We start from the raw sequence: 138,403 nt of genomic DNA, 5'->3' as shown, positions 1-138,403 counted from the left end.
TTCCCCTGCAGTCCAGACAAGAGCAATTCATAATTGTCCCACTAACTTAAACATTCAGATAACTCAAAGAATAAGACTTATGTAAAACAAAGCTTGGAAACTTCAGCCAGATGAGTTTTTCCATTATTATCTGGAAAACAGTGCCAGAAATCATCATGGATTCAATATTGTGATCCTCTGGGAGTTAAATTTTTTATTGAGTATCAAACATCACCAAACAAACTTCTCTTTAAAAATATCACTAGAAGTTTTATCTTTCAGACAAGATATAATCCCCAGATCCTGACCTTGTGTGGTTCCTGACAGACCCTTTGTATTTTCCATGGAGCTGGATGGCTCACTCATGTTTCCTGATCAAATTGCTCATTCTTTTTGACAATCTCTATTTTTCTCATGGTTTCAGGCTAAAATAGACAGTGTTTTTCCTTCAGTTCCTGTCTTGCTTGAGGGTGCTGTGTGTTCTCACACAGCTGCCGTGTCCCCTGCAGCATCAAAAGGCTGCAAATGGAGGCACTCAGAGATGTGCAGCCAGTGATGCTCCCAGGTGTCTCCAAACTCACCTTGTCATTGTGCCAGCTCTGCTTTAGAGAGGGGTTTGGTGATGCTGTGCTCCCTTCCAGCCCTGCTTTCTGTGACTCTGGGGAGGCTTTTGAGGATGCAGCTGGTGTTGAGCCTGGGGAGTGTGTGGTGCTGGAGGAGGTTTGGGTGACACAGGCTGTGCCTGTTCCCAAATGTCACAGCCCTTCACATCCCCAGGGCTGCTCTTGGCTCGCCAGGAGCAGCAGGAGCAGCTCAGGGTGCTGGTGAATCCAGGATGCTGGGACAGGGCAGTGCTGGGGAGGGAGCAGTGACCTGGGGCAAAGACAGCCCTCTTCAGCTGGCAGATCTCCAGTGGATGCTCTGCAAACCCCTGGCTGTGGCTGGGACCTTCCCAAAGGCAGTGAGGGCATTCCTCAGCACCCTTGATGGCTGGAAGGAGCCTGGCTCCTGCAGGAGCCTTCAGCATTGACCTTGGGCACACCGGGGAGCTGGGCTGGGGGGATGATGAGCTGCCAGTTCACCCTTCACACCCAGCACTTGAAAACCCCAAATGACTGGTCCCCACCCAGGCCAGCTGCCCAGGGGACCTGCTGCTCCTCCCCAGGACTCATGCCAAAGGCTTTGCAGGTGAGTCCCACTTCCAAATTCCACTCCAAGGAACAAAGCAATGGCTGGGCTTGCTCTCCATCTCCTGAGCAAGCTGAAGCAAGTGATGCCTCCATGTGCAGGAGTCCCAGGCCCTCAGCCCTTCCCTATGTCCCCTCCTGATGCCAGAGACATTTCCCAAGCATGAACTTTATATAAACCACCTCCTCTTGTCCCTTTCCCCAGCCAAATCAATAAAGACACGACTGAAACCTTTAGAGTGTGTGTGGGATCCAGCTGAGAAAAACAAACCTCTGGGTCTCTCTATGGCCATGGAAGCAGCGATGTCGCCTGGAAAGTATGTACCAGGGAGCAGAGAGCACAGGGGTGAGCAGAGGAGCTGGGCACCAGCTCAAATATGACTCAAAATCATGGGAAATTATTTCTGATTAATGTAATTGCTTCGGCTCCAGCCCTGATCAATATGAGGAGCTAAAATGCTCATAAACCAGCCGAGAATGTGAGCTATGCAGGATGATTTGTAAAAGGTGTTTGGCTGGGTGTTCTCTCCCCTGGCTGCTGGGCTGCCCAGGGCAGGGTGACCTGCTGCTGTGGGAGGTGGGAGAGCAGGGATTTGCTAACTGCAAACTGGTGACCCCAAATGAGAATCCCCCCAGAGGAACAGGGAGGGGACTGCCTCATGCAGTCCTGAATAAAAGCATGCAGCCTGCTTGGCTGGGCTTCTTCTGTGCTCTGACCATGAAAAAACAGCCCAGATTGGCCCTTTGTAGACTGATGGTGGCCCCCCATAAGTGTGGGGAGGTTCTGGGGGGCTGGCACCCAGCACAGCCCAGGCAGGGGCTCTGAGTGGGCACTGAGGAGGAAATGGAGACCTGCAGGACCATGGGGACACAGCTGGACAGGACAGTGTCCTCAGACCTCCTGCTGCCTGAGCCTGAGCTGTGCCAAGTGTGGCATCAATCTGCAGGGGAGAGGAGCTGACTGCTGAGGGGCAGGGCTCTGTCTGCAGGAACTGCACACACAGGAGCAGATGGCAGCAGGAGCCTGGGACATCCCTGGAGAACAAGATGGGGCTTTGAGAAACTTTGTCTGCTGACAGGTGGCCCTGGCTCTGGCAGGAATGTCTTGATGATGGGCTTTAAGATCCCTTTCATCTCAAACCATCCTGTGATTCAAAGATGCCCTGCAGCAGGTCCCTATGAACGGCCTGTAGCCGTGTGAAGGTGGCAGGAATTTCCCCCTGTGAAATCGAGCTGAGGCTGGGAAAAGGTGCCCTGGGGCATGAGAGTCTCCCAGGAACTGGTGGTTCCTCTGACATGAGGAGGAAAGGGAAGAACAGCTGTTACAGTCTCATTTTTGTCCTGCTGTTCCCCAGGAAGATGGGCTGGGCTGGACTGGGAATTGCAAGGCATCCCTCCTGTTCTTTCAAATCAAGACCCTTTGGGGTGGGTTTCCACCTGCTGCAGGGCTTTGAGGAGACAAATAGAGAAAGGGAGTGTTTGACATGTGGCTGTCTGCACCTGGTTATCCAAGGCTGGTGATGGCAGCTGGCTATGGCTTGGCTTGTCTCAGGAGCTGCCCCCAGCCAATTCGGAGTCAGCAGGAGGAGCCCCAGAGGAGCATCCTACAAGGCAGCTCCTCTCGTGAACCAAGCTCCAGGAAGGAAAATGCAGCCTGGTACCCCTGCCACCAGGGTAGCAATTGGAATGTGGAGAGCAGGGTGTGCATGGGACAGCCAGGCTGCTGCCTGGCCCAGGCTGCAGAGAATGTTCTGAGGTGATTTTGCTGCTGTGTGTGCTGTCCATGATACTCTCCCAACATTATCTCCACGTCCTTCCTGAGGCAGAGAGCTCCCTAGGCCACATGGAGAAATGCAGGTCTGTGATTTTGCTGGAAAGCACGTGTAGCACAGCGTGGTTGGGGTAAGGAGAGCTTTCCCCAGCGTTTGGCCGCCCTCCCCACTGCCAGAAGCTGACCACATTCAAATCCCGGTTTTCCTTGCATTCCGTGATCCTGCTGAGCTGTGGTCTGCCACCCGCACAGGCAGAGCCATCCTGCTGGGCTGCCACCCAGAAATCCTGCTCTGGATCATCCGTGGGAGGATTCAACACAAACACTTGGCAAGCTGCAGTCCTGGAGGGCGAGGCAATGAGCCCGGGGCTGTGGGAGCAGAGGGAACATCCCCCGAGCCCTGCAGGACAAGCCAAGCCAGGCTGGCACGTGTGAGAGGACAAGGGACAAGTGCAGGGCTCTGACTCCAAGGGACACCAGCCCCTCTCTGTGTGCAAGCCCAGCTTTGAGATCTTGCTTTGCTGCTGGCACAGCTCACCACAGACTCGTGGTGCAGCTTCTCCTGACCACAGCTTGGTGTGGGGATGCTCTGCTCAGCCCAGGTCCCTGCAGTCAGGCAGAGCATCCCTCCAGCCTCGGCTGCTGCAGCTCCCCCCAAAATCCCGACCTCACAGAGCTGCTGAGCCTTCCCCTGCATCACATCTGCATCACACCTACCTTGTGCCTCTGTCACAGCACCAAAGTGCTACAACCCACAGAGAGGAGCTCAAAGGTCCTGCATTGTCACACAGCTTCTGCTGGCACCTGGACACATCCTCCACGGCCTGATTGTCCTCCTTGTGCCCATGCAGGACCACAGGCACCTGCTTTGAGCCAAATTTCCTCTCCAGGACTCGTCTGCAGGGTGAGAGCCCAGCCTTGCTCCTCCTGCCTCTGAGCCCTGGCCCCTGGAAACATCTGCAAGGAAATAGCTGAAGGTACTGAAAGGGGAGGCAGGAAACGCTCTGAATATTTTTTTTCCTAAATATAATGACACTAATGTTGTTTGCAGTGTTAAAAATAGAAATGAAGAGAACCTGCCTTTTTCCTGTTTGCTTTCAGCTCTCACTTTCCTGCCTGTCTCTGCATTCTGAGGATCTGCATATGAAAATAAACCCAAGAAAGATCTCAGCAGTGCGCAAAGCAAAGCCAGATGAGTTTGGCATTGGCTCCAGCTTCCCCCGGTGGGGCCATGCTCCTCTGTGGAGCACGGGCAGTTTCAGGCTGTGCATTCCCCCCTCTGTCCCTGCAGGCTCCGCCCGGCTGCGGTGGGACCGGCGATGACCCCGCTGCGGAGCTGGCCACCCTCACTGGGCGTGTGGCCACCTGCTGCACCTGCCTCTGCCACTCTCCTGACCTTCCCAATGGCTCAGTGGGCTCCGAGCAGCGCTGCTGCTCCTTCTCCCACGGCTGACAGAGCAGAGCTCCTGTCCCAGGCTGGATCTGCCAGGGAGCTGCCACCACAGAAGCCCTGGGCAAAATCTCTCCTCTCCCACCTCTTCTGCTGGAGATACTTCCCCAGATGCCTGTGGCACATCCCTCCAGCATGTACCCATTCCCAGGTCTCCCTCCCAGCCTCCTTTGATTGGGAGGATTTTGCTGCCAATCTCTCACCAGCTCATTACAAAGCAATGGTCATCACCGAATTCAGAGGCTGATGGATTCAAATTCAGCTTTGAGCCAGACCAGGATTCCCAAAACCTGGAGGATCAGGTGTGGGAGCCAAATCCCAGTTCTGAGCACAGCAAACTGGCCACAGCTCCACAGTGTCTGAAGAGCAACGTGCCTTTCTCTAATCTGGGAGGCGATACCACACCCCGGGTCAGCACGGCTGCCTGGTTGCTGCAGGTGTTCAGATGGAAAGCTCAGCACTCATTTTTCAGCAGAGCAACCCAGGGAATGCGTGTCTTGGATGCAGGCTGCTGCCTGATTTATTACAGACTCAGCTCGAGGTGCCTCGGGAGAGTAAGCCCTGGCAGAGGATGAGAGGCAGGCGTGTGCACGGATGGATTGCAGCACACAAAATGCTCTCTTGTAGTAAGGCTGCCTGGAATGCACTGAAGCCGGGAGCGGGAGGATGAATGAGTCCTCTGGCCTGGTTTACATTCCTCTGCCATCCCCAGTTTCTTTCTTGAGCTGGTGAATGGGGAGAGTAGGCAGCCTTGGGCTTTTGGTCTGTCTTGGAAATCCATGAGGCAGCCAAGCTCTGGTCTGGAGTGCTGCTGGCACTGTGCTGGCCACATGAGCATGCTGGCAGTGCCAGAGGACTGGCTCCACTGTGTCCAGGTGCCACTCCTTGTGCAACATCCTTCAAAAGACTGGCTTTTGCAAAGAGTGTTTTTTTCACAACGTGGCAACTTACAGGGCTGACCTCAGATTGCTCTCAGTTAGCTGGAAATCAGGCGTTTAAAATGTCACTGGACTGTTGTGAGGTTAGCTGGAAACCAGGTGTTTAAAATGTCACTGGACTCTTGTGAGTCACTGTCTGGGCCACTTCTGTGTCAAAGAGCCTCTTCTCCTGTATGTCACTGTAAAATCTCTGCTTGAACCTGGCATGATGTGATTTTAAAAAACAACAAGAAGCTGCCCCATGTTTCCCTCCCCTCCACTAGCTGCTTTCCTAGCCCTGGCATATTTTTGGCCCCTGCTAGTCCTCACACTTCTGCAGTTTTTCAGCTGCCTCTTCCCGACCAGGCATGTCTGAAGCTGCCAGTGCCCAGTCTGTGCTGGCAGTGAGCGTCCAGGGTTTTCAGCAGTGGAGTGCCAGCAGTATCCAAGGGTGTGACAATGATGGGCTTCACTGGGGGCTTCCTGACTGTGTTTTTGGGGCCCTTTGGGCACCAAACCTGTGCTAGGACTGGGATTCTGACCCCACCTGGTGCAATCTGTCACGGTGTTAGCTGGGGCTGAGCCAGAACATGGGCACAGGGTGGGCAGTGGGGACTGACAGCCCGTCCCCTCGAGCTCCTGCCCTGCTTAATGCATGTCTGACAGTCCCTCTGTAATGCACAGTGGGATGATAGCCCTGGATCTGCAGATGGGAGCCCAACCACAGGGATTTCCCAGGTGTTCCTCTCTGCCTGGTCCTGCTGCTGGCCTGCAAGATATCCCACCCACAACCCACATCTTCGTGTGAGCTGGGAATGGGACAAAGCCTCGGCATCTGAGGAGGAGAAAACAGCCCTTGGGAAGGATTTAGCCACAGCCTGTGTGTTCATGTGCTCAGCCTCTTCACCTGGCCAGGCTGAGCAGACAGACTGAGGGGTCAGGGGAGTGGACTCGTGCTCCGTCTGTGGTGGGGAGGGCACTGGTGGCCTTGCAGCCCCACTCCTGCAGCTCCACTCCTGCAGCCCCAGTCCTGCAGCCCCAATCCCATAGCCCCAGCCCTGCAGCCCCAGTCCCACAGCCCCAGTCCCACAGCCCCAGTCCCACAGCTCCAATCCTGCAGCTCCAATCCCACAGCCCAAATCCCTTATCCCCAGTCCCCTGTGCCTGGTCCCACAGCTCCAATCCCGCAGCCCCAATCCCGCAGCCTCAATCCCACAACCCAAATCCCTTATCACTTATCCTGGTCCTGCAGCACCAGTCCCCCAGCCCTGGTCCAGCAGCCCCAGTCCTGCAGCCTGAGTCCCTTATCCTCGGTCCCACAGCCCCGGTCCTGTAGCCCAAATTGTGCAGCCCCAATCCCTTATCCCCAGTCCTGCAGCCCCAATCCCATAGCCCCAATCCTTTAACCCCAATCCCCCAGCCCCAGTCCCTTATCCCCAGTCCCTTATCCCTTACCCCCATCCCTCACCCCTGGTCCCTTATTCCCGGTCTCTCATCCCAAATCCCTTATCCCCAGTCCCTTATCCCTGATTCCCGGTATCTCACCCCAGATCCCTTATCCCCAGTCCCTTATCCCCAGTCCCTTATCCCGGTCCAGGCACAGCGCACGGGCTCTGCCTCCCTCTCGTGGCGGCTGTGCTGTGCTGTGCTGGGCTCTCCGGACGCTGCGGGTTTTCATGCCCTGTCCCGGTGCCCCGTGCCCCTCGCTGGGTCCATCCCAGCCCGAGCCGGCGGTGCTGGAGATGTGAGCAGGGCCAGCATCGCTCCTGGATATTCACCTCTTGCTCTTAAACAAATCCTTTCTGCTGCCATGGGGGAAAGAATCTCCCTAGGCAGTCTTGCATCACACCTGGTTGGAAAAGAAGCCAACCTGTCCAGAGTCAGCTGCCTAAAAGTTGAAGCTGTTTTATTCCCAACAATCTGTTTTCAATTTCTTCTGCTGCCCTTGAAGCCAATAACTGAACAAAACAAGATCTCCAGGAGATCCTATAGAATATTAATTGGGCCAGGATTAGATAAATTAAAACATCTCCAGATGCTCCAGAAAATTCCAGCCCAAAACACTGAAGACTGGTTGCTCTTCAAACATTTTTTGCTGAAGCAGAGGCTGTGACCAGTTGGCCCTGGGGCCTGAAGCCACCTTTGCCGTGACAGGTGCCAGGCTGAGCTCCAGTATAGCCCAGTAGCACCAGTCCTGCCAGGAGCCAGCACTGGGGAGATATGTGGGAACACCTGGTTATTCCCCTTTTCCCTCTGCTTCTCCCCTCCACCTGCCTTTCTCTGCCTGCAGTGATATTTGATATTTCTGGTGATGCTCAGCAAGCCCTGTTTGAGGAATCGACAACTCATGAGTGCTCAATTTGGGATCCTCAGTTTGGGATCAGCCAGACCCTCACTGGGATTTCAGGATGAGTGATCTGGATATCCTGGGATGGCATCTCTGACTTGGGATCAGGGAGGACAATTAAAGTTCCTGCTCTGCTCTAGAGATGCTAAATCTGGGTATGAGAACAGCTCCTGTACCAAAACCACCCACAGGCAGGGTGGAGCAGCAGAGATGGACCAAACCCTGCTGTCTGCCAGGTTTAAGGGCTCTACAGGGTCAGGGTGGCAGAAGAGTGGGGACAATTCCTCAAGCTTTGCTGTGCAGGATGTGACCTGCAAGCTCTGGAAACACCAATGGGCCTTTTGGCCCTGAGCAGCTCACCTGTCCCACGCCCATGGGCTCAGGAGCTGGACTTAAGCTCAGCCCAGAGCCTCAGACTCTGCCTGGCTGTGCTGGGGCAATGCTGGGCTCCAGTACAGTCACAGTGGTGCCTGGCTGACTGTTCTCTGGCTCAGTGTCACCCCTGCACCATTGCTCTGGACCTGCTGGTGCTCCTGGACCTGATCCTAGCCCTGATGGTCAGAGTGACTTCCTGCCTTGGCCTGGGACCTGCCCCATCACTGATGTTGCCTCATTTTCTGTGCTCTTGGTTGGACCTGGCTGCCACATCTGGGTCCCTGCTGCTCCCTTCTCTAGCCCAACATCTGGGTTTGGGCACAGACACAAAGATCTGGCCTGGCCTGGGCTGCAGATGAAGCTGTGGGGCAATGATGAACTCCTTAGCTCTGGTCTGTGAGTGCTGCTGGGAAGGTCAGGGACCCCCTTCAGCTCTGGCACTGCTGTGTTACAAACTGAGCATGGCTTGGTCAGAGCTGTATCCGTGGAATAACCCAGTGTTAAATCCCTGCTGTGGTGGGGTTTAGAGTGAATGAAATGCCCTCCTTTCCCCAGAACACAGAGAGACCTCCCCACCTGTGAGCTGTGTCTCCTGCATCCTGGCAGCCCTGCTCCCACCCCTCCTCCCCAGTCCCACCCAAATGAGTGTGTGATGAAGGGCTGAGAGCTCAGCTAAAATCCCTGAGGAAACACAAAGCTGATCCTGTGGATCCCTGAGGTGTGTAGGAATCCACAACCCAACGAACCAGGCTCCAGAAGGTGTTGCTGGACATCCTGTGGGGAGGTGAGAAGTGGCATTTGGTTCAACTGGAAGCTCTCAAATTCCCCTGGGCAGGGGATGTGCTGTGCTTTTAGCTGGGGAGATTTGGGTTTCCTGCTGAGCCTGGGCTCAGGCTGTGATATTAGAAAGAGTCTGAGGGGGGCAATATTATGCTGATCATTTCTGTTTCCTGGTGCTCCATCCCAGCTGAACTATCTCTAAGATCAGACGTGGCAAAAGCATTTTTTTCTTTCTTTTTCTTTGAGCCATTCCAGTGAGGATGGGATACATGGTGCTGACCTGTGGCACCACAGTCCTGAGAAATGCTGTCCTCAGCTCCCCTCTGTCCTTCAGTGGCCCTGGTGGCAGTGTCTGGCCGTGTGCTGATAATCTAATTACCTGCTTACCCTGAGGGCTGCAGAACAGCTCAGCCCTCCACAGTGTGACATGTGCTGTTAAACCCTGGGCATCAGCCTCTTCTGGGGCCAGAGAAACTTGTCCTGCTGGTCACAGCTGCTGGGTGTGCAGACAGCACCCTGGCCAGAGGTTTCCTTTGGGATCCCTGCCACTCTGCCCAGTGATTCTGAGACTCTGAGGCAGCACTTGGCCATGGAACGTGGTGTGACATCCCATGTAGCTCCTGCGCTGGATGTGGCTGTGAGTTGTGAGGATGGAGACCTGCTCCTCATACAGCTCTGGATGATGGGGGGAAGGGCTTGGGGGCACTGTGGGTTTGGGGCTGTGGAGCTTTGCATACGTGAAAAACTGCACAAGCCTTGGCTCCCCTGGGCCTGCCTCGCAGAGACAAAACAGAGGTGTCAGCCCATATATCTCTTGGTCCTCATTCAAAAAGTGGACTTGAATAGAGACATGTGCTAGCTGGCCACAGCTGGGCTTGTGCTCAGCCTGGGAGCTGCATCTGTATTGCCCTGTTCCATGACCCTTTGCTGGAGCAGGGCATCCTGCTCCTGTGGAATTCCCTCGAGAGAAGTGCTGCAGGAAGGGGTGTGGGGGGAATGTGCTCTGGATGGGGCCTGGAACGCTTCCCTTCACCCCTCCCCAACAGGTCCCAGAGCAACAGGCTGTGCTGTGGGCTCAGGGTGCTCAGGGCCAGCCCCAGCAGGGCTATTCAGCTCTGTGGAAGAGGGCAGGAAGGTCAGAGTGGGACACAGGGTCATGTTCCAGCCACAGCCCGGACACAGCAATGCTGTTCCTGTGCAGGTTTTGATCTGCAGGTGAGCTGAACCTTTTGAGATGGTGCTAAAAACCCTTAGGAGGAGCTCATTGTGCCACACTGGGGTAACTCTGGGTGCAAATCTTGGCTCTGTTGGTGTGTGGTGTTTACAAGGAGGGCAGTGACCTTGGCAGACAGGGTGGCATTGCTGAGTCACGGCTCTGCTACACTCAGCCTTGATTAGGGATGTGTTTATTGTTTTGAGGAACACAAAAGAGAAATGTGTCCCCACGTCCTGATTGCTGGAAATCAGGCTGAGCTGCACTGAGACCTGCTCAGCGTGGTGTGGGAACCCGCTGGGATGTGCTGGAACATGTCTGGCTCACGTGCTGCACTCGTCTCTGGCTTCTCTTTGTGAAAATTGGGGTCAGGACAGGGAGGAACTGGTGTTTACCTGGCTGGAGTCCCCTGGTGTGCCGGCACAGAAGAGTCCCCTGTCCTGCACAGAGGTGGGGGGGTCAGGCAGGAGGGGGAACCTCTTATCATCCCACCATAAGTAAGGCAGCTCCAATCTTGCAAGCAGCAGCAGGTTCAGTAATTCCCTAGAAACAAAGGCTTTTCCTGAGGCACCATCCACTGTGGTGAAGGTGGTGGGTGCACTTGGCAGGGAAGCCTTGTACCCACCACCTCCTTATCTCCTGGGCTCCTCAGGATGATCTTGGCGTAAAATGATGTTGGTCTGTCCTTGGCAGAGGTCACACCCCAGTGAGGTTTTTGTCTTATCTGGTTCAGGTTTCTCTCAGTTCCTCTTGACAGCGCTGACACAAGAGGAAAGGGCCACATCTTTCCATAGGGTGGAGTTGGCTCCTTGTCTTTACTCACAAGAGAAATGCAAGGGTAGCCAGAGCCCAAGAGGAGCTGAGCTATCCAGCAAGGTGAACCCTGCTTCCATTTGATGATAATGCCCTTGTTCTCCAGCTGCAGCACTGGATTTTAGCAGTGACAAAGGCTGACAAAGCAGGTAGAGCAGAGGGCAGGGGAGTGCCCCTGCTGAGGTGAGGCAGCTCTGCACTGCAGGGACTGTGAGCTCCTCTCTCCTGGGACCCAAATTGCTGTGTGAGAATGGGGCTGCCTTTATCCTTAGACATCCCACAGCTTCCAGGGTGGGCCTTGGAGACATTTCCAAATCTGAAACACTGCCAGACTCAGACCACTGCTCTTTCCCACAGCCCAAAGCACTGACTGCATACCTCTGCCTTCTCTCTGCTTTATCATTTTCAAAACTGTGCTTATACCAATCTTGGGGGGTAGCATACTTATCTGGTGGGGTCTGGAGCAGTCCAACTCCTCCCTAGCTCATTTCAGGTAGCCTTATTGTCCAGGAGATGCACAGAAAAGGTTGAAATACATGATGCTGTGTGCAAATCGGGCCTCTGTGTTACAGCCCTAATCTGGTTAGGGGATCAGTGCAGCAGGCTTGCAGAGCCCACGTGGCTCTGCCAGTGGCTGCCTCCTGGGATGTGCCCATGCTGGGCATGTTATCAGCTGGGTGTGAATTTCTGTGCTGCTCAAAAATGCCCCAAAATGGGAATATGCAACCTGTTTACAGGGTGGCCTCATCTGTTCCCTGGGGTGTGTCTCAGGGAGTTTCCACTGAGGAGCCTCCTTCTATTTTCAGGCTGGTGTTGTTTTAGGGGTGTGAGGGTTGTGGTTTCCTTGTGAGCAGTGCCAGACAGAAGCCCCCAGAGGGGTCTGCCCAGTGGTGCCTCTGAAGTGTCACCAGCCCTCTGAGGGGCTGCTTGGTGGCCCTTCTGTTTCCTCTGATGCTCTTGGCTTTGCAGTTCCATGAATATCCTCAGGAAAAGCCCAGCACCCACTCCCTGCTGATGGAGAGCTGGGAGAAACTGCCTGAGACCAGGGGTAATGCAGGATCTGCTTCTGCTTTGGGAGGCCAGTGTTGTGTCTGCTTCCAGCTCCTCTGAGAGCAGAGGGGAAGTGAAGTCTCTTTGAGGAGCAGGGTAGATCCTCAGTGGGGTTTTTGCCTTTCCCACTGACCACAGAGTCCCATGATCCCCAGCAGGAGCCAAATGGGACACAGCTGAGTTCCCACCAGTGACTCCAGTTTTGGCTCACCCAGGGGCAGAGGTTTTCCCTGCCCTGCAGGGAAGCTGCAGAAATTAAAAGGGAATTGCTGAGATAAGTGAAAGCTTTGTCTCAAAACCAAAAATTTTGCAGAAGCAATGGATGTTTGGGCTGAGAATGTCTCATCTGGCAAAGTCAACCAATACAGCATTATATCATAATTACACATGACAGTGGTATTTATACTGACAGAATTAATGAATCTGAACATATTTTCCTCCATTAGCCACTTAGAATGGACTGGAGTGACATATTGGTATCTGGTTAAAAAAACCCAAAAAAACAAAACAACAAACCAACAAAAACCCCAAACCAAAATAGAAAAGTGCCTTTTTTAAGATCTAAGTCCAGCATAAACACACTTATTATTTTTGGAAAGCTGTTTGCAGGTGTCAGGAACCCTGACACACAGCTGGTATTAACTTCTGGGGGCAAGAGAAAGGGAACAGGTTTAAATATAGCTCCTGGGAAATAAGCATTGGAATAGCTTCCAAGATCAGTTTTACCCCTACTTTGCTGCCTGGAATTTTCCCTAAAAATACAAAAGATAAACAGCCTCAGGGACCAGACAAATGTGCAGAGGAGCAGTTGCTTTCCTCCAGGATGGCCCCAGAGCATCCTTGTGCTTGTCCAGACAGGGCCCTGTTCATGCCCTGTGAATTCCCACTTGGGAAACCACCACAAAAGAGAGATTTTTTCTTCTTCAGCCTTCTGGCTGCAGAGAGATGCAGTGTTCTCACGGGGAAACACAGATTGAATACCAACAGCACAGCAGCTATTGCACCCAATTAAGCCAGTGGTAAAGATGGATAAAGTGGATCAGGGTCAGGTCAATTAAAATCAGCCCAAGCTGTGTTTCTAAGGCTCTGCAGCACACTTGTGTCCAATGAATGCACTGTGCTGACACTCCTGGAAAGAGCTGAGTCTGCAGCACACGTGTATTTGCTAAGCAGGAAAAAAAACCATCAAAAAGCCCTTACTGCACCATTTCCAGTGGATGGGGCCAGTTCAATTCCATTTGCCTCTTTCTGACCTTTGTTATCAACTCTCCTCCCAGCAGAAAATTACCCACCAGCTATTTTTTATAACTTGTAATTTCCTCTAATCTCAGATCAATGCTCTAATTGACCTCTGCCCTCCCAGTGTACGTGACACATCAAGCAGGGCTGTGCCCATAAAAGATCCTTGGAAAGCACTATCTCTTCACACTGGGGTCATTTATGTTTTAATTGCTTTGAACCTGAAGTCAGAAGTCAAATATGTGATACTATAAGTCATTACCTATGCAAAATAGATGTTTTTCAGGTGGCTGATAAAAAAGCCCATGATGTGCAGGTGAAATGGTCCATGTGAGCCAGAGCTCTCCTTGCCCAGCGGCAGTTCCACACCCAGTGGCTAATTTGTACCCTGCCTGGACCATTTTGTTTGTGCCCAGACCATCAATGCACACCCAGAGTGGGGGGGATGTGTTTCCCAAATTCAGCACTTGGGAGCTTGAAACGATTTTAAAATATATGCTATTTATTCCTGCTCCTTTTCCATAAGCCTGGTTAGTGCTGCTCCATCCCACAGTCTCCTGGAAGCCCTGAGTGGTGCTGGCCCCACACTTGGCAGCTAATGATTACTTTCCCCTGCCAGTCACTATTTTGTAAAGAATATTTTTGCCTGTTAGCTGTGGCTAATGTGCTTTGTCTGTACAGCATGGATGCAGTCAGGGCATCCCTGATAGGTTGTATTTAATAAAAAAGAACATTCTGATGAACTTTCCACACCAGCCAAGCCCTGGGCTATTCCCATAGGCTCCACTGCAGTGCACAGATCCAAATAACCTTGGGATCTGAGCTGAAAAACTACTGTTTTCTCAATGCCTACTTGGTTTTGGGGCAGAAATTCCATCACTGCTCTCATGGCAAAGCTGGGGAGGAGTGACAAGGGAGGCTGGTGACATTTCCTTATGGAGCAGTGATCCTGTAGCATGTCCCGCACTCACTAAGCAGTGCCAGCACCAGCTTGCAGCCCCTGCTTCAGGGCTGCCCACTCCCCTGGGCTGTTAGTTGTCACCTGGCTGTGACAGCCCAGGGCTGGAGGAGCACCCAGCCTTCCCCATCCCCACAAGCAGAGCTCTGCCTAGCTAATCCCCTGCTGCCAGCTTCCACAAACAGTGTCCATCTGGAGTAAACACAGCTGGGGAAGGAGATGAAGAAACTTGATTTTGCAGCCATTTGTGGTAGTGTTCACAACTACAGCCCCAAGAGCTGTCTCTGCTTATGCACAAGAGCAAGTAACAATAGTGTTTTTCATTGATATAGTGACTTTAGTCTCCAGGGCTCCCTGCAGACCCGGCCTGTGGTCTGGGGAGGCCTCACCTGGGCAGGTGAACTCCTGTCATGAAGAACTAAACCGTGGTCCTTGTCTCTGCAGTGATTTTGGAAAACCAGCTGCCTGGTCAGTGCCTTCTGGGAAGCTTGGATCTCATCTCACCCAGGGCTGCAGGGCCCCAGGGATGCTCCCCAAGGGTTGGTCTGGGGAAGGTTCCATTTGGCAAACTTGCCTTTAGCTAGATGGGAATGCTAGCTCTGGAGTGACTGGAACTCTGCTCTCCCCAGTACCACAGAATCCATGCAGGGAGGAACGGGCAGAACTTCTCTGAAAGTCTCTTTCTGGAGATACTCAAAAACCACCTGGACACGACCCTGTGCAACCTGCTCTAGGTGAAACTGTATTAGCATGGGGGGCTGGACTCCATGATCTCCAGAGGGACCCAACCATTCTGTGGTTCTCTGACTTTCTGCCTTAATGTCTTCAAACATGTGGGCTGCCATGTGCATCCTCACGGGAAAGGAAAGCAGGAGGCAGAGGAGCAGCATAAAACATGGCCAGGTCACTGGAAATAAGGAATGAAAACCTCAGTGTGAGTTTGCAAGAGCTGCAATAAGTGTATGGTGAACCTAAAGCCATCACACGAAATAAAATGAGTCACTGAGCAGCAGGTTTGAGAACAGGAAAGGTGAAAACAAACATTGTTAAATTCGCTTGAGACTGCAATCAAAGCTGGAGATCGCTTTCCTGTTCTTCAGGCCGAGCTATCATTTTTTCCTGTTCCATTTTCCGCCAGTGTTATCGTTGGAGGAGCAGGCCCACCCGGGCCCTCAGCTCCCGAAGGAAACGCGAGTGGGATTGCAGGAAGGGTGGGTTTACATTAAACACGAGCGAGAAGTTCTTCCCTGCGAGAACACTGAAGGTGGCACAGGTTGCCCAGAGAAGCCGCGGCTGCCCTGGATCGCTTAAGTGTCCAAGACCAGGTTGGACACTTGGGGCTGGCACAGCGGCAGGTGTCGCTGCCCTGGGCGGGGGGAGGAGTGCGAGGGACTGCGGGCTGCTCACAGGGCAGCGCTCGGAGCCGGAGCCTGCCCCGGGCCCGGCGGGGCGGGGCTGGCGGGGCCGGCGGGGCGGGCGCGGAGCGGCGGCGGCAGAGCGGCGGTAGCGGCGGCATGGAGCGGGCACGGCGAGTGTTTGCGGCACCAAAGGTGAGCGGGCAGCGCTGCCGGGGGCGCAGCGCCGGCACCGGGCCGTGCACCGCCACCGAGGTGCCGTGTTCGGTATCGAGGAGCCGTGTCCGGTGTTGAGGAACCGTGCCTGGTGTTAGGGAGGCGTCCCCGGGGCGGAGGTGCCGTGCCCCGCGTTGGGGAGCCGTGCCCGTATTGGGGAGCCGTGCCCCGTGTTGGGGAGCCGTGCCCCGTGTTGGGGAGCCGTGCCCCGTGTTGGGGAGCCGTACCCGGGGCAGAGGAGCCGTGCCCCGTGTTGGGGAGCCGTGCACGGGGCGGAGGAGCCGTGCCCCGTGCTGGGGAGCCGTGCCCCGTGCTGGGGAGCCGTGCCCCGTGCTGGGGAGCCGTGCCCCGTGTTGGGGAGCCGTGCCCGGTGTTGGGGAGCCGTGCCCGGGGCAGAGGAGCCGTGCCCGGTGTTGGGGAGCCGTGCACGGGGCGGAGGAGCCGCGCTCCGGTCGTGCCCCGAGCCGAGCGGCCGCACCTGCTCTCCGCAGTCGGGGCTGCCGGGTGGGAGCTGGGCACGGCTGTGCTCCCCGGGCCAGGGCTGCGCTCCCCGGGCACGGCTGTGCTCCCCGGGCCAGGGCTGCGCTCCCCGGGCCAGGGCTGCGCTCCCCGGGCCAGGGCTGCGCTCCCCGGGCCAGGGCTGCGCTCCCCGGGTCAGGGCTGCGCTCCCCGGGTCAGGGCTGTGCTCCCCGGGTCAGGGCTGTGCTCCCCGGGCCAGGGCTGTGCTCCCCGGGCACGGCTGTGCTCCCCGGGCCGGGGCTCGGCGGGCGCTGTCACCCCGAGCTCCCCGCAGGGACCGGGACCGGCACGGGCTGTCCCGGCTGTCCCGCACATCCCGCCGCCGGAGCGGTGTGAGCCAGGCTGATCCCAGCGCCCGGCCGGGGACACGGCTCTGCCGGGCTGGGGAAGCACAGCTGGCCTGGCTGGGGAAGGGGAAGCGTAGTCTGCTAAAACAGGTGTTTTCTCGTGTGTTTTTTATTTTGTTTTTGGGGTTGATTTTGCTGGTTTTGGGTGCTTTTGGTTGATTTTTCTTTTTTTGTTTTTGTTTTTTTGCGGTTTCATTGTTAGTTTTTTTTCTCTTACACATTTAGTTCAGTTATTCCTCAGGTACCCATGATACCACTTTGACAGCAGGCACCCGTCTTTCACTCTTTCCATTCCCTGTATACTGCATCTGTAGTAGGATCGTGTGGTAATGTGTTTATTATCTAGATTGTAAAATAGAGGAAGAAGAAGATGAAACAGCTGTGGTTAGCAAGAGTCCTGTATCTGATGGCAGAGCACTGCCTGTGCTGCAGGATGGCTCAGCTCTCAGGCTGTGCTCTGGGTAAGGTGCTGTATGGGGAGCAGCTCTGCCAGGTCGGGCTCTTGTGGGAAAGTAAGGAGGCAAGGCAGAGGAAGCCAAGAAAAGTGATGTGAGAGTTGTGCTGCTGCTCTGGGAGAAGTCATGGCAACTGTTTGTGGTTTTTCCAGAGAAAAATACTATCTCCAAAAACACAAAAGGATTGGCCGGTTTTGCTGCTGTTTGCATCCTCTCCCACTCCCAAACCATTTATCTCTCAGCTGAGTTTGCACCAGGAAAGTCTCACACACTTGGAAAGGGTGGTGTGCACAGCTCTCATTGATGTTTCATTCCATCACTGTGGTTCCCTTTGTAGGAAGCTGATCCATGCAATAGAAGGCAAACCTTGGTACCAAAATCCAGGGGGCACTGACAGCTGCTAATGGTTAAAGCCTTTTCAAGTCCACTTCATTTTTGGGAGATAGTGGTGCTTCATCAACTCCACTAAGAAAAAAGGCTGTTGATTCATCCTGGTGGTTTTAAAATTTTAGCCGACAATAGCAACTTAAGTTCTTCTTTCATTTGTGCTTCCACTTTTCCTGTGTGTGGGAGACTGGGATACCAAAGAGAAAGACCTAGGAAAAACTGCAGGGTTTGACTGCTAAGATCAGGCTTCTGTTGTCTGGCTATTGCCAATTATCAGGTTGGTTTTCCTGACTCAGGCGGTCCCTTTCAGTCCTGTGAACCTGCTAAGTCAGGCTTGGGGGAAAAAAAATGGGCCTGAAGTCAGTTAATGAACCCTATTCATTCCTCTGCATCCTCTGCCATTGGGAATGACCATTTTTGTGTTTTAGAGATGTTTCTGGTAACTGGAGCAGCTTCAGCCCCAGCTGAATGTGGGGCCATGGCTGCCTCTGTTTTTCAGGAACTCGCTGACTCCCAGTGACTGCACTGATGAGCAGGGAGCTGTGGGAGGACAACTTTGAACCCTGCTTGGTGTAGGCCATAAAAAACCAGAAAAGGCTGATGTTCCTTTGATATCAACCATCACTCTTTCTGTTCCACAACCAGAGCACTGTGTTATTACTCACTGCCCTCTTCTTTTAGGCCAGCCCCAGCCTGGGGGTTTCAGGACTGTCTTCTCCTGCAGCTCCCATGTGCCTTGAACTGTGGGGAGCAGAATGGGAGAAGGGGTTTCTGGGGTCAGGCCCACTCTCTCATTTGCACAGTAACCATCAGGTGGCATGGGGCTGTCTGTGTGAGGCACTCTGTGTGTGGCAGCTCTCGGAGAAGAGTGACTGCTGACCCAGCCTGTGCTGGCTGTACCCAGGGGGTTGAGTGGACACCCTGCCCCATTCCCTGCAGACTCTCCCTGCCTGTTGAGGGGGCTGCAAGTGCACAGTGGTGTGTGGAGGATGATGTTGGATTTGGCTTGTCCACTTCTTGTGCACAGCCTGACCCCTGACTTGGCATGGGTCAGAGCCTGGTGCTGCTGAGACTGCTCAGCTCAAGCCGTACCTTACACAGTGGTACCTTGTGTGCTCAGTTCTTTAATGATGGGGACAGGGATGCTCTTGGATAACCTTCCCAGATCCACTTGTCAAACATGGTAGCAGTAAGAGATCGTCTTGGTGCTGCACAGAGTGCCAGGGCTCTGTTCATTGCTCTGAAGCAGGGCCTTGCTCCAGCCAGGTGTGGGTGTGAGGTCTGGGGTGGGTTGGTGGGCACATGGCCCTGCCACCCATGGGAACCATCCCCTGTGATGACACACAGCCACCATCACCCATTAATGTCACCAGGAGTCTCATACTGAGGTCAGTGCAGGTTGGGTAGTTGGTGCCAGGAGGGTGGTACTGAAGGCTGCACTGGAGCATCCTCCTCTTCCTCAGCCACCAAACCCATGAATCATTGTCCAGATGCAGAAAGCACAAATATTTCCTGCAGGGGAGCACTGTGGGGCTTATATTCTCCCATGTTTCTTCTTTAAAGGCTCACCCCTTAAAGCATGTTGTGACAGATACATCTCCCAAATGCATTTGTGGCATCCTCAGGTTTGAGGATAATGCTGTGCTGCTTCCACTTCACAACTCTCATGAGCCACTCTCACCTCTTGCTTCTAAATGAGTGTTTGAGATGAATTTAGGATGAGGAACTCTGCAGCACACTTCCATAAAACCAGTCTTCAGGGAACACAGTTAATTGTTTTTTTGCAATGATTTGCCAGCTTATCTAATAACTGATAAATTACAGCTGTAATTACCCTGTTTTTCAGTCGCTGAGATTAATAGAATGAACCTAAATTATCCCCTTTTAAGATAAATAATAATGATAAATAGTCCTGGGCAAAGTCACTGTTAAGGGTTTCGAAATAATGCAATTTTATCAGCTGCCTGTTTGTCTATTAATGTCTGCTCAAAACCCCCAATAAAAGGGGTGGAATGACTTTGGTCATTGCATATATTTTTTAAAAAGACCTTAAAACCACCTAATACAGAAAATCCTTCAAGTGCCTTAGCTCAAATGGTTCTTTTTATGCCATGCAATGGGCAAGCTGACCAGGTAACTGCTCTGCCATGGTCCACTGATCAAACCATAACAGAGAAACTGAGTTGGGTTGACTGTGGATGAAAATACTTTGAATGTTTGGTTAACTTTTCCCCCTTAATTTCACTAAAATAAAAATAATCAGACTTGATCTTGGAATGGAACATACTTGTTTGAGTACCTTAATTCTGTGTTTGAATTTATTTTTGAAGCTTATTACGTCTCAAAGAAAACATTACAGTATTTCCAGAGAGGTCAAACCAGAGCCTTTAAAACTTCTCCTTTTTAAAATTCTGAACCAACTTGCTGATATCTGCACTAATGAGTCATGTGCCATGGTTGAGCTAAAACTTTTTTGTATAAAAGTGGAAATCGCTGGGTTTGCTGTGATGGACTTGGAGGCTGTCTGTGCTGAGGATGCACAATTTGTAGCCTTTTGAACACTCCTTGAACCCATCCCACTGCCTTTCAGCAATTCTAGAGGGAAACGACAAGTTTTCTTGTATTACACTTTGGGTTTTTGATGTGCTGGTGGGAGATCAGTGGAGGTGCAGGAGGGAGTGAAGGGTTCCTGCACAAAGCTGGTGCTGAGGGTCCTCGCTGTACCTGGGAGAACAAAGCTCCTTCCTCAGGAAAGCGTTGGAGAGTTCTGCTGCTTTGTTTTTCTTCATCAGAACAGGTGGTACCACTTCAGCTGGGCTCTAGAAGGGAAGTTACCAGTCTGATCTCGTGTGTGGCATCCCTGCCCACGGCAAGGGGAGGAACTAAATGACCTTTAAGTTCCTTTCCATCCCAGATCTCTCTGTGATTCTGTGATCAGTGGTTGAAGGCTCCTGTCCAGTGCTGGTGCAGCCTGTGGTGCTGTGCAGATCCTTCCCCAGCTGTTGAGATCCCAACAGAATATGTGTGCTCGTGCTTTCCCTACAAATAAATCACAGGGTTTGGGGTGGGAGACCACATGCCCATGGAGCTGTGTACTGAGGAGCAGAGAGCTCTGGAAGAAGCACTGGGCTCCTGCATTCTCCCAATTTCTGCTTGCTCAGGCAGTGTCCCCTGGAGCCACAGCTCAGAGAAAACTCTTTCATCCTTATCGGGGTACTTTCCTTGGCTTAAGGCAAGGTCGTGTCACCCTTTTGTATCTGGAAAGGACTTGTGCTTTGTTTACCCGAAACAAACAGGCAGGAAGAGAGCTGAAATGTAATCTGCAGTGAGCAGCCTCCCACAGACCTGGGAGCTCTCAGGGTTTGCCCACAAGGTGCTGGGGGCAGATGAGCTGCTGGGCTGTGCCTCTGATTGCATCCTTATCTGGAGCCCTGTAGGCACACCTCTGCCTCTTGGATGTCCTTTGACCATCTAAATAGCATAGATTAGTTCACAGCTGCAGAAAACTGCTCTGAAGCACTGCTCTTGGAGGAAATACCAGAACTTTTTGGGTTGAACAGCATTGCACAAGGGTTTCTCAGCACTTGGTTTAAGTGTCTTCAGACCCCAGAAAAGGCTGGCAGGGCACAAAGAACCTGTTGCTGATATTGGAGAACTTGCTGCTTTAGCATCTCACCTGCAGAAGTGGTAGGAGGAGGTGACTTGCATAGATAAAGGATGCCACAGAATCTGCTTTCTCATTGATGGAAATGTCATGTTGAGATGCTCTTGCAGGAAACAGTTGTAAAGTGTTTGAGAGAGAAGACCTCAATAGGTTCAGGTTGCTTTGGTTTTAAATCTAATGTGAGCAAATTTCAAGCCTGTAACTCCATCAGAAAATCGTAAGGGCTGTTGAATACCTCAAGGAGTGGATCTTGCATGGTTTTGAAATAGGAGTTGGAGCTCAAGAATGGAAAACGCGCCAAGGCGTCCACATCTGGCAATGCAGACCACGTTTGCATCCTGTTATTTATCTGCTGCTTTGCAGGACATTTAGTCCTCATAAGCAGGGTTGCATAACTCAAGGAGGGGGGAAAGATCAGGTTTTGCCCTTTTTAAATCTTCCTGATTCAGATGATATCTTAAGGCTAGGAGAAGTGCAGGGATATGTTTTTACAATCTGCTGTCAGTGGTGTCTGTGGGTTTATTCATGACCCCTGGGCCAGCTGATTGCCCCCATCAGTTTGATCTAGCCTCAGCCTGCCCCACCTGCATTTTGCACCCCACCAGCGTTTAGTGGCAGCTTCATGGCCATCATGAGGAGATGGCCTGAGCCCCAGCACTGTCCCTGCCCTGCCTTTTGCAGCAGGAGTGGCCAGTGGAAGCCCTGGCAGTGAGTCAGGAGCCTCTGCCTGTGTGTGGGGATGGGAGTGAGCTCAGGACATCAGAGATGGGCACTGCCAGCCCTGTGCCAGGAGCTGTCACCTGCTCTTGGACACTTGCAGGCACTGCTCACTCAATTTTCTCCCAGCTCCTCGTAGTTATTGTTTGATACATGCCCTGACGCCAGAGGGTTTGTGGGCTTTAATTAGTAACCCTGGGTAGTTTAGTTATCCATGCAAATACCCAGTCCTCTTCTGAATCCTGCTCCATTCTTAGCCTTGGCACCCTGCAGCTATCATCTCTGCAGGGAAATGCAGAGATGTTATAGCTGAAAAGAACCTTGTGTTTTAAGTTTCTAATCTACAGCTTCATTTAAAAATACAATAAAATCGAATGTGTATTTTGTAGGCTATTCTGTTACTTAAAAGAAAACGGTTCTGGAAAGATGGATAACTAGCTGAAACATTTTACAGCTAATATTTTCCTTCCCAGTTCGACTTCCAGATTACATTTGTCATGTTCCTCCAAAAGCCCCAGCTGGCTAATGGAAAAAGCCTGCTTTTGCTTTTCTGGGTCTCTTTCTCTAAAATCCAGTGTTTCAGCAGTAATGGGGAAATAGGGCTTCAAAGTGAAAAGACCTGAGTTACTGTCCCATTATTAATGAGTAAAAATTTAAGTGTTTTATTTTGCAACCTCGTTAACCTCTGTGGGGCAACTTATTATTATTTTTTACAGCACCTTTTGTGCCTTGGGACTGACCCCTTGTGCAGGATTAGAGAGGCTGTAAGCCCTGATAATACCATGTAATTAACAACCTGTCAGGAACTGGTTCTTGGAAGTGAAGTCAAAGTTTTCATGTAATGACTCTTAGCAAATTAATTAGTATTTGGCTGCCTGTGATTTCAAGGAGGAAGCAAGCTGGAAAGTGAAGGTGTTTGGGTTTGCTTTTTTAATTCCTCCTGAAATCTAAATAAGGATAGGGCAGTTCCTAAATATTACTGGAAACAGAATAAGTGTCTAAAGATTCATTAAGTGTGTGAGCTCCAGCAGCCATAACAAAATATTTAGACAATACTTAGATATTGAATAATAAACTTTATGATGATTATATTTTTAAAATGTTTATGTACCTCCTTGTATTGTCTACATTTATACCCATGTAAGCAGCAGTTACTTCTTTCTGAATAATTGTTGCAGCTCAAGAGTACCTGACCCTTTTCTCTTATTGCAGGTAGAGCTTCACGTCCACCTGGATGGAGCCATCAGACCAGAGACCATCTTGTACTTTGGCAAGTGAGTTGTGGGGGAAGGAAGCTCTGGGAGCTGCAGCTCAAAGGCATCCTCTCTTCTGCTGCTCCAGACCTGTGACAGAGGATCCTGCAGGCAGCAAGCCTGGCTGGTGCTGGTTCTGACTCTGCACAGTGTGAGGACACTGAGCACACCCCAAAAGACCCTGGGGCTTCCCAGGCAGCAGGAATGTGGCTGAGGTGGTCGTGAGTTTGTGAGCTGGGCAAGCTCAGAGGAGCCACCATGAGAGAAGTGCAGAAGATGTCTCATAAAGAGCTGCCTGCCTTTGAGGTGTACCCAGCACACAGCAGAGCTGCTGCATTTCTTTTTCCACATTGCTCATCACAAAACCAAGTGGAATGGCAGCAGGCTGGAGGGTTGTCTTGGTGGTGGTGCTGTTGCATGGTTTGGGAGGTGAAGCCAGCTTGGCTGCCCTGCTGCCATGTGCACTGGAATCCCAGGCTGGTGCCAGCACTGGGCAGTCACTGGTGTGGGGGTGACCCAGGGAAGCACTTGGCAGTGCCTTGGAGAGAGGTTGTTTCCTTGACAGAGCCCATCTTCCCTCAGTGTAGATTGTGTGGGAAGCATGGGGTGAATTATTAACCTGTGTGAGGGCCTGGCTCCACACTTGTGAGCAGAATAAACAAGACTTCTTCCAGCTGTCACTGATACCCTCAGATCAAGAAAGTGGCAAGAGGAAGGGTTTTGGGAAACGGCTCTTAGGCACAGCTCTGTATTTTGGGGAGAAAGTCAGTTCTGAAGAGGATGAGAAGTGGTTCTGGCATCCTGTGAGCCCAGGAGATTCCAAGGCAGTGTAGTCCTAGGGGAAAATATCTTTGTGGAGCAGCTTTTTCTTCAGGACCTGGCTATACTTTGTGCTGTGTAGTCAGAGAAAGGTCAGGGCTGTCCAGCCCATTTTTTACTGGATGCTGGCATGGTGAACTCAGGGCTCCTGCTGTGGGCTGCAGGGCTGGAATACAGGTCCAAATGAACAGAAGAGTTGGTGCTGACTCCCTGGAGTTCTGCTGGGTCCCTATGCCTGCAAATGGGAAATGCCAGTGTAGTCCCCTAGGAAAATTTCAGGAGAATTTCAGGAGAATCCTTCTGAAACCAGAAGGCACTGGCTGGCTGGGGATCCTGTGCCAGGATCCTTTCTTAGGGTGGAAACCTTCATTGCCTGAATGTCCAAGTTCCCTCTTATTTTTAAACAGCCCTGGCATCCCCCCTGAGCTGCCAGCCCTTGAGTGCAGCAAGGCTGAGCTATTCATGGGCTCTAAAACTTGCACTCTCACACCAAAATAAACAGTGGGGCAGTGCAGAAGCCTGTAGGGGACTGACTGCCTTAATAACCTCACCCTGGGCACAGAAAGCTGCTTGTGGTCTATTTTTAAAGGTAAAGAGCTGGAAATAATTTTGCTAGGTGGTGTTTGACCATGTAGACAGAGCCCCAAGCTGCTGGGATGCACAAGCCCCCTTGGGCAGTGCTCTGCTGAACTCAGCTGTTTTTAGAAACTTGGTCTCTAATTCTGTCAGGTCTGGGTCAGTCTTTGCATTGTTCCTGCTCAGCCAAAGGGCTCAGAGCTGTGGCAGACCCTTCATGGGGACTGGGTGTCCCCAGGAGAGGTTTCCTTTCTGTGGTGGGGTGGTGCTGCCCTGGCTGGGGGCAGTCTGGGAAGGACTCCAGGTGGCAGTGAGGACAAACATGTTCCCATGTTCCCCTCTGGCCACTTTGCTTCAAGAAGAGTCCTACCTACAAGGAGGATGGGATGGGGCAGCAGCAGCTCCAAAAGATATGATCCACCAGATCTCCTCATCCAGAGATGATTCCAGTGTGGATCATCCCACTGGTGCCTGCATGAAGGCACTGCTTCAGGAAGCACATCAAAGAGGCAGGGAAGGGGCTTTGCTGCAGGAAACTCCCTGGGCAGGTGGAGGAAGGTGCAGGTCGGCTCCTGGAGCAGAGACTGATGTGTCAGTGCCATGGAAAGGGCAAGGCAGGGAGGAAAACCGATGCCTTGGCAGAGATCAGCGTTCCCTGCTGAGTGCCAGCAACTTAATCTGTGCAGATTGCATGGGAGGGCTGAGCGTGGGGCTGCTTTCCTTCCTGGCTCAGTGGGGAGGGAGCAGAGTTTACCAAGCCCAGGAGTGGGGTCCTTTGGCCCATGTCCCTGCATGGCTCCTTGGGATGGCTGCTGGCATCAATCACCAAAGCTGTGGTGTTTTGTGTCTGTTAGCAGAGTTCTTCCATCCATCAGCTGTAATTCGTTGTGGCAGGAAAGGGGATTAAAAACAACTGTCTGGTTATTATTCCAAATTTGTTTTGGCTTGTGCAGGGTACCAGAGGGCAGGGGGGTGGCAAAGCTTGCCCAGGAAACTGCAGCACCCTTGGCTGGCAGCCCCCTTGGTCCTGGCTGGAACACCTTCACCCACTTGGTGTTCCAGCTGCTCCTGGGGACGATGGCCTCTTCCCTCCTGGAAACATTTACATGGGCCTTAGCCTGTCTGTCCCTGCACTGGGAGCAGTTGTTGCTGTTTGTTCCTGTGTGGGAGGTGTTGCTGTCCCAGAAGATGCCACCAGGATGCTGGGCTCAGGAAGCAGGAGCTGCTGGCACTAAACCCATGTGTGATCCCAGGCCTTGGAGCATCTCCTTGGTGTTTTAATCCTTTGAGCCTGCATAAGTGGAAATTAATTTTTCTAAAGGATTTTGGCAATTCTTTAGAATTCTTTAGACTGCTAGGTCTAGGAGGTGCCAAGAAATAATCCAGAGCCCCTTTAGATGAACTCCTTCTTAAGCTTAAAATGTGCCCTGGCTGTGTTCCTGCCGGGTCAGCCTGGCTTGTATTTCGGTTTGTTTGTGCTTTGCTGTGTTTTGGATCACCCTCCTCTCTGCTGAGATTCAGGGCTCCATCCCTGAGGAGATTTTGGAAGGACAGTGTGTGCTGTATCTTTCCTGTGAGGAAATGGTGGTTGATGCTGCCAGCTTTGGATGCAACTGGTGTATAAAATGGGCTGATTAAAAATGTGATAACCTGCCCTGTCAGTAACACGTGGCTTTGTTTCCAGGAAAAGAGGCATCCCTCTCCCTGGGGATACTGTTGAGGAGCTCCTGAAGTATGTCAGCTATGACACACCGCTGACACTTCCCAAGTTTCTAGAGAAATTTAATTACTACATGCCTGCCATTGCGTAAGTACCCTGCTTTCTGCTTTCCCCCTCAACCCTTGGCAGCATCCCTTGGCTCAGCCCTGGAGGTCCCCTGCGGGCCCTGAGGGTGACAAGTCCCACTGCCATCCCTGCAGGGGTGACCGTGAGGCAGTGAAGAGAATTGCCTACGAGTTTGTGGAAACAAAAGCAAAGGAAGGAGTCGCCTACGTGGAGGTCCGGTACAGCCCTCACCTGCTGGCCAACGCTGGTGTGACTCCCATCCCCTGGGGACAGGCTGAGTGAGTGATCTGCTGTGCTGGGGGGCTGCTGGGGGGCTGCTTGGGCATGGAAAGGGCATCCCCATGCCAGTCAGCTGCTGTGTGTTCAAAGGCTGCTGTAACAAAACTCTTCTCCTCCATGCAGCAAGAGCCAGCGTGCTTCCACCTCTCTCTCCCACTGATAGAGATTTTCATCTTAAATACCTCGGTGTGCTGCAGTGTTTTAATGTCCCTTGCTCTGGGCACCGAGTTCTGCATGTGCAGAGCAGCTGTGCTCAACCTCCTGGCTGTGAGAGGGAAAGAAATGTCCACATATGGACTGACTGCCTGACCACAAAATGGGAATTTGAGCTGGCAGAGGTGTGGGTGGTGTTGGAGGGGGCTGATGCTCAGATCCCTTCCTTTCATGTCATCCCTCTGATAAGTGCCTCTCATCAAATCAATGCTGGGCTCTGGGGCCCCTCCCAAGTGTGCTGTGGTGGGTGCTGAGCCCTGGGCTTGTCCCTGCCTGGCTGCAGAGAATGGTGTGCCCCAATGAGATGCCCTGGCAAAGAGGAGGTTCCTCTGCTCAGGCAGGATGGGCACTCAGTTCCCCAAGTCCTTTTAAATTCTAGTGTCATCTGTGCCTGCTTCAGTGCAGGTAAATGTGTCCATAGCAGGGCTGTGAGAGGTGCTCTGGGGCTCTGGGTGGTCTCTTTGGGCAGGTGGAACCTGGGGCAGCCTGTCCTCCCAGGGGCTGCTGGGCTGGACCTGTGGCTCCTGCCTGCCTCCCTGGCAGGTGTCTGGCCTCGTGCTGATGGCTTTTCTTCCCTGCAGGGGAGACCTCACTCCAGATGAAGTGGTTCAGCTCGTAAATCAGGGACTGAAGGATGGAGAAAGGGATTTCCACATCAAAGCCAGGTCTATTCTATGCTGCATGCGCCATATGCCAAGTAATGTATTGCAGCTCCCCTGCTGCTCTGTCCCTTCCCTGACGCGTGGGGGGGTGGTCCTGGGTCTGGGGCCCTGCAGGAGTGTGGGGAGAGCCCCAGGCTGGGGGTCTGATACAGGACCAGACAGTGCTGAGGAGATTCTGGGGGTCCCCTGCTCCTTTCACTGGAGAGAAACGTCTGCTGGGTGCAGGAGGGGGTCTGGGGGTACAACCAGCATCTGAGAGATGCTAGAGGGACAGAAGGGGCTCTTGTGTCCTCTCCTGGGGGAGCTGGGATCTCTGCTCCCTGCCCAAAGGCCAGAGCTCACCTTGGGCCAGTAAAAGCTGTTGGCACAGTGAGCACTTGCATCTGCCACGAGTGACTGGAGGGCTGAGAAATGGTCATGGAAGGAGGACCAGGGATGGCATCTCACACTGCCCTGCTCATGGTCCTGCAGCAGGGTGCTCCTTCCTTAGCCTGGTCCTGGGGCAGCCACAGAATCCTCTGCCAGCAGCCAGTCTCTGGCTTAAGCTGAAAACACAAGTCAGATACACTGAAGGCACATATATAAAATGTTTTTTATAAAATGAACAGCTCTGATGAAAAACTTTGTTGGTAACAGGTTCTGTGACCCAGAATAGGAAGAAAACCCAATTTCCAACGTTTCAATGAGGCTGAGTTTTGCATGCATCTTTCTGTAGGGAAGGATGCAGCAGAGAGAGGCTGTGTGGCAGTAGCTATTTTATGTGAAGGTTTTATTCTGAGTATCTCTATATCTCACACCAGTTTCATGTAGACTTAGTAAAATAGCAGTAGCTATTTTATGTGAAGGTTTTATTCTGAGTATCCCCATATCTCACACCAGTTTCATGTAGGCTTTGTAGGGTAGATGGTGGAAAGGTTTGCCCCAGTAAGTACATGATTAATTTGTGTCTAGAAATGTGAAAAATTATATTCTTGGAATCTGGTAGATTTGAGAGTGGATTTTTATTTTTCCTGCCTGCACAGTCACCACCAAGCAATACTTTGAAAACTTGATCCTTACTTTTCTGGTTTCTAGGGAAAAAGAATGTTTTTCTTTTGTAGAAACTGGAGAGCTGCAAGGCACAGTCACACTGCCCTGCAGTGAACAAGTGGTAAAGGCAGGAGGTGCAGGAGCACCCAAGGGTGTGTGCAGCCTGCACTTCACTGCAGGAGGGATTGCTTGTGCAACCAGCAGAGGTGGCATTCTCATACCTGTGTGCAGGGCACCAGCTGATACCCAGAGCCAGTGATGTGCTTGATAGAGAGCCTTCAGCAGTGCATTCAGGGTGTGCTGTGCAGTGAGAAGCCACCCTGTAATTAATGAACTGTTGAGAGAAAGGCAGAGATACCAGCCAGAACCAGCTCTCATTAAACTTGTTAATTAAATAATGACTCTAACCCAGCAAGTTGGAAAATGGTGGGGGAAAAAAAATAGATGATGAAGTTGCACACATCATCCTGGTGTGTTCATATGATTTGGGGATTGTCTGTACACAGCAGGTGCCTGTTAATTATTAACACTACTGTTTATCTCTGTTTCTTGGCCTTTCTGCTAAGGTTAAGTGCTATGTGAGCTGCTAGATGCAGTTTCTTTCTTAGAAGTTATCTATCCTGATCAGAGAGACTCTGAAGCTGTTGTTGGCCACTTTTAGTCTCTTTCTCACTGATGTCAAATAGATAAAACAGCTCCTTCCCACCAGGAGTGGAATCCTTGGGAGAGTCGAGGGTGCCCTACAACAGGGCAGGGAGGGCTGTGGTACAGGGCCCCCAGAGACCCCTCCCAGCCCAAACTCCTCCCTGACAGAGCTCATCTGGTGGGACAGTTCTTGCCTTTGCCCTCTCTTGCCCAGCCAGGGAAGGGATGAAAGCTCAGGAGTTGAGGGATTTCTGCAACACACCAGGTTGTAGCCCCAGGGCAGAGCAGTTCATCTGACCTTGAGCCAACTGCAGCAGTCATCACTGCTTGGAAACTTAACTAATTTTTTCCCCTGCTTGAAGTGAGCAGAAAAACATGATGAGAGCAGTTTTATAGCTGGTGAATGCATTTGATTTTCCTTTCATTGACAACAGACTGATCAGTTGACCATTTTTATTTGCCTGAAGATCACAGAGATGGCAGACTTTTCTAGGAGTTTGCCTGCTTTCTTTTGGAGCATCAAATTTTGGGAGAGATTAAAGAAAAAAGCTCTAGCCTTCTAGTTATAGGACTAGGACTTGTTTAGAAAAATGCTGAAGGTAACTCTTATGAATGCTTCCTCCTGAATCCTGGTGTTGCCTCTTCCAGGCTGGTCTCCAGAGGTGGTGGAGCTCTGCAAGAAGTATCAGAATGACTCTGTGGTGGCTGTTGACCTGGCTGGAGATGAGACTCTGAAGGTGGAGGATTACTCTGAGCATAAGAAGGCTTATGAGGTTTGTGGAATAAGTTTTTAAAAAGAAATTACAAGAAAAATATATATTGAGGGGATGTGTGCGAAGGGACACTTTTCAAACTGCAAACAGCTGGGACAGCTTAAAAATTCGTTGCAGCTAGAAAAACATTCAGTTGAATAGCAAAAGTATTTGTTTATATTTCCTAAATGATTAATGGCAGGCATCATTGCTAAAACATGGCCTTAGAGCTGGGGCTTGGCACGCTACCTTGCAGCACTGAGTGTGACAGGAGTGACACGGAGCCCAAACCAACCCCCACCCCACTGCTGATGGTCCTGGGGCTGGTGAAACCACAGCCAGGGGTGGGAGAGACTGGCCCTTCCAGTCTGGCAGAGATCACCGAGGAGCAGAGGGGAGGCTGCACATTTGCAGGGCTTTTATCTGATCATCTCAAATGCAAACACTGGAATGGCTTCAGGAGCCTGATCCAGGCTCTCACCAAAGCTCAGCCTCTGCAGTGGCTCCGAGGGAAGGGAAAGCCTCACTCCTCTTTGCTGGTGGAAATTTGGGGTTGTTAGTGCCCACCACCCGTGGGGGAGGAGGTTGTGCAGCATCACTGACACAAAGGGTGGTGGTTTGCAAGCAGGGCTCGGGTCTGGAGGTACCTGGGGCTTCCTTGGGGACTTCACCCCATCAGTGGGATCTGATACAAGGCCAGCCTTGTTCACTGCTGTGCTGAGTGAGCAGGGTGGTTGTAAACAATGGCATGGGAACAGGGCTTCATTAACTGATGGGAGGCAGTCTCATCCTGCCCTGGTGGGCCAGCAGCACCCAGCCTCCTCTGTCTGAAGGATGCATCTTGTCTCTGTGCCAGGGGCTCACTCAGGCTCTGAGATGCTGAAGCAAGCCCCCCTCCCATCCATATTAAGTAACTGAAAAACTCTCCAGAGTGCAAATTCCTGAAGGGCTGTCTGTGAAGAATGTCTGCTGCAAGATGGGGCTTGCAGCTTGTCTGCTGCTGCCAGCTGGGTGGCCCTTCAACAAAGCAGGAGCCAGGCTTCCCTCCAGGATTCCCAAAGCCCAGGTGGCCTGTGACCCCCTGGCAATGGAATTTTCAGGATGATCATGGAGCTGCACCCAAAGCTGCACTTGCAGGGTCCTTGTGGCTGGGCTGCCTCCACCCCCAGCCCCTTACAGGAGGGAGGTGCTCAGTGTCAGAGCATTTCTTCATCTCTGCCCTGGGGTGCTTCTACACCCTCCCACGTGGCTGCAGCTGGCCAGAAATGTAGAAGTTCCTTGGAACTGCTGCAAGTTTCATGCAGAAAGTCAAGTGTGTGGAGGAAGAGAGGCTCAGAGCTTGCTGCTCTCTGCAGAGGAGGCAGAGGTGAACTCACCCAGTATGAAAAGCCCGTGAAGAGCCTGGCTGGGCTCCAGTGGGAGATAACCAGGATTTTTAAGTGTCTGTGTATGTGACATTACTGAGCTCTCACAGCCCTTGGAGTGCAGGGCTCGTGATCTGTGGGCTCTTGGCACAGGAGCTTTGCTGTGCCCCCGAGAGCAGTGCCAGCCCCAGAGCTTGCTGACCTTGCTGCAGGTGGTGGGACAGAACTCTTCTCCCTTGTTTTGCAGGAAGCTGTGAGGTGTGGGATTCATCGCACTGTCCATGCTGGGGAGGCCGGCCCTGCTGCCATGGTCAAGGAGGTATGAGGGGTTCTGACCCAGGGCACAGAGGGACAGGGCTGTGCAGTGTCCTGCTCTGGGGAGAGAGGCTCCAAATCCTCCCCATATCCATGGCAAAGTGAGCACTGGGGACATGGGCACAGATGTGACCTGATGGCTGGAGGAGGACTCTCAGGAGCTGTCTGGGTTTGATGTGTGGTGTTTGGTGGTGTGGGTTGTACCTGCAGTGGGATGAGGGTCTCTGGGCTGTGCTTGCAGGCTCTGAGAGCTTTTCCTGTGCTCTCCAGGCAGTTTATGTCCTGAAGGCTGAGCGTGTTGGCCATGGATACCATGTGGTGGAGGACCCTGAGCTCTACAAGGAGCTGCTGAAGATAAAGATGCATTTTGAGGTGAGGATGTGTGGTGGGAGTGTGACAACCAGACAGCTGCTGTCTGAGTGGAAAACAGCCCTCACCTGGGCTGTGCTGCAGGCAGGGACAGGACCTGACACCCAAGTGCTGAGCACATGTGCAGTGATGTTTGTTTAACCCAGATGCCCAAAGTGCCACAGGAAAAATGCTGGGGACAAACCTGTCTGTTTGCTGGGATGTGCTGCTGGGAGCACTGGTGTGCACAGGGAGGGATGTAGCAGGAAGAATGGATCCTTGTGTGGCCAAGGATGAATTCTGGAGGGCTTATTCACTGATTTATACACCTCAAACCTAAAGGCTTGTCCTTCCAAAATCAGCTGCTGCACCAGAGCAAGCCTGGTTGGAGGGTAGAAATGCCTGGGTGTAGCAGTAGGGGTGTAAGGATTTATTTTGCTTTTCCCCAGAATGGGAGTATCCAACTAACAGAGGGAATATGTGCTTAATGCAAGTGGTTTTGTAACAGTGATTGGCACAGGGCTGGTGACTGATGGCCAGGGGCAACATCCCACTGTCCCTGTCACAGCTGTGTGGGCTGTGGGCTCCTTGCATCCATATCTGGGGCATGCACTGCTCTGTGCAGTAGTAGTGCTGAGGGGCAGCTGTAACAGAGCTCTAATCTGGTTTTACCAGTGTGCTGAGCTATCTGTGTGCACAGCTGGGGTTTAGGTTCGTGTGGTTGATTCTGGTTCTCATGCTTAACTCCCCCAAACAGGTCTGCCCTTGGTCCAGTTATCTCACTGGGGCATGTTCTCCAGACTTCACCAAACACCCCGTGATACAGTAAGACTTCTCAATTATGTGAAATCTCAAATAACCAGGATTTGGGCTGATTGCCGCTGCTTTGTTGCTGTACAAAGCTAAGGCACATCTCATGATGTATAACAGCGTGGCTCATCCCTGTCCTTTGGCACAGGAGAGCCTGGTGCAGCTGGAGGGTGTGGGGTCCCTTGGGGAGGCTGTGCTGTTCCTCCTGCCCTGCTCTGAGCTATGGGCACGAGATGCTGCACCCCAACCACTCCTGGCAGTCAGTGCAGAGCCATGGGGGGACAAGCTGAGCCTTGTGCTTTTGTCCAGCAGTGCCAGCTGCAGAGACAGCCCTGAGGGCTTTGCTTTTGCTGCATTTCACCCTGAAAACTGCACAGTATCACACCCAGTGTTCTGCCCACCAGCTCAACCTGATTTCCTTACAGATTTAAGAAGGACCGTGCCAACTATTCCCTGAACACGGATGACCCCCTCATCTTCAACTCCACCATTGACAAGGACTATGGCATCGTCAAGGAGCACATGGGATTCACTGAAGAGGAGTTCAAGAGAGTTGTAAGTCAGCCTTGGCTGGGTACTCTGCTGATGTCTCAGTGCAGCCCAGGACAACCTACTAGTTTTTTTTTTTTAATAAGCTGAAGAGTTTTTAATGTAAACCAGAAAATTCTGCTCTGGCCTTGTAAGCAGAAAAGCAGGACCAGGCTCAAAAGCATATCTCAAAAATTCCAGAGTATTTAAAGATCTTTGATTTGTGCTGATCTCCTGGGACTGCTGCTAGTGATGGGCCAGAGCAGTTGGCATAAAATAAGGCCTTGGCAGTGAATCTGAGAGTGGAAACTTTATACTCTCCCTCGCCTGCTGCTGCTCAGAGCCAGGTGCTGGGATGTGCACAACTGTGTGTTCATGTCTGATGTGTCTTAATGTCCCTGTGTTCCCCCTGTTCCTCCTCAGAACATCAATGCAGCCCAGTCCAGCTTCTTACCTGAGAAGGAAAAGCAGGAGCTGCTCAACCAGCTGTACCAGGCCTATGGGATGGTCCCCAACACATCGTGACCTGTCCTGGGAGCCAGCGTGGAGCAGGGCCCTTCATGAGTGCCTGACTGTCCTCTGTGCCAGTGGGAGCACTGGCAGGGGGTGCCCAGAGTCAGTCTCTAGTCCTGGCAGCCCTGTGTTGACCCTTACAGTGCTCATCAGAATCAGACTATCACATACACCTACTTGTACCCCACAACTCTCTCCTGAATGGATATCCAGCTTCCTATCCTGCTGTTGTGCAAGCAGACTGGCTCTGCCTGCTGCTCTGACTCCCTTCTCCATCTGCTGGTGTTTCTGTACTGCAAATGCAAACAGAAGAACCTCCTCTCTTTCCCTGTTTTACCTGTCCTGTCCCACTGACCTGCCTGGCCCTTGCCTGCAGTGCTGAAATAACCACTTTCAACTCTGGCTGTGGCCTGGGTAAATCTTCACCTTTCCAGGGAAGAGGTGTGCTGGTCCTGGCAGGGAGCAAGTATTTTTTTCAGACACAGAGGCTTTATTTCTTGTCCCTGTGAGTGAGAGGGTTTGGTCACAGCTATATTTACCTAGGGTTAGTCTTGTACTAACAAGCCTGGAATAAGAACAAGCTGCAAGCTGGTGCCCTTGCCCATGCACAGGTCTGAAGGGTATGTAAACCAAAACACTTTTTTTTGGCATCTTTTCTTGGACAAGAACTCCCATGTAGGAGGCCTCTCAGTGTCACTGCTGCAGAATGAACACCCTGGGCTCAGGCCCTGGGCTCACAACTGGCCATGACCATGCTCACACATGCATAGGAAGTTGGAACATAATTTTAACACTTTGCACCAAAATCTGCCTTGATTTTCCCCTCTTTTTTTACTCATCTTGAGAACTCCTGTGAACTGCAGTTTGATCTTCCACTTACTTTGTTTAGGACTTGGAAAAAACGTGATTGATTGCCTGGTTTAACAATTCTGCCCCTTTTCTGATCTGACACAATCATTAGGCACTCTTAAGCCTGAATAAGTAAATGAACTTGGACCCAGTGTCACTCATTGACTCAGGTCCCATCTGATTGCTTCTCTCACTCAATTACTGGCTAGAAGTCAGATCTTCAGTTTGGTGGAGAATTTATACAGAGAAACTCACCAAAAATTCCATTGTGATTTTATGGCATTATAGTGTTTTTACTCAATAGGCAATAGAGCTGGGCATCCAGAGAAGAGACCATTGTTTTCTTACCTGAGTGTGTGGTGTGCTTTAGCATCCCAGGGCTCTGCCAAGATGCTCACTCCAAAGATACTGTACCAAAAAGTTGCCTTTTGACAGGGGCCATGGTCACCTTTGCCATGGGCAGACCATGGACTGGTCCAGTCTCAGCCAGCAGTGATGGTGTGCTGGGAGTATTTCCATTCTTTCTGGGCTTCCATATTGGTCTTCAGAGTAAAATGCTCATCTCTGAAGAATGTGGTGCATATATACACATAGATAGATTAAAAAAGATGAGAGAGTGATTTTCTTACTTTTATAAAGCAAAAGATAAATACCACTTTTATGGACATGATTGCAGAAATAAACAGGCCTTTTTGGGTCATTTTTCTCCAACAGTTGTTTCTGATAAAGGGTTGCTTGTTTGGATTCTTGGACAGTTGATTGTTAATCCTGTTTAATAAAATAACAAATTTATATTAAAAGAGAAATTCTTGTGCCTTTCTATTTAGGGGTGACTCAGGGACTGTGGTCCTGAACCCCTGCTGGATTACAGGGGTTCATTGATAGGTGTGATGGGGCTTTGGTAGCTTGATTGCTGCCTCTCCTGGTGCCAGGCTGGAGCACTTTGGCAGCCAGAGGGAAGCCTGCTCCCCTGCCAAACAGCCAAGCTGGATTTATGGATTTATTTATTCCAACCTCCCTTGTCCTTTTCAGTAATCTGAGGGGAGTTATCACTGCTACAGCAGCATTGCCATCACTACTCTCACCTTTCCAGCTGTTTATCACTTTTTTCCCCCCTGTCTCCTGGGTTTTGCACAGTTGGTTGATGCTCAAAGCCAGCGAGGGGCAGTCTGGGCTGCTGGGCTGCACCAGCAGAGGAGTGTTTGCCCAAAGGTTTTTGGGTCAGCTGAAAAGAAGGGCTCAGAGCATCCCTGTGCTCAGCAGCCTTGCAGATGAGGATGTGGATTAAAGCAGGGTCCTTGGCCTTGCAGCACAGGCAGTGACAGTGGCTGGGCTGGCTGTCACTTGCAGGGGGAACCCGATGCCTCTCACCCATCTGAGAGAAGCTGGCCAACAGGACCCTACTCCTCTGCCTAAATATAATTCTGAAACAGATATTTTCTCACCAGGGAGAGCTAAGATTAGCCCACATTTGACTGTTGGAGGTCTCGTGTGGTGCTCAGTCCTTCTGCACTGCCTTTCAGCTCAGTGTGTGTCAGCATGAGCCAAAATCACTGCTCTGTGCTAAGGACAGCTGGAACTGGGGCTCAAAGACACAATTGTGCAGTCAGCCAGGTCCAGCAGCTACCTGCTGGTTTGCCCCCGGGCACGGGAAGTGGGAGCAGGCTCTTGGCTCAGCAATGCCACCCAGCCATTCCAGAGCCCTCTGCCAAAGAGCAAACACTGCCACTGCCTGCCTGCCAAATCCTCCTTTCCTGTGGGGGCTGCAGCTTTGGACACCTCTGTGCTCACCCTGTGGCCACTGCTTCTCACAGATGATTCTCCCTCTGTCTGGCAGCCACTTCTCTGCTGATTTACAGCCTTGTTTTGGCTGATAAATCTCAAACTTGTAACACTCAGTTCTTCCCTAGGCTGTCAGGGAAATGCTTGCCCTTGTGTCACCAGTGCAGTTTCCCAGGCCAGCTCTGCCCTGCCCTGTGCTGGTGGTCAGTCCCAGTCAGGCTGCTCCACTGGGATCAGGGGAACACCAGCAATGTTCCTGTAGTGCTGGGCTGCAGAGGGAAAACTCCTCTTGCACTGGCACCAATCCTGCTGGAGCCTGGGCAGTAAAGTGGGGGAAAGTGGGGACAGATTTATAAATCTGTGCCCAACCACATCTGCCTCCATCTTGTGCTGCAAACCCATGGGATTTCACAGACCCCATTCAGGGCACTCTTCTTGCACAGCTCTGTGTCTCCCTATGAAACCACCCCACAGCTAAAGGCAAAACAAAGGAAGAAGAAACATCCAGGCAGAAAAAACCACCTTCAGTACTTGAAGGCTGTGTCATTTATTCCAACAGCTTATGTAGTTTTATCAAACCATCTTTAACACAAAACATGTCTCCTTAAAGAGAGAAGAGTGTGAGATCCTACCAGAGATCATCTCAGCTAACAGCTTGCAAAGTTAAGCCTGAATGTCAACAGTCAAACCAGCAAAATGTTTCTCCCCTCCCCTTAACAACATCTTGAAGTGTTAAACCCGAAGAAAAAGATGCCTGTGGCTGGTGCTGCTGGGTGTCCAGGTGGGGCTCATCCCCACAGAGCTGTGCTTTGGTCCTTTCCTGATGCAGCAGCAGCAGCACAGGTGAGTGGTGCTGACGTGAGGGCAGCAGGACAGGGCAGGTCCTTTCCCCACTGCCCACCCTGAAGAAGGGCCATGTGGACAATCCAGAGGCCAGGTCTAGGATGCAGATGAGGGTGAGGCTTAGAAAAACCAACAACCTAAATTTCTAATCTATGGGAACAGAATAAATAATAGTCTAACTCTGCAAAGGAGGGAGGTACCTTGGACAGGAAAATCTGGTGTGTCTATTATTACTGAAACTGTTTTTCCCCTAAGAGAAAATCGCAGCTAAGGCATCTGGAGAATGGCTCATATCACTACAACCACGGCAGTGTTGCTCTAAACCATTAGGGATGGGGGCAGAAGTCTTTTGGAGGTGCCAGTCCTTGCAGGTGTCTTGTGTCTCTCTCCACAAGGTTCCAGCAGAGGCATTTGACAGACAACTTGCTGTTCCAGGTTGGCTTTTGTCCACAGGTTCAACAAATTCTTGTTTAATGCTCACAGCAAGGCCCTCCTCCTGCCCATCCCACCCCCTTTTTGCTCTCATGGGGAGGGGCTGCTTTCTTGTCCCTTTGGTCTTGCTCCAGGGTCGTTGTCAGAAGAGCTGGCATCTCTTTGGCTTTCTGCAGAAGGAGGATTGGGAAGAAAGCACAGTTACACTCTGCTGAGGACACAAGCCCCCAGTGACTGCTATAGCTGATTTCATCCAGAAAGACAAAAGATTTTCACCTGAAGATTTATCACTCCCATCCTGTGACCAGATACTTGGCCCCATCCATGGGAGTGTTCAAGGCCAGGCAGGATTGGACTGGGAGGAGCAGTGGAAGGAGTCTCTGCCCATGGCAGGTGGTCTTTAAGGTCCATTCTAAACCAAACCATTTTCTGTTATTCTATGATTAAGAGTATTGGGTCCTCCCTTCACATTCCTGGAGTACAAACATGTCTGGCAATGCTGGGAGGGAGCCTCAAGGTAGGGATGTGCACTCACCCACCTTTCAAGAGCTCCAGAACTGTCTTCCTGACAGCCTGGCAGCTGCCTGAGCTGCTCTCTGGTAGAGCAGCTCCAATTTGTGCTTACTATGGATGGGTGGATGGACACACGCTGGTATGGCTGTGCTGAAAGAAGTACAGTTGGGGTAATGAATGTATTTTCAAGTGTTTTTATAGTTACAGATTGAGGATTTAGAAAGCAAGGGGAAAAACTGAGTTTCCCTTCTGCAATGATAGTCTATGTTGTGTTGCATATTAGTGAAATGAGAGTGGCAGGTTTGGACAGAGGATTCAAGCTCCTTGCAGCAGCTGGCCAGCAGACACTGAGCAGGGTGATACTGCTGCCACATGTGGGCTGAAGGGCAGGATTTGGAGATGGCTGCTGGTGTGAAAGTTATTTCTGTTGTTATTTGAAATACTGCAGAACTATTCAAAGGTTGATTTTTTTTTTTACAACCAACCAAAAAAGAAAAAATAAACCACAGCCTGTTCAACACATGATTTTTATAAAGCCTAAGGTATAACTGAGGAATAACTTGCTCTGGAAAGGTCTTGGTCAGTGCATGCCTTGTTTAAGCACCAGTGAGCAAAGGGCCTGGAGTGTGCAGTGCTCCTGCGCAGGAACCAGGGATCATTCTGCTCACTGCAGGCACCCCCTGACCTGGAGAGTCTCCCCCTACCTGAGCCCCCATGAGCACGAAGGCACTGACTGAAGCATTGAGAATGGGATTCTCCTCCTGAGCATCAGTGTGACGCTGCTGGAGCCAGCCCTGGCCACTTGTGCTGCCCTTTTGTGCTGCCCTCCCAGCCTGTGCCAGGAGCTGCTGGGCTTTCTGCTGTGTGTGGGGGGCAGCTCACCTGCTCCTTCCACAGCCAGGTCCCCCATGTCCTCGGTCAGCTTGCGCATGCTGATGGTGGTGGCCTCTCGCTGGATGTCATGGACGGCGTTCCTCCGGCCAGCCCGGTCGCAGGAAATGAAGTCGGTGTAGGTGCTGGACTCTACCTCCATTGCATCTCTATTCACTTGCAAAATGCTGCAGAGAAAGCACAGCTGTGAGGGCCAGGATGCTCGGCATGGCTCCCTCCAGGTTAGGTTACTCTGTGGGGTAATATTACAGCATTGGAAATCAGTCCCTGTAACTCTGCTCCAGCTCCTCTGACAGAGGCACTGAAACATCAGCCATCACCTCCCTGTGTGGGGCAACCCACCATGCTGGTGACCCACTGTGCCAGGTGAGGGCAGGTGGGCAGGAAGGATCCACCACAGGTGTTCTGCACAGGCAGACACAGCGTTTGGCTCTCTTGGAGTTTCCAGCCTTCTCCTTTAGACACACAAGGAGGGAGCTCTGCTACAGAGAGAGCTCTGCTTCCTCCTCAAAATGCCACGGGAGCTTTGAACACAGGCCAAATTTGGCTCACTGCTTGGGGGATGGGGTGGTGATCCAACCTGAATTTGTAATGGGCAGTGATGGGTCCCCATGGGGGAGCAGGGAGTATTCTATAGGTACAGGGCTTGGAGCAGTGCTGGCCTCCACTGGCTGTTGGGTGTCACTGGAGAAGCTAGGCTGGGCTGCTGTGAGATAAACACTTTTACCATGTGAAAATCAGCCCTTCTGTGAGACATTTGGATCCCTTCACTCCAGACTTGTGCCACTGCCAAGTGCTCAGCACGAAGAAAGGCCTGGAGCAGCCACTTGTCACATGCGAGCTCTGCTGTGAGCCAGCTCCGACTTCAGCTGATGAATCCTTAAGTTGGGTTTTCATTTTGGCTGCTGGCTTCCCTTGCCAGCCCTTGCACAGCACACAGGGTGCAGGGACCCGGGGATAGTGCTGTGGGCATCCTGGCTGCTGGGCACAGAGCTGGCAAGCACACAGTGCCCCTGCTCAGGAAACCTGGAGCTCTCAGTTCCTGCTCCTGTATACTCTGCTTGGCACTTAGTTTGTTTTTTCTGTGTGGAATCAAGAGATTAATTGCCATCTTATCTGTGATTCTGATCACTATAAAATGTGCCTCTAGCCCTGCTGATTGCTGGCAGTGCTTGGAGCGGGTCCCGATTAGAAACGCTCGTGTGCAGTGAAAACAAATTCATGCACATTTAATGCACATTCACTCGCTTTTGTGCCTTGAAGTTAATGACCCACAGAGGAGTTTGCTCAGCTTCCTTTACAAATCCTGCTTGATATTGATTTTCCTGCTAGGGAAATCTGTTGGTAGATTCAGGCACCAGCCTGAACAAGAATCACACTCCTCACTCTAATCCCCGATGTTATGGCAGTAGAAAGGACATACAGGTGAAGATGCAGTAACTGGGATAAAAGAGATTTGATTCTCTCTGCTCCTGAGCTGAGCAGGGTGCAGTAACCAAAATCCCACAGAAACCCAGCATGTTTTGGTAGCCCCAGGGACTCTCCTAGTGCAGATGCCAGCTCAGGGAGTGGCACCAGCTCACTGGTGGGATGTGGGGCTTGGCCCACCCAGATCTTGCAGGAGATCCTGTTTCCCCAAAGCTAACAATTCTTGTGAACACCTGCCTCCTCTTCAGACTTGGCATCCATCTAGCTCCTGTTAAATGAGCCCTGGGAAAAGCTGTATCCTTTTCCCCAGGAAGAGATGCCCTCATCTTCCCTCCTTCCATCCCTGGTGTGCCCTTTTCAGGATAAGGCACCTACTCTGGATGGGCTCAGGGAGCCAAGTGCATTTTCCCCAGGACACGACAAGCATCCCCAGACATCCATCATTCCCAGACAAGTACTCCCAGGTCACTGAAGCCCAGACACTGCTGACACAGCTGCCAGAGAGATGTCATAGGACTCGGGAGGCTTCCCTAGAAGCCAGCCAGACAATCCAGGTCCATCTCCAATCAGTGAGGCCATTCCAAAGCTGATATGATACCTCTGATACCCCTTGTACCAGGGCAGGACCACCAGGTGTCCCCAAACTGGGGAGCAGGAGCCACCCCTGGGATGCAGCACTTTCCCGGTGTGCCTTGATGTAGCTGCCAGTGGTAGTGGCAGTGCTGTGCCAGGTAATTGTTTCCCTCACAGGGGAAAAGGATGGCATCCAGATTAAAAACAGAGAGCAGCAAGAGTGCAGGTCTGGGTCCCGACTCGGTGGCCGGGAGATGGCGCATGAGATTTATTTATTTCTGTGCTGGGAGCGCTCCTGCCCTCGGCTCTCCATGCAAAGAGCTAGAGACAGGCAGGTTTAATAGCTAAGCTCTCATATTTGAGCAATTCCTCCGGGATTTTCAAGGTGGGTGGCTCTCAAAAACCTTGCAGGCAGATCTCTCCCCGCTGGCAGAGAGATTCCAGCCTCCGCCCCGGGAGGTTGTGGGGCTGGGAGGGTGATGGGAGCATTTGCCTCGATTGGGATAGGAAAACCGGATTTTTCCAACAGCATTTCCATACTTCCAGGCACAGAACCCACAGTTCTGTGGGATTTCACTCAGTAACTGCTTTTAACATATTTGAGGGACTGCAGAGGAACTACATTCCCTTTTGCCTACAGAGTTCAGAGGAACCTGAGAGTGTCAGGACAGTCACTTAGGGTGGCAGGGGGTGCAAAGGGAGGTGCATCACCTGCTGGCTCCCCACCTCTGGTTTTTCATTCTCCCGTGGACTGACAGGATGATTCCTGCTATTCCCAGGCGCTGCAGGAATAATCCCACGGCACACACATACCATGTAAAGGTTTCCAGGGTGCTTCACAGAGGTGATTCAGCTTGTCCTCACAGGGCCCTTTCCTGCCCTCCCTTTCCCCTCTGCTGCTGCTGGTAACAGGAACAGTCCCTGTGCCCCCAGCACAGCGTGCCAGCCTGCAGGGATGGGGCAGGGAAGCTGGGATCTGCTGCCTGTTCCACATTCCTCTAAAGTTTGCTGCTTGGAGGGAGCTGTGTCCCCTCTGCCATGGGGATGTGGTGCTGCCTGTCCCAGGGCAGCTGGCCACAGGTGAAGAAGCCCCTGGCAAGCTGCCACTGACACAGGTATGTCCCCAGAGCTGTCCCTGGCTCTGCCAAGCCTGCTGTTTGGCTGTTTGGTTTGAACTTATTTTCCTGTAATGTCTTGTGAGTACTAAAAAATCTGACCTGTAATAGTCTTGGCTTTGCTGGTGGGGATTTGGCTTCCTGAGTGGTTTTGCTGTTGGATTGCAACTGGGCTTGCTGACATTTTCCAGGGAAATCACCCAGCAGCTGACAGAGCAGCTGGCTCCACTCTGGGGCTGCAGCTAAACCAGCCCTACTCATTCTGGGGGTGGGTTTTGCCCACTTAGAAGGTGGGTGCTAAGAAATTAAAGAGTTAAATGTTTCCTCTGCCTTTTGGTAGAATAAATCGAGGCTTTTTTTTGGCTCAGCTCCATGTCTCATTCGGTTTCACTGGCAAGCCTGCATTTAATTCCTGTGTCCCCCCTGCCTGCTTCACAGCACGGATGCCAAACAGCAAACAGTTACTGCAAACAACCTCAGAGTGGCAGAGAAGTGACCTGGGCACGGCTGGCACAGGGCTCTGCCCCAGCTCTGCCATCCCAGCCAGGGTGCAGGGCTGATCCCTGGGTGGGGTGGATGCTGCAGTCACACCCAGCCCTGACTCCAGTTTCAAGGAAACCCTGCACACGACACTGCATCTGTCCCTGGTCTAGGTTAAACTGTTAATGGCTAGGAAGGGCTATTTTTGGGTGCTGCTGCTGGCTATCAGCAGGCTGGGCTGAACTCAGCCATTCCCCCTGCCTGCTTTGTGCCTCCTGCTCTGCCCCTTAACCTCTCGCCTCTCTCAGTGTTCTCCTCCTCACCTTGCTCTCTGCACAGATCTGAGGCATGAGGCAGCTTGGGGCCCTGCTTGGACATCTCTGTCCCTTAAACAGCCAGCACAGCCCTGCCCTCTGTGCTGTCCCTGGCACACCAGAGGCAGGGAGCCCTGTACCTCAGCCTTCCCTGTAGCTCAGCCTTCCCTGTACCTCAGCCTTCCCTGTGCCTCAGCCTTCCCTGTGCCTCAGCCTTCCCTGTAGCTCAGCCTTCCCTGTGCCTGCTGCAGGCAATTCCCAGCTTCAGGAGCCCTGGCAGAGTCCTGTGCTGAGGGGCTGCAGCCCAGCTTTGGCCTCATCTGTTCATTGCCGGTGGCAGTGGGGACCAAGAGCTGCAGCTTTTGGTTGGAGATGTCTCCCTCATCCCACAGCCCAGCCCAGGACACGCTCTCTCTCCCTCCTGCTTGGTGGATTTAATCAATGGATTTAACACTCTCCAAACTTCTGGAGTTGTAAAGCCCCGAAGCTGAACAAAACCTTGCCATGTTTCTGGGGTGAAATTCCAAAGTTCTGCTTGGGAACAGGGATCTGACTCCTTTTCCTGCTCAAGCATCACATCCCACCACCAAAGCATGGAGCAGTGCAGTCGCCTTGGAGCTCTCTACATTGTGCAGTGCCCCTTGCCCTTTCATTACAGGGTACAGGGACTATTATTAGACCTCTCCTGCTGGGACCGGATCCATAACAACAGCAAAACATACTCAACAGCCCTGCTGGGCTTTTAAAATATTTACAGTGTAGGATGGTTTACTAAAGAGGGGGGCCTGGTAGAGCACAAAGACAGCAGCACCGGGATTTCTGTGCTCCCTGTGGGTTTGCTGTGAGGTTTCCTGCTGGGAGAGTCACATCCAGCGAGCAGAAAAAAATATCCCGTAGGGCTGAAGCCAGCATTTGAGGTCAGGGGGTTTCCACCAACTGTATGACAACGTCCAGCTGGAATTTCAGCAAATTTTCCACTGGGTCTTGTCTGGGAACATGCGTGAGGGGCTGTACATCAAAGAAGAAGGGCTCTGTAATGGTGTTATTTGGGTATTTGTGATTGTGCTGTAAAGGCCTCGTTCTGTCTCATGACCCCCATGCACTAGAGCTCAGATGCTTGGCCAGAAACTGAGCTGAAGATGCAGCTGAGAATGAAGATGCTCCTGCTGGGAGCCCAGTCTGGCTGCAGGAAGCTGTGTAAGGCTGGTGACAGGGTCTGCAGCAGACACAGAGCTCCCCTGCTTTCCTTTTGGCTCTGTGTTCTCCACAATGGGGTGGTGATGGGTCTTACTGGCCAGAACTGGTGTGCTGAGCTCTGAGTGTCCTGGTTTGGTGAGAAAACAGGCAGGAGCAGGGCCTGTGTCCATCTCCTGTGCTGAGCAGCTTCTGGCCAGGCAAGAATAGCACAGAAGAGCCTCACAAGACTTCAGTGGTGAAGAGACATCAGGCTGGGTCCGGCACATCCATATTTATGGAAGGCTTTTGCTGTGGGATTCCTTGTAATAACTCTGCACCCTCAGGCTCTTACACTAAATATGATAAATTCAGCCAGAACAGACATCACAGCTGCTCCAGGCACTGCAATGGTTTTGCAGGAACAGAGCTTCCAGCATTCTCTAGGACTTGCTGGAAAATTTTAATTCCTTCAGGAGGAGAGCAGATACAGCTGAGGTTCAGTGTCCACAAATAGATCCCTTCTTTTCATTTGGCCTGGTTTTACAGTATAAAGATCATTTAATGCCTGTAGAACTGATAACCAATTGCTAAGCCCCATGTTTAAGATTAGGCTCAGACTGACTCCTCTATGACTTCATGAACTTTGTATTTATCTCTGCCGAGCTCCCCAAACTTCCTCCCCTCCCTTCTGTCCTTCAGCACATCCCCACAGCCCCCCACTGCAGAGTCCCCACTGTCCCAAGGCACCTCCTGCTGTCCCACATCCTCACAGCCACTGCCTGCCTTCCAAATGATGTAAGAAATGGTCCGGACAGATTTCAAAATCCTGGCTGACCCTTGGCATTGCTGATCCCCAGGGGAGAGGGGGAGCTTGAGGGAGGCAGGAGAGCAGTGCTCAGCCCAGTGGTCTCCTGTTAGCATCAGGATGTGTGGGTGATGATGGGACAGAGCTGTCTGTCCACCCATCCATCCATCCATCCATCCATCCATCCATCCATCCATCCATCCATCCATCCATCCATCCATCCATCCACCTGGCAGGAAGGCAGCCCAGTGCCCAGCAGTGATGCCAACCTGCATCCCCATCCCTCTGTCAGTTCCCACAAGGCACAGGTGCTGAGAATCTGTTCCAAAATCCTCCACCACGGCAAGAATCACTGTTTGATGGAGCCTCTCTGCTCCACCCTCCCCTCACTACCGAGCCTTGATGCAGCTCAAGGTGCTTCTGCAGCTTCTAGCTAAGTTGATTAATGGAAATAATTGGTCTCTTTGTGCATCTGAGACAGTTGCCGTGACAGCAGTTATATTTTTGTTTTGTTCCCAGGTCGAGCTTGTTTTTCCCATCTCTCAGCTTCAAGGTGCCAGTGAATCTGGGCACTCTGGTTTGCCCCCCCTGTCCCTCTGAGGGATGGGTGACAGTGGGGATAAGGCAGGCTGAGCCCCAGCAGGCTTTAGGACAAGGCAGGCTGGCACCTTTCTCCCTGCCCATTTTCACCCCCTCAAGGCAGGCTGGCACTGGATGGACAGAGTGCTGTGGCTTTTGCACAGCAGAGAGAAGAGAGCCAAATGCCTCACGCTCACCCAGAGCAGCCATGAGCACCCACAGCACCCTCTGTCCCCTGCAGGGACCCTTCCAAAGCTCTCAGGAGTCTGGGGCTATGAGTCCCTTCTCCACCACTTTTATTTTCTCACAACTTCTTACTTATTTGCCTTTATGTGTCAATGTATTTTTACGCTAACCACTGTGTGGAAGATCTGCTAGTGCCTGAAGTTACAAAGCAGGCAAAGCACAGAGCAGTGACCCTCCAGCTACAGGAGTCCCAGAGCTGCTGTGGCAGGCATGTCCCGTGTGTCCTCCCTGTTGTGAATGCAGTCACCCCATTCCACTGAGCCATGGGGTGAATTCCTGTGCAGTGGGGATCCCCTTCAGGCCTGGGTTCCCTGCCCTCCTCCAGATGGCTCATGAAGGAAAGTCCCAGCTGGATTCCACCTCACAGGCTGGAGAATCCCCAGCAGTCCCACAGCTTTTCTGATACATGGAGGCACTGATCTCTGAGTGAGCATCACCCTCTAAACCCCACTTGAACTCCTGGCCTAGGGAGGCTTGACCCCAGCACAAGCTCCTCAATACCCTGCAGCTCCCCTGGGTAAGGAGAAGTCAGACAAGTGCTGAGGAGATGCAGCTGGGGCTGTTTTCTAGCACAGCTGCCCTTGTCACATGTAAGAGGAAGGCAAACCACAGCAGCCTTTGGTGGTGTAGCTCTGGTTCTGGGTTGAGGGAGACCCCTCTACAAGGACAGAGATAAGCAAGGATGAGTCCTTATTTTTAAGCCTAAAACAAACCAGAGCTATTTAGTCCAGCTCTTCTTTGTCATCTGAGGAGCTGAGCCTTGCTGCTGTGTGAAAGCAGTGCTTGCATGGCTGGGGAGAGCTGAGCTTGGGAGGAGATTGTGAGGGCTGTAACCGGGTAGGTTTGGCTGCTGCTGCTGCTGCTGCTGGGGGAAGCTCTGCTCAGCACACGGTGCCTGAAGCTGAGAGCCACCTGCCTTGGCTCTGCCTCAGCGAGGCTTGCACAATCCCACAGGAATCTGCATCCAGCATCCAAAGAGTCCTCCTGACTCAGAGCAGTGTTAGGGGCTGAGAGAAAGGCTGTGAAACCTCCTGGGGTGCAAGAGCCCTGGCAGCTCCCAGTGCTGCCTAAAAATAACCAGGGTACCTCTTAAGAGTGTCAGTACAGAATGAAGCTGATTAGCAAAACCAGGCTTAGCTCTGCTCCCTGGAGTGCGTCTGCTCCACTGCTGCAGCCCAGCCTGGGGCAGGGGCAGTGCCGTGAGCCCAGCCTGGGGCAGGGGCAGTGCTGACAGCCCGGCCTGGGGCAGGGGCAGTGCCGTGAGCCCAGCCTGGGGCAGGGGCAGTGCTGTGAGCCCAGCCTGGGGCAGGGGCAGTGCTGACAGCCCGGCCTGGGGCAGGGGCAGTGCCGTGAGCCCGGCCTGGGGCAGGGGCAGTGCCGTGAGCCCGGCCTGGGGCAGGGGCAGTGCTGTGAGCCCGGCCTGGGGCAGGGGCAGTGCCGTGAGCCCGGCCTGGGGCAGGGGCAGTGCCGTGAGCCCGGCCTGGGGCAGGGGCAGTGCTGTGAGCCCGGCCTGGGGCAGGGGCAGTGCTGACAGCCCGGCCTGGGGCAGGGACAGTGCCGGGAGCCCAGCCTGGGGCAGGGGCAGTGCTGTAAGCCCAGCCTGGGGCAGGGGCAGTGCTGTGAGCCCGGCCTGGGGCAGGGGCAGTGCTGACAGCCCGGCCTGGGGCAGGGGCAGTGCTGTGAGCCCAGCCTGGGGCAGGGGCAGTGCTGTGAGCCCGGCCTGGGGCAGGGGCAGTGCTGTGAGCCCGGCCTGGGGCAGGGGCAGTGCTGACAGCCCGGCCTGGGGCAGGGACAGTGCCGGGAGCCCAGCCTGGGGCAGGGGCAGTGCTGTAAGCCCAGCCTGGGGCAGGGGCAGTGCTGTGAGCCCAGCCTGGGGCAGGGGCAGTGCCGTGAGCCCGGCCTGGGGCAGGGGCAGTGCTGACAGCCCGGCCTGGGGCAGGGGCAGTGCTGGCTGTCAGAGGGCAGGGGCAGTGCTGTGAGCACAGCCTGGGTCAGGGGCAGTGCTGGCTGTCAGAGAGCAGGGATCTGTCTTTGGTGGCTGGGATGGTGCTATTGGTGTTTGTCATACAGCAATTGGTGTCTGTCATGACAGAACAGGTTGGCAGTGAGGGTGGCTGGGGCTCCATGGCTTCTGTCACCCAGTGGAATCAGGATCCCCTGTGGCTGTGCTGGGCCCCCTGTCTGGGCAGGGAAAGCTCTGCAGGCCTGCACACCTCCTTTGCTGAAGATTTCTGTGACAGATGCAACGTTTCCTTATAGCTGTGTCAGGCGACAGCAGCTCCTGATCCTTCCTGTAGGCAGGGTAAATCTTTCTGTCTAAATCCCCAGACATCTAAACCTGGGCTGGAGTGGTGCTCCAGACGTGCCTGTAGCACTACCCTGGGGATGCTCAGTGATCGTTGCCAGCTGTAGTCTCAGGAAAGGGAAAGCTCCTAATAAAATCAATTGCCAACTATTCCATGGTCTGCTGAAGTGTCCTGGGCATAGAAGGACACGGGGTGTCTCCAGAATACAGAGGGAAGATGCTGGATGCAGGAGAGGGATGTCTGTGTGCACCAGTCCTGAGATCCTGCACTGCAGAGCTCACACAGAACAACCCTGGAAGCTCTGAGCAGGGACACCCCAGCACAGGAACAAGGGAAAGCAGTGACATGATCTGAGGACAGGGGGGACGCTCTGAGTGCAGGAGCCACCGGTAAAACCACAGAGAGGAGTTACCATTTATACAGGAGCTGTGAGAGGTTGAGCTTTGGGAGCTCCTGGGTCTTGCTGGGCTGACTCTACACACAGAACTCACATCACTACATACAGACAAACAACATTCCTGTGCAAAGCATGTGGGCAGCCTCCAGCAGGATTTGCACAGCACATCCCCATCACTGGCAGGGAGAGCACAACTGGCACAGGGGCTGCTCGGTACAAGGGCATGGCTGTGAGGTGTGGGTAATACAGCAGCAAAGTCATTACAGTGGAATTGTTGGTATTTTTTTCCTCCTAGCAGCTTTCTAGCATCTAGTAATTCAGAGGGAGGTCAAGTGACTCAATGCTACAGGAAGGAAAAAACTAATTTCTGTTTGTAATATTTCCCTGTGAATAAAAGCTTTATCAGCCACAGTGGGAGTCCCTACCTGATTTAGATGACTTTCCTTCTGGACATGACTTCAAACACGCTTCATGCACAGCAGGACAACAGCGTCTGGGAAAGAAGGGGGGGGAAAAAAGTAAGAAAACATTATCTGTGCTTGTTTTGGGAAGCATAAAGCTCAGCTGCTGCTCCCACTGTCTGTGACCAGGATGGCAGAGGGGTGGCAGGGGCTGGCAGGGCTCTGCCCAGCAGACTCAGATGGAGCCTGGCTTGGTGGACACACCATCCTGGGGGCTGTGGGGTGCTGTGTTCATATGGCACCTCCTCAGGAGGGTTTGTGCTACCAGATTGGACTGCTGTTAAAGCACATGGAATGTCCAGCTGGGCAGCACAGAGAAGTCCTCTTTAGTTTTGCTTCTTTCTTTGCCCTCCCTCAGGTGCTGGGAGAACTGACACATCTCATGTCCTGACCTGCACTGCAGGGACCAGCAGCTGCCTCCAGACTATAAATGAATATTGGTTTGCAGCTCTGCTGCTCTTTAAAGAAGTGAAACTCCCATATCAGCTTCTCTGAGGTGAAAGGGGAAGTTTAATCTGGTTCTGGTTGCTGTGCTGGGTCTGTGTCCAGCTCCTTGGATCTCTGCTGTTTGTGCACAGCTGAGCCTCCTCCTGCTGTCCCCAAGCCCTGCTCAAAGACATTTCCTCTGTGGCCTCAACATCTGTGGGTGCTTTGCAATCCCCTGACCTGCAGGGCCCAGCCAACAGGACACTTGCTTATTTTAGCAGCTGTTTCAGCTTTCTGACTATTTTGGAACATCATGGACTGTGTTTTTCCCTTTGTCCCAGGGACAAATGTTAGCAGAACAGAAATCAAGAGATGAGCCACTTAACCATATAAGCAGTAGCTCATCTAACAATTCATCTGTCTGGTCCATCTGGGCTGAGTACCAGTGTAACTGGAACTATTTCCCATCATTTTCCAAACTGGGACAGATCTACAGCCTTTCTCTTTATTTTTTTGACCCACTTTCAAAACTTTGTAGTTGGAGCCGACTACTTGCTGGCTCTGGCCCTGCTTCAAGGACAGGGCACTCGCTGCTTTTATGTGTCAGTTTGTCCATCTGTTAAATGGAGCTATTAATACTCCCTCCCCCTGTTAGATGCTTCAAATGTTTTAAAGCACTTTCAGCTCTGCAGATGACAGGCTTGCAGAAGTGGAAAATGCTAATTATGATCATGACAGGAGCTAAACAAAGACACAGGGATTTAACAATAAACTTTTGTTAGTCTTAACCCCATTTATAGCAAAGTGCTTACTGGAAACAGTGGACCGGAAAAGAAACAGTATTCCCACAACTCTGGGAATATGCATTGCCCTTTTCAGGCACCAAACAACCAAACAAAAGCAGGAAGGAAGAAACACAGCTTTGGAAATCCACAAGTCTTTATTTTCCTCCTTTGCCTTCCTGCCCTGGCTTGTGGGTTACGCTGCCCAAACAGTTAAACCTCCAGCACTTCAGCAGTGTTGCAAAATATCTCAACACACGTGGGCCTCTGCCAAGAGAGGCTTAAAGTAAACTGGAGCAGTGATGCTCTGAAGCAGAAGTTACCACTGAGCAGCTCTGTTTGTGATGGGACATGATGGGAAACCCCCATTTTCTCTCTCCAAAAACAGCTGGTTTTGGACACAAAAACTCTTTAGCAGCTGGTATTGGCTCTCCAACCCTGCAGCCCTGGCTCTACCTAGATGTTTCTCCCCACAGCCCTTGCTTGGGTGTGTGGAGTCTGCAGATTTGAAGCTGACCCTCTTGCTCCACCCACAAAGGCTCATCCTGTTCTGGCTCACCTGGTCCTGCTGCTCCAGGGTGATGGGCACAGCTCCAGAGGCCCCTCAGCACAAAGGCCAGGCTGTCAGGACCTTTAATGGTGACACATGGATTGGTGCCACCTAAGGATGGGCTACAGTGGCTTGTTAAAGAACACTTTTTTTTTGTAGTTTAGTCCTGGAACACATCAAGGTACCATGGATTATTTTGGGACCCTAGTGGAAATGTTCATGGGCTAGATAAGCATCTATACCCCATCAGGAATAAATTAGAAGGGCATCAGCATAGAATTATAAAATCATTTAGATTGAAAAAGATCTTTATGGTCATCAAGTCCGCCACTAAGCCACATCTCCAAGTGCCACATCCACACATCTTTTTAACATCTCCAGGGATAGTGACTCCACTGCCTCTCTGCACAACCCTTCTGGTGAAGAAATTTTTCCTAATATTCAACCTAAACATTTCCTAGTGCAACTGAAGACCATTTTCTCTTGGCAATGAGCACGACTGTGCATGTTTGAGGTTCAGATTCCCTCCATGGTGATCAGCTGTTACCCAACAGGAGCAAACACATGAAACAACCTTAGTTCTCTCAGCATTGCTTCAAAATGAATGTATGTTCCAAAAAAACACACCCCAGAATGTTTTTTTGGCAGAATTCAAGACTATTCTACACAACAGCTGTTGTGGTGCTGCTTTGCTCCAGAGAGGAAATCCTCCCTGGTTTCAAGCAAGGTGATGGCAGCAGGGAGAAGGTTGTTCTTGTGCTGCTGGGTAAACAACAGGCTGCATGCATGGCTGAGCAGGGCAGCAGCCTGGTCCTCCCAGAGCAGCCAGACTGCCTCATTCAGTGCCCTGTCTCCAGCAGCAGCTGGCATCCTCAGCTTCAGAGGTACAAGAAAACCTCTAATTGTAATGGAATGCTTTTCATAAGTCACTAATGACTCTGAGCCAGGAGGTGTTACAATGCTTACAATGCAATATCCTCTTAATCATACCCAGGATTGTTTTGCTGCTGAGATAACTGCCCTGATCTCCATTCAAATGCCTTCGGAGCTCTTTGTTCCACGGGTATCTCACGGCAATGAGCACCACAGATTAATTACACTTTGTGGAAACAGTAACTCCAGTAAAGTTGGTGACGCTCTGGTGGGGATATGTTTGGCTTATTACATCACTGCAAATATCAACAGAAATGGCATTTCGGCGCCCGCCGGGGAGTTCCCCAGGCAGGGCTTGTGAGCAGCAGTGTGCCTGCATGGAGGAGCTGTGCAAAGAGCACCCAGCCTCTCTGGGCTCTCCTGGGAAGGGAAGTGCTGGGGAACTCGCTGTGGAAACCAGAAATGAGTGGTGTAAAGTACATATTCCCTTAGGCTCCAGGAGAGTGAGAGTTTTGAAGCGGGGCCCAGGGCGGTTCAGAGTCCAACTGCTGCCCTTCCTGCTTGTGCTGCAGGTTCCAGGCAAGGTCTGGAGTGATCTCAGCCTCTCTAACTGCCACATGAGGAGCCTGGGACAAGGCCCATGGGACACATGAGCCTTCCCTTCTCCCTGGCTGGTGCTGGCACGCCTGGGGAGCAGCTTCCCTTATGACTGTCTTTTTCTAGTTGTGAGCAAGAGACAACCAGAAGCAGTGGGCTTCTTCTCCTCTCATCCTCTCTGAAATGGGTGTTGTGATGGAAAACTTATTTTCCAGTTCAGTCCATACAAACAGCTTTGGTGACATTAAAGAAACCCCTAGGGGTGTGGAGAAACAATTGGAGTGTGAAAATGGGAGCAATCAGAACAGGGTGACACAGGCAAACAAAAAAGCCAGGTCGGAGCTTCTGCTGTTCCTTATGGCTTTGTGGATTCACCCCTCATTCTGCCACAGACATGTGTGAGCCCAGGGAAATCATCTGCTTTGTGTGAGGCCCATGTAAAACAGGAATGATGCTGGTGCTGGGTGCCCAGACAGGCTGGAGGCATTAATGCACAGTAGCATGCTGCAGGAACTGGCTCTGAAATGTGGGAGATCAGGAAATGTTAGCAGCTTGGAAAACGTCTCCCACAGTTATTTTGGGTGGCAAGGTTGTGTGCCTGTGGGTATTCCTCTGAGTGGGATCAAAAGTACATTGATTCTTCTTGGGAATGAGAGGAAAAAAGCAAAGCTTCCCATCCTAGCTCATCATGAGCCTGTACACCCCTCAGAATCAGCCACTGGGTGCACAAGTGCCAGGTGGCTGGGAGATGCACAGCTGTGAACATTCCTGGTTTAATCTCTTTGTGACCAAGCTGCCTATGCACTGTAGCTAATGTGTGCAGTTCTCTGAGGCATCTGAGTCTGCACTCTGTAGAGAGTGTCCCCCAAAACGATGGCATGGGGTGCTCACATCCCTGTGGAACTCTGAAGGACTCAATGCTGTGTTCTATGCCCAAGGTACATTAAGGTCTATTGGTACATCCATCTTGATAAATGACTATTTAACCTACATCTGCATTACAAACAAATTCAGCCATTGAGGATCTCTTCATGGATCCTTCTTTCTTAAACACCACACCTCACAAGAGCTGAAAGGTGACAATTTCTTAGCTGTGTGGCCACACATGAGCAGGGTGGCTCTTCCAAGCCAAGAGCCTCTGAAGCCAGGCAGCGTAGGGACCAAGCCAGGCACGCCGAGCGAAGAGCCCAGAGCTCGAGGGACTGTCACCATCGGAGTCTCAGCCACCCAAGGGAGCCGTACCCACCCCACAAACCCCCTTCACCCCGGCCCTGCAGCAGCCCCGTGCTCACTGACCCCGGCTTGTCCCGCTCCTGGTTCGAGTGACCAGCACAGCCACCCGGGCATTGCCTCTGGGCTCACAGCTACACTTGGCTCTTGATCTGCACAGCCATTTATTCCTTCCAAGCAAAGAGAAATTTCCCAAACACGCCTTTGGGGCCAAGGCATTACATGCATGTGAAAGCTCCCCACCACGGCTCGCTACAGCTGCTATGGGGAATCCAGAGAGAAGAAAGACACACAGCTTCGAGGTGGAGGAATTCGCAAAGCCTCCTGAGAATACCACCACACAGCAGTTCTTTTTTTATCCCAAGTCTTTGCCTTTTCAAACATTTGCTTGGAAAGCCGGATGCCAGCAAGTCTCCGAGGCTGCTCCTGCTGCCACAAAGCCGTGCTGGTTCCCGCAGTTCCGAGGGGAGCCCGGGAGCCGCACGGCTCCGGCATCCCGCGGGATGGATTCCCAGCACCGCCGGCCGCCTGTCCCACTGCCGGGCTGCAAGGGATTCCCTCCGGCACACGCTCGGAACAAACGGACACGCGTTGGAAAAGAGGCCAGAAATCCCCACGGGGGTCACTGGTCCCCGCTCCTCTGTGATTTCTGTCCTCCGAGTCCGCTCTCCCTGCCAGCCCTTGGCGCTGAAGCGCGTTATTTCCCGAGCGAGCAGCCGCCACCTCCCTGCCACCAGCCTGCGAGCTCCTCTCTCCCAGCACCACAAACCCGCGATGCAGCTCTGCTTTTTCAGCACACGGTTCGCCGGGTGGGCAAAAGTTCACCGTGTCTCCGAGCAAACCCCTGCCTGGCGGCAGCACGGGTGCTCCCGGCTGCGCTCCCGGCCAGGTGTCCCTGTCCCCGCCAGCCCCTCGCCCCACGGCAGCGAGCACAGCCCTACTTACAGCGGTACAGCCTCACAGCCCCGCCGCCGCTCCGCCGGGAAGAGCCCGGGCTGCTCACAGCAGCCAAGCAGCCACTTTCAGACTTGCAGTTTCCTTCTCCTGGGAGCTGCTAAATGAAGTTGCACTTGTGGGGCCAAGGGGCGTGTTCTCCTCTCCTCGAGTCAGTCCCTGCCTGCTGTAATCCAATGCTCTGCCCGATGATGTCAAGCAGCTCCCGCTCGGCTCCTACCTTACAGTCGGCAGGAGGGATCCGTTTCCTTTTCACAGGGATCTTTGTTTAGCTTCGGGTTGTAACCCCATCCCCCGGCAGCTGCGTGTGCCCGAGCATCCTCCCTTCGATGCTCAGCGCTGGGGTTTCTGCAGCCGGGCGCTCCCCGCTGCCTGCTCCCCCAGGTTTCTCCGGCACATCGCTCGGATGCACGTCCCACCCGCATCCCACCCTTTATCCTCTCCACCAGGGCCTGGCCAGACACATCATCACACCCCGTGCAGCCTGAGCTGTCCCACCAGGTGCAGGGCACTGTGAAGGTGCCTCCCAAGAAAAACCTGTGTGTTGTTTTGGAGTGCTTCTTGCTCCACTGACTCCCATGGAGTAAAACCCAGGAGTGCTTCAGCTCATCTGTGTGCCAGCTGTATTTGGGGCTGAAGGGCAGAGCTAGCTGGTGTCAGCACCTGGATTTAAGAGGGAAGGTGCTAAGGCAGTTCCCCATTTAAAACACACCTTTGTAGCCACCCTGCTGTGTGAAGCACACCCTGGGAGCTCTCAGTGAGCTCGAGGTCAGTACAGAAGAAATTCTGGATGTTCTTCGTACCACATGGACTGAGGAATGTCCCTCTTGCTGGCATCACCTCCTGGTGTCCCATCAGCCTTGCAGACCCCACCAGGTGGCTGAAACCAAACACTCAAGGTGGTTGCACTCATTCTCTGGGGCTGAGCTCCTGCCTGGTCCCAGCAGCGTGGAGGGAAGGTGTGTGAGCACACAGGAATGTACCCAGTGCTGCCTGCTCCTGCCTGATCTCTGCTAGAACAGGGCTCATTAGTGCTAATAGCTTTGCTGAAAGAGTGAAAGATTTGCTTCATCCCTGATGTAAGAATGCTCAGGTCCAACTCAACTGGGGAGCACAAAGGGTGTTTGCCAAGGAATGGATCCAGTCCCCACTCGAGCTAGGTGAGTTTTTGTTTCAGGTTGCATGCAATGTGAGTGGTGTGAGCCAGGAGCACTTTCCCAACCCACTGTCTCACTGAGCACCAGACAGGCACAGAAGTGGCACCTCTGCATTCCTGCAGCTCTCCCATGACAGATGGGACCCAGAGCCACGCAGTGCCAGGTGAAGAGCACCAGCCTCTCCTCCCACCCCAGCACCACCCTGCACACTTGGACCTTTTCCACCTCTGCTGCCATCACCACCTCCAGCCAGAATCTCTGCGTGCCCAAAAATGTGGTGGTTGCTGTGAAAGATACCCACAGGATCAGAGGAAGAGATAAAACCACCACCAACAGCAGCAAGCAGCACAGGAAACACCCTGATGACAATACTGAGGCACAGACGAAGGGCAGTGGACCTCGATAGAGCAGAACACACCCATGCTCAGTGCATCCCTAAACCTGCCTTGTGCTGCCTCCTGACTTAATTCAGTTTTAGCTCAAAAGCAGCCCCAGGTAACCCACTTGACTTCCTGAGATGCACTACCTGGCAGAACTCATCCCTCTCCAGTCGTTTTGAGACACACATTGCTGCTGCTCACCCAAAAGTAGCAGTAAGGGATTCACCACAATGCCCTGCCTGTCTTCATGAGATGCCAGGGAGGGAGGAGGGCTCAGCTGTGCCAAGGGCCAGCACAGCCCCAGGGGACTGCTGGGCTGGTCTGGCCAAGGCTGCAGTTTTCCCTTTACTCCAGCACACATTTGAAAAGGATCCAGAAGGTTACAGCTTCACACTAACACTTGGACTGCAGGGTTTGGAGGCCAAGTCTGGGAAGGATGCAAGTGCTACACCAGTTACCCAGGCATTTCCTTGGCAAAATGTGGCCAGTGCCATTATAGAACAGGCAACAAAGAACAATGGCAGCAGCCAAGTCCTTTGGAAAGCCAGGAGCTTAGTGCATGTACTTCTAAATTAAGACATGTCTTGTCTTGCTCAAAGCTCCCAGTCCTGTGTGTGCTCCTGGAAACAAGCCCCCCCAGCCATCTACCACAAAGTCTGTCCTTTCCTGCACACACTTGTGTGTCCCTACAGTGGCTTTCTCATCTGACACCATCCCCTACAGGGACTAATCAAACATTTTCCATCAAAACCCCTTTTGACTAAAAAAAATGTAGTTTCAGTTTTTCTACAGACTATATATATATATTTTTTTTTTTTTTCACAAGCAGGAGAAGGGATGGCAGTCCCAAGATGCCAAAAAGTTTGCCTGAAATCTTAATGTATCAGGATGAAAATGCATGGCTTTCAGTGTATTCAGTGTTCCTGTTCTTAAGCAAAGGCTGACATTTTGCAATAACTCCTGGCTGATGCTCATGCTCACCATCTTGTCCTGTTGCTCTGTCCACCATAAGACGCTGATCTGGGAGTGATGGGCAGAGGTCAGAGCTGCCTGGCGTGGCTCGCCCTGTGTGACGCATGGTGTCACAGCCTTGAGCTCACTGACTCAGCTGCAGCCACAATCAGCCTTTAGTGGCTCCTGCTTTACTCATACATTTGTCTTTGGTGAGGTTGTTGTGCCCATCTGCCTCATACCGCGCTGTACTGTGTAGTCCAGAATCCAGGGCGATGCCATTACTGCTCTGGACAAATGGAGGTTTGGCTCTGCTGCTTTTGACCTTGGTCTGCAGTGAACTGTGAATTTCTGAGTTCTGTGCCACAGAGTGGGATGCAGAGAGCAGTGCCCCAGGGAAAGGATGGCCTTGTGCTGGCTGGCAGCTCATGCTCTGGGTGCCACCTTCGCTACTCTGGTGCCACATGGGATGGGAGAGCACTGCTCAGGGAAGAGCAAGAAGCTGCCCTGCAGATTGACTGTCAACCTTTAGCTGGAAGAGGGACATAACCAAAGCAATCTCAGATGAGGTGAGAGTATCCCCAAGGGTGAGTGTAAAGAAGCCCAGCCCTGGAGCTGTGCTGGACTGCACGCTGCCTGCCCCAGCAAGGAAAACCACCAGCACAAAGGACACTCCGGGAGGCTCTGGAGCCCGAGGAGACAGGCTGTCACTTCAGAAGGGTCTGACCCGCCTCTGACCCCAGTGTTTTTGCAGCCTAAGCCTCGCTTCCCCGAGCAGCCCGTGCTGCCAGGGCTGGAGCAGCGCTGTGGCAGCCGCTGATGTCGCACGCAGCCTCCTCACGTAAGAGCAGCTTCCCGCTGCATTTCCCAGGCACTGAGGTCTCCGTGTCACTTGATGTCATCAAGATTGCAAGGAAACGTGGAGTGGCACAAGATATGCATGGAAAAAATGGGACAACCTGTTTTTTTTCCAGACTTCCTCCCATAAAATAAATACTTTAAATAAACTGTTTTTGATCCAAAAACTCCCTACAGAACATATTTCACTGATGTGCTGGGTTCCCCAAGGCAAGAGCAGATATCTTAAGCCATCAAATAACAGCTTCACTTGGAGATTCAGGAGAAGACAAACCAACAAGTAAAAGCAGCATTAGTGACAAGCCACTCTTTTTGCTGTCAAGGGAGGGACACAGTTTGCTGTTGATTAGGGAAGAGGGAGTGGGTGTTGGGATGTCTGAATGAATTACCCAGTGTTCAGACCCATTTTGTTTTTATAGAAGTTGCTCATCCAGAAAGGTTCAACAAGTGAAACACAAAAAATCTTGTAATGAGGCTAAACTCATTAGTGACCCCCCCTGTCCAGGGTCACCCCTATTGACAGGCAGGGTTGAGCTGAGCAGGGCTGGGCAGAGCCCCTCTGGGCACTGGGACCGTGGGGACACGGTTGTGGCTGCTGCTCTGTGCGGGGCTGGCATTCCAGCAGGGCAGAGCACACTCAGAAAACTGTTTACTTTGAGCTGAAGCTATTTTTAGTTGCACTAATCTGTGCAGAGATGATAAAGCTTTTCATTGCAAAGTGAGTGGCTGTGCTTTGCTTCTGGGCAATTTCACTCCATGAGCTCATCCCTTCCCCCCTTCCTGGCCACTTCTTTCCACTGACCTTATCTCCTCTGCCTCTGTGCCAAACACCTCCAAAAGGTTTGTCCCAACTAGATATGTGGGAGTCTCAGCCTAAACATTTCTTTTTTCATTTTTCCCTAGGGAATGCCTTCAGTTGAGAAAATAAATGAATTATGTGTTAATAGTCCCCAAAGCCTAATTGCAAGGCTTTGCTGGAAGCCCACCATGGACATGCACCCTCTCATCTTTCATTTCTGCCAAATCCCTTCTGTCCAAAGGCTCTTGCAAAAGAAGTCACTTGACAGCAAAAGAAAGAAGTCACTTGACAATTACCTCTTTGCAGCTGCATAAATACAAGCAGATCTCCAGCTCGGATCTCATGGCAAGCCAGAGTCCCCAGGCAGTGACAGAATGCCTACACCACGTTTTTCCCAAGGGGTCCCACAGCCCTTCCAAAGTCCCTCACACACTCTATAAGAAACACTTTACCTGCTGCTGATAGGAGCAACGCCGCAGCTGGTTCAGGGCACAAAGGCTACGAAACACGCATAAATCCTGCTTGGTCAGGGCTTTGTTTGTCTAAAGGACTCCAGAAGCTTCTCCAGTGTAAACCCACAAAGGTCACACATCCAGCACATGCTTCATCACAAAATCATCCCTTGTGGTAAAAGCTTTCTTGTCTGGGACACAGCGTGAATAACGTCTCTGTCAGCTCAGGATGTGTTCGGAGGGGGGAAGAACATGCAAGTATTCATTAAATAGGTTCATCCTACTTGCTAGAAGGGTCAGATCTACAGAAAAAACTAAGAATGATTGTCAGGATGAGAAGGTGCAGGAGAGGTATTGTTTAAGCTGATCATGACTGATTGCTCAGGTGTTACTGGCAGGGAAGCAGATGCCCTGAGGTCCACAAACAGTAACTTCTTCCTTTTGTCTCTCTGATAGTGACACAGAATGTAGCTGGAAGAAATCAAGAAGCAGGCTGGGCTGGCAGCTGTGCCAACCCCTTTTGAAGAGCAAAGCGGTTTGCTGATAAATGAGAAGCAAATATTCATCTCTGTCAGTGTTTAATACATGCCAGAGCCACCCAGCCAACAGCTGATTGTTCACCGGTGGTTGGCAACCAGACAAGGATTCCTGTTGCCCATGTGCAGCAGACAAGTAAATATTTTGATTCTAACTAGTGCTCTCAGCTAAATGGGCTTTGATTTGACTTTATTCTACAAAGTCTGCAAAGAAGATTCCTGTCCTGGAATAGTGGGGGATGCAACTTGTGTTATTTATCCTCTGTGTGACTCAAAGGACTGCAATCTTCAGGCTTCACCATATACACTCTACCTATGGTTGGGAAAAAATTCACCCTAACCTCTTGTTAAGTTTCCTTGCTTTCCATGCTGGTTGATTAAGGGAGTTTGTGTAAGCAGATGCCTTCTTGTGAAGCAGCTGACCACTGCAAGAGCCAGGATGAGCCCAGCAAAGCTGCTCCTGTGCTATCCCATGCCCTTAGACATGGTCCCATTTATCTACTCTAGCTCTTCCCAAGGCCACAGACCCTGAGGTCAGGAGGTGCAGCATCACTGTGTCTTTGAGAGCAGCAGGAATTCAGGGTGCTCCATGAGAAGAGCTCTGTGTTCTGATCAGAGAACAAAATATTCTGTTTACAGTGTACATGAAATAAAAACAGGGTTTGCCTGGTGACCTGGGAGCATTTCCCTCGGGCCCTGCACGCAGCCCTCTGCTCCAGCACCACACTGGCAACGTGCCCTGGGTTTCAGGTGCTGCCCAGGTGTGCAGAGCCTGGCACAGGGAGGTGTAAGATGTGGTGACAGGGCTGTCCTGTTGAGTGGCCCAGAGAAGGGCTCTGCCACCCCAGGGTGGACACAGGGGCTGAGGAAGGCTTGTTCTTCCCAACAGCTGTGGGCAGAGGAGAGTGCTGGCTCCTGGGAGGAATGCAGGAAGCTGTGGGACATGGGATTTGCCAGGAGGCAGAGCCATCAGTTCTCAGTGAGTTACACCAGTGTCAATCTGAGATCCCTGCTCCTTCCCCACTGAAGTCAGAAATCTTATTCCTTTACATGGCCAACAAAGACAAAGAGGTATATTTGTATGATCATCTCCTTTGGCAGGTGGCTGGTGGAAGGACAGGCAGCTAAATGAGTGTTGCAGAGACAGATTTTCACCCAGCCCAGAACATTAACCTTGTCTGCTCTGTTACTGGCAGCTCCTCCATGGCCATCACAGGTGGATGGCCCAATGCTCTCGTGGGTCTGTGCCAGCAGACAGACCTTCCTCACCTAATCATGGCCAGTCTCATTCCCTGCTGCTTTGAGAAGTATTTTATATACTGCTATTTATGTCATGACTATTCCCTTATGGTTATTCTAGGATTTCCAGGTTTCAAAGAGTTCTTACTCTCTTAGTTCACTGTATTTGTTTTGGAGTCTTACTTTCTCCCAAGTTGAGCTGGATTTTCTTGGACAGGTGTAAAGTTTTCACTTTTATGCAGGATTATGGCTTTTTGGAGACAGAGTTAAATGTTTTCAAAGAGACCCTTGTTGCCCTTCTCTTTTGTGGATTAAATAATTTCTTTTAATAACATCTCTCAGGCAATTGTTTTCAGCTTTGTAAAACTTGGCCTGATAAAGTATCAAGGGTCTTTATTCAGATTATCCATTGCAAGAATAATCTAGCAATAGCATTTAAATGGACATCAGCTTTCTTGAGCTATATGTTAACACCTTAGCTCCACACAGTCCTGAGTTAGATATCTCACAGGAAGCTCTTGCAGAAGACCCTTTAATAAAAGCCACCATCCAGGCTGTCTTGGGCCAGAAACTTTCAGGCATATTTTATCTAAAAGTCTGTGTTTGGGCTGGTTCCTTGCCCTTGAGTGAGCAGCAAATGCCAGTCACCACCCAAAGCAGCCTTTGCCCAAATTGCTGTGGTGCCCCTGGCTCCTCACTCACACAACGGTGGTGGCAGTGATGTGACCTGCCAGGTATGCAGCAAGCCATCAGTGTGACAGTTGTGCTGTTATTTCTGTATGGACAGATACATTTCTCTATTTGAGCCCCCTCTGATGTGCTGCCCATCCTGCACAGGCAGGATTCCAGGGAGAAGCCTCAACACCACGCTGGACACCTGCACATGTCCAGCTCCAGGGACCGAGCTGCTGACAAGGGGGATGTGGTACCCAGCAGGCATTGGCAGTGCAGAATTGTTTCACAAAAGGCCTCAGCTCTCCATCTCTATGGCAACCAGCAGGAGATGTTGCAGGTCAGGCAGGAGGTGTGTGCTCCACTGCAGCTTTCCTGCAGGAACAAGGGCTCAAACTGAGTGGCCAGGAGAGAAAATCCACTTTATTGTGGCTAAGAGGCCTTTTGGTTATTATTTATCCAAGTCTCCAGGCACTGTAATTTATCATTAATAGTATAATTAAATCTCAGCTGTCTTCAAGGATGAGTTGAACAAGAACATAGCCAGCTGGGAACCTGGAAACATTCTTTTATGCCTCTTCATTGCAAGGGAAGTTCATCCCCATCCCTCCAAGAGCTCTACCAAACATACCACTTCTGTCCTGAAGACAAGAAGTCACCAGCTTTTCAGTATCTAAACCAATTTGGGAAGTAAGTCTGCTAGGTGTTGTGTTACTGGTTAACAAGATATTGTATGATACTGAGAACTAGAATTAGTAGAATAACAGACCTGCTTTTCCCATCCCTATTTGCACAAGAGAAAAAAACAAACTCTTAAATCTATTAAGACAAAAAAATTAGAGAAACCTGACAGATTTGATATTGAAATGTTGGATGTTGGAGGGAGAAGTGTGTGATCCCATGTGCAAAATAATTACTGTTTTAGAGCAAACCACTACATGATAGGCTTCTTTACCCAAGAAACAACATGAAAGGGTTTGTGGGCTCTTAATTTCATCCCAATTTGCTGCATGCTGACTTCCTCGTGTAAGCAGGTCATTTTTGGCAAGGCTTGTGGAATATTTACCACTATTTGTTCCACGGTGCTTCAAACTGGGACACCACCAGAGTCCAAACAACTGAGCTGTGCTTGCTGGCCATGGATCCAGCCCAGGGAGAGTCAGGAGCTGGCACTGTCAGTGATGGTATCCAAACAAGCCACAATTGGGAAGCAGTTAGGAGTCATCTTTAATCATTCAGCACTTTCAGTTGGGTTCGTTTAGTTCCAAGCTGGGTAATTACAGCCTCATTATTTTTCTTTTTACAATGAAGACAAGCCTGCAAGCCAGGCAGAATAATTTCTTCTGCTACCGTTGCCAAGATATGATAGCACATCTACGCCATAAGGAATTTGTCATGGTATCAGTTTTATTAATGGTAAATAATGACTCTTCAGTTAAGCAACATCTTCACATCAGCTGGTGCCTAACCATAAAACACTAAGTAAATTTGAAACCCTACAGACAGGTAATTGTGTTGAGATTCCCAGTGCCCAGCATGTTTCTTGCTGACCAGCATGTGTCAGGTTTTCCACATTTATTTTTTTCACTGAAATTAATACCCAGCTACAATCAGACTTTAATTTTAAAACCACAAAAGCTCATCTAAAAATAAGACATCAAAGCACCCGTGGCAGTAAATAGAGGCCAGGACTAAGGGAAGGGTGGTAGATCAGGTATCAGAGAGTAATTCATCCTGTCTGTCCATCTTCACTGGCTGGAGGGAGAGCTCAGTCCTTGCAAGGACTATTTCTCAGCCAGAACCCACCGTTAGTGTGGCATACACTGAAACACACAGGGGCGTTTCCTCCATGGATCTTGCATCAAATTGTTTGAAGACTGTAACGATACAAAGTACATGTTTGAAATAAAACAGCTTTGAAAAGAAAATATCCATAGGAATTGCACTGTGGGCCTGTCCAAGCATTGGGTTCTGCACAAACCTGGGAACACATGGTAGAAAATACAGTTATAGCAGCACACCTTTTAATTACAAATTTTAAATTGTCCTGTAGAGTCTGAAAAAACCTCTGCCATTATCTCAAGAAGCCAACAAATTCAGAAGTGCACTATGATTTGCAACAGGGGGAAATGACTGTGCCACTGCAACACCTGTGTACGTCACGCCGAGCACAGTGACCTGCTTTTGTTTCCTATGGACACGCTCGGCTTCGCAGGAACACGACACACTTAACGTGCGCTTTAAACTGACTGCCTGCATCTGCAGCTCCGTTTTCTGAAGCCTGCTCTGCAGCAGGAAGCTGGTTGTAAGATCCCCTGATAAACCAACACTCAGCCCTCAGTTCTTCCCCTTCCTTCCCTTCCAGGATTCAGACTGTGGCTGTTTCTGCCCGCAGTGAGCACGGATGCTGTGAATGCTGAGCCTTGTCAGCTCCTGCCCTGCGCTGCCTTCTGCAAACTGCCTGATTTACACCCTCTTGGGCAACAACCCTATTGAACCCAGAGATGTGACTAGCATGGCATTGTATTATTAGACTTCCCCAGTGCCCTTCTTCTTCTAAATCATCTAGGATGGGAAAAACAGTGAGATAAAGAAGAATGTCATGACTCATTCCCCAATGCCACAGAGGTTCAGAACAACCAGAAAAGAGTTAACGGCGCAGCCATCCCCAGTAGTATTTCAGAGTTTCTAAATACAGAGTTCCTTTCTGAGCTGGATGCCCATTTTGGTAATCTTAAAAGTATTTCTGGAACTCTTGGCCAACTTTAAACAAACAAACAGGGACAAATATTTGTGAAGATAACACGGCTGAGAGTGTTCGGTTACTGAGTCTTTCTAAGTTGAAGCTTTTAGTTTTCAGACTACTTTAAAGCTTGTGAATAGAAGAAAAAAGTTGCTCTGGAGATGTTAAATCACACAACCATCCCAGCTATGGCTTTGGAATAACAATCATTCAACTTAGCAAATATCAAACGTGGGAAGGGATTTATCTGACGCATCTATACGATCATGTGAACTCCTTTCTCAAGGAGAAACAGTCTCTGCTGGAGACACAAGAGGAAGGAACTGTTTTGCCTTCTTTAAAAAAATATAACAACATAAGCAACTGTAACATGCTCAAAGCTTCCTGGCACAAATGCAAAAATGCAACATCTGAAATGTCAGCTGGTACGCTGGGAGGATTTATATGATTTGAAAGATTTATGAGAAAGAACTATTTCACTGGCTTCAGAGCATCTTGGAAAGCAGCACTGGGGGGGACAATGGAAAAGAAGGGGGAAAAAAATCTCCAGCTAAGAGAAATTATCATGGCCAGTATGATTCTGAATTGCTCTTTTTAGTGCAAGAAAAAAAAATGGTTCAGGGACTCATTGGATTTTAAGCTGCATTTAAAGATGAATGAACAGAGTCTGCCATGACTCTGGGATATGCTCATTTTCTCACATTACATTTTGACTCACATAGTGCTGTGGCTCACCTAAAGCCACACAACTCCTTGCTGCTCAAGGCAGGATTAACTCAAGAAATTCCTGACTTTTCCTCCCACTGTTGTTTCACTAGAAGCTGTTCTGCTGATACACAAAAGCTGGCCAGCTGGATTTCAGTGCAGGCTCTCAGGGGAGAGATGGGGTCACAGAGACAGGGGAAATAAATCCTGCCTTAATGAAAAGATAATACATTAAGCAAGGAAAAGGCATGAAACCATTTGAAACTATAAACTCTGCAACATTTATAAGCGTGCTCTGGCAATGCTCAAGTGGAAGATTGGCTTGCTTTGTGGGTGCCCATTCCTGAAGTGGCTACTTTAAAAGCATGGTCCTCAATGCCCTGCACAGCCTGAGGTGCTCCAGCAGCACAGGTGAGCCCAGCTCAGCTCTGCCAGGGGAGCAGGGGGTGATGCTGGCTCTGCTGAGCTGGGATGGGGCAAGGTGCCAGCTCCAGCAATGCCTCTGGCTCCAAGGCTCCTCCTGGGACAGGTACAAGCAGCTCACATCAGCACAGGGCTGGGGCTGAGCCAACAGTGCCAGCCCTGTCTGGGTCAGATCCTGAACCCTTGGGGGCCCTGTCTGAGCACCCTGTGCTGTTTGCAGGGTACCATGTTCACCTAGCATGAAACTGTTCACTCCCTCCTCCTTTTTACCAGCCATCTGTTGCTAGTGCCTTCCATGGTTCATTCACAGATGTCACTGCAGATCTTTTGTGCAAAATATTCCCTCTAATCTATCTCTGTCTGTTTTATTGTTATGGGTTTTTTTAATACAAGATTTTATTTAATTGTATTTAAATACTTTTCAATACATATCAGTTTCACTAATGTTTCCATAAATAATGAGATGAAAGAGCTCAGTAATATAATTCCAGGGTATTAGATTAAGGTGAACATTTTTCTCCATCTGTTTCACCAATAACCTAAACTAATGCAGTTTCCAGACCAGAGCACATGATCTTAAGTGAAGGGAGTGAAAAGGTCTCTGGTGACATATAAAGACTTAAAGGAGATTGAACAAAGGTGTCCTATAAAATATATTTCTGGCCAAACAGAACTGGAAAGACAGAGAGATTACAATTCCTCTATCATAACATCAGTGACTCATCCAGTTGCATAGTCACTTGGGGTGAAAAAGAAAACAGTTACTCAATCTCTCAGGGATTTAGACACAGAAGAATATATTATGCAAGTTTTAGCTGCGTTACTAATGGCCTTGAAGCACACAACTCTACTATGAGTCTCACTCAGCTCAGCAGATCACAAATAAGATGACTCACGTATCCATGACATGATAGGAAAATAGAGAGCCTTAGAAGTGCAGAGGCAGGTGCTAATACAGTCACAGAGCACGCAGTCAAGGGAAGAAGAGGTTTATAAAATCATGAGCAAAGGGCTGCAGAGAAATCAGCCTGTGTATTTGGAGACTCCAGGGCATGGACTAGGTTGTTTTTCCTTGGTGTCACATCAGGAGGTTGTGAGTGTGAAGCCAGGCTGTGTGCAGAGATGAGCCAGGCCACTGGCACCACTCACCTGTGTGTCCCCAGGGAGTGGCAATGGCAGCAGAGAGCTGGCCTTGGTCTCTGCATGACAGCGCTGAGTGAGCCCCTGCACACACAGCACAGCACAGCCCACGGTGAGATCACACACCAGCGACAGCCATCCACAAACTTAACAATATTTATACTTGGCAGGACTTCCTACCCTGCTGGTACATCGTGATTTTGTAGAAGCTGTTAACTCTGATTGTTTAAAGACTAATTAAGCGCACTGGTGGTGCCAGCCATAGCAGTCCTTTACCCATTATCTCATGGCTTACCTCCTCATGGGTGAGGGCTTTGACAGCTGTACTCAAAGCACTGGTTAAAATTTATGTGGTTGGGCAGAGCTCAACTCAAATTCTGGACTAAACAGCTGGAAAAGCAGTTATCCCAAGAAAAGTGCAATTCTTTATGCTCTGGTGCTCAAATCAAAGCACAGATGTAAATGTATCTTAAAACTAAACACTTTACAATAATTAGGAGGATTATATTAGAAAAGTGATACCAATACATCTAAATTTGGAGGTTTATGCAGGCCAAGCACAGTACTATATATGAGTCAAGCCAATGTTACTGTAGAAACACAGATAATATCTAATTTTTAAATTTTTACAGAGAGTTTGGCATAGCCATTCCAATTTGCACTTCCCATAGCCTGACCAAAAGATACTGGATGGTCAAAGGATTATTCAATTACTGTGTGATCTATTACCTGCAAAAACACAGCCCATGAAAACCCTCAAATACTCAGGGGAACATCAGGAAAAAAATCAGCGTTTTTGTTATCACAGAAAGGAGACCCTTGAGAGTAACAAGAATAGCACTAACGCACAAGCTTGAGTGACATTTTTTTATGAGCTCAGTTGCACAAAGGAACTGCAGAGAACTGCTTTCAAATGACTAAATCTGACACATTTCCTTTAAATATTACCTAATTCCAAGAGTTTATTCTAGGCATTTCAACTCATGTATGGGATGTAATGTATAGATACAGAAGAGATGCACCATTTCATTCTGCTGTCAGAGCTGATTAACAAACCAGAGCAGGGTATTTTTGTACAAACCAGGATAACCTCCTGCCATATCCTGTCTCATTCCCAGAGCTGTCAGTCCCTAGGCTGACTTCACCCTTATCTCCTGTTAAACATGTAGGGGTTTAGGTGATGTGATGCAGAATGAGAAGGGGTTTATGCTGGGAAGTAAAATGAGCACTTGGAAATCTCTTGTTATGTGGACAGTGGAAGGAAAAAGCTTTTTATCTGCATTCTTTGTCTCTGCCCAGCAAAACCTAGTGGAGGATCGCCAGTACTTACCAAAACTATTTGTCTCATAAATTTCCTGAGAAGAAAACACTTGCAAGTTCAGTTTCATCACTGCATTACTAATACACAATATTGTAATGTATTTGAATTATTTGCCCAGGATTACTGGAAACACAGAATTTGTGATTGTGCCTTTAATCTGCATATATTCATTGGAACAAACAGTGGAGGAGCAGGGATATGGCAAAAGCTTTCTTAGAGATCCAGCTGGTGCAACCAGAAGGGTAATAAAAATACATTAGCAATAAAGTAAAGGCTCATCTATTATCTGAAAGAAGCACAGTTTCAATGATTTATGGAGTGACCTTTTTCTGAAAGAAGCCTGTATGTCCTCATGAATAAAGCTGATTGCAAGAGATGATACTGTTAACATAGTGTTCATATATTCTGAGTGTTAAAACTGCTGTGGAAAATAAGTGGCAGGTTTACTGGATGCTCTTTGTCATTTTTTGGCAATTTTAGATGGCAGTAAAACTGTCATTCTGATTATTAGTGCCTTTCTGTGCTGGAAGCAGTTTTTTTGGACAGTGAAGGGTCTGACAGAGTGTAAAGTGATGTGCAATAGCTGGAACTGCTACAGCCAGAAAATATCCTGTAACCCCAGCTGGTCAGTTCTGTGATATTTTGCAACACTAATGCAAATTAAAACTAATGCAAATTGCTTTCCCAAACCTCTGTGCAAAATTTTTTATTCAAATCCTTGTGCTGTTACGTCATCATAGCCAACCTTCATTCACTTCATTTGGTCCCAGAGTTTTGTGAGGATGAGTGAAATCACTCAGCTGTCCTATCCAACTCCTCCAGGCTGCAATCTGGGCAGTGTGCTGGGAATCCAAACCCTGTGCTCTGGACAGCTGCAAAAACACATCTCCTTTCACCTGGCTCTTCTACCTTCTTCTTCTTCCATGTTAAAGGAGCCCATATGCAGCTTTTGCAGCTGTGCACCTCCCAAGTATGACCTGTGAACTGCTGCAGAAGTGTCTCCTTGAGAAACTCCACCTCGGAAAAGCTCCTGAGCTTTCCCACTTCCACCCAGAGCTCCATTTAACTGCACAGGCCAAAATTCATGGACACCCTTCAGCACTCAGCAAGCCATAAAGAGGGGCAGCAAAGTGCTGTGAGGAAAAGGTTCTTCACACAAAGGTGGAAGGACAGGCTGGAGCAGGCTGCCCAGGGTCACAGCTCCAGCCTGCCGGAGCTCCAGGGGTGTTCGGACAGCACAGTCAGGCCATGCTGGGCTTGTCCTGTGCAGGGATTTGAGCTGGACTCGACCATCCTGATGGATCTCTTCAACCTGGAACGTTCTGTGTGATGGGACACAAGCACTCGCGTGTGTTATCACCATCGCTCAAGAGTGGGAATGAGTTACAGATCCTGCCCCGGTCAAAGAGCTTCGAGAGGCCGAGCAGGCCCCCTGGCAGGGCAGGTGACAGCAGTGTCGCCAGCCCTGGGGCCACGGCCATTGCTCGCATCACGATCCACACAGGCTCTACATGAACCGGCAGAGCGCGGCCCGCTCGTTTCCTCAGCCATGCCGGCTGTGGCGGCGCCGCCGGTGAGGCGAGCGGTGACGCGGGTGCCACTCCCACGGCCGTGTCGCCTGTCACCGCGCCGGGCCACGCCCGTGGGCCCGAGGGCTCAGCGCTACCCGGCCACGAGCCGCGGCAGGGCGCCCTGCGGTGCCCAAGGGAAGGGAAACGCGGTGCGCTCTGTCTGCGGGGCGGAGCGGCCCGGTCCCGCCCGGTCCCACCCTGTCCCACCCGGTGCCGCCCGGTGTCCGCGCTGCTGCCATGGCAACGCCCGCGCGCCCAGGCACCGCCGAGCGCCCCCAGCGGCCGCGGGCAGGTATGGAACGGCTGCCGCGCTGCCCAGCGGCCTCGCTGATTGGCTGCCACGCTGTAGGAACCGCCCACTCACTGCTCTTCCGACCAATCAGCGTCCTCCCTCCTACCGGGGAAGGCGGAAGACTTGTTGATAAACAACGTCGCCCCGCCCCTGCCCTTGTCGTCCCTCCCGCTCCTCCCCCTGCCGCGCGGCTGTATCGCGCCTTCTCATTGGCGGGCGGCCGCCCCCGGGCTGGGAAACAGCCAATGGGCGGCGGCGGCTCGGGCCGGGGCTGGCTGGCCCCGCCCCCTGGTGCCGCGGGCTGCGGGCGGAAGCCGGAAGCGGGCGGAGGGCGGTGGCGGCGCCATGGGGGCCGTGCTGGGGGTCTGCTCGCTGGCCAGCTGGGTGAGTGCGGGGCTCCCTCCCACCCAAACCTGCCCCTTCACACCCCGAATCTCCCCTTCCATCCCGGGGAGCGGGTCCGGCCCGCAGCGGTGCCTCCGCTGGCGGCCCGGGTGGGGCCAGGGGCGGGGGACGCTCCGAGTCCCCGCGGGCGCGGTGCCGGCTCCAGCCCCCCGGAGCAGAGCCCGGCTGGAGCCAGCCCTGCCCTTCCCAGGGGCCCGCCCGGCCGGAGCGGGTGGCTGGCGGACCGGCCCGCCCTGGCCAGGCCCCAGGGGAGCCCAGGCCGATAAACCCGGCTATCTCCGGGCGTTCGCAAACACGCTGTCAGTCAGAAACCCCGATTAGCGTTTATCTGCGCGCTCCGGCCGTGCGGTGTTTCCAAATGGGCTTCGGGTTTTCCTCTCGGTGTTGCCTGATGCGCCGGTGTCAGCTGCGAGGGGAATGCCCTTACTATTCCTGTCTGTGCCCTTCAGATTCCCTGCCTGTGCAGCGGTGCCTCGTGTTTGCTGTGCCGATGTTGCCCCAACAGCAAGAATTCTACAGTGACACGGCTTATCTATGCCTTCCTCCTCCTCCTCAGCACTGTGCTTGCCTGCATTATGCTGGCACCAGGCATGGAAGAGCAGCTGAAAAAGGTATGGAGAGGAAAAGCCTCTGACTATTTTAAATTACTTGTGCCAGCGACTATTGATTTTCTTCACTTTAAATGGATTATGTTGAGACGTAAGCACCCAAGTGTCCTTGTTCCTGAGTTAAGAGGCTGTGTGCACTGAATGGCTTGTGGTGGAAACAGCAAATCCAGTGAATATTCCTTTTTAGTACATACCTGGTGTCTGAAATCTCACCAGACCTGGAGACAGTTATCAGCTGCTGCTGTAGTATCAGTCTTCCTGGGTGAAAAGTGTTGACATGGGGAGAGACAGATGATAATAAGGTCTGAGCACAAGGTCTTCTGTTCTCTGATCTCTCAGAAGTTTGTTGACTGAAAACCTTGGCTGTTACTTAGAAAATATAATTGCAAATGCAGACATAAATTCACAATGAAATGTGTCTTTACCCAGATACCCGGATTTTGTGACGAGGGGCTTCACACCCAGATCCCCCACTTGGATGGGTTTGTCAGCTGTGATGTGTTTGTGGGATACAGAGCTGTCTATCGTGTCAGCTTTGCCATGGCTGTGTTCTTCTTCCTCCTCTCCCTGCTCATGATAGAGGTGAAAACAAGCAACGACCCAAGAGCTTCCATACACAATGGGTATGTGTGAGCCAGCTGGCTGCCCTTCCAGCTGCTTTCCTCCTTCAGCTTCTCTGCTGAACACAGTGGAAATTCTTTATGCATACAAGGACAGCCTCAGGTTTCTTTTGGACCCAATACAGAGCAGTGCTTTGGTCTGCTTAAAAGCTTCCTATTTATGTAAGATGTTCAGTGTCCTGGTTGAGAGTGTTGCTCTGAGGTGGTGTAACCAAAAGGGCAGTGCTCTGTGTTTCTATAGAGATGTCAGACTGCAGCTAGTTTATATCTCCAACCTTGTGCTGCCTCTGGCACTCATTGGGTCATTCTCAAGGCCAGTCTGACTTAGCCAGCAGAAACTGGTTTCTGATTTCCAGTTCCCTGATTTAACTGAGTTACTTTTGGGCTAGATGACTGAATTGTCATAGACTCATTTAATTGGAAAGGGGCCTTTGGAGAGCACAGAATCAAAATTATAGAATGGATTGCCTTGGAAAAGATCTTAAGATTTATCCACTTCCAACCCCCTGCTGTGGGCAGGGACACCTGCCTCTAGGCCAGGCTTCTCAGAGCCCCATCCAGCCTGGCCTTGGACATTTCCAGGGATGGGAAGTCCTCAACCTCCCTTTCATGTGACCCAAAGCTCTGGCTGGAGCAGGACCAAGCTGCTTACAGATCATGTAGCACATGACTGCTGTGTGTGAACTGACTGTGTGTAGAGTAAGACCAATATTTGTGACTTCTATCTTCTTTTAAAGGTTCTGGTTCTTCAAAATAGCTGCCATTGTGGCTATCATGGTTGGAGCATTTTATATACCTGAAGGACCTTTCACAAGAGGTACTGTAAATGTTCATCATGGAATTCTGACTTGTAAAAGCTCAGACCTTTTCAGATTTACTGGGCAATAATGAAAGTTCTCTTGTAGAAGATGCAGTTTCTACCCATCTTTGTTGGAATACCTTGGTTCATCCAGTATTTTGGTGACCAGCTGAAGTTATGGCAATAAGAAATCCCTTTTCAACTGCATAGGTTTTGGTTATTAATAATTTTCTACTTCATGAGACAGCCACTACTGAGCTGAGTCTTCTGACACGACTGGGGGCAAATCAGGACACTAAGTTCTAAATACTTGCCTAGAGTCTCTGAAAAATCTGTGTGGGAAACTTCTACTGTTAGACCACATCAGAGGGACTTGAAAGGGTTGTTGACCCTCAAAGAAATGTGGCATGATGGCACTTATGTACACAAAGGTGCCACCTTCATTCTGAAAATGTGTTGGGCTAAACATTCCCATGCTCAGCTTGACCAGCATTGCCTGCATCCCTAAATAGCTGGGACTCCTTCCATGCTCCTGCCAGATTGAGGCCAAAGTGATTAACAGCATCTGCATTTCTGATTACAGTGTCAGTTTTTTTCATTATTGTCTGCAGTATAATTAGGAGCTTTTTTGTTTTTAAATGGAGGTAGTGTGCACATGATGAAAGCTAACCTTTTTTTTCTTGCACCCTTTTCTAGCTTGGTTTTGGATTGGTGTTTCTGGAGCCTTCTGCTTCATTCTTATCCAGTTGGTTCTACTTGTGGATTTTGCTCACTCTTGGAATGAGAGCTGGGTTGAGAAAATGGAAGAGGGGAATTCTAAGTGTTGGTATGCAGGTAGGAATCTTAACCTGTAAAGGATGTGTGTGTACTAGCCAATACCCTGAAGAATATCATTTACTGTTTTGCAGACATAGCTGGAATGAAACTCCACAGTGTCCCTGAGTCATTGCTGTGACCTAAAATTAATAGCAGCAGTGTTTCCTCTTTCTTGTTCAATAAAATGCAAAATATTTTAGGCTTGTGAGTAGCACATCTGACAGTCCTATTAAACCACACTTGCCTGGTTTGCAGGGCTTGTGCAGAGCTTGGAGCCTGGTTCTCTTCAAACCTGAGCTTTGCTCTGCACCTCTCCTGCTGTGGCCCAGGAGCTCAGCTGTGTCTGTGACAGTGGCTGCAGTACCACACTGAGTGTGCCTTGGTGCCCCAGCTGGCCACTAATTACAAAGTGCTAATTGTTGTGGTTCTTAGCTCACAGCTAAGAATGCTGCAACAGCATTTTGTAGCCTCTTAGAAAGAACAGAGTGGAAGCAAAAATGGGTGACCTCAAGCACAGAAATCCAGGGCAGATAAGTGTCCATGAGAAGTGTGCAAAAAGCACTCTCATTATGCCACTGTGGCCTGGTACCAGTTAAACTAATTAAACTGCTGCTGAAAGGCAAGTGCTGTTCCCCTGATGGCAGCACTGCCCTTCTTCTGAGCCGTGCTGCTTAGTGAGCCCAAGCAGAAATGCAGCCATACCTTACAAAAATGCAGTCTGCTAGTCTGGTTTTGTGACCCACACTGCCAGGTGAGGAACAGAGACTGTCTTATTGCAGTGTTAGCTGGACATTAAACCACTTTAGATGTACTATTAAAACTACATGTGTAATGCAATTTTTTTTTCCTCCAGCTCTGTTGTCCTGTACAAGCTTGTTCTATGCCTTGTCCCTGGTTTTTGTTGTTCTCTTCTACGTTTTCTACACGAAGCCTGATGACTGCACTGAGAACAAGTTCTTCATAAGCTTTAACATGATCCTGTGCATTGTTGTTTCCATTGTTTCTATCCTGCCAAAAGTTCAGGTATTACTTTTCTCTGCACTTTTCCTTTGACATACAAAGCAGGGAATTGAGAAGGATGTGGTATCAGTCAGACATAAGAACTTTAAAACTTGGCTGTCATAGCTATGCTAGTTAGGAACTTAAAAAAAAATCTTGCTCTGAAACCATTGCACTACATAGTGACACATTTTCTGAAGAAAGGCTTTTTTTAGCTAACATGGTTTTGGACTTTATTTCCATTGGAGAATTGCTGGCATGGTTTTAGTGGTGAAGGCCCTGGCAGAACAGAGAAATCTGTTAGGGAGTAGCAAAATAGCTGGAGATTTATTTGTTTAATACTGTGGGCTTGAAATTAGGGGTAAGCTTGTTTAATATAAGAGAAAAGTTGCATGTTACTCGATTCTGAACTGGTATTGCTCACATCACATGCTAGCTTGACATCTACAAAATAGTTTGAAAAGATTGAGATTAACTCAGTAAGAGCCCATAACTGAGCCTTGGGCACAAAAAAAATGCATTTGATTTGCTTATTCCTTCTGTGTTTGATAAATTTCATAAATTTTGTAACTCCAAGGAGTTTCTTCTTGTCTTTTGAACATAGAACAAAGCCCAGTGCATTTCTACAGCAATGGTTTTCATGCTAGTAATTGTTTCATCTGTGGCAGTGGGGTAAAACTATCCATCTCTGGGTAAAACTTGCCCTTTTGACCTTGGCTTGCTCTTCTGTTTTGGAACAGGAACATCAGCCTCGCTCTGGCCTCCTCCAGTCCTCTGTCATCACTCTCTACACCATGTACCTCACATGGGCAGCCATGTCCAATGAGCCTGGTAAGCAGCACACTGTCTTGAGTCACATATTTGGGTGTGAAAGCAGAAGCTGCTGATGGTTATTACAGATCACTGTGAGAATTGCTGATCTGTCCAGATCCAATCCAGTGAGGCTGAAAAGCTGACTTAACTGAAACCATCAAATTGCCTCTTTGCAGAACTAAACTGGGGTCTTTGTAAGGGGGGGAAGAAAGAAACAGTGTCAGGGCATTCTGATGTTATTTATTTATTATACCCTTGTCTAGCTCACAGGCAGGAGAAATATTGCAGGCAATTTCTGCCTCTGGAGAATCGAAGAGATCAGCAGTTAAAGGAATGAAAAATTGTGAGCTTACCTGTCATCTTTTCTTAGCTAAATGCTGGCAAAGCTCATCCCTCTGATCTGCCTTGAAATCCTTTTCAGAAAGAAACTGTAACCCAAGTTTGCTGAACATCATCACCCAGATAGCTGCACCCACAGCTGCTCCAGCCAACGCCACTGTCCCGCCTGCCACTCCTGCTCCGCCCAAGTCCCTGCAGTGGTGGGATGCCCAGAGTGTTGTTGGACTGGTTATCTTTGTCCTTTGCCTCCTGTATTCCAGGTAGGATCTGCACTGCTATCCAGTGATACAGAATTGGGATTTGCCTGCCTCTTTTCTTTGAGTCTGGGTCTAGTGCAAAATGTACCTGCATTTATTCCTATCCAGCTGCTGTCTCAGGCCCGAGGCCAAATGTGGCTCATGAACCTGTGTTTTGCTTTGTGCATGAGGATAAGCCTTGTAAGCCCAATCCAGATAACAGAACAACATATGTTACAAGGTGATTAGAGGGATGGAGCAGCTCTCCTGTGAGGAAAAGGCTGGGAGAACTTTGGGTTTGTTCAACCTGGAGGAAGGAAGGATTTATTTTCTAATGGTGACCTAATTGTGGCTTTCCAATGTCTAAAGGGAGCCTACAAGGAACAGGAAACAGATTTTTACAGGGGCATGGATTAAAACTGAAAGATATAACTAAGTTTAGATTAGATATTAGGAAAAATTTCTTTACTTGGAGGGTGGTGAGGCACTGGAATGGTTGAACAGAGAAGTTGGGGGTGCCCCATCCCTGGAAGTGTTAAAGGCCAGGCTGGATGGAGCTCTGAGCAACTTGGCCTAGTGTAATGAGTTCCTGCCCACAGCAGGTGGGTTGGAACAAAATAATATTTAGGGTCCCTTCCAAACCACACCTTTCTGTGATCTTGGGACGTTTCATTAGGTTAACAAAAGCTTAGATGAAAACAGTGGGAGGAATTCTCTTATGTTTCCAAATGGATTTTAAAAAATATTATTTGCTAGTCCCAGACATTCATTGTGGTCCATTGCTTGCTTTATTAGCAAACACAGCTGACTGTAAGAGGTGTTTTAACCCCGTTTTTCTTTGGGTTACCCTGCAGCATCCGCTCTTCAAGTAACAGCCAGGTGAACAAGCTGACCCTGTCTGGCAGTGACACTGCCATGCTGGAGGAGGCTGTGGGGACAGGCACTGGGGCTGCTGAGGAGGGAGACGTGCGCCGCGTCACCGACAACGAGAAGGATGGGGTTCAGTACAGCTACACCTTCTTCCACTTCATGCTGTTCCTTGCCTCTCTGTACATCATGATGACACTCACAAACTGGTACAGGTAAGGGCAGATGGGAAGGGATGGTCTGTGTGCCAGTGATTCCATGGGGATAGGAGACCCCTGCCCCGTGGGCTACTCCTGCCAAGTGAAGGTGCTGTCCCTGTGCCCGCTGCATTAGTGCTGTCCCTTTTCAGTTCTCTTCATCTTACTGAATTAAGATGTGAGAAGGCAGCACCCACAGCACAATCAGCAGCTGTGGTTCCAGGGCACTACTTCAGAACTGCAAGGGCAGAATGTGGCTGCCATTCTTCAGCTGGATGAGTAGCAGGAAGGATACACACAGAGCTCCTTTCAGGTGGCCTCTTGCAAAGTTTGTTAGAAGCCAGGCTGCTGTTAGTGGCTCTTCATCCTGGGAAAGATTGCAGGGACAGCCATATGTGCTGCTTATCAGAGATGTGATTTCCTACATCTGTTGGAAACAACTGGCCATACCCTGTGGTGCTGCAGCTCAGAACCACTGCTCCCAGGACACTGTATGAATTAGCAAATACACTTAGAGGTCAGCAGCCACCAGGAGTCCATTGCACAGCTCATGCAAATACTTCCTTGAACAGCAGCACATCAGCATGGGCAAGCAGGCATGAAAACTGGGTTCTAAGAACAAGAGTCTGTGAAGGAGCCACAGGAAACTACTGGTTTAGTTGTCTCACTATGTTCTCACAAAGGGTCTTGCACTGGAGTGTCCCAAAGAATTGTCCTCACTTCAGATTCATATGAGAGGTACCAGGTACCAGTGGGAGGTGCTTTCTGTGTCTGCTAATGGACTTCTTTACTTTTTAGCCCTGATGCAGATTTCAAAACCATGACAAGTAAGTGGCCAGCCGTGTGGGTGAAGATAACCTCCAGCTGGGTTTGTCTGCTTCTCTATCTTTGGACCTTAGTGGCGCCTGTTGTCCTTACCAATAGAGACTTCAGTTAAATTCCTGCACCAGTCTGAGCTTACAAAAGTGAGGAACTCTGCTGAAAGCCAAAATGTTCACTTACTGCTTCAGTTACTGTTTCTTATGTTGGTATTAAAATGCAGTTGGATAGAGTTATATATTGCATAATGCTTGATGCAGCATCAAAATTATCAGTTATCTTTCTATTTTAACCTTTACCAGGGTTATCTTATTACTGCATTTTTAAAATTCACTACAGCTGTGCTGTCAAAGCACAAAAGAAATTATCTATTCTGTCCAAAAGCCACAACCTTCTACTGAATAAGAGTTAACATTTAGTTAAATATGAAGTAATATATTTTAAAGAACAATTATAATCAGCATAATGCACTACTACACTCATGCTTCAGTTTCTGGAAGTGTAAGCCATGCTGCTTGATTTCTACATTCCACTGCTAAAGTTTATTTACAGGAAAAGTTTATTTAAATTACTCAACTTTGTGTTGTGGCAAAAAGCACCCTTATTCCTCACCAAGAGAACAGAACTCCAAAGTTGAAAAAGTGGTTAACTCTTAATTCCTTTTAAGACAAACTTGCCCTTTTTAAGAGGCCATGTCTATGGTAACTTCTTTTTTAGGATGTTTGCCAAATAGAGTGGTAAGTGTATGAGTAGCTTAATCAACTGTGTTGTTATTGATTGATTGATTTCAATTGTCCAATACACTTAATAAAAGTAACAGACATGGAATTATTATTACTATTATTATTATTATTATTATTATTGGCTCTAAGGCATTTGCACTGTAAACTCATTTGAATAAAGCAGACTAACTACTGAAAGTGGCCCAGCTCTCTTGTAGTGTTAAGAACCAGCAGTTAGTGCTCCAGTGGAAAATACAAGATGCAGTGATCAGCTGCTGCAGGGCACAGGTGGATGGGACTGTTTCCTCTATGACATCTTTTCTCTGTGCAGTAAATACCAAGTGACATCTTTCTTTTGAAACAAACACTATTTTCCCTGTGAGTCTATGAATGTCAAATCCTGTTCCTTGAAGTTGCTCAGTTGAAGTCAACTTCTGTTCTCCAGCAGGAAGCAACACCTTTTGCTAATGCATTGCTGTGGTGATTTATGTGATTATTAGCAACTGTGTCTAAATGTGGAACTTGTGTGTTGTTATTGACAGTTACAGTAAAATCTCCCAACATGACACAAGACAAATGTACTGAAAATATCAAATGAGCAGCTATTACAATGTGTTTAATCACCCAGTCATGCATCATAAACTTACATGTTTTTAACGACTTTGTTTTATAAAATGCAATATAAAAATAAATTTTATCAAAATAAGATGTACACTTAACCACCCAACACCTCTAGGCTCACATATAACAGAAGGCAAAATTAATATTTGAATAACAATCAAATAATAATTTAACTCATGCCAAAGTGAGATTTAACAAAAATGACACTTCAACCAGTTCCTGAAAATACCTCAGGGCTCCTAACACCCATTTGCAAGAGTATAAATTCAAGTACTTATATGTACAGTTTGCAGCTACCTTTTGTGCCACCTAATGCCAATGCAGTTCAAGTATCCTTCCTTATGTGTTGGATTTGGCAGGGATGGCTTATGTACATAGAATGTGGAAAAAACAAAGTTATTTCAAGTGGAAAGAAGAAAAAAAGCAGTTGTTGTACTGTAAACAAAACCCAAACATCCCTCAAGCAAAAAAACCCACCCCCTCCTGTAAGCTCTTCCTAGCTCTTCTCTTAACTTGCAGGTAAGGAGATGCTACACTTGACACAAATGTTTATTTTCCAAATGCTGACACAAGAACTTCTGGGAACAAACTGGTTTCTATGCTACTAAGTGCTAAAGCTCAAAGAACATTCTCAGCTCTGTAGCCAGGCACACATAAGCCAGGGCTGTGCTTTCTGTAAGACATGCCAAGCACTGGTCAGAGAGACTTCAGGGTTAGAGACACAGCTCAGTGAAGCTGCCTCTTGGCTGAGTTCTGAAGCCAAGGAACAGCAAATTAGAAATAACAGGTACCTGATAAAGCCTGACATCCACTGCCCAGGAGCCAGCTTTAAGAAAAAGAAGTTCTAGAGGCACAAGAGTGGCACTTTTCAGTATTGGCAATTGTGGTTTAACCCCAGCCAGCAGTGTGGCTGCTCCCTTACAGTGCCACAGACTCCTGTGAAGAAAATTCTACCCCAGCCAAACCCAGCACAACCACAGAACCTCATTTATTATGTCTAAATCATATTCTGTATTCTTAGTGAGCAGAGGACAGAAGAGGGTGGGGTGGATCTTGTCTGCCTACTATTTAAGGCATGCAAGAAAAGATAAAAGCCTGAAAAAGTGTGAGTTTTGTAGAGGTTCCTCAGCTTTCTGCTGAACACCACTAGATTTATTTCTTGTTGAAGGACACCAAATTGAATTTTCAATATCCAACCTCCCTCTCTAGTAGTTACATAAGGGGTTGAAAGTATCTGTTCCTACAGTCAATATACCTGCACTTCTAACCCTGCAACACAATTAAGGAAAGACAGTCAGGCCTTCATCTCTATGTAAAATGGTCCATTCTGCTCTTTTCAGTTGTACATTGTGACTGGAATTAAGAGGCACTAAAACAACAGAGGCACCACTCTCTGTTCTAGCAGTTCAGCAGTGTTCAGCCACTTATCTCTCCAAGTCCTGGTGCTGTTTGCTACTGGTTTCTAGGTGTCAAAAACTGAATTAATTTCTGCAAAACACAGAGCATATTCTGGACACAAAGGAGGAGCTGCCTAGCAGTACTCTTATTTTAAGTAGATGAAAATGGTAGTTTGGTTTTTTCCCTGCACTAAAGGTAATAGTTATCAAAGAGGAGTTACAATTAAAGGTAAGAAAAACAAGATGCTTTTACTGAGGAAATTTAGGGTTCTCTTCCCACCTTTAATCTACACCTGTTCTTGTCATGAGTTTTCTGCTCCTACAGATTCTGAAATGCCACCCAGAAGAGAAAAGAAGCTTCATGGTTTTACCCCTTTTCAGAACCCAGTCTATAATGTCAGGATGACAGGTATGGCATTTGCCACCCCTTAGTTCCAGGATGAGGCCTGTTAGTCATAGAGGAGTCTCCTTTTGGCAGTGCAGCCATGCTGCAAGGGGGCCTGAGAGGAAAAAAGACATTCAAAACAGAGTTTGGCACTTTGAAAAATGAATGTCTGAGATCCTCAAGATAATTTAGTTTTATATTTACAGAAATGTAACTGATGCCTATAATCACATTTGGCACTAAATCAAGATTTCATCCAGATAAAGTGCTCTAGTGATAAGTTCCCAATTAGAAGGGATGCTCTTTTCCACCAAACAGTGAATTATTTCACCTTGAAGTAACAGACTGTGCTTTCCTCATCCTAGTGAGGTTTCCCATCTCCACACCATTACAGTGCAGAAAAATGTGTGCAAAGAGTGTGCTGAGAGTTAAGTTCTAATTCAAGACCATTAAACAAAATGAACTTGGGGAGTGGGAACAGCTTATTCAGACACAGGTATCTTACCCTGGTTCCACATCAATGTTAGTTCTGTCTCTAAACAAAGACCTAGAAGCACAGGCATACAAGTTATGGGTAAATATCACAGAGATGATCCAAGTCTAACTTCATACAGAAACATGACAACCAAAGACAAAAGAGGTCAACAAAGTTAAAAACCAACTTGTAACATTTCACAGAAGAGCTGACAAGCACAGTGAACAAAATGCTACAATATCAGGAAATTTAAGAATGTGCTTTTAAAAAGCCTGTCTGCATTTGGTTTCACAGACTTAGAACTCAAATTCAGCCCGAAGTAACAAGCTAAAGCAGCACCTTGCTGTCTGACATGAAGTATTGCCTTCTATACATCACATGCCAACTGCTACAAAACCTCACACATCATGGGTATGAGGTACTTACCCAGTTCCTTATCTCAACCAGAAAAGAACTATCAATGGGAAAAAATGGCTGACACAGCTTTCTTTTATTTGGTCCTGAACCTCATTACTTGAAGCTGTTGTCCAATTAAAAGCCTTAGTAAATTATCTGAAAAACTTGCTGTTTTCTGAAAATGAAGATTGCATCTGCTGTATAAACCTTGGTATAGATGTTATGGTAGTTAATCCATCAGTCACAGTTCTTCCAGCTGTGAGGAAGTTTAAGAGATGATCTCCATACAGGTATTCATGAGTAAATTTTGTTCTGTATTAATTTAAAACAAACATTCACTGAGATATTTCAGAAACACCAACTCACAATCTGAACCACGTGACAGACAATAGGCCAAGTTAGACTTCTATTGTTTTAAGCAATCTTCACTACAGAATTATATTTTGCAGGGTTCAAAAGCCATTTTCTTGTCTTGGATTACTGGTGTTTGCAGAAGGAGAAGGGACCAGATAATCACAAAGCTCATAAATCATCCTCACTTTTCACTTGTGTGGGGTGGGGACAAGAAATTGTCAAGCTTACCTATCTGCAATAACTTTTCCCTTTATCATTGGAAAGAAGAAGCCAGTTTGCACCATTCACCCAGAGATTGATGAGCCTCAAGTCTTCTACATAACTTGTGCTCTTTGCTTTTACCCTCCCCGAACTCTGCCCTGCCCCCATTGTGCCCTCTCCAGCTTCCTTTGGTTCTACAGTGTAAAGTGCCTCAGCAGTCTGTCCCTAAACTGCAGGTTTAGGAGTAAGGCAGAGTTCCCAACATCACCTAACAGAGCAGATCTTAACTGTGCTGGAAAACTTCCCTCCAGTGGTTTGTTAGTAACAGTAATAGAGCTGAGGTTTCATCCCTCGCAGGGAATCATCACACTGCTTTTCATCAGCATCCCCACTCACTAGCAGGTCGTGGGGAGAGCTGTCACAGGGCAGCACCAGCTCTGAGAAATCATGCAGGAAGTCCTCTTCAGAGGCCAGCAGCAGCTCATTCCAGGCAGAGATGTCCAGCTTGCCTGCAGTACCACCATACTCTTCAGGAAGGATCACTGGAGGAATGTTTTGGTGAAGGGAATTCAGATCACAGCCATGAAGAAAAAACTGAAGAGGAAAGCAAAAGAACTTTAAAAGTGCACATCAAACACTTCACAGCAAACTGCTGGAACAGGCAGCTACCAAGCTTATTTTGAGAACAACTTTAAGAAGTGATGTGTTCATGGGCAAGTGGAGCACAGAACAGTGGGCAGGTGCAGGCAGACACACCAGTGAGAGAAGTCTTGAGACAATCCACACCTCCTGCAGATTAAATCCCAGCAGGAGAGACTTGACATGTGCCTGGGCTGAGCTTCCAAATTCAATTCATACCCAAGTTTGTTCATGGGATTGAAACTTATCATGGGATTTACTTATCCTTGTGGACAAAAAAAAGTCATCCTTGGCAAGCACAGTCCTGTGGAGAGGACACTGGTGCCACATGTAAGGGGAAACAGTTTTCTGTGACATCACCTCATGAACAAAGTGCTACTCGCCCAAATAATCCAACCACAGGGATAATGTCCTGGATATGGAGCATACATACTAAAGTCTCATATTAGTATTATGCCAATATTGAGTTCCTCAAAGTTTCTGTCTCACAGAGAATTTTCCCAACAGGCATATTTTTAAAAATTAAAGCAGAAAGTAAAACAGCACTAACGTTTTCCTAGCTGTCAAATATTATAATTTTTTTTTACTTAAGAGTGGCTGAGCAAGGAACTTACAAATATTAATATTGTTAAAATCACACAAATCCTTACCCTGTTAGCAATCTTTTCCTTCAGAAAAGGCTTGATGATTGCAAAAATGCCTTTGAATATACGAGGCTCATTTATTATGTTAACAGCCTTTATTCGAATGGGGAATCCATCCTGAAGGGTAAAAAAGATTTTTATAATGCAGTTCAAAAAACATTTGCTATCTTTCTCTTTTTAAAATTTCCTGAGACTGACTGCCAGCACAGCCCACTGGCTCCCCAACTTTAATCTGAGGTACCAACATAAACCAATACAACAAAAGAAATTCAGCTTGTTACAGAGAGCAGTCCTAGGATGACATCTGTGAGCATAAAAACAAAGTCAAGGGACAAGAAAACTCTCAATCAAAAAATATACTGCTGTCAGGAAATGCTCATTTCTAATGTTGATGTTTATCTCCCCTGACAAAAACACTTAGATAACCCCTGTCCTTTGGGGATTCCCAGCCTTGATAAGGATGCAGTCACAAAATGATGTCTGCAGCTCCTGATGAGTGCACCACACCCAGTGCCAGAGCAGTGTCCAGCTACAAGATCTGGTGCCCAAGATACTCTAAAATGTATTTTTATGTGAAGAAGGAATCTAATATCACTAGGACACACTGTTTCCCATACAGGACAGCTTAAAACAACAGATTATGGGATTTTTGCTGCAGAAATTTATTTGCAGAAATATTTTTCTTAGGCAAAAACTCATGATCAGCACTTAAGGACTCAGTGAAGTTTTTTTCCCCTCTAACCAGATCTACATATAAAAATCAGACAGTACTCTGAGTGAAAAGCAGACAGCAGGCACTGCTGGAGAATTTTTCTCCATGGGAACATCAGTGAATTACCTCATCTTTACAGGAGCTGCAGCTCAGCAAGGTTGATGCAACACATTTATATTCCACCACATCTTTATGTCCTTCCCCAAGTCCAGCTGTTGTTTTGTGGATATCTTCCAGAAGGAAGAGCAGGATACCCATGGCTTTATTTGTACTAATTAAATATGGGCTTACAGTTAAATGACACATTTAGATCATACTGTAAAGGAGTGAGTTCTTATAAAGGCCTTCCTTAACTCACCAGTCTCATCTCCATACACTCCCCTGATTCACCCTATCCTTCCTCATCCCCCATGGATACAATAAAGGACTTACCCAGCTGAGGTCAGAACAAAAGTAATGATGGAATGAACCCATTCAAGACAAGTTTTCCCATCTCACTCCTCCAGATTGTATCAAGTGAAATCATCAGACCTTCCTGTCACTTTGGCCTGGTTACTCCTGAGTTTTCCCCTTCCCGTTTTGTCCAGCATCACTGTGTTTACACCCTTGCTCTAACTTGTTCTCCAACACTTTCCTTCCACACATTCAGGCAGAGATGTTTTCACTACTGTCTCTTTTGCTGCCCCTGTGCTAAAGAAGCCTCTGCCTTCAGGGCATGGATGGAAATCCTCCTCAAACTACACCCATTCAAAAGTCCTCTTAAATTTTTTTCAGCAGCACCTGAGCTGGAACCACGGCTTTAACTTGCCCCATGGCTCCATCTTGGCTAATAGGAATCATTTAAATATCAGACCATTTCCTCACTGTCTCCTCTCTAACTGTAATTCTCTGCCCTCTTTCTTCCTTACACGACCTAGCAGAACTGCTTTTGTCTGTTCCAATTCAAAGTCTTAATTTCTAATGCAAATTTAGATTTAGGGACGCAAAAGTCAAAAAAAGGGGCAAGTGAGGTAAGCTGGCTGTGAGAAACTGGTTGGGCAGTGACATGTTTAACTCTGCTAGTGAAAGCCAAGATGATGAAGGCTGTGGTGACATAGTCAAGAACTCTGCACACAGAAGCAATAATTTACAATGCACAAGCTTATTTTCCCACCAGTTCAGGTCTTACCTGAAGAATTCCAATCACTTTTTTGGCTACAAAAGGACCGAAATGAGACGCCTTAGATAAGCTGACTCCTTTGTAGTCTGCCAGGATTACAATTCCATTCACCTGGGTCTCTTCGGACTGAATGAGTTTTTCTAAGGTTAAGTATATGGCACGAATGTTCTCAGTAATCGGATAATTACTGGGTGTCCATCTGTCTGAGGTTACAAGACAGGGATGGTAAGTTGGAGAGTGAAGATAAGCTAACAATACACATTCCAAAAAAACTGATTTTCTGTTTTCCTGGACTCCAAAGTTAGCCTGTATAGCCACAGTTCTAGTTCAGAGCAGCCTTTCTTAAGCAAGAGGTAAATGGCAACTCACGTTTACTTCAGGGAGCAAAGGCAGTGGTTTTAAGAACCCCATTCTCCACCCAGAACAGCTCATTAATAGCAGTTTCAGCTCAGAAAGAAGGCAGGTAAATGGAAAAGAGGAGAATGAATGAAGAGAAATTTACAGCAAGCCTGGCAGCACCAAAAGCACACGAAAGACTCTGATTATTTACACAGGAGTCAGAGCTATAGGCTTTTTTCTGCTTATTCTAAAAACAAATTATGAGCTTTTAAGGGTAGGCCAGCAGCCCTGATTCAATTTGAGTGACTGCATATTAATTTTTCTTGAATTGCCTAATATCTCATCGACCCACCTCACTGCACTTTCATTTTGGTGTGACCACAGTTATTGCTGACACAGGAAAAGGAACTGGAATAATGCTGGCTAAGGACCAGCATGTCCCTTCCCCAGTCAGCTTTTCACATTTGAGGGAGCCCACACAATCTGTGCAAGTCAGCACTGTTCACAGGAGAGTAGGGAACAGGCTTTTGGCCCAGAAACACCTCGAGGACGGGGACAGGGACACTCAGGACTGAGTACCTGGGCGGATGCAGACGACGTGGCGTCCCTGCGGGTCCCGGTGAGGCAGCACAGTGACAAAGCCTGACTCCAGGACAGGTTTTATTGCAGATGGCTTCAAGTTACTGAACACCTCTGGCCAGGTCCTCCTGCAGGTGTGGTAGTTCACCAGGAGCTGAAGTGCTCGATCGTAATCAAACTTCCTGGCTCGGAGGAACCTTAGCAAAAAAGCATCGTCCAGGCACGTCCCCAGGGAAGGGTAGTCCTTGCACACCATGTCTCGGAGTGCCTGCACGTCACGGAGCCTCCACTCAGGCTTCTCCTGGAGCTCCTCCCGGGCTTTGGTAACAAGATCAGGGGACAGGGTACAAACATACTTTGGCCGGTCTGGCAGGAGCTCATTGTCCGATGGAGACCCTGCTGACGGACTTGTCCGGGTGCAGTCGCTCTCTCCTGACATAATGCAGCAGGAATCTGTCAAAAAGCAAGTGCTGCACATGACAAACAAACCCACAGGCTTATAACCACATGGACTGTTTACATATTTATTATCTGCATCTCTGTTTTCTAACTAAAGATACTGCCTTTCCAAGAACCAATGCTACAGCCAGGGCACACTGTTCGTTTTAATTCACCTCCCAGGATTAGAAAGTGCAAGTTACTCTAATCTCTTTATCCTACCTATCAGGTAGAATGCTGCCTTGGATTAAACCTAACCAAATAAAGCTAAAATACAAAATTACACAGCTTCATTGCATAACACAGAATTTAATTTGCCTTAATGTTTATTTCCTGTGTCCAGCTGGAAACTAAAGCAAAGCAAACACCCCAGTTTGTCATGATTCTCACATTTGATCGAATTACACCCTCTTCTGAGAAGCTCCCCCATCTAAACCCACACAGCCATGAGTTTTCCTTAACTTCTCTGGCAAACACATGCACTTACCAGCACCTCTGTCCAGGGGAATGTTTTGAGCAATTCAGGATGAGCAGCGCTCAGGAATATAAGCAATGGCTGCAGTGCACAGACTGGATGAGCAGCTAAGAAAATTGCAGACTCCTATACCAGCACTGCATGGGTATTGAGGCTGGCTTAATATAGTTTTAACTTTCCAGTGTAATGCCTGCATGTCTGACCTGGGAGCTAAAATTCCAAATCCAGTCATAAGTGGATAGAGATGACTAAAAATTAAAAAATAACGAGCCTGCCATAATTCCTGTAGCTGGACCTGGGACTGGCAGGGAAACATGGCTTTATTTTGCTGAGCTGTTCGCATTCAGAGCCACTCACAGCACATCACACCGCTCCTGGTATCGCAGGGAACCGCCTGCCACAGGGACATCGTCACCCACCCTCCTCCTGCACTGACACCTCGCAATACCGCACTCCCACCTCACCTTCCCCAGCTGCCGGGACAGACACCGCGTTTCACCCGGGTACAGCCTGGGCTGGGCAGCACCGACCCCCGAGCGCCGGAGAGGCCGCCCGGGCACAGGCGCGAGGAGGCTGCCAGGGACGGCCAGACCCCGCACGGCCTCTCAGCTCCGGGCCCGCAGCCGGCCTGGCCTCCACCGGGGCTCCTGGGCCCGCAACCCGCCCGTACCGGAGCTCCCGGGGCCACAGCCGCTCGTACCAGGGCTCCCGGGCCTACAGCCGGCCGTACCGGAGCTCCCGGGGCTACAGCCGCTCGTACCGGGGCTCACGGGCCCCGCAACCCGCCCGTACCGGAGCTCCCGGGGCCACAGTCGCTCGTACCGGGGCTCCCGGGCCTACAGCCGGCCGTACCGGAGCTCCCGGGGCCACAGTCGCTCGTACCGGGGCTCCCGGGCCCGCAACCCGCCCGGACCGGAGCTCCCGGGGCCACAGCCGCTCGTACCGGGGCTCACGGGCCCCGCAACCCGCCCGTACCGGAGCCCCCGGGCCCCGCAACCCGATGGTACCGGAGCCCCCGGGCCCCGCAACCCGATGGTACCGGAGCTCTCGGGCCCGCAGCCCCTGGGCCCTGCAGTCCACCCGTACCGGAGCTCCCTCAGCCCCGCAGTCCCGGCCCTCCCTCAGCCCCGGCCCCGCAGCCTGCCCGTACCGGAGCCCCCGGGCCCCGCAGTTCCCGGGCCCCGCAGCCCGCCCGTACCGGAGCTCCCTGGCCCCGCAGCTCACCCGTTCCGGAGCAGCCGTGCCCGGGCCCCGCCGCCCCGGAACGGCCCCGGCCGCTCGGAAGTGACGGGCCCGCCGCGCCTGCGCCATGGCCCGGGGCGGGGCCCGCGGGCTCGGGACGGTCCCCGGGCCTCCGGCGGAGTGCGGCGGGTGCAGTGCGGCCTGGGGGGCCCAGAAACGGCTGTGCTCCTTCTCGGGCATCTGCTCCGTGCAGCGACAGGGAGCCCGGGGACGTTCCCGAAGGGACATCTGGCCTTCAGTTCCACCTCATCCACTGCCTCCAGCCATGAGCCACCACGGCAATTTTATGTCTATACACGTCCAGACATACATACATCTATATCTATATCTATATATCTAATCTATATCTATCATCTATCAGTGTATGTGCATATATGTATATATATGTGTATATATATGTGTGTATGTATAGGTATGCAAATATGTACATATATGCATATACACATATGTACATACATATATATCTCTACACACAGACATATATAAAACATAAAACACATTTATAAATACATTTTGCACTTACACATTTTATATTTATAGAATATATTATGTATAAAATATATTTTTATTATGTATGTAATATGCATGTATGTATATCTATATCTATACATATACATTTAAATACACTTATGCATAGACATATGTATGTTACATGTGTATATAATAGATAATATTACTATATAATATATGTAATTACATAGAGCAAATATATTTACCTATATAATCTATAGATTACTTACTATTTATATATAATGTAATAATATATACAAAATACATTTTATTTATATAGTCATATATATAAACATATATATGTATTCTAGATATGTAAATACATGTATTTCTATATTATATATGTATTAGCTAGGGCAGCCTCAGAACACAGCTTTGAGACATCCCGGCTGTATCCTGAATTTAAACCACAACACAAGGACTAAATGTTAATAAAAGGAGAATTTTGGGGTAGTTTGGCTCTGGTTTGGTTTTATGACAGGACAGAAATCCGGATTATCCCACAGGAGGTGAGGTGGTGGTGATGCCTGACCTGTCTGCATGGAATTTGTAATAAAAGCGATGGTCACTCTCAGGTTTGCTGCATTAAAAAAGGAGTGCTGGGGAGGGGGAAATGCTGCGTTTAACCCCACACATCAGGGGATGCAGAGATTGGTTGCAAACGCCTCAGCATCCTGCCAGGCACTGTCCCTAGGGCGCGGTGCTTTCTGCTCTCCTCCCTCGCTGTAGCCCGTGTTCTCAGCCAGGAGAGGGAGTCAAAGATAGTTGGACAAAGAGTGGGAATCCCAGGAATCCGCAGTGGGAATCGAGGCTCTTCTGCAGCATACAAGGTTCAGCTCTGATGGGTTTCTCTGCCAAGGGATCACCCTTCCAAATGTTTCAGTGAAACCCTAAAAAATGTTTCAGTGACACTACACCTGGTAAGAGAAATGGAATGTCACAGGTGTCACCTGCAGAGAGCTGTTCCAGGGAAGGGAATACATTCATTCCAGCCTGTGCTCATGGCCAAGCCCAGACCTGGGTGCAGCCTGGCAAGTGGTGCCTGAAGCTGGGTCCAGTTCAGACCTGAGTAAACTGGACCTGTTGGTGATGTTGCTCCGTGCCCTTTCCAGTAGATTTGTGGGATAAATGGTGTTGGAAGAGACCTCAGGAGGACAAAAGATTTTGCATTGCTCCCATTTCCATTCATACAGCTCCTGGGCACAGAGACCTGCAGCACAGGTGTGGCAGAAGCAGCCAGGTGTGTCCCAGGTATGTGCTGGGGAGATGGATCTGTGGCGTCCCACACTAAGGGATGACAGAATTTCCTCAATCACAGGATCACCTAATTGCTGATCTGAGAAAAGGCTTCAAAACACCAAACAGCAGAGAAGTACTGGAGCTGCAAACAGGAATTTATGCTAAAGGTTGCAAAATCTGCTTGGAATTTGCACCTCTCAAACAAGGGAGGAAAATTTAGCAGGGAGGTAAGGTTCCAGTCCTGACTGGTTAGTGGCTGCTGCAACAGGGTGTTAGGAGTGAGTAAGGATGTTTGAAAGGAGTGACGTGAATGAAGCTCTGTTTTGGGGAACAAGAAGGGCAGGAAATAAGGGATAATCAGTAACAATCAATTGAGAGATAGGGAAAATGAAATTACAATAAATGCAAGAGGAGGTGAGAGAGAATGATGAACGAAAGTAGAAGTAAGGCTATTGAACAATGAGGAAGAACTGGGAATGAAATATAATCTGGGGATGGTCCCCAAATGAAATGACTGGCTTACCTCAGCTTTTCTTATGTGAGGAATGTTGAACTCATGGAGAGAAGTGGGTGGTGAATGGATGTGAGGGGGTTCAAGCATCAAGCCAAGTTGTTGGGGGAGTTTGAAAATACTGGCACAGGAAATCACAGGAACAAGAGCTTCTGTAATTTACTCTTCCTGGTGTTGGCATCCTGAGACTAGAAACCAGTAAAGGCAGAACCTGTATATAAGGAATACAAGCTAAAACCTGAAAACAAACAGCCCAGAACTGACAGTCCCAGGGGATGTGATGGCTGTAGCCTGAATTTAAATTCTCCTTCCTAGGAAAGAGAGTTTTGTCCTTGTCCACTGCATCAGAAGGGAGAAGGACATGGAGCACCACATGCCCACAACCCTCCCCAGCTGAGAGGAGATGAACCCCACCAACTCTGCCACTCCATCAGGTCCAAAGCTACTGGAGTAGCAGGAGTTTTTGTCAGGAGTTGTGCTGTGACCTTGGGAACCACACCTGGAGCCCCGTGGGGAATCCTGCCCTTCTCATGTTCATCTCCACTATCACATGTGATTCATACCTTTGTCAGCTCCGCTCCTGGGTGCTCCCATGCTCTGCCGTTGTGTTATAAATGAGTGGCTGTTGGTGTTGGTTGATATTTAATGAAGTCCATGTAATACTCTTCACTTATTTACTTATCCAATCCCAGTCTTAATACCCAGCCTGGGAAAGTTATCTTGGCTTCTTTAAGGTTTTCCACCATTAGCAATAAACGTTTTACAGTCTTGGCAAGCTGAGGCTGAAAAGCAAGAGCATGACTTCAAACAGCACTGCTCACAGAGAAGGCTTTAAACTGACATTAAATCACTAAACTGTGCAAACGTAACAGTCCTGTAATAAAGATAAATCTGTGAGCAGTTCAGTCCAGGAGGGGCTCTGCTACTTGGGTTGCAGGTGGAACCTCTGGGCCCCACAAACTACAGAACCCTTTTGGGCACTCAGTGTCATAGCAGAGAGCCATTCATGCTACAGTTCTAGACAAGGTCTACCTGAGGGTGAGAGCTTCCATCTCAAGCCTGAGCTGCTGCTCCTGCACAGTGCAGCAAATGGGAAGGGCTGTAGGGGAGCAGCAGTCCCCACTGATCACCCCAGGCAGGGCCACACCAGGCTCCAGACATGGTGCCTGGCTGTGATCCACCCAACAGCTATTCCTCTGAGCTCAAAGGATGAAGGGACTAAGAAAATATGCCTTAAATGACCATAAACATTGCACTCAAAGCCTGGAAGTGTACATCCTCCAGCACAGCTTCCATGCCTGCTGTCACCCTGTGTGTGGTGTGTGAGGAGGGGATCTCAGCTGGGAGCAGCACACCCTGCAGGGCTGCAGGGCACCATCCCTGCTCTGCTCATGCCCTCCCCACGCACAGATAGCAGGCCCATGTGCACAGCTATGGAAACAGGCACTAATGTGCAAATGCACACAGATCTGTAGCACCTGCTGCCAAAGCAGCTGTACACAGGCAGGCACCACCACCCAGGCACATAAAGCTGTGCTAAGGTGCTGACAGACCCCCAGAAAGCCCAGTGTGTGGTGGGACAGACACAGCCTTACTCAGCTCAGGCTTTAGGGAAGACTTCCCTTCTCCTTGGCTTTACCAGCTTCAAGATGAGCAGTGTTTTTGCAAAAGCTTGGTGAGGAATGTGCTTGGCAGGACCTCTGAATGTTTTAAATATTACAGGATTTCTGTAGTTTAATTTTATAGAATCACAGAATAACTTAGGTTGGAAGGAACCTTTAAAGATCATCTAGTCCAACGCCCAGTTTGCTCTGAACTGAGAATTTCCTTTCACTGTTTCATGGTGCTCTTGCACACTGGAAGGAAAGCAGCTCTCTCTGAGGCAGGATGGGTCCCTGGCACGATTAACCCTTGAAAGGGGCTGTGATGGGGCTGCCCAGGGACCCTCCATGGCACAGTCTGCATCTGTCAGAGCTGTAGAAACACTCAGAATTGCTCCTGTAAGAAACCAATGGGTAAATGGTGGAGGATAATTTCCATGGGCAGAATGAGGGGAGCATTGCTGGGGTGGACTGGGTGCTCCAGCTCCTGGGGCTTTCAGCCTGGGGTTCATCAGAAGCCCATGTATCAGTAGGAAGGAGTGAAGTAGGGCTGGGTTTTAGAGTAACCCCTGAGTGATATCTTTGCACATCCTCGGGGTGAAGGAATGCAGCTGCATGGTGGACTGTGAGGGGAGGAGCTGCATGCAAGAAAAAGCAGGATTTCAATGGAAAATTAAGAGTGTGGAATGCTGGAGCTGTCTCCACTGCCCCCTCAAGGGGCATGCAGCACAGCAGGTCTCTGTGCTCTCCCACATGAGAAAGCACCACTCTGATCCCACACCTTAGAATATGCTTAAGAGAGGGCTAAAACCCACTCAGAAGCGAGAATCCCGGTGGTTATCCTTGATCTGTGCTGGAAGTGCTGTAGATCTGAGCCAGGCATTCTGGGTTTGGCACTAAGGTTTCTTTTTGCTGCTTCTGTCTCAAGCTCTTTTCTCAGTGGCTTGTCCCTACAGATCAGCTCTGAGTGGATTCCAGGCTGTGCATGAGCCAGTGTGCTCTGTGTCAGTGGTTAATGGTAAGTGACCCATCAGCAGGATTAATTAAAAAGTGTTTTTAAGGCATAGTGACGTTTTGGAGAGTCCTGGAAAGGAACTGAGTTACTTTATTGTAATGACTTTATTGTGTTATGAGTTACTTTATTGTAATGACTTTCCCGGTCAGTGAGGGGGAACGTGTCATGTTCCAGCCAGTGCTGACACCTGGGTTGGCAGCAGCAGAGAGGAATTCCTGTCTGATTTGGGACGCTTTCTGTGGTGGATGTCTATCCAGGCATTCCCTCAGGCAGCTCTTGTGCTGTTTCTTGCACCCAGAGCAGTTTCTAGGAGGAGCTGGGGAATCACAACAGCTCCCCCAGACCCCTCATCTGGTGTGGGGTCCCTCAGGCTCACAAGGGCTCCCTGCTCTTTGTGAACCCGTGGGGTCCCAGGGACTGCAGGTTCCAGCCAGGCAGAGCCACCAGATGTGAGGGGCTGGAGTGGAGCCTGGCAGCAGAGCCCAGGGCTTTGTGTAACCCATGACTAAACTCTGGGTTAGGGGTGCCTTCAGGCCTCTGGAAGATTTTGGTCATGATCAGGCAAGCCTGGCATCACTCCAGATCCAAAGCCAGAGTAAGCCTAGGAAACACAGCTCCCAAACCACCTTCTTTCCCAGAGCCAGGTTAGACTGAGAGCTCCTCTTCCCCTGGGTTTGCACTGGGAGCACTCTGTTCTCTCTCACAGGACACTGATCTGCAGGTCATGACTGCAGAGCTGTTTGTGCCAAGCTCTCCTGCTCACTCTCACATAACAAAGCTGACAATATATTGCCACTTTTATTGTTCTGGTTGGGAACTTTTCAGGTGCTAGGTGTGTTTATGATTGCCAGGGTCACACCTCAAATTGGAATGGGGAGAGGGATTTTAGACGTACCCACACCTTACCATTCCTCCTCCAGCCTCCCTGAGTGGAAAGGGCTTGTGCAGTGTGTGGCCTGAGTTCCCCAGTTGGTTGGGGATATTTGCATTAAGCCCAGGGGGAGCTGGCCAGCCTGGCACATGGAATTGCCTGGCTCAGCAGTGCCACGTTGCTGAGCTGTCCCTGCTGCCTCTTGGTGTTCATGACTATCTGTGCACTTGCAAGTTTAATAACAGCAATAGTTGCTTTTGTCAGAGATGATATGCAGGCCATAAAACTTGTTTGCCTTTTTTTTCCTCCCCTCCTACTAAGATATGAAAGCTGTGGAAAAGGCTCCATAGCCTGCTGGCTCTTTCAGATGGAAGTTATATAAGCAATATGAAAAGAATGCATTTCATAGTGGCCAAAGGACCTAAAAATACCATTTTCACAGATCTTTGCTTGGACATCATGAAAAGATTCTCGGAGATAGTGCTCTCCAGGAAATCATCCCTAGGCTGAGCTGCAGGCAGATAAGCTCTTGTGTTCAAAAACAATGTAAGGGAAGTTGTGTGTCCAATCCTCAAAGCAACCATCTCTGTGACATGGCACATGGCCTGTAGGCTCCAGGGAACCAGCAGGATAAAACACAGCCCACAAGAGGCAAGCCCAGTGTTTCAGGATGATTCCAGGCTGCAGTGACAAAAGAGGTGAGAGCTGGGATCCAGGATGCCAATTAAGGACAAGGTTGCTTCTGGGACAGTTCATGGGGGTTTTTTCCTAAGTGAGCTGAATTCAGCAATAAGAAATCTCCTGTAGGAACTGCACTGATTTAAGATTAACTAGGTAAAGGGCAACCTTGATAGAGAAGTTCATGGAAGGAGTCCAGGAGAATTTATTGCTTCAAAGATTTGATATTACATTTATGGAGTTTTTAGGGCATATACCCAGGCAAAAACACCCATGAATCACAATAGAGGAGCCCCAGTGTTTTTTTATTCCACATTAAAAAGAAAGAACGAACTCCTTTTCTTTCTCTTGACTGGACTAACCACTCAGTGCTGTGTGTGCTGGGATAACATGTCCTGTGACTGCCTTGGTTCCCTTGTTCAGGCATTCAGCAGTGCTGCTGGGGCTCTGGATCATCACAGCTGCACAGGCAGTGAGGGCAGGTTATTTGACATCCTGCTCCCCCAGGTCTTTGGCTTAGAGTGGAGACAGGCTCTAAATGCTGCCCTCAAAAGTCAGGATCCTGCTGACAGTTTTCACCAGCATGGCTGTCACTGGGAACCACTGGATGTGCTAATGGGATGGGAAATCTTGGATGGAAAGCAATGGGCTGCTTCTCATCCCTTGTACCTAGGACAAGACTGCCCACCTCAATTCTCATCAGAGGTGGGAGATGGGGGAACATGAGGGCCAACCCCTGCAGACCAGAGCTGAAAATGCTGGATGTTGTTCCTCCCCAGACCATTAATCTTTACAGCATCTACACCTCTCTCCCCTCCTCCTGCTCTCTTCCTGGGCATGCTACAGCTGAGCACAGGCTCCCGTGGTCACAAAAGCAGGTCCTTAAGAGCCTTCTCTAATTGCCAGTGTATTTCTTCACCTTTACAGCCAGTGATAACTTGATTTTCACTTCATCATCTTACTGTGTCCCAAAGGCTCAGTCTGGCTCCCACCTGCCACCAGCAACAGGGTGGCTGTGTTAGAAACAAAGGACAATCACCCACCCCAAAGTGCTCAGAAATTACCTTTGAAATGCAAGAGGGATATAAAAATGAACATGTTTGAAATGTGAATAACATATTTTAGCTTCCTTTGCTTGGCTTTCAGAATGTGGTTACTTCAAGCCTTTAAGCTCCCCGGAATCGTGAAAGCAAATATTTATTCTTTATGTTTGTTTTTCTTTTAATGAAAATTGGGATTGTCATTCAATCTCATGATTCCTGCACACGTGGCTTCAGGACAGACATCAGCTGGCATTGGGCTTGCCAGGAAATAGTGACAGCTGGCAACAGCATCAAACACTTGTTTGGGCTTTTTTCTCCATACACATATGCTTTGTGCTCAGACCAACAGGGAGGTTAGCCCCTTGATTTAAAATAAATCCTCCCAGAAGAAAGAAATCCATCTGTCTGGGAAAAGTTAGAAAATATTTTTGCATTTATTTTTCTTTTTTTTCTTTTCTTTTTTTTTTCCTTTTTTTCTTTTTTTTTTTTAATGAATACAAACTCTTGTGAAGAAATATTCTTCTGTTCCATTGTAAGGCAGAAACCAGCAAAAATTAATGCACAATATCGAGGAATACTTGGTGCAAATGGACCAAAAAGGATTCCTCCCAATTATGTCTACATACAGGAATAAAGGTTGCTGCAGTTGTAAAAGACAGCCTGGTTATTACAGGGTTGGGTTTTTTTTTTTTTGCATTTAATCTCCCAATTATAAATAATCAATGTGATTTACAAAATAATTTACAGAAAATGATTGGATTCATCATTGCAATAAATTACTTGGTACGATGCCACCAGCATTGAAACCAGACAATAGCTCTGACACCGCCAGCACGAGGTGTTTCATTTTGCATTGGAAATGAAGGCCAGACCTGCAGCTCCTCTGGCTGAGCTGGCTCAGATCTGTCCCCACCAGAGCCCTCTTGGCAGCCATGGGTTCACCATCCCCATCCTCCCCAGAGGCCAGCAGTGACTCAGGGCTGCAGCGGTGCAGGGCTCTGGGGAGGGCTCCTTTCCTGGTTTCAGCTGTAAACCAAAGGTCAGATGCGCTGGGTTTTGGCACAGGCAGGCACAGAGGAACAGGGGCAGGAGGGAGCAGAGCAGGGTGGGCAGACCCAAGGCTGGGGCAGACCTGGGGGCTTGGGTGAGACAGGGTTATTGCTTGGCCTCTGTCACTTTCCTTGAAGAATTGTATTTTTGAGGTTGGTGCTCTCAAACACTCAGAGATCTGAAGGAATCATAACAAAATCTTATCGTGTTATGAAGACCTATAAATCTGTTATCAGCCACTCACTCTAAGCTGAAGGAGTGGCACTGCACTGGAGCAGCAGATTGTGTGGCACATCTTAGCATTAAAGTTGGGCCTGAAGTGAGATCCTGGGTCCCAATGCTCCCAGCACTTAGAAAGCACAAGACCTTGGTCCAATCTGTGAGGCTCAAGCTCTTCTCACCCCATAGGTCTCTCCCCTTCCTGCATCTTTCCCCCACTTCCTTCCAGAGAAGCATCCAGTGGTCCTCTGACTGCTGAGAAGCAGTAGTTAGTATTTTGGGCAGTGCTGCCAGCCTGTAAAGGGTGACCCCATCCCATGAGCTGAAATCTCTGGAATCCCATGGTCCCTAAATTCCCAGGAGGCAGTGAGTGGTGCACGGGAAGGGCTTGGCAGTGGCTGCCTCTCTGAGCACGGTGGTGAGAGGGCAGGCATGGCACAGAAATATCAAAACCCCTCAAGAGGCAGAGGGATGCAAACAGTGGAGTACCTTGGTGCTGAAAAGATTTGTTAGATCTGGCTGGGGGGTTTAGTGTGCTGGAGGGTGACACCACACAAAGACCTGGGACTAGCCAAGGCTGAGGAGCAGTTCTGGCAGTGCTGCCTGGGCAAACCCCATGTGCTTCACCTGCTGTGATGCTTCTGGGGGAGCTTCCACCTCCACCAAGTCTGGCTGGACTGGGGACTGTCAGGGGGCTGGGATGGCTGTGGGAGGGAATTGCTCCCTCCACTCCCAGGGCACAGGGAATTGCTTGTTCACAGGGTTTGCAGTGTGCTGAACCAGTGCTGAGGTGGCAGTGGGGCAACAGCCTGTCCCCAGCCAGTCACTGTGACCTCCCCACACAGGGAGGCAGGAATCTGGCCCTCCTTACAAGGACTGAGGGTTTCAGCAAGGCTTCAGCCTTAGTTCTGGGACTCTGGGGCTGCCCATGGCACATGCTGTCCGTGCTGCAGGAAGACAGCTTCTGGTGGTGGCCAGTCCAATGAGCAAGTCCGTGTGCTCCTGCCCAGGCACCTCTGGATGGCTTCTTTTGTCACAGTGGCAGAGTCAGTTTGGGCTTTTCTCCCACGCGGTGCTCTGAAGGAGGCTGGCTGCTGTGGGGCTGCTAGATGACCTCCTGCTTTGTGATGGCAGGCTGTGGGATGGACGTGGGCTGCTTTGCCACGGTTGCAATGGCTCCAGGCAGCAGCTTGTACTGCTCGGATCCTGAGCCCGCGGGTGGAGAAGGCTGCGGAGTTTCTGGAGTAGCTGAAGAGAGAAAAACCTAATTAAAAGAGGGCCTCACAAACCTGACAGCACTGGGATCTGTCCTCAGTCCTGCAGGGTTCAGATGTCAGCACAGCAGAGCTCTTAAGGGCTTGTGTGTTTGCTGTAGGGCAGCCCAGACATGTGGGCATGGTTTGATGGCCCAGGAGAACCACAATAACCAACATCAAATAAGGGGAACTGATGATGTTTTGACTTGTACTAACCACAGTTTTGGTCAGCAAAGGTCATCTCAGCACAAGGTTCCCAGTGGTGGCCCCATGTGGTGGGTCAGATCCTCTTGTGTTTTTGCAGAGGACAAACTGAGGTGTGTCTGAGCCACTCTAGGGAAGGGGAGCCTTTACACTGATTTCACTAAGCTCTGGATAAAATCATTCATCCCTTAAGGGCTATGTAAAAGTTACAGTCTGCCAAGGAGGATCTTGTTGAATCAGTTAGTCTGGCCTAATCTAATCTAATCTAACCTAACCTAACCCACCTCTCTGTTTGTCTTTCCCTCCTTTCTGCATAAGAATTTCTCACACGCTCATTACCAGAGACTTTGTGCTGCTTGCAGATTTCCTTGCAAGGTAGAAACTACCTCTGTTGGCACTCCCTGGTTTCTCCTGGGAGTTTCTGCCTGGATATACTCACACATCTGCCCGTTGTGCATCTGAGGAGGCATTGTGTTGGCCACAATGACGTTTGTTCCCAGGTTCTCCTGGATCAGATGGGGGTGCAGGGGGTGGTGGGCGTGCGGCGCTTCACTCGATGAGCCTAAGGACATTAGTGCAGAGGACATTAATTGCCACAATGGCAGAAGGAGACAGCTCAGACCCACTGCACCCAAGTGAACAAGGCTTTGTGCATGATCAGCTTGTGCACAGGTGACTGGAGCACTCCCTTTCCTTTTTCCTCCATGGATGCCTTGAACTAACTAACCCCTGCCTGCTGCCTGCACATCCTTTTATACAGGATTATATTCCTTAGTCACACCTCCACGTGAAGAATACCACAGTGGGAACTTCTCATTTTATTTTGTCCCATTGGATGCTCCCACTAAAAAATCTAGGATGTTCTTTCAACCTGAGCTTTCAGATATTTTTGTTTTGAGGAGTCCCTTCTGACAGAGGAGGATTGGTGAAATGGCTGCCAGGTAGGAGTCTGGGGGTGCACAGCAAGGCTTGTCTGTGTGCACAGGGCTGGGGATGCCCCTCTGTAAACAGAGGCACAGCTAACGCATCTCTTTAGGTGAGAAGACAGTGGTTACTCCTGTCCTGGACAGGGGAGGTGATTTTTAAGTCAAGGGCTGACCTGCAGACTGGCTGTCTCTAACTTTTCTAGACAGGTAGCAGTGGCTAAGGAGGGTCTCAAGGGGACAGTAATCAGGGAGTGCTGAGAGGCCTCTTGTCAGACCCCAAGTACTCACCTCCCAGCAGCATCTCCTGCAGCAGGTTGTCAATCTTAGCCATGCCAAAGAGCTTGACGAACTGGATCTGCTCTATCATCTGCCAGGTGATGCTCTGCAGCACGGGCAGCAGCAGCAGCAGCTCGCCGAAGCGGCCCCGCGAGTCGTACTGCCGGTCGTTGATGTAATCCTCCAGGCTCACCTGCACCTGGTACCGCATCCTCTTGATCTTGGACGGGTCACTCAGCCCCTTGGCATCTGCAACAGCACACAGAAAGCTCTCCAGGCTGCTTCCCTGGGGCTGCCTGTCACTGACAGCACAGTCTGGGCACAGCCTGAGGTGAGCTGCCTGATTCCCCATCGTCTGCTGTGATGGACAATTTTTCTCTTCTCAGACTGACTTCTCCCCTCCCTCTCTAAGAACAGGTTGGCCCAGATAGGAGACTCAAGACTGGTGTTAGTCAGCATAATCCAGACCAGGCCCCTCTGACGGTAACCCTCACCAAGCTGGGGCATACCTGGGTCAAAGAAGATGATGGCTTTCAAGCAGGCATATTCATTGTCATCGATCTGCAGCTCCTGGAAGGGCAGGACCAGCTCGTCCAGGATGCGGATGGCCACGCGGTTCACCTCCACCAGCTCGGGGCAGTTCCGCGGGATGATGTGATCGTTTCCTTCAGACAAGCAGCACAGAGACCGTCACCTCGTCATTGCTCAACACTTGGCCGGGGTGACAAGGAGTTCAAAATGCAGGTAACTAATCCTGAGATATTTCTGGGGGTGGAGGAGTTAAGGAGTTCCTCCTTCAGCCCCTACCCTGTCTCAGAACACCACAAATTTTCAGAGCAGCTTCTCACTAGACAGGAGCCACTCAAGTGAGGAAAAGCTGAACAAGGAGTGAGAGCTTTTTTCTTACACAGACCTGGAGGTGAACCATGAATGTTCACAGAGTCCCCAACTTTGCCACAGTCTTTTGTCAATGTCAGCCAGGCCCGGCTGCACCCAAAGGTTGTACTGGGCTTGCTAAAATACAGAGCAGCTCAAGCCACCACCCTGCAAAAAGGATGTCCACAAACACTGAACCACCCTCTCCTTCACCCCAGCAGGGAAGCATCACAGAAGCAGATGGGCTGGGAGCAGAAGTGCAATTTTTACCTAGCAGCAAGACATCCTTGAACATCATGGACCTCTTGGCAGCTCCCAGTAACAGATGCTCTCCTGCGTGTGCACGTAGCAGTGCTACCTGCAAGGGCAGGGAAAAGTTATTTGGGTGATACAGAGACTGAGACAGAGCTGTGATTTCATGTAAGCAAGAGGGAAAGCTCAGCATTCCTGTACTGCACTCAAGGATGGGGAGTGAGGGCAGTTACTGGCAGAGAAAGAGACCAAAAAAAGTCTGTGCTAAACCAGTTATAAATCCAGTAGAACCAGCAGATAGCAGACAGCTCCTGAAATATCCCATATTCAGGACACATGTCAAGACCATGCTGGACTGTCCCAGGACCTGCCACCAGTGTGGGCTGTTTGCAGACAGCTCCTAAGTGCAGAACCAGGGATCACCCTCCATGCCCTGAAGTGGGGAGCAGCTGCTGTGCCTCTGGGCTGTGCCCAGCTCCCACTGAAATCACACCCATGGGGACCCATGGCCAGCTGGTCAGGGGGTCACCCCCTGGCCATGCATCCCCACAGCCACAGGAACTGGGGACAGGGAAGCCAAAGGGATGTTTTTCTCCCCTGATGTTAATGATTGAAGTGTTTCACTTTACACCCTCCAGTGGCTCCTGAGAATGTTCTGAATCTTTTGCCCTCCTTCAGTTAAAAATTTCAGAGATTTAGGCAGAAAGAGAAGTTAACGATTGGACATCCTGACACAGAGGCTTCTTAATGTCCAGCCAGGAGCTTCTGCTGGAGAAAACAATCATTAAACATTAATAGAGAAATGCTGAAAAGTATGTCCTGATGGGAATGGTCCCCCTTTCCAGGGTGTCACATTCAGCATCTGTCAAAGCCAAGAGAAGTCTCACTCTACCACAAATGCCAAGAGAATGTGTCACCCATAGAAGAGAGCTCTGGTTAGGAAAGATGCTGATGTCTAGGAGAGGGATTTTCTTTCCATCCCCAGATGGTAAAAAAGGCTATGCAAAATAAACAGAGTAGAGATCCTTGCAAAAAGATTGTGCACACATGATACTGGGGAATCTTTATCTAGATGCCAAAATCTAGCCTCCCTCTATCACTGTCCAAACATGGGTGGATATGTTAGCTGAGCTGCTTGGAATTACCAGAGCTGCACAAAACTGAGCTTTCCTACCTGACAAAACTTTGACAAGGGAAAAACTGCCAGTCCCAGGGAGCAGTGAAGCTCTCACCTAGAAATTTCCTGCCTATTGCAAATTCAATAAAGTTAGGTTTGTAACCACCTTTTTTGTGTCCATAAAATTTCCTTGTTTGAGCAGGGTTAAAGTGAATGACTTCAAGAAGGGCAAAGCATCTCATTTGATATTTGTTCTTGCAGTGATGAACCTGAGATGCAGTGTTCCATTGTGAACTAGGATAAATATACAGTTGGAACACAACAAAGCAGAACTTGAATTTTGAGATGAAATGGCTTTGCCCCACCAAACATGGTAGTTTTGACATTTTGGTGCAGAAGGAGAAGGAGGGGTTGGGCATGATCTTTGCTACAAAAAGAGATCTATTTCATGCCTGTGGAGCAGCCCCTCCCTCGTGGGAAGGCAGGGTTCAAACTGTGCCATCTTGAGGTTTTGTTTTCTCCTTTGAGGAATTTTGCAGCCCCACAACTGTAAAATGAGCTCATGTGGAAGTTGCTGTAGTTTGCAGAGTTATTGGCCAGGTTTAGGGCCTCTGTTCCAAATGGCACAAGGATGATCACATCCTTGATGGGTTGTGCAGAGCAGCCCCAGGGCTGTGCTGGGCTGCAGCCTGTTTGCTGTGCCAATGGCATTTGCCATTGGAGTCCCTTTTTGGTTTCTGTAAGTTATGAATTGTATTCTGTAAGTTATGAATTGTATTTTCCTTATCAATTTAACAGATTTCTTATAATTGTAAACAATTTCGCTTTTGCACACAATAGAAAAGAAGGAAACATGCTCCCATTTTAAGAGCACTGAAATCCCCAGAGCTCTAGGAGCTGCTGGGTGGTCACTAAAGAGCTCAGATTTAGGATTTAGGGGGTTTTGACAGCTGGATACTTTCAACTGGATATCCTTTTTCTTCATTATATAAAAATTACCTCTAGGTAATTAGAGGCTGGAGACTGATCCTAGCTGAAGAGAACACATGCTGGTTTGGGGACTGCACACTGGACAGACTGGAAACACCTTCCCACTGTGACAGGACCTGTGCTGGCCCTGCCAGAAGTGCTGCTCAAGGCTGGGCACACATCATGTCCTTCAACACCTGTTGCAGACCTCTGAAATTCAGACTTCCATGGGAGCCTCTCCTTGTCCCTCTGTGAGGCTGCCTGAGATGCTGCAATGCAGTTCTACAGACACCAAACCCACCGTGCTTATCCTCATTAGGGAACCCACAAATGTCATTTCAGTAGTTTCTGTTAAATGCAAATATATTCTTGCTTTTTAATCTGGAAAAAGATTTTCTACTGCCTTGGGAGCAAGCTAGTGTTTGGCTTCAAAATTCCATGCTGGGAGCACGGATACAAACACACCCTTAAGCAGGAAGCAGCAAGAGAGCAGAATTTAAATTTTGGGCAGACCTTAGGCCAGAAATCTCTCCTGCTAATTCTGATTACCCCAAGCACCTGTATAGCAATTCAGGTTCCCAAAGTGCTGTGCAAACCATAATTAATAAATGACTGGCTGACCCCAAAATGCTCATCTGATAACGACCTAATTCAAGCTCAGTGTTATCTGGCAGTGCTCATGGCTGATTAGTGGCACATGCAAGTGGCCCATGCTGGCATTGTATGGATGCCTGGCCCGTGCTGGCATTGTATGGATGCTGCTCCCAATCAGCTGAAGCAGTCAGGATAACAGAGTGCACAATGAGCATTTTCTTTGAAGGTCTCAGCTGCCTTTGGATCCCTGCTGTGTTTACCAGGGCAGGGAGGTGGGGTGGATGGGGGGACTTGCCTGGTCATCCAGGGGCAGCTCACAGAAGGGGGGGATGTACTTGGCCCACTCCACCAGCACCAGCAGCTGCTGCTTCATGGACTCACACACGTCAGAAATGTTGGCAATCTTTTTCCCTCGGATGTCTCCGTTGAGCACAGGAACTGGGGAGGATATCTGGATGGAGAGAAGAGATCCTTCAGCTTTCAGTGCCACAGAGAGGAAAATCCCCAGCCCATGGGTTGTGTGGACACAGACTCCAGAAATCACAATTACATTTTTCTGTTGCACACACCCAGCTCCCAGAATAGGTGACCCAACAATTCTCATTTAAACTGAGATCAGCTTGGGGATCTGTGAATGTGAAACGCTGCAGAGCAGAGGCTGTGGATCATCTTTAATAGGCTGGAGAGCACAGAAGAAACATTCCTGAAGCCAGGATCTTCCTCCCACTGAACAAATGTGCTCAGCCAAGATCCAGGAGGGAGCAGAGGGGCTTGTGTGGCAGTCAGCCTCACCAGCAGAAAGGACAAGCTACTTGGTCCCACCAAAATGCAGAGAACTGCTCCCCCTTCCACCCTGCTCCAGAGGCAGTGCTTGGCCAGAGCTGCTGTGTCTGCTTTCCACAGGAGGCAAGCAGGCTCTGCTCCTCTCCTGAGTCATCATGAGCACACCAGGCTGCAGCTTTCTAGGTCTGACATTGCTCTCTGTGAGCACCAGGTCATTAGCATTTGACATCACCCGCTTTGAATAGCGAAAGGCAGACTTTAAAGATAACAGTCTCCCACCTCCCACTGGCTTTCAGGTCCTTTTGGCACAGCTGGGCAAGTGCAAACATGCCCACAACACAGGTCACATTTATTACACAGCAAATTATTTGTGATTGCCAGTTCACTTGCAAAGGGCAAACCTGACAACTCTGCGAGTACTGTCACACAGAGCTGGACAGGACATCTCCCCCAAACCAGGCACCCAACCTCCTGCCTGCTTCTCATGCATAGCTGCTCACACAGGTCATCTAAAAATTTGCCCTTAGTCACTACTTTATCCTCATGCTTCTGTAAGCAACTAACTCAACCCCATCACTGCCCTCTGCCTGCCCTCTATGCTCTTGTACAACATCAGCTCTTCCTGTCCTGTTCCTGCCAGCATTTTCAGCTTGGACCCTGCCAGCCTCCCCAAGGAAGTGGAATTCAAATGCCACCTACGTTTTTGGTTTGGGTTTTTTTTTTTTCCAGGTTGTATTACCTGGAGGCTTTCCAGCTCACCAGCTATTATTGAATAAATAAGATTGTAAAAATCTCACCATGTATTACCCTAATCAGAGGGCCCGGAAGGCTTAGCAAATAAATAAAGACCTCTGAGTGAGTGACCCTAGATCTTGGAGAAAGCAGCTCCTCAGCAGTATCTTGTTCTAATTAGCCAGGCACATAAAAGTTACCAATTACCGTGCTGGAGCCTGACTTGTTTAATGAGTCTCTCTGTGCTCTGCGGGAGAGAAGGAGCTCCCCTGGATTTGTCCATGGTTGTAGTTTTTATCAGCAGACCCTGCTCACATGGGATGGCACTGCAGGGCTCTGAGCCCCAGAAATGTCCCTCCCTTGTAGCTTTGGTGACTGGAGACCCCATTGCCTCACACCTCTGGCAGCAGCATCAATCTTATTTTATAGGGTATATAAATGCATTAGGGCCTGCATGGGACAGGATGAGATGTGGGATGAGATTGGATGTGCTTTTTGTGTGTGAGATTGGTTCTTCTGGCATATCCCCTCCTTGGGGAAGTGGATCTTACAGCCTGAGCCTGATGTGGAGCCCAGAGAACAGCACATCCTGTCCTGGAGCATCTCCCAGGGCAGCCTTCAGGGCAGCGTGACCCTTGAAGCAGCATGGACTGCCAGCTCAACCCCCTGTTCACCTTCCCCAGGACACACAGTGCTGCTCTTCCCAGCTCCCATGAAGAGTGCAGCTCCTGCCTCCAGCACAGCTCCATCCCCATCACTTGTTCTCACAGGGAAACCCTGCCCACAGCTGTGTGTTCCCATCCTGTCCTGTGTCCTCCCAGAGAGTGCTGAGCTGTCTACACCATTTGCAGTGTCCAGGCTCTTAAATCAGAGTCATCTTTTCAATGTGAACACTCTAGGAAAGAAATCTTGGCAGTATGTGAGTGGAAACAGGGAATTTCAAGCAAGCACTGGAAAAGGTATGTGCATAAAACAAGCAGGAAACTGATTCCTTGTGAAACTGTGCAGGAATCCAAAGTTCCTCACAGCTCAAGGGGAAGGGAGGCTGCTCATGCAAGGCCAGCCCCTCGTGGGCTAAGGCACCACAGCTCTTCAGATTGCAATGGTTCTGCTCTATTTTCTTCCATCAGGCTCTCCAGCCTTCCTGTGTCCCGTTAAAGCAGAACAAATCATTGCATATTGTTACAGCTGAGGAGATTTAAAGGAATGGTTTCAGGTAACAAATGATTTTTGAAAAATCAGTGTTGAGTTGGCAGATAAGCTGCTTAGAAAAGAGGTGATAATTTGAAGACTCAGCCATTAAATACTCAGCTGGCTCTGGCTCCACAAGCCAGCTAGTGCCTGGTGCTTTTGATTTGCTAAAGAAGAAGGAAGAGGTACCTGCTGTGCCAGGGCTTCTGCGTGCAGGAGGGCATTGATGGAGGGCAAGCTGCTGTCCTCGTAACTTGACCTGCGGGTGCTGATTCGGTCCCGTTCATTTTGTACAGCTGCAAGAGAGGATTTTGGCTGAGCTGCAGGTCGTTCATGGCAGAGCACACTGAAAACTAGCATAGACTTTTGGCGTTCCCCTTCCTTCACTGCAGTTTCCCAGCTTCCCTGCCAGGCAGGGCGGAGGTGCAGCTGTGTCTGGTTTGTGATGGCATGCCAACGAGAGCTGACTACATCTGGTGGATCTGATTTCTTATTTGCTTTATTAGACTTTCCAGGGATGGGGTAGATTCAGAACCCAAACACCTGTAGAGCTCAGTGAGGAAAAATTTCCTGGCAAAGGATCTGAGTTTTTTCATTTCATGATATGGGGTTTGTAACGGTGGCCATGCTCGTGTATGCAGCCCAAAGCTGATGTGTGAAATGGAGGAGTATCTGCAAGGTTTCCTTGCCCACATGACTCCTGTGAGCTCCATTCAGGAAGCTGCTGCACTGGGTAGGTGTAGCTGGAAAACTTCTGTCTCAACTACAATAAGGAAGGAAGTGCAGAACTGCTCCTGCTTACCCACCCAGAGCAAAAGAGCTCTCACACCTTATTGTAAAAGCATCCCAGGACAGGTTTGACCCCAGTGTGCCTCGAGGGCTTTGAGGGGGAGGATGTGCCTGCTCTGTCACGAGGCCTGGGCTGGCAATAATTCCCCCTGGCCACACCACTCAAATCCATCTGCCCAAATAAGCTATTGATCCATGGCAGGGGAAGCAGCAAGTCCCTGCCTTGGGCTGGTGGCTCTGTGCATTGATACGTTCTCGATGTATAAATCTGCCTGATAAAAAGCAATAAGGAGGCAGGGCCAGGAGAAAAGCCCTGCAGTCAGCGGCTGTAAATAGGAGCTCTCAAGGTTATGCTGCTTGTTATCAGTGGCAGGCCCCCGAGTTCAGTCACGCCATGATGTTTTCCAAATGTTTGCTCAGTATTAGCTGGTCATGCACCTAATGTAACTTCTATTGAATATTAACAGACAGCAGCACAGCTCTGGGCAGGGGATGAGCTGCATGGAGAGGAGGATTCCTATATTCTTCAGGAAAAGTCAAGAAAAGTTGCTTGTGATACCTCATTCCCTTTTACAGGGAATAAATGTTCCTGCTCAGAGGTCTTCCTGCAGCCACCAATGTACCACTGCTACTTCCCTGCTGTCTTCAAGGACCCTTTTACTCCAAAGTTTCTCCTTGAAGCTGTGTGAACTGGGAGGAGCATGGGGTTTAATTTCCCTGCATGGAATAACAGGGCCAAATGGCTCCCATTTGTCCCTCTGCAGACATGAGTGGGGTGAGCTCTGGGGGATGCCTCTGCTCCTGGCAGTTTGTCCCTCCACCAACCACCATCAAGGCCACCAGGCTGTCCTGCCACTTCTTGAAAGGGGGCTAAACAAGGGGACATGGGGACCTGAAAGGGTTGCAGGGAGGGAGGGAAGCTGGGGGGTGAGCATGGGCCATGTAGGGATAGCTCTACTCTCTTCATACAGTTAAATAGCAAAAATGCTCTTTACTGTGGATCCTTTCTGCTGTAGCTGAAACTAAACTAAACTCAATGCCTCTCTGCAGAGGCTCAGCAAGAACCTATATATCCATCAGGAAAAAACAGGTGCAAAATGTCAATGTGACTTTTGCTGAATTCACCCATCCAGCTGTGGGTTTTGTGGTCACTCTGGGACAACAGCACTTGGAGCAGTTTTACCAAAGTCTTTCCAAATTTACAGGCCTTCTTTGTTTGAAGTTTCTGCTCCTCTGTGATGTGGAGAAGCATTCCCAAACCCCTGCAATGCACTGCCTGTGTGCTGTGTGTGTCAGTGTGAGCACAAGTGAGCTGAAGAGCCCTGGGTGTGATTTGTGTGCACAAGCACTGGCAGTTCTGAGATGCAGGTGAGGAGTGTCCCTAAATCCCCATGGTGGGGCCAGGATCTGTGCCCAGCAGAGCACTGAGGCTGGGCAGGAGTGCACCTGGCAGGGACCAGCCTTGGGCTCCCTCAAACACACAGCCAAGGTGAGGGAGAGCTGCTGGGGGAAGAGCCACAGCCACCCACCTTCCTTCTTCATTCCTGCTCGGAAGCACTTCTTGAGCCTGCAGTACCGGCACTGGTTTCTTTTGTCTTTGTCTACCACGCACTGCCTGTTAAACCTGGCAAGAAAGAAAGAAGGAAAGGTGTGAGGAGCAGCAAGACAGCCTGAAGGCAGGGCAAGACAGAGCCCCAAGCTCGAAGACATGCTCAGAGCCCAGGGGCTCACCCTGAGACAGGAGCCTCAGTCTGTAATTTTAGCCTGTGGTTTCTTTTTTTGCACCAAACATCTCAGCCATCCCCTCTCTGGATGTTCCATAAGGACAGACTAGAACTGAGTCAGAAGCTCAGGCTGCTGGTCTTGGTAACCATTAGGGATAGGATGTCTGTAGTGGACTAACAAAGCCCAGGGAAGTTAAAATTGTGATCTAGGAGGGTTAGAACCAACTTGGAAGGTGCTGTGGTAAGTCAGATCCCAGTGGAATGGAAAGAAGAATGCCTTTATTCTGAATTTTTAAAAGAGGTGGAAGGTTGTAGTAGCCCATTTGTGAGGTTAAGAAGTCAGTTTAAGTCCCCACATCTCTCCAGGGGATTCTCAGAAGTTGTTTTTGACCTCTGGACAGCATTGCTGGTGTGAAAACTACTCTGCTGCCACTTGCACTTCAGAGAGGACTTGGGAAGCAAACAGCTCCCAACACTGATCTCCCATGTGTGTGATTCACAAGCCTGGTGGCCACTTGCAGCATGAATTTCACTTGCAAATTTGCTCTATTTTACAGCAGATTGATCCAGCTTCCACAGTAAAGACAAAAGAGTACAGAGCTGGAGAAGGGCTCTCAGCCATGCTGAAATCTGTAGCTTTTGGAAAGGCTTCCTTCTAGTGTGCTTTCTAAAGCCCCAAGATATGATTTGCCCAAATGGATGCCTGGAAGCAGCTTTTAAAATATTCCTGTAGTCCATTTAAAAGCCTCAGCTTCCAAAGAACTGGGAACCTTGGCTTTTCTGATAGAGTTGTGGAGAGGGGATCCCTGGGCAGCCAAATAAGCTGGGGTGCAAATGATGATGTGCTTCACAGGCACTCATGAACCTGGGGCTTCCTTCTGTCACTCAGGTTTTAGAGTCATGTTACTCTTCATGGCTAGTGGCTGTCAGGCCATCAGGAGTAACTGAGTCAGAAAGCCCAAGGGATTTAGGCACTGTGAGCTGAGGATTCTTCAGTTTCCTCTGTGACTCTCCACATGTGACTTGCTCACAGCCAGCAGCAAGCAGGTCACAGCTGCTGATGGCACAGGAGTGCCATGGGCCACCACCAGTGCACGAGGTGCAGTTGGTGATTTTCAGGAGCAACACGAGTGCCTCATCCTCAGAAAGGTGCAGGTCGTGCATGCACCCCTTGGTGTTCTTGTATCATGGAACAAGCAGTGACAGCACTGCAGATGGATGGCAGGCACACATCCATCTCCTGATGAGGAAGGATTGCCCAGGGAGTGCAAGGTGTGTGCTGCAGCCAGGGCACTGAGCAGTGAGGTGCTAATCCCTGAAATGGGGCTTCTCCCCTGGCACCTTGCTGCTTGCTGGCCCCATCCATGGTTGGCCATATGCATTATAGCAAGAACATGTGCTTGGCCCTAAAGAGTGGGGCAAGACCTCCCAGGGTCTTGACCCAGTGATCAGTGGAGGGCAGTGCCAAAGTCAGAGCAGTCACTGACCCCTCCCAGCTGAGGGCTTGGGTCAGGGAAAGTGGAGGAGGATGAAGAGGATGAAGGGCCATGCTGCTGCCCTTTGAGGGTTTTGCCATTGAGCTGTGAGGGGCTGCTCTGTCTGTCCCTGTGCCCTGTGTCCTCACCTGCAGGAGTACATGTGGTTCTTGCGGACGCTCCTCCTGAAGAAGCCTTTGCAGCCATCGCAGCTGGAGGCCCCGTAGTGCTTGCCCGTGGCGCGGTCCCCGCAGATGGCACACAGCGTGCTCACCCCAATGCTGCTGGAGCTGTTGAGGCTGGCTGCTTCTGATGGAGACGTGTCTGCTTGGGGAAGGACACAGCAAGGAGAAGACAGTCAGACAGACAGCCAGCATTTGCTAACTCGGCTGTCAGTCAGAGGCTCTTGGAGAAAGCAGGAGCTGCAGCCTGGCTGTGTGGCAGGGGCCAGGCAGAGAGGTGTGTAAGCTCTCAGTGCTTAAGTAATTGCATTTTGGGTGCACTAAAACTTCCTCTAATCAAAGTGAGACCCCTCATCCCATTGCTGCTGGCTGCAGCAATGCCTTCAGATAAAGTGGAAGCCCATTTGCAGGAGTCACAGCGTAGAGCCAAAATTCCTCGGGGTTTTGCAGACACTTTGGCCTGCAGTGGTGGGCCAGGGTAAAATGCAGAGTTAAAGCTGAGGTATTACAGCTCAGGTTGAGCAGTTGATTTATTAGGGAGGTGTTTGTGTTACAGCACTGAAAGAGCCCAAGACAGCCTGAGCAGATGAGATGAACAGTTCCCTTCTCCACGCATGGAGCTCCAGCCTGCACAGCCCTTCTTTGGGAAAACAAGACTTAGATAGATAACAAACTCAAATTACTTCAGATGGAAAACCCATGCGGGAAAAGGCTGCCCATGCAAGGAAGGAGTGGTTAAAGAAAAAAGGTGTCACTGGCATGGAGAAGGCTGTAGGCTGGGTATTTCCAGAGTCTGGTAGGATCACAGGGGACATTGATTTGTCTTGCAGTCCTTACAGACTTGCAGGGAGTTTTTTTCTGGAGGGTAGAGAATTGCAGCAGCCTCTGGAGGAAAGGACATCTGAAAGGCTAAAAACCATACAAGGGCTACACTAAACCCCTCCAGCAAGCCAAACAAACCTCAAGGCTGAAGGGATCAGCCCCTTAATTCAGTTGATCTAATTGTCCCCTCCCATGGATGTTTTTCTGTGTCAGCACAGGCACATCCCCCTCCCTCAGCTGAAATGCCCGTCACAAATCATACCCAGGATCTACAAAGCCATAGAAACCTGCTGGGATTTTAGTGCTTGAGTCTATTGGCCCCTGATTTCTGGGTTTTTGTAGGGACTCAGTTAAGGCTCACCCTGCAAGGGCCACAGCCCCCCGTGGCAGCCCAGCTGTGGGTGCTGGGGGGGACATGGCAAGTCTGGTTGGGGCAGAGCTGAATTTTTAGCTCCTGTTTTGCAAAGAAAAGAGTATTTCAGCAGGTATTGCACATCCTGTTCATGCCACTGGCACAGAACCAGCAGTGAGCAAGCACAGGGGCTCTTGAGCCTTCCCTACCTCTGGCAGCATCTTTCATTTCCCTGCCTGCTTCCTGTCTTTCCAATTCCTCGTGTCCCTCCTGTACTTCTTGCTGAGTCAGTTTGCTGCCTGTCTGTGTCCCTGCCTGGCACACCCTGTCACTCAGCTACAGCAGTACCAGAGCAAAGCTCCTGTCTCCACTCCCAAAGCCCTGAGCTTTCCCAAGGCTGTGCTGGCTGTCTCTTGTCCCTGTGAGCAGTTTGCTTCTGAAAACATCCTTCATCCATATCCTGAGGGCTCAGCTGGATGCAGGCACCCCAGAAGGAAAGTCAAATTCCCAGTTTCAGCTAAAGATAGGACTTAGATGTGAGAGAAAGCGCTGATCTGCCTGTAATCCCATTACTTGTATATCTGTGACAGCCCAGATAAATTCCTTTTTAGCAAACTATCATGCTGTAATCAGATGAACACAGAACAGGAAAAACTGGCACTCTTACCGAAGAAATTGCAACATCTCAGTCTAACAGTCAACGACAATGAAATTATTGCCTAATGGATAATTTTCCAATTAAATTTATTTTGCCAAATTTGTGCCAAAAATGTGGGCTCTGGCTGCAACCAAGTGGTTCGAGGTAAGGTACATGGAGGAAAGAAAAACTTTGAGACCTTGCAGCTGAGCCTTGTGTTCGGACAGGAGCTGCTGAAGAGGTCCCTGAGCCTGTCTGAATACAGGATGCATTTTACCCGTGAGAGGCAAACTTGGTCCCTGCTGATCAGCTGCCCTGGGGCTGGAGCTGCAGAGCTGTGCAGGGCAGTGGCTGGGCTCTGATGCAGTCCTTGGCCACAAAAAGAGGCACAGGAGGTTCTGCAGGAGGTGTGTCCTCCAGGGCAGCTGCTGCAGTGCCAAACAGCCCTGCAAGCAAGGGCTGTTCCTGTCCTGGAGCTGGCCCAGGACAGAGGAGTTGGTGCTGCCTGCCCCGGCTGACTCATCCAGCCCTGGAGTGTCACAGCACACTGGATCTTGTCACAGGAAATCATCCTGTCCCTCTGCTCCATGAGCCCTGGGTCTGGGCAGGGCAGATCACAGCCCCTCGTGTAGATGTGTGCTGGATGGGAGAGGGGCACAGAGGGAGCAGGGCCTGAGCTTGTCCCAGTGTCCAGATGGATATCAGCACAACCAAAGGGGGTGACTTCTGGCCCTGGGGCACCTGAATGGGTAGGACAGCCCCCAGGAGTGGAGAAGGGGCTGTGGTGGGGGGTTATTGCACTGCAGAACCACATTGGCACCACAGGGTTACATCCCTGACAGCAGAGCCATAACCCAGGGGAGACACACACAGGCTGTGATGGGAGAGGCCACACAGCCAGCACAGCCCTTCTGGGACAGAGGTGCCCAGCAGCCCTGGTGACACAGCACATGGGAGGAGAGGGCTCGGAGGGCCACTCTCTGTGGCTTCATTTAGTCATTAACCTCATATAGAGAGACTTTAGGGGGGACTTGGAAAGGAATCTCTTGTTACTCCGAGCATTTAATCACCCAGACTCTTCAGTCCACAAATGGGTGGGCCAGCATTGTGAATTCTGGAGGGTTAGGTGTGATGCTGCCCTCCTGAAGGGATGGGAACATCTGTCTATGCCCTCCAGGTCCCCTTGTCCCTGTCACTGGGGGCTGAGCCAGGAAAGGGGATGCCACCCCACACCCCAGAGCTGCACTGGGGAAGGGCTGTGGCCTCTCAACAGCTGCAGTGGCAGTGCCTAAATCACTTCTCATAGTGATTTTCACCCCGACCAGGTGCTAAATGCCTTTCTGCTCCAGGCACTGGCTCCCAGCTCTGGAGACACAGGGTCAGTTGTCTATCTGGTGAACCAGCACTTCACACAGGAACTTTTGGCTGGGGTCTGGGAGACCCCCACCGTGTTCAGCCCCAGCCCCACTCCCTGGGCTGAATGTCTGGAGGGAACCTCTCATTCCTGGTGTGTGCCTGTTCCTAGGGGCTCTGGGCTGCAGACACCATCCCACCAATCCCAAACACAGCTCTGCTCTCCCCGCTCCATTTCCCCCTGCGAGCTCCCCATCTGACATCCCTTCCCTCCCCAGGAACATTTTTGTGGCCACCCCAGGGACTTCTCCTCCTGCAGCCTCTGGCTCATCCCACCCAGCAAGGGGAGAAGGCAGAGGGGACTTACCATTGCCCATGGCCAGCACCTGCATGTTCTCAAACTCCAGGGTGGTGTACGCGGGGTCGAGCGCTGCGCTGTAATCTGCCATCTCCATGTCTATGAGGGCTTTGGAAAGGCGCATTATCCTCGGCAAACACGGGCCAGATTGTACCGATTCCCTTGGCCCAGGCTATTGGCCCTCCTGCCTCCCTCTGCCTTCACTGCGTCCCCTACCTGCTGTCTTTTAATTCAGATATTTCTCTGAAAGGATTTGCTGAGCCTCAAGGCCTGTACTCCCAGAGGGGTGGAGGCAGGGGTTAATCTTTAATCATCTCACCCATTGCTGAATACTAAACTGTTTTTTTTTTTTTTTTCCCCCCTCTGGTGGAGCAGCAGTGATTCTTGTTGACTGTTTATTATTGAATCTCAAGGCGTTTCTGATCCTGGCTCTTGGGTGCAGGCAGCACCACACGAGCAGGCACTCACCAAGGGCTGTTGACCTTGATGCTGAGCTGCTGGTGTTGCTCTTACTTCCACCTGGGGTGGAAAACTTGGGAAAAACCCTACCAGGTTCTCCACCTCTGTCATTGCCTTCCTCTCCTCACCACTGGTTGCCTACACCCCTGCTTTTCCCTTCTCTTGCTCCCTCCATCCCTTCCACTCCTTCTCCTTTTCTCTTCCCTCAGAGAAGGTCAGATCCTGCCTGAAAATTTACACATTGCTATGTAAAGTAAAACCTATGAATCCTTTTACTTCCCTACAAACCAAGTTTTACAGGGGGCTGGATGCTCTATAAACAGATCCCATTCTACAGCCATACCCAAACAGCAGGCAGGGCTGAGGGGTGGCACAGACACCCTGGAATCACCAGGGTGGTTCCTGTCCCACGGCTGACATCATTCTGCTGGACACCTCCAGCCTTGGGTTTTGGCTGATGTGTCATCAGTGTTTCATGAAATATTACAGCAGAGCAGCAGGAGTTTTCCTTCTGCCCGTGTGCTGTTAGCACCAACAGGGGTGTGTGCCCTGCCCAGACCTTGGGTCTGACCCTGCTGGGGCTGGGCAGGGTGGCAGAGCTGCCTGTGCTCTCCTCCCCAGCTCCCCATGCACATCACTCCCTCACTTCAGCCAGAACCAAGACTTTCCAGTGCAATTGTGAGATCATTGAGTGGGAATTTAATCGATCTCTGAGTGGCACTGGCCGCATGGTGCAAGAGAAGCAGCAATTAATGATTTGGTATCAGTTTGCATTGAAAACAGCGCTGTGGTTTCGCAACAGCAGCCTCTGAGTGCACACGCTGCTGATCTGGGCTCCCTGTGCCTTGTGTTTGTTCTTCCCAGGCACCCCAATGCAGCCCCAACCCCACTGGCACCACACGCTGCCCTGGCCACAGTGCCATCACTGCCACAACATGAATCCAAGGTCTCTGGCTCCACACCAGTGCATGCCTTTGGGCAGTCATGCTAGTGATGAATTTCAATTCCCATTTTAGGAGCGTATGGAATTGTTCAAGGAGTCCTTTGTCCCCCAAAACCATGACCTACATAGCACTTCTGAACAGCTCTTCTACCCTGAGGCTCCAGGTCTGCAGGAGTGAATCTGAGCCCCTGCTTTCTCACTTGGGAATGGTGATAAATGATCCTTTGCTGCAGGGGAAATGGCCATTTGGTCAGTGCTCCTGAGGGACAGGCCAGAGCTCATGTGCTGGTGGCTCTTCCTTTAGGCACCTACACTCCTTGCCAAAAAACAGTTTTATAATGTGCAGACTGGTATGGAGATGCAAGAGTAGAATATAACCCCCTCCATAGCCTCATCCCAGGGACCTCCATCCCAATCCCAGCCAGGCCACGGTGATCCCTTTGATTAGATAAATGCTACAGACACCAGGTCAAATATGTGCAGGATTTGTCACAGCGTCTAGTAAAATATCGTAAAAGCAGGGCCTGTTCTGCTCTGCTCAGCAAAACAAACCTTTTGCTTCAACAGCCTGCTGAGCAAGGAGGCTGCAAAGGCCGTTTATTTCCCGGGCAGGAAGGATTAAAAGGGCCAGGAATAGAAGTCAGAGAGGCAGCGTGTGTGGGAGAGCAGCAGATAAGGAGCGGGGAAGTTTGGAGAGCATTAGGTGGCTCACGAGGCCAGGGCTGTCAATGGGACGTGGTGTTTTCCGCCCAGGCTCGTGTTGACTGTTGTTTTCTCACTGCCAGTGTCCTCTGTGGGTCACCAGTGTCCCCTCCCAAATCCCTCATGTTGGTGTGGAGGTCGAGGGCCAGACCAGCCAAGGACACCAGGCACTTCCTCTGCCCTGGAGATGGGCTCTGATGGAAACACACTGCTGCTCCCTGGGCACTGTGCTGGAAATAATGTCTCCCCTGGTGTCTTCTGCCTGGGGAGTCCTTGTCTCCCCCTGCATCCTTGTCTGGTGACTTTTGGGACAGCTTGCCAATGGAGCCATGGCTTGTACTGGCCAAGAGGAACCCACAGCTCTGTAGCTGTTTTAGGTGGGAGATTTGAGTCAGCAGCTGCTTGTGGGGCTGTTTCAAACACTTCTGGCCACAGAAGATGTTTTGCCATTTTTATTCCACAGAGAGACAGCTCATAGCTGGAAGACTCCCATTAGTAGGTGTTCCCAGATTAGGGGGAAGTTCAGCTCCCAGATTTTCTCCTCTCTCCTGTGCCATTTTCTGTTCACTCCACCCACTGTTTCCTATGTCAGGACATGGTTGCAAATGAGACTATGACAGCTCTGGGCATGACCTGTTCTCTGCCATGTGATTATTTAATTTTTATCTGTTGAGCAGTAAATCCTTCCCCACACTGGTACATCATGGCACTAATTCTGCCTTATCTATATATCCCCATCTGGTAAATTTATGCAAACCTAAAGGGGATTCCCTGAAAATACGATCTGTGCTTCTCAGTAGGTGAGTGTCAGGAACAGAGTATTTAATAGGGCATTTTTTGGTAAGTATGCAGTCACTTACTGTGCTTGCTAGCTCTGCATGGCAAGCAGGTGAGCAGGCTCCCATCAAGGGGCTCCTCTCTATTGCTTCTTGAACAGGGTGTTGTAGGATCAGAGGAAAATTGATATTGGAAGGGATCTCAGAGCCTCTGCTCCGGGCTCCTGCTGGAAGCTGAGAGCAGCATGGCTTCCTTGCAGCTTTACCTGGTTGGGTTTTGAACACCTCCAAGGATGGAGAGCAGCCTCAGCAGCCTGCTGGTGCTTGTCTGTCCTCATGGTTAGACACTGGCTGAACCTCTCTCCACTTTTTATGCCCTTGATCTCCTGCCATGCACCCTGTGAGGAGCCTGGCCCCATCTTTTTGATGCCCCTGTGTGTGTTATGCTCCTGCTGGCCCACCTCTGCTGCCTGATGCAGGACACAGCCCTGCCTGAATGGATCCAATGGAACCCCAGTCCGGGGCTGCCTGCAGACTTTCTGAGCATGGACCACGACCAGGGGCCCTCCTGCCCTTTGCTTTTCTCTCTCACGGCTCTGCACTCTTAAGAAATGCCTGGCAGAAACGCCAGTGCCCAGAGGCAGCAGGACCAGGCTCAGCTCTCCCTGGCAATGCCCTCGCCGGCCCTGGCAGCGCTGCTCCAGAGCTCTGCTCCCGTGGCACTCACAGCCCCAAGGCCACTGCAGAGCTGCAATATTTCACATGGCTTTTTTTTTCCCCCACATGCACACGAAGCAGAGATGGGCTCAGGTGTAAAACTGTGCAGAGCAGCAAAGCCCTGAACACGCTCAGGGCCCTGCTGGGCCCGTCGCCATTTCAGAGCCGTGGGCAAGCAGGAAGCCCAAGCTACAAGACAAAGAACAAAAGTCCCAGGGGAACGTCACCAGCGTAGTCATCTCCACACATGCAAAGGTCCCTTCTGCCTTTTTTTTTTTCCCCTTTGAAATTTCAAATTCCAGTTTGTGGACAAAGTCCTGCCTATCTGAGAATATAGATCTTCGACCACTGACCAAACTCCACTTGAAGCAGTCCCGAGGACTGCTCTTCCCCTTGCCCACGGAGCTGTCTGCTCAGTCCTTGGATCTCCCAGGATCATGCCGAGAATTCTGCACTGGAGCACACCACTGGTACTTGCACAAAGTGGATTTTGCACTTAATGTCAGCAGCTTCCTTTCTGGGGAGAACCTCGGGAGTAACCAGGTAGGAGCCTTATCACCTGCGATTCATTTGGCCAGCCATTGCAGAGGGAAAATGAGAAGGAGAAACAAGGGCTTTCATTGTGCTTGTACCAGCAATTTTAGCTCATCATTTAAGCAAGGGAAGGGGAAAAAAAAAAAAAAGCAGCTTCAGAGGGGATGAAAAACAAGAGGGAACATGAGTTTGTGCAGGCAGAGCCACTCTGTGTGGTTAACTGATAACTCCAATTTGCCTCTTCCCTCTCATCTTTTCTGATTCTCCCAATTAAGCTCAACTTATTCTCATGCTAATCATTTCTTGACCTGTTTATTCTGCATTAAAAAATTAACAGAGAGCAGTTTACTGCATGACTTGTTCACACAGAACTGCTACAGATTAGCTGGCAGGCTTTAAGCCCCTCCACAGGACATTTGGGTCTCGCAGCCAGTCTGCACAGCTCGAGGATGAGCTTTTTTTCCTGTTTTTAAAGAACAGCTTTTTCTAAAGTCAATACAAACCCCCCTCCTTTCATGCCTTGAGTATATTTGCTCGGTGACTATTTCCAAACGGGAAAGATAAAGCCAAGGGCTTGTGTTTTGTCAGACTTTTTGTAAACAGGGGTATTTAGGCCATACTGTCAAACCCTCCTGCCTTCTACCTTGGCGTGCCATGACTCCAGAGCAGAGTTGTCAGTGTGTTAATAAGCAGCTCCAAGGAATTTTTTAGGGCTGGGGTCTGTAGGTCAGTGCAGCTGCACAAGCCCCCAGCTCAGGGGGAGATCTTTGCCTCTGCTTTGGGCATTCATATGACAGACACACAGATGGGGGTCTGCTCCCATGTCCCTCCCCAGAGTGTCCCCAGGAGCTGTGAGAAGCCTGCAGGAAAATGGATGATTCAGCAGAGGTTGTTTAGGGTGTGTTTGCCCCTTTCCAGCTGCACACTGCATATTCCTGCCCCAGCAAAACACTTTGTGGAGGTGAAAATGAGCCACCAGCTCCATCCAGGGAGGTGGATCAGAAAGATCCAGCAGTGAGAGGCAGGAGGAGAGCACAGCCATGTGCTAGACCTTGCCTGGGGAAGATTCAATCAATTTTATCATCCTGTTCAACAGCAATCACTCTTGGTGATTGACTTTCCCCAGGGCTGGAACAAGCGCCTGTCGCTGGGGCTGGGGCAGATTTGCTGTTTTGGAGCTGGGGGCAGTGCCCAGGACAGACAATCCCTGAGCAGACCCCAGACACACTGTCACTGATCAGCATATGACATGTGGTGGCACCCCAGGCTCCCCAGCACAGCTCAGGGTGACAGAGGCAGCAGCTTCATTGCAACCTTAGGCTGTTTCTGTCCAAAGTTATCCAAAAGCAGCCAAGCCAACCAATATTGTCCTGGTCCCCAGACCACAAAATCCCCATTTGGAGAATCGAGGCAGCTTTTGGCCATGGGGAAGAGTTACTTTAAAGAAGGTATAAGACTCTGCCCAAGCTCCTCTCCAAAAGAAACATGTGCATTTCAGCTGAAGCTGGGATGATGTTGGGCCTGGAGGCAATTATTGGAGCTAAAATAAATAGCTGTTCTGCAGAAGGGGCAGGGAAAGAACTGCAAACATGGGGACAGACCGACCATTTCAGCATATCCTGCTCTGGTGATAACACAGTGCTTGCCTTTCATCCCAGGACTGGAAAGGGGTTTATTATCCTGCCCAACAAGGGCTCTGAACTCTTGAGGAAGTAATTATTATTTCTCCTGGGAGCTGTTATTATGCAAGGACAGTAAATGTGGGCTGTTCCCAGAAGGGTGGCTGTGCTTGAAAATGCCAGGACATTTGCTGATGTGCATTTGCCATCACTCTGCCTGCACTGCAGCCCCTGAAAGCAGCACCTGGCTCTGGGGCTCTGGAAATCTGTCTGCTCTGTGTCCATATAAAATCACATAATGAGGCCAGGGCCAGGAGAGGAAGGGAAATAGATTCATCTTCTTCCACTACACCACAGGCTGCATCTTGGCCCAAGCTACAGCTCCCACCACTGATCCCACTCCCCCACTTAAAACCCTACACCACAAGCACTGCACTCCCTCCAAACCCCGACCCAGAGAGACCCAAACACTTTCCTGCTGAACACTCTCCTGCGTATTTGGGAGGAAGTCCAGAAAAGCTCTGACTTTGCCATGTGCTGCAGGTTCACTGACTGCACTGGCTGAAATCCAGGGTTTAAGCCCCATTTAAATGGGGGAGCAGCAGCCTCAGGGAAGCAGCAGCACTGGAGAGGGGGTTTGTTGCCAGCAAGAGACACCTATTGCTCTCCATGCATCGCCAGCTCACACATTTAGTGTGGCAGGGATCTCAGCAGCCCCCTCTGGACCTGGGGAGAATTTGTTCAGCAGGTGGATATGAGTCCTGAAATAATCCTGAATCTTCCAAGGTAAAGGATCCCTACTGAGCTCACAGTCAGGCAGGCAACTGAGTGTCTCCCTTCAGCCCTGCCAGCTGTTTGCAGGGCTTTTATGTTTCATTGACTTTATACATTCATTATACACACATGAAACAGCCCCTGAATCGTTCCAGCTGTGGAGCAATAGGTAAAGGAGAACAGCCAAAATCAACAGTGGTTACACATCAAATTTTACTTTTTTACTTTTTTTTTTTTCAATATATTTTTTGCAAAGCTGGGTGCACCAGCAATCCATGCCTGGAAGTGACCTCCAGTGGCTGCTGGGGCTGTCGGGATCAGCCCTCCCTCAAAATTAAGGCAGAAGATTGCAGTGCTGCAGAGGGGTGGAGGGAGAGCTGCAACAGGGCAAGGGTGTCAGGGACAGTGTGAGCCCGTGGCCCTGGAGGAGGCCAAGTCAAGGCCATCTCAAGGGCTAAAAGCATCTTCCTGAGCCCAACAGCTCCAGCTGCCCTCATGCCCCAGGCTGGCTGGCAAAGTCAGCCCCAGCTGGGGAGCTGAACTTGGGGGAGCACCCCAGGACAGGGCTGTGTGTGCCTGAGGGAGGAAGCTCAAGGAAGGAGGGAGGCTGCTGCAGGTGGGAGCACTGGCAGGTCTGAACTGGGAAAGGTAGGCTGGGCATGGGAGAAAAACCACAAAGGGGTGGTGAGTTAAAATTTGGGAGATGATAGCTTCTGGAGATAGAAGGAAACAAGTTAGTGCTTTTTCTCTGCAGGAGTGTGCTGAGTGCCTGAATAACCTGTGGTGTCCACAGTGTCCTCAATCACCAGAGCCCAGCAAGGGGTGAGTGAGAACCAGACAACACTCAGGAACTCCATGTCCACAGCAGCTGCACACCCACCACACACCCTCCTGTTGACACAGCCCTCCTGTCCACTGCCAGAGAAACAAAAACACAGGAAAAGCAAGGTATGGGAACATGGGAGCCTTCTGCATGCAAGGTTTGTTGCACAGGAGCCAGCAAGGGCAGGGGATCACACATCCCTCCAGCTCCAGAAACCCATGGCCAGGACACTGCAGGGCCAAGTGCCTGGCTCCCAGCTCACAAACATGGGAAACTGCTAATCAGCCTGTGAGTATTCCACCCAGGTCTGCAGCACTGGATAACACTCTTGTTTGTCCCTTCACATTCCTGCAAGTCCCGGTGCCATTGGCCTCTTGTATCATAAAGAAATTAAAGTATATTATGATCATAAACTACATCATTTGAGGAAATGAACTACTTCTAGTAAACGTACCATGGGACGCTGAAGCCATGAACTTTCATGAACTAAATCAATTGGCAGCTGATAAAGGGTGCAGGTACTGCTGGGAGCAGCCCCCACCTTGTGACTCCCCACTGGGGATGGTGACAGGGGGTGCAGGCTGAACTCAGCACCAGCACCAGCCCTGCTTGGGAGGAATTGCTCAAGCAAGAGGAGCAGCTCAGTTTTTGCTGAGTCCTGGGGTGGAATGGAGGCTGCTGGGGTGTTTTGGGGATGAGGTTCTGTGAGGCACAGGGGTCCAGGGCTCAGGAAGCACTAACATGTCCAGGTTCCTCACGGTGCTGGCGGTGGTCTGCAGGAGCTTGGACATGTTTGGTGCATCCTAACCCAGCCTCCTGGATTAATCCACACCGAGGTCCCCGTGGGTGCTGGGGCCCAGGGGCTGAGCACAGAGCTGGCTGGAGGGGGCCACAGAGGGGAACCCTAAAAACCTTTCTGGTAAGGACTCTGCAACCAGTAAAGTTTGCACTGGAAGTGTTTTTCTCTTAGTTACTTCTAAGCTTTCATTATGAGGGCTGGGAAGTCCCGCTGCAGATCTGGCTCAGGAGCAGGGGCTGTGCTGTGAGTGGCAGGATCTGTCCCCAGGACAGCTGAGGCTGCAGCCTGGGGCAGTAATGCCAGGCACTGGGAACTGGCCTGAGAATGAAAAATGACTGAGTCATTTCCCAGACAGCACAGGCAATCACTGGGGTGTCCATGGGATGCCAGCCTGACTCTACCAGCCCTTCCCCCAGGAGTCACAGCACCCACCATGCTGCCCATGCTGGGGTAGCTCTCTCTTGAGCCCCAGAACCAGCTTGGGGACATGAGCCATCACCACCCACAACCTGGTATGTTCACCCTGCACAAAGCAAAACAGAAACCAGAGACATGGGGGTCCCAGCCCCTGGGGACCAGCAATACCAGTGGGAATAAGGATATTTTGGCAGCTCCAAACCCACACTTATGGCCCTGTCAATGCCCTTCATTCACATAAACTCTGCAGCTCTGGTTATGCAGCTGCTTCTCTCCCTGCTGCGAGTGCTGGGGGAGCAGGGGGGTACCTGGTGTTTCCTGGAACAGGTCGTATCTGCTGCCATTCATCTTCCAGGGGCGCTCAGCTCCGTGGGCAGAGCTAGGGGAGTCTGGCCCCTGGCCGGGGCCGTGCAGCCGGCGAGCCCCCCGCGGGCAGCGGGGCACGAGCCATGCCCAGGAGCTCTTGTGGCGCAGAGGCAGGACAGGCTAATCCCTTAATGCTGGTCACAATGAGATTTGATGGGGAGCAGGAGTTTGTGCCGCAGAGCCGCAGGTTTTAAAGGGTTCTGGCCACTACCCGGAGGAAAATTCTAAGGTGGCTCTGGGTCTGTGCCCTGCTGGCAGTGCCCACAGCACTGCCCGCTGCTCTCTGGGCCACCTTTCTGAGGTCCCTCACCCTGCTCTCTGGGCTTCTTCAGGACAGGGGGGACCTGACCACATGTGCAGCCCCGGAGGTAGATCCAGAAAATGTGCCTGGGTGTGTCTAACAGCAGGGTGGGTCCGGCTCCTCAGGGAGAAGCTGACTGCTTTTGCTTTAAAGTGTTTCTATATAAATAGCCAGAACACCATATCCTTGAGCAGCAACCTTGGTCTCCCCTCCCAGCTAACATCAGAGGATGGCTCAGTCCGGAGGGGAGCAGGGAGGCTGCTGAGCACCCAGAGTTTTCTCCACTTCAGGAAATGTGTTCTGGCAAGTGTGGCCCTGTTTATAATGGAAGAGAGAAATCTGTGAGGGAATAGAGTGGCACTTCACTAGGGTTTCACAGGCACTGAGTGACTGAATTGCTGAAAGGGAGACCTGGGCACCTCTGAATTCAGCCTTGGGCTGCACGGCTGTCACCTGACTGGGGCCAGATTTCATCAGCCTCTGTGTCCAGAAGAATAACTCAGCGACAAACCCATCTGAAACACCCATTCTCCTGCATTTCCCTTCGTCCTCAGATGACTCTCTTCCTGCCAAGCCCACCTCTGCTTTTGCTGTGCCCAGGAGAAGAGAGCTCATTCCTGCCTCCAGACACTGGGCCCCAAGCACCACCTTGAAGGAACCAGTCTAATGGAGCAAAAGCATTCCTAAACCATTCTTGTCCAGTTTCCACAAGCTTCTGCTTCCACTCAGCCCTGCCTGACCTATACCTGGAGTGCCCACAGTCAGCAACTTCCAGAATGCTCCTGGTGGGTCAGGAATAGGGAGTGAGCAGCAGCTCTGTGCCCAGGGAGGGGTGTGCTGGCAGCAGGGGCTGATGCCCAACATTCCCATGTGGAGCAGGGAGCAGCATCAAGGGCAGGGCTGGCACTGAACTGTGTGTAACCCCATGACACCTCCCTGCACCCCTGTGTTGCCACACAGGTTTTAGTGGCTGTAACAGGAAACACACCCAAGTCAACAGACGTCTCTCCCAGACAATGGCAGTCTGCAGGCACACACCCATGGATGAGCCACAGGCAGCACTTGGCTCTGCTTCCACCACCTGTGTCCCACCACCTTGGTGGCAGCAGACTCTGGGCAGGGGAGGGCTGTGGCTCTGAAGCAGGGCTCTTTGTCCCTTTGTCCCCCCTGCCTCCTTACTCCACTCTTCATGTCCTGTTGCTGCCTTTGGCCTGCCAGCACTAAGCTCTGTGTGAGCTGCTTCCCTCAGGCATCCATCAGTGCTCTGTCCGTTCTTCCCTGCTGGGCCAGCTCCACCTGAGGCACAGGACGTGCTCAAGCTGCAGTGACTGCAGGTGAGAGGCCCCTGAGCTGTGTGGGGACCTGCAGCAGTTGCTGTTATTTTACACCCATGCTGCCCTGACACCATGCCCGGCCCCACAGCCCATGGAGATTCCTTGGGAGGTGTTAGCACCAGTGAATCCTCTTCCCATGCTGAGCTGCTGCTTCTTACCAGGGTGCTGGGGTGATGCTGCCATCCCACCTCCAGACGGGATGCAGGCATTGTCCAGCTGGATGGAAACCAGGGAGCCTGGAATGCTGCAGCCTCTTACCATGGGGTATCAAGGGTGGCAAAATGATCAGCATCCCTTGGGAGCAGGGAGGCAGAGGAGTGGCTGAGGGTGGCAGCAGGAGCTGGGCTCTGCCTCCATGAAGGGCACAGGGCCATAAACCCAGCGCCGTGGCTGTCGTTTGTGTGTCGGCAAACATCTTGAGTGGGCTCAACTGTTGATTCTGACCATATAAACTGGTGTTGTGGCACTTGTTCAGGTTTGTGCAGGTTTTACAGCTCTTGTTCTGAGAAGTGCCCATGTATTTGGTTTTGCTCCTTCCTTTGGGTCGATCTGTTGACATTGGCTCTCCTAACCAGAGCGTTGGGCCATGCCAGGAACTGAGTGTGAGTCTCTCCTTGTGTTTCTCACTTTCCCAGGGTTTATCACCTATAAAATCTTGCACACACCCATGGCTGGGATGGGTTTCTGGTGCAGAGGCAGGTGAAAGGTGGCTGCTGGTCCCCACCACTGGTTGGGGAGTTTGGGTTCCCTGAGCTCAGTGACAGGAGATGAGCCACCCACCCTGACAGATGGACGAGCAAAGCTGCAGGGAAGGTTCTGCCCTGGAAAGTCTGGAGTGAGCAAGGTCTGAGCTCTGTAGGGCTGTGATGAAAACCAGGCTGTCAAACCAACTTGGATGTGCAGAGGAGAAGATGCTCCCAGAGCATCATCAGAGGAAATGGGCTGTGCCTGGTCACCTGTGATGGAGGCACACACCATCACCCACTCCCCACCTCCAATCCTCTTCCCAGCAGCAGTTGTGCCCCCAGGGACACCTTGGTGCTGGAGGCTCAGAGGGAGCTCACAGTGATGGTCCCCATCTGTCTCTCAGCACCAAAGCTCCATTACTGTGGGGATGCAGCTGGAATCCCTCTGGTGACTGCAGGATTTTGGGACAGAAAGTCTGGTCCAGCCTTGCTGAGCCAGGGTCTGTTTGCTCCTTGACTGCTGGTGCATTTTCACAGCCACTTGCTCTGCATGAGCTGCTCCTCCCACGCCTTTGGTGCAGCATCCTGAGCCTACCTTTATTTTTTGAGACATGTATTTCCTGAAGTGATTTGCTGAGTAATCTCTGTTGATGCTCAGGCTGAAGCTTAGACAGGAGCTGTTCCTGGGAGTAATTGCTGCTGGGACCCAGCTTTGCTCAGAGGCCCTGGTGCCTCTGCCCAGGACAGGAGAGCAGAGCCCTCAGCCCCAGGTTCACCATACAACCTCTACCTTGAAATTCGCCTTCCGTGAAAATTCTGCAACATTTGCCATTTCCACATACATTTCTGCCAGGAACCTTGTTTGCTTGAATATTTGAGGAAAGCAAACAGAGAAGGAGCCTGAACACAAACAGTCATGGATGTTTTTTTACAGTCTTTGCCCTGTTCTAACCCCAAACCTGCTGGCAGAGATATTTGCAGACATCCCCTGATGTATCCCTTGGCTCTGCCCTGTGCTGCCCTGTCCCCCAGTGCTGGCCCTGGTCCTGCTGTAAATAGTGCTGTATGTAAAAGAAGCTCACACAGCCCTTGCTGTCTGTGGGACCACCATCACTCACCACCCCTTTGCACTCAGGGTAAGTAAACACTTTTTAATTCCATTTAGGAAACGTCAGCAGATGACTGAGTATGACTGGCAGACCTACACCTGCCCTGCTGAGCTCAGAACATCTCTCAGACACTCCACAAGCCCTCCTGAGCCACTTGTTGCTCACCTTCCAGAGCTGGAGCTCGTTTCCTGCTGACAGCAGCCCTCTGGGCTCAATCCCCCTATAAAAATACCATTGTGTTTCAAGCAAAGCCAAAGTTGAGGGTGTGCTGATGGCCCAATAAATGGCTGGAATGAGGTGGGAGAAGTCACAGCCCTGTGGGTAAGTGCAGACACCCTGTGACACTGAGCAGCATCCCCAGCTCTTCCCCAAGGAAACCTTCACCAAGCACCAGCACCAGGCCAAATTGCTAACACAGTGATTGTCCCTTTTGCATCCCAGCAAATACCTGTGCTTATTCCTGGCTGCAGCAGTACCCTGCTCAGGCACTGAAAGTGCTGACCTTGCCAGCACCAGTGTTACAGCCACCCCAACATCCAGCAGGGATGGCCAGAGTGGGGACAAGGAAGGGGGCTGTGCCAGGTGTCCTAAGACCCTTCAGTCCCTGATGGCTGCCAGGTCATGGACACAAAGAACAAGGAGTAAACAGAGGAATTAAAGAGCAGCTGACATGAGCAGCTGAGGAGGTAAAGCTCAGTTCAGGTCATATCTAGAGGAAACCTGTAAAAAATTCGATGCATTTGGCAGTGAAAATTTAAAATACTCAGAAAATTGGCCCCTTCTTATGTTCCTCAGTTGAAACTATTCCCACATCTGACCAGAGCTCCTGAGCAGCAGTGACGTCTCACATTTTTCAGCTGTTTTCCAAAGCTGCTTTACTGTTCAGGGCCAGCCCTGACCATGTGCTGGTCCTGCTGTAACCACCAGCCCTGGGGATCCCCAGCTCTGAGAAGATCCAAAATATGAAGGAGTGGTGCTGCCTGCACTGGGATTGAGACCAATTGCCCAAATTGTGCCCAAGTCTCCATGGGAGGATAAAGGTGGATCAAGGGCTCATCCCTTCCTCACTGCCCAGGAGATGTTCCCCTTGGCCCCTCTCTATCCTTCACCTTCTCACACACCTATTTGCAGCTTCCTGCAGGGATTTAGCACCAGTGGAGCCCTTTCCAGATCACAGCCTGTCCTCAGCAGGTGCTGGTGAGGATTTTGAATGTGCCTCCAGCATCACTCCCTTCTCCTCCAGGGACCCACCTGGAGTGCAGGGACAAGCCAGCTTTGTCACTGCCTGCCAGGGCATCCTCCAAGTGCTTGACACAAGGCACAGGTCTGATGGGAGGGAAACAAGTGCCCCCAGGGTGTTGTTTAGGGAAGATGCTGGTGACAGTCTGGGGCAGGGATGGATGGGGAGGGTTGCAGTAACTGCAGTGGGGGATGCTCCTACTGATGCCACCACTGCCAAGAGAGGCCAGACCTGCTCACTGTGCCAAGGCTGAATGCCAGTGCCAAGCTTCCCCATGAGAATGTATCCCTGACTTCAGTGGGATGCTGAAATCCTGAAGCTCCTAAAAGGGATGGAGAAGGGAAATTCAGAAAAATCTTTCCATCTATCAAAATAAACTGAAAATAACTCTGTGACCTTCTCCAAGGCTGAAGGCTCCTCTGGAGGACCCTGATGTGTCCCCATCAGGCATGGCAGCTCCATGGCCTGTCCTGCTGAGGGCTGGAGCTGCTGGCTGCAGGGGCATCACTGTGGGCATGGCTGGGGCTCAGCATCACCACTGCTGTGTGAGCTCCCCCACTGCTCCGCAAGGGAATAAACTTCCCTGGGAAGGGTTTGGTCACCACTTTGCCATCTGCAGGATGGTGCATCCTGGCTGCTGTGCCCACTCTGCTGCCCAGCCCCAGCCCAACCCTACAGAGCTGCTGTGGCAGCCAGGCACTGCCCAGTCCCCCATCCCACCAGCCCTTCCTCACCTCTATTTGGATAACTCTTCCACCTGTTTTATTTATGAGGACTCCCCTCCTTTTGCCAACACTCTGAGTTTCCTCTCACTGTAGTCTGGGAGGCCCATCTTGCTTTTTTATTCCTATTATTCCTCTCTCCCCCTTGCCTGGCCCCAGGCTTGCAGTGTGTCAACCAGAGCCTGCTTTTGTTCGGCCACGGGAGCAGATGGGGAGAGCAGCCACAGGTGGGACGGGCAGTGATTCCTCCCCATCCACCCCACAGCACCTGGCTCTGCCTGCACTTGCCCAAGCTTAGCACGTGGCTCGGTTACTGACTCTCAGACTGAAAAATTAAAACAAAAACAACTTTAAAAATAATAATTAATAAAAATAAATATTTAAAAAATCAGGAGAAAATTACTGTCAGAAATGTTTACCTGCCTGTGTTTAAGGTCACTGAAGTGCCAGAGTTGGCAAGTGGCTGCTCACATTAGAGTCAGCTGCAAGTGGGCAGAATAACTTCATCCTAAGTGATTAAAGACCTTGTTCAGCTCCTCGTGTTGCATGTGTCAGGCAAAGCCGGCTGCTCACTGCAGAAATTAGGTTGGCTTTGCACCCTGGGGCAAAGCTGGATGCAGGCACCCTGGATGTGGGTGGCCAGGCCTGGACACCCTGCACCACCAGGTCTCCCAGGCTGATGGGAACATCCCTTGAACCTCCCTTTCTCCTGCAAACGAGGTGCAAGTCGGTCCCTGTGAGCTGGGTGGGTCAGGAGCCATCTCCCACCAGCAGCAGGGGCTTCAGCCTGCAGGATGCTCAGCACTGGCTCCTCCTGGGCCAGTTCTCGCTCTGGGATCTGACCCTGTGCACATCTCAGACATCAGTCCTTCGTTTCACCAGCTCACACGTGTCCTTCATCACATGGCTCCTTGCACTTTGTCCAAGCAGCACCAGCTGGACACAGAGACACAACCTGCACTAAACAGACCAAAACCTGGGCAGTTTTCTGGGCATTTTCCTGCTGCTGGCTCCTGCAGCTCGGAGCCAGGAGTGAACAGAGCCCCTCCAGAGTCCTCGCTCCTGCGGGCTGGGGATGCACAAATGAGCAACCTGATAAAAGCAGGCTAAAACTCAGCATTCCACAAGTGCTTAATCACAACAGCTGCTCCAGCCCAGCCCAGTGACACTACAGCAGATCCTGTACAATTCCTACACATTTCCATTGCCATATGCTGACATGCCCTGTGTCTGGCCATGGCTCACCATGGGGTGATGTGAAATAAAGTGATCTGCAGGGTACTAAAGTGCTGGGGGGCTGGGACAAGGAGGCACAAGGCAGCATGAATGCCACAGCAGAGGAGAATTAGGGCTGGAGGTGACAGCCAGGGAGCCTGGATCAAGGGAAGCAACCATCCAAAGAGGCCATGAGCAAAGTGCAAGAAGGTAGCCTGGGAGTACCACAAGCCCTCCTGGGACCTGGGTTTGTACCCATAGTACCTGGAAGGTGGGCTGGGCTGGGGCTGCAGGCTTGTAAAAGAGAAGAGGAGCAGGAAATGAAAAATAGAGTGAGGAAAGGCAAAGTAGTATGATGGAGAGTCCCACGATGGAGAGCCCTTGAGAGTGCTGGAGAGCCATGAGGATCTGATGGAGAGCCACGAGATGAAGAACCTCATAACTGTGAGAGCTCAACTGCTGGGACCTCACTGCACAGCCTGGCCGTGCCCAGGGAACCGGGGTTCCCAGAACACACGGGACCAAAGCAGCTGTGTGGGGATGCTGCAGCACAGCACAGCTGACCCGTCCTGAGGATAACCACGGGCTGATGTCAGCCTGGGCAGGGGCACCTGCACCCGTGGGCCCACGTGCATTGGTTGGCAGTTGGCATCTGGCACAGCCAAGGAGAACAACACGGGGCTGCTCCAGGCTGGTGCCCGCTGTGCCACACCAGGAGCACGGACACAGACGGGCCTGGCAGGCATCTCGCTGTGGCCAGGTGCCCAGGCAGCACTGTGCCACCTGATGCTGTGCCCCACACAGGCTGGAGGCTGCTGCTTGTGCAGGCACTGCAGTCCCTGCTGGGAATCCTGCCCAGCCATAACACCAGCAGGAGCACGGCGCTGGCAGGCGCCCACTGTGCCCACTCTCAGCCCGGGCATGCCATGGGCAGCCTGCAGGCTGTGCATGGGGGCTGGCTGTGTGTCCTGGGGCAGCACTTCACCTCCTCTAAAGTGCTGCCACTCGTGCTGCGAGCCCAGCAGCAGCAGCAGCCCCTCTGCCAGCACGTGGGGCCGCTCTGCTCCCTCGGGCACGTGCCTTCCTCTTTGGGTCAAGCAGAGTGAAAGAGAGAAAACACACACAGAGGATTGACATCACAGCAAAATCAAGCAGAACCCTTCTCCTGCCTCCATGTCCAGCCTTGGCAGGTGGCTGAGCACGGCAGGGCTCCCGCGAGCGACGCCAGGCCGGCAGCGCGGGCGATGGGAACGCTGTACTCACCATATGGAGCCTCCATCTTAGCGCTTAGCTGGGTGCTTACATTGACCATGTCTCGCCGGCTACTGCTATGGGGACTTGGGGCGAAAACCAGAGGAAGTAGAGGAATCAAAAAGAAATCTAAATAAATAAATAAAAATGTCTCTCACTAAGGAACTAGGTGAAGGCAGGAGGGAGCGCGGAGAGGCAGGGCGAGGAAACCTGCCTCTCCTGTTATCTTATTGATTCGCTTAATCAGGGCTAATGTGGGTGGAGATGTTAAATAGTAACCAAGCTCTTATGGAAACCAATCTGCAAGGTGCCGTTGCTGTAGCTATAGTAACTGCTGCCAAGCTAGAAACTCAAACACGGCTTTTACTGGACTCTTTTGGGGCTCCCGCTTCCAGATGGTGTCAAGGCTGGGGCAGCCGCTGGGCTGGGGTTCACCCCTGGCCACAGGGAGTCGGGGAGGATCCAGCTCTGCTCCAGGTGCTGCCAGATTTTGTGCCATCACCCACCCAAGATGGGAAAACCAGGTCTGAGCCTGTATCCAGCGAAGGGCAAACACAGCATGGGGGGCCAGGGGCTGTGGGACAAGTGTGGGGACTGGCAAGGGCAGAGCAGAGCCTGGTGAGACAGAATGTCCCAGGCCATGAGTCAGGAATTGTCCCCCTGGTGCCAAACCAGAGAGGTTGCTTGGGGATGGGGAGCTGTGGGGATGCTGTGGTGGGATGCAGGGTGATACCCTGAGCACAGGACTGGGCACAGGGTGCTTGCAGCTCCTCCCTGTCTCTCTCTGCTCCCCAAATCAAGGGTACTCACAAGGTGCCTCAGCCACTTATGTTCATCTGTGCTCCCCCTGGGACTGCTGTGTCCAGGAGCTCACAGTGCCAGGTGTGCAGATGGGCTCCCCAACCTCCCCATGAGGCTGTGGCAGCCCCTGTGCCACTGGGGGCCCATGACAGGAGCAGTCCAGACTGCCAGGGGCTGGGCTGAGGCCAGCAGGGCCATGGGCAAGAAGTGTTGCTGAGAGGACACCAAGTACATGAGGAATCCAGAGCTGAAAAAATTCTTATCCATCAGCACAGAGCCTTCCATATCTCCTGTACATCTCAGGAAGAGACCAGGCTGGAGGAGCACAGGGACTTTGCAAGTCTCAGGATCCCTCCAACACCTCAGCTATTGAAACCCTGCAGTCCTGAGAGGGTAAAATAAAGGATATCTGCTCCTCTGAATGGAAAAGCACATCCCAAGGGAGCAGTGAGGAGAGTGCTGCTGGATGCAGAGGCTGCAGCACAGGAATACACAGCTGGATGCTCAAATCCAGGGACTTGTAATTCAGGAATCTCTGAGTTTTCTGAGTGCTGAGACGTTCTAGGGAGGGAGGGGATGTGAATAATGGGGTGCTCAGTGGCACTGGGGACGAGGTAGATCAGTGGGATGGTCTGGGACAGCCTGGACGGGAGTTTGTGGCACTTCAGCGTCATCATCACCCCGTGTCCCAGCAGTGCTGGCTTCTCCCACACGATGGAGCAAAGCGCCCAGGCATCTCCTGTGCCCATAGCCCGTGGCCCCACCGAGGGCTTCTGCAGCCCCTTTGCTGCTTACCCCCAAAACCAGAGCACAGGCACTGGCTCGGTGTCACCCCGAGGCTTGAGGCTGCGAGTGAGGGAGAACCAACACAAGCATGAGGGTCTCCAGGCTGCTTTATTTGGGGGCTCAGAGCTGGGGCCCCATGGTCAGAGGGGCTGCTGTGAAGCAGGAGCGTGCTCAGGGCTCCCCACTTACCCAGCTGCTCAGCACGAGGGGAACATCTTGGTGTTCACTTCCACCAGCCTCTGCCTTAGCACCTGGGGGCAGTGGGGAAAGCCCCCGAGTGTGCAGAGCAGGGACCATGCCAGCCAGCCCCACTCCCTCCATGCACCCCTAAACCATCCCTGTTTCACAAAATAGGGACCTGAACCGTCCCTAGTTCCGAAAAGTGGGAAGCAGCCAGACAACACTGCCGGAGAGGTGTGTTAGAAAAGCATTTTCCTACGTGGCATTAGGGATGAAGCAGGTTGGACAGCCAGGCTGCCAGGGGGTCAGTGTTATAAATAATTCTTGTTCACCCCATCTCCATTCCCGGGGCTCCTCCTGGGGTTCCTGCAGCCCTAGAACCAGCTGACTTGGTTGGATTTGACTCCGGTGAAGCACATGTTGTTGGAGCAGCCCCCGCCGTAGGAGGGGGGGCAGGCTGAGCACGGCCGCCCGACCTTGTAGGGTGCTTCACCCAGCCAGTTTCCCCTAAAAAGAGAGGAGGGCATCACCTCTGAGCATCTTCAGCTGCTGACAGTGGTGTGGGGAGGGAGGATGGCACGGGGGGCTCTCCCCAGTCACTTACTTGATGGCGTAGTTGCAGACCAGGAGGATGGCGTGGCGCCACGTGCTGCCCCACACCCGCACGTTGGCACAGGTGCCCAGGGCACAGCCCAGGCGGCTGGAGGTTGCCCACACCATCTGTGCCAGGACAGAGAACAGACACTGTTGGTGTCCATCCACCCAGACATCACACAGCTGATAGCCCCACGATGCCAGTGCAGGGCTCTGTCCCACCAGGGAATCACATCCCAGCTGTCCCAATCTCTTTGCCTGGATGCTGTCCCATTACAGGTAGTGCTTTGTTACCAGAGGGTGATGTTTTGCTCTCCCTCTCCTACCTGAAACCTGCATTGCCCTGCACAGCATTGCCTTGCCAAGCTCACATCCATGAGCAGCAGAGTCTGGGTCACTGCTCCAATTTACCCAAATTACCTCCTAAACCTCGCACTGAATCATGGCCAGCAGCTTACCCTGCACACAGGGAGGTCAAGCAAAGACAAAAAGCTCCTCCTAAAGCCCCTACAGGTTAAATCTCTTCCATAAAATGTGAATATTGCCCTTTTGCAACCAAGAGCATCCCTGAGTGTTTCCATGGATGAGCCCCATGGAGATGCAGATGCTCAGGTAAAGGCTGGAGCCATGAAGAAGAGGTAATTAGTGGCTGGCACAGCTCTGCTGCCAGGCAGAGAAACAGAGGAGTTTTCCACCTTGTGCTGGCCAGGCTGTGTGGGGATGTGCCAGGGACTGAAGGGGCTGCATTCCCAGGGAGCCAGAAACAGCTGGGTGCTGTGAAGCTGTTCCATCACAGACAAAAGGATTCATGCTTGGCAAAAGTACAAAGCATTTTTTTCTCTCTTCACCACCTTTAAGTTTCCAGAGGTTCAACGAGAAGAGAAGGGCCAAAGCGGGGGAAAAAGCTTTTTAAAAAATGGAAACCTCCTTGCCAACTGTTCAGAAGGTCCCAGCTGCTCCTCCAGGGACCTTCCTGGGCTGGAATGCCCAGGGTGGGAGAGCACCACTGGCATCGCTCCAGCAGACACAGTGCCACTGCCAGGACTGCTCCTGATCTGAAGCTGGCAGCTGCCAGGGTTTGATCCTGGATCAGGAGAAGAGCTGTGAGCTGCACAAGGCCCCCTTTGCCCCCGGATCCTGGGAGCTGCAGTGCTCACCTGTGTGTAGTGGCTGCAGACAGAGCCGCTGCATTTGGAGGGGCAGCGGGGGTTGCACTCGCGGGGGTGGGGGAAGGAGTAGTGCTGCTTCTCCTGGTGCCAGGATTTCACCATGTCCATGACAGAGCGGTACCTGCAACATGCTACAGGTGAGCTGGATCCACACCAGAGGTCATGGTGAAGGAAAGGAAGGGGAAGATCCACACTGAGGAAGTGGAGGGGAGAAGTGGTTTGGAGCCAGGGCCTCTTGGGAACAGGCATTCCTGGGAAAAAGGGGTAATGGCATCCTTGTGCCAAGCCCATTTGTGCTGGAGGCCAGAGGACCAGAGACACCTGAGCACTCAGCCACGTGGAGGAGATCCAGGACCCATACCCCCTGGTCCATGTGCCTGGCAGAGAGGGGAGTAATGGCATACTTCCCAAAGGAGTATCAGGCACCTCTGCTTTCCTGTATTTACCCATCTGCAAGAGCTGGGCCCCCCTCCTCCACCCCGGGGTCCTTGATGTCTCAGCTCTGTCTCACTCCTGTGCAATGCTCAATGACTGAGGGGCTGCTGCTGCTCCTCCTCCAGCACTGTGGGGTGTGGGGGTTTCCCAGGAGCTCAGTCTGCCCGTGGGGCACTCACCTGCCCGATTGGATGGAGAGGTTCTGTCCCACGTACTTCATCAGCTCGGGGGGGCCGTGGTCCCACAGGCAGCGCGCAGCCCACGCCTCCGCTGCCCTGGCCAGCCGCTCATCCCACACCTGGCCACGGAAAGGAAGAGGGCAGGCAGGAGTGTTGGCTTCCCAGAGGAGGGAAGAGGAGGAACCTGCTCCTTTGTGCTGTGGGAGCTTTATGAGCACCCATGAGTGTCCAAAAAGTATGGCTCATGCAGCAGGCTAGAAAAGCCCAGGGGAAGGAAGCACAGCAGCATGTCCAGGAGCAATGGACCTCCCCAGCTGCCACCACAGCTCCTGGACACACAACAGAGCAGAGCAGGGATGCTGTGTGTGTGATTCCCTCCAGGAATGAGCTCCTGCTCAAGGTGGAGCTGAGTACAGGGGTGAAACCCTGCAGCCCTGTGCTGCTGCTCAGCTCACAGCTGTCCCAGCCCTCAGTGCAGCCCTGGCCACAGCCTGACCGGTGAGCACAGCTGCTTCCTTCATGTATTATTTAAAGCTCCCTCACCCATCCTGAACGCCTCTGGGGAGATGCCTGTGTGAGTTATTTTGGAAGGCAGGAATTTAGGCCAAGCAAGAAGCAGTGCAGGATGCTCCCGGGCATGTCTGACCTGCTCTGGTACCCAGCAAGCTGGGCTGCTGTGTGCTTCTCCCAGACTGCAGCCAGGGACCACCCAGCTGCTCCCTCAGCTCTGGCCCCTTCCTGGGAGCAGGGCAGCATGTGGCACCTCCTGCCCTAAGGGTCCCACCCTGTCCTCTTGGAGGAACTTTAGGGCTGGGTTAGGATCTCCAAGCAGGGTGGACAGAACCTGGGAAAAACTCTGCCCAGGGTGAGCCTCATCTGGAGTCACCCAACCTGACAGGCTGTGCTTCCTCTCCTCAGCTCATGGGAGCTGGTACCACTTGGAACATTCAAAAGGGACCCTGGAGATTGTGATGGGATCATCCATCACAGGTGCAATCAGGGGAGAGGCTCCTGCCCGGGCTTTGGGTTGGGACCTGAGCTTTTCATGCTTGTAGCCACCTCCCAGATGTCCCAGACACAGGCCCACAGATCCTAAATCTGCCCTCATGGGGAAATGGGACTCAATTCCACCTGCACAGAGGCTGCATGGGTCTGCTCAGCCCCTGGCACACAAAAAGTCCCCCAGGGCAGTGTTCAGCCAGGAATCCACCCAGCACCCTGACATCCCTGCTAGGCAGAGCTGAGCCCCTTGAGCCCACCCAGAGCCAAACCCAGACCCAGAACAACCCTGCCATAGCCCAACTCACCATATATTCCATGTTGGCAGCGGGGGGGGACACCTGTGCCCGCACCTGGTTGTGGTAGTCCAGGATGACACTCATGTCGTGGGCAGAGAGGTGTCGCCTCCGCCGGCCCCGCGGGACCCCCTCGGCCCAGAGCAGCCCCGCGGCCGTGCCCCCGGGCGGGGACAGCAGCTCGGTGGCGTTGGGCAGCAGCAAGGAGCTGGACAGCTGTGTCACCCAGCAGCCCAGGGCCGAGAGGTACAGGTGCAAGTGGAGCACAGCCATGCCCGCTGGGATCAGCCGGCAGATTTCTGCTCCTGAGTGGAGTTAAACAAGGACAAGGGGGATTGCTGGTCCCTGCTGCTGGTGTGCAGGTCTAGGAGAGAAAACAGCACAGGCACCACTCAGGATTGCAAACACCATGCAAGCAGCACTTCCCTCAATCCCAAATTCACAAATTTTCTTCCTTTTTTCCCTCCTATTAATAATAGCAGCTTTTCCCTATTAAAAATAGTAATATTTCAAATTAATATCTTTAATGATCTTATTTATCAGAGTAAATTCCCCAGAACTGTCAGGGAGATGCCTGGGGAATCAGTTTTCTTGTTTGTTTTAAAAGAAGACAAAATCAGTAGAAAGTCTCCCCCATTTGTTCACTTGTGGCACATACCTGTGGCACGGGGTGTCGTTAGGAGTATGCTGAGAGTCACTTCAGCTGCCTGCCCTGTAACTTCCCACAAGTTTGGGTTGCTGAATATATCCCCAGCACAAACACAAATCTCACACAGATAAAGAAACGCACTGCAAGACTTAAAAGCATTGTGGAGAAATCCTAACGACTCTTTTATCTCGGGAAAAGAAAAAAACAGCCGCTGCAAAAGCAGAGTATTTTATTTAAAAAAAGAAAAAAAAAAGAGAAAAGGCTGGACTATCCCCTCATCCATCAGCCGATACACCTCCTAGCATCCCTGGCAGCCCTTCCCGAGCGGCGGGAGGATGTTCGGAGCACGTACCGTGAGCGCTGAGCGGAGCGGCGGCGCCGGGCTTGACCTGCGGACACCAACACAACGTGCTGGGGCAATGCGGGAGCGAGCTCAGCCCCGGCGGGCAGCCCGCTGCGGCCGCTGACGCACTCGCTGCATCTTAACTCTTCCCCCGAGGAACGTCCTGAAGTTTGGAAAGAGCCGTGCCAGGAGATTTATAGGCTGGTGAATGCCTCCGCGCACACAGGCTCACGCAGGCACACGGAGCCCCGCGCGGGGCCGGGGGGAGCGGGCAGGGCACGGCTCGGTGGGCACAGGGGATGGGGATTTGTTCCCAAAGTCAGCTCTGCGCTGCTCGTTCCCAGCTGGGGTCTCGCTGGGACAGAGAAGAGAATCCAGGTCGGTGAGAGATGCCCCGTGAAGGAGGCAGCAGGGCTGGGACTCGCCAGGACCCCCAGGGTCACCCCACTTTGGTGCCAGCTTAGCAGATGGCAGAGATGTCCCTTCATGGGAGGCACACACGTCCCTGGTCAGCACTGCCCCTGTTGTAGGTGACGCCGCTTGCTGGCTGGGCGCTGCCACCTGTGTGTAACCCAAGGGCTGGGGCTTGTCACAGCCCGCAGGGACTCTGCCCATGGCCCAGCACCGACCTGAGCTGGCAGTGCCCGGGTTATGTCAGGGGAAAACAGTGGGCTGTGCTCTGTCCATGTGTGTGTCCCCAGGGAGGGGAAATGGCCGCAGCATCTGAAATCCATATCCTGCAGTGGTGTGGAGGTGTTTCCCTACAACATCCCCCGCAGTCACCATGCCAGGGGACAACTGACTTGTCACAGGTCACAGAGACACCTGGCCAGCTGGAGGGGCTGCTCACAATGCCTGTCACATCTTCCTCCCGCCGTGCTCAGAGCCAGCATGGGTGGCCATGTGTGACCTGCAGCAGGGCTCGCTGCTCTCATCCCCCCATGCTACAGTGCCCAGGTAAGCAAGGTGCTGATCCCCCTTGGTCCCACCAGCTTTGGGCTCACCACAGCAGGTTTGGAGCCAGGATCTGGCTCTTCACTTGCATGAAGAGGGGCAACAAGGTTGAACTCCCACCCTTGCCACCTGAGCTGGCAAGGGCACAGAGATGGAGTGCAGGGAGGAGAAGGCAGTCCCACAGCAGCAGCAGGTCACTGCTTCTCATCCCCACAGCTGTGACTGGGACAAGAGCTGAGCATCCCAGACCCATAACTCCTGCCTGTGCAGGGACTGACAGCATGTCCCAGAGCCTGGCTGGCTGTGCCCAGCTGCCCCAGAGACCTGCTGTGCCGCAGAGGCTGTCCAGGAGCTCAGGGAGGCGCAGAGCTGAGCATGGAGCAGCAATAACACCCAGGTGCTGAGCTGATGTGCTGTATCAGTACAGCTTCATCCTGCTGGGAGCCTCCAACAAGAGACCCCTTTGTATATTTGTCTGTCTCATAAAGCAACTCAAGATGCTGTGGGCCCTGGGGAGCTGCTGAGATGTGCCAGAGGGGTATTTCCATCCATTCCACACCCAGCAGGTGGGATGATGGTTGTGCCAGTGAGGAGACAGGGAAAACACAGCTGAGGAATCTCTGGCCCCACCAGGGGATCCCTCAGTGCAGACAGCAGCAGCACCCCATGAACAGAAGTATGGGTATCCTGTGGGGGGCTGGGCTGTGCCCTGGATGGCACTGGCAATGCCAGGGGGTCAGGATGGCTCCCACAGCTCCCTGAATTTCCAGGCTGCCTGTTGTAGGGCTCTAACCAGCTCAGCTTCACCTTCCAGCACCGAATCACCCCAAAACACCTGCCACCTCTCTGCTGGGCAAA

The 138,403-nt window shown here is 50.8% G+C and overlaps 6 protein-coding genes across 11 annotated transcripts; 2 read left to right on the top strand and 4 right to left on the bottom strand.

Moving 5' to 3' along the window:
* The first annotated feature begins 15,378 nt into the window (after positions 1–15,378).
* ADA (adenosine deaminase) lies at positions 15,379–35,274 on the top strand. Of its 2 annotated transcripts, none has more exons than XM_033075339.2 (11): positions 15,379–15,404; positions 22,952–23,013; positions 26,072–26,194; positions 26,308–26,451; positions 27,247–27,362; positions 29,650–29,774; positions 31,365–31,436; positions 31,703–31,804; positions 32,538–32,605; positions 33,016–33,145; positions 33,542–35,274. In XM_033075339.2, the coding sequence occupies exons 3-11, from the start codon at positions 26,181–26,183 to the stop codon at positions 33,641–33,643; spliced, it is 873 nt and encodes a 290-aa protein (XP_032931230.1). In that variant the 5' UTR covers positions 15,379–15,404; positions 22,952–23,013; positions 26,072–26,180; the 3' UTR covers positions 33,644–35,274. The 2 variants fall into 2 exon arrangements, with proteins under 2 accessions (XP_032931230.1, XP_032931229.1); XM_033075338.1 differs by lacking the exon at positions 15,379–15,404 and adding an exon at positions 15,591–15,629.
* Positions 35,275–36,765: 1,491 nt separating this feature from the next.
* On the bottom strand, positions 36,766–54,592 carry PKIG (cAMP-dependent protein kinase inhibitor gamma). Of its 4 annotated transcripts, none has more exons than XM_033075204.2 (4): positions 54,454–54,587; positions 48,786–48,853; positions 38,933–39,108; positions 36,766–37,707 (listed from the first exon to the last, which is right to left on the bottom strand). In XM_033075204.2, the coding sequence occupies exons 3-4, from the start codon at positions 39,081–39,083 to the stop codon at positions 37,628–37,630; spliced, it is 231 nt and encodes a 76-aa protein (XP_032931095.1). In that variant the 5' UTR covers positions 39,084–39,108; positions 48,786–48,853; positions 54,454–54,587; the 3' UTR covers positions 36,766–37,627. The 4 variants fall into 4 exon arrangements, with proteins under 4 accessions (XP_032931095.1, XP_032931093.1, XP_032931097.1 ...); XM_033075202.2 differs by lacking the exon at positions 54,454–54,587 and adding an exon at positions 54,225–54,428; XM_033075206.2 differs by lacking the exon at positions 48,786–48,853 and having other exon boundaries at positions 54,454–54,592.
* Positions 54,593–69,772: 15,180 nt separating this feature from the next.
* Positions 69,773–77,910, top strand: SERINC3 (serine incorporator 3). The gene is made up of 10 exons (XM_033074796.1): positions 69,773–69,856; positions 70,327–70,488; positions 70,915–71,108; positions 71,843–71,922; positions 72,601–72,738; positions 73,574–73,743; positions 74,460–74,550; positions 74,954–75,131; positions 75,962–76,189; positions 76,970–77,910. The coding sequence occupies exons 1-10, from the start codon at positions 69,818–69,820 to the stop codon at positions 77,106–77,108; spliced, it is 1,419 nt and encodes a 472-aa protein (XP_032930687.1). The 5' UTR covers positions 69,773–69,817; the 3' UTR covers positions 77,109–77,910.
* A 392-nt stretch (positions 77,911–78,302) lies between these two features.
* TTPAL (alpha tocopherol transfer protein like) lies at positions 78,303–87,819 on the bottom strand. Of its 2 annotated transcripts, none has more exons than XM_033074797.2 (5): positions 87,751–87,819; positions 85,614–86,066; positions 84,705–84,898; positions 82,831–82,941; positions 78,303–82,135 (listed from the first exon to the last, which is right to left on the bottom strand). In XM_033074797.2, the coding sequence occupies exons 2-5, from the start codon at positions 86,050–86,052 to the stop codon at positions 81,860–81,862; spliced, it is 1,020 nt and encodes a 339-aa protein (XP_032930688.1). In that variant the 5' UTR covers positions 86,053–86,066; positions 87,751–87,819; the 3' UTR covers positions 78,303–81,859. The 2 variants fall into 2 exon arrangements, with proteins under 2 accessions (XP_032930688.1, XP_032930689.1); XM_033074798.2 differs by having other exon boundaries at positions 87,725–87,799.
* An 8,217-nt stretch (positions 87,820–96,036) lies between these two features.
* HNF4A (hepatocyte nuclear factor 4 alpha) lies at positions 96,037–130,375 on the bottom strand. Its single transcript, XM_033074965.1, has 10 exons — positions 130,173–130,375; positions 109,819–109,993; positions 108,000–108,094; positions 105,871–105,977; positions 103,271–103,426; positions 100,314–100,401; positions 99,677–99,832; positions 99,180–99,416; positions 98,405–98,527; positions 96,037–97,753 (listed from the first exon to the last, which is right to left on the bottom strand). The coding sequence occupies exons 1-10, from the start codon at positions 130,219–130,221 to the stop codon at positions 97,611–97,613; spliced, it is 1,329 nt and encodes a 442-aa protein (XP_032930856.1). The 5' UTR covers positions 130,222–130,375; the 3' UTR covers positions 96,037–97,610.
* Positions 130,376–131,872: 1,497 nt separating this feature from the next.
* R3HDML (R3H domain containing like) lies at positions 131,873–136,704 on the bottom strand. The gene is made up of 6 exons (XM_033075109.1): positions 136,601–136,704; positions 135,612–135,963; positions 134,305–134,423; positions 133,679–133,811; positions 132,532–132,647; positions 131,873–132,434 (listed from the first exon to the last, which is right to left on the bottom strand). Exons 2-6 carry the CDS (start codon positions 135,870–135,872, stop codon positions 132,302–132,304), a joined length of 762 nt encoding a protein of 253 aa, XP_032931000.1. The 5' UTR covers positions 135,873–135,963; positions 136,601–136,704; the 3' UTR covers positions 131,873–132,301.
* Positions 136,705–138,403: the final 1,699 nt, after the last annotated feature.

Source organism: Catharus ustulatus, chromosome 17 (assembly GCF_009819885.2).
Source record: "Catharus ustulatus isolate bCatUst1 chromosome 17, bCatUst1.pri.v2, whole genome shotgun sequence".
Lineage (NCBI taxonomy): Eukaryota > Metazoa > Chordata > Aves > Passeriformes > Turdidae > Catharus > Catharus ustulatus.
The sequence above is the reverse complement of the archived record's forward strand: the minus strand, read 5'-3'. Positions and strand labels throughout refer to the sequence as shown.

What these genes read in the sequence shown, in the direction of transcription:
- R3HDML (XM_033075109.1), bottom strand. Translation starts at nt 135,872, where the DNA reads ATGGCTGTGCTCCACTTGCACCTGTACCTCTCGGCCCTGGGCTGCTGG. An exon ending in TCTGCAGCCACTACACACAG is followed by an intron (nt 132,648 to 133,678) that starts GTGAGCACTGCA and finishes GTCCTGGCACAG; the next exon opens with ATGGTGTGGGCAACCTCCAG. An exon ending in GTCTGCAACTACGCCATCAA is followed by an intron (nt 132,435 to 132,531) that starts GTAAGTGACTGG and finishes CTCTCTTTTTAG; the next exon opens with GGGAAACTGGCTGGGTGAAG.
- HNF4A (XM_033074965.1), bottom strand. Translation starts at nt 130,221, where the DNA reads ATGGTCAATGTAAGCACCCAGCTAAGCGCTAAGATGGAGGCTCCATAT. An exon ending in TAAGATGGAGGCTCCATATG is followed by an intron (nt 109,994 to 130,172) that starts GTGAGTACAGCG and finishes TTCCCCAAGCAG; the next exon opens with ACACGTCTCCATCAGAAGCA. An exon ending in AGCAGGAATGAAGAAGGAAG is followed by an intron (nt 105,978 to 107,999) that starts GTGGGTGGCTGT and finishes CCTCTCTTGCAG; the next exon opens with CTGTACAAAATGAACGGGAC.
- TTPAL (XM_033074797.2), bottom strand. Translation starts at nt 86,052, where the DNA reads ATGTCAGGAGAGAGCGACTGCACCCGGACAAGTCCGTCAGCAGGGTCT. An exon ending in CGTCGTCTGCATCCGCCCAG is followed by an intron (nt 84,899 to 85,613) that starts GTACTCAGTCCT and finishes TTGTAACCTCAG; the next exon opens with ACAGATGGACACCCAGTAAT. An exon ending in AGGAAAAGATTGCTAACAGG is followed by an intron (nt 82,136 to 82,830) that starts GTAAGGATTTGT and finishes TTTCCTCTTCAG; the next exon opens with TTTTTTCTTCATGGCTGTGA.
- PKIG (XM_033075206.2), bottom strand. Translation starts at nt 39,083, where the DNA reads ATGGAGGTAGAGTCCAGCACCTACACCGACTTCATTTCCTGCGACCGG. An exon ending in CCTGGCTGTGGAAGGAGCAG is followed by an intron (nt 37,708 to 38,932) that starts GTGAGCTGCCCC and finishes CTCCTTCTGCAG; the next exon opens with AAAGCCAAAGAGATGCCAGC.
- SERINC3 (XM_033074796.1), top strand. Translation starts at nt 69,818, where the DNA reads ATGGGGGCCGTGCTGGGGGTCTGCTCGCTGGCCAGCTGG. An exon ending in TTCTAAGTGTTGGTATGCAG is followed by an intron (nt 72,739 to 73,573) that starts GTAGGAATCTTA and finishes TTTTTCCTCCAG; the next exon opens with CTCTGTTGTCCTGTACAAGC. An exon ending in CTATCCTGCCAAAAGTTCAG is followed by an intron (nt 73,744 to 74,459) that starts GTATTACTTTTC and finishes GTTTTGGAACAG; the next exon opens with GAACATCAGCCTCGCTCTGG.
- ADA (XM_033075338.1), top strand. Translation starts at nt 15,594, where the DNA reads ATGGAGCGGGCACGGCGAGTGTTTGCGGCACCAAAG. An exon ending in AGATAAAGATGCATTTTGAG is followed by an intron (nt 31,805 to 32,537) that starts GTGAGGATGTGT and finishes TCCCCCAAACAG; the next exon opens with GTCTGCCCTTGGTCCAGTTA. An exon ending in AAGAGGAGTTCAAGAGAGTT is followed by an intron (nt 33,146 to 33,541) that starts GTAAGTCAGCCT and finishes GTTCCTCCTCAG; the next exon opens with AACATCAATGCAGCCCAGTC.